At 34.4% G+C, this 127,415-nt stretch overlaps 13 protein-coding genes, 2 long non-coding RNA genes and 1 pseudogene across 21 annotated transcripts; 14 read left to right on the top strand and 2 right to left on the bottom strand.

Moving 5' to 3' along the window:
- Positions 1-18,295: 18,295 nt before the first annotated feature.
- Positions 18,296-45,596, top strand: LOC106627237 (putative inorganic phosphate cotransporter). 3 transcript variants are annotated; one of them, XM_014247295.3, is made up of 5 exons: positions 18,296-18,435; positions 21,130-21,414; positions 43,497-43,633; positions 43,914-44,990; positions 45,085-45,596. In XM_014247295.3, exons 2-5 carry the CDS (start codon positions 21,318-21,320, stop codon positions 45,253-45,255), a joined length of 1,482 nt encoding a protein of 493 aa, XP_014102770.2. In that variant the 5' UTR covers positions 18,296-18,435; positions 21,130-21,317; the 3' UTR covers positions 45,256-45,596. The 3 variants fall into 3 exon arrangements, with proteins under 3 accessions (XP_014102770.2, XP_069963806.1, XP_014102771.1); XM_070107705.1 differs by having other exon boundaries at positions 18,302-18,366; XM_014247296.3 differs by lacking the exons at positions 18,296-18,435; positions 21,130-21,414 and adding an exon at positions 38,896-39,080.
- Positions 45,597-46,083: 487 nt separating this feature from the next.
- LOC106627266 (putative inorganic phosphate cotransporter) lies at positions 46,084-48,113 on the top strand. The gene is made up of 4 exons (XM_014247332.3): positions 46,084-46,238; positions 46,314-46,444; positions 46,518-47,594; positions 47,816-48,113. Exons 1-4 carry the CDS (start codon positions 46,235-46,237, stop codon positions 47,936-47,938), a joined length of 1,335 nt encoding a protein of 444 aa, XP_014102807.1. The 5' UTR covers positions 46,084-46,234; the 3' UTR covers positions 47,939-48,113.
- Positions 48,114-48,800: 687 nt separating this feature from the next.
- On the top strand, positions 48,801-50,699 carry LOC106627260 (putative inorganic phosphate cotransporter). Its single transcript, XM_014247326.3, has 4 exons — positions 48,801-48,960; positions 49,045-49,181; positions 49,241-50,326; positions 50,389-50,699. The coding sequence occupies exons 1-4, from the start codon at positions 48,903-48,905 to the stop codon at positions 50,569-50,571; spliced, it is 1,464 nt and encodes a 487-aa protein (XP_014102801.2). The 5' UTR covers positions 48,801-48,902; the 3' UTR covers positions 50,572-50,699.
- A 1,915-nt stretch (positions 50,700-52,614) lies between these two features.
- Positions 52,615-54,358, top strand: LOC106627213 (putative inorganic phosphate cotransporter). Its single transcript, XM_014247264.3, has 4 exons — positions 52,615-52,706; positions 52,788-52,924; positions 52,992-54,077; positions 54,134-54,358. Exons 1-4 carry the CDS (start codon positions 52,673-52,675, stop codon positions 54,314-54,316), a joined length of 1,440 nt encoding a protein of 479 aa, XP_014102739.2. The 5' UTR covers positions 52,615-52,672; the 3' UTR covers positions 54,317-54,358.
- Positions 54,359-54,863: 505 nt separating this feature from the next.
- Positions 54,864-56,158, bottom strand: LOC138857089 (uncharacterized). Its single transcript, XR_011396050.1, has 2 exons — positions 55,688-56,158; positions 54,864-55,626 (listed from the first exon to the last, which is right to left on the bottom strand). It is a non-coding gene; the product is annotated as an uncharacterized lncRNA (long non-coding RNA).
- A 2,200-nt stretch (positions 56,159-58,358) lies between these two features.
- Positions 58,359-60,670, top strand: LOC106627259 (putative inorganic phosphate cotransporter). Of its 3 annotated transcripts, none has more exons than XR_011395870.1 (5): positions 58,359-58,509; positions 58,593-58,729; positions 58,795-59,880; positions 59,947-60,247; positions 60,341-60,670. XR_011395870.1 is itself a non-coding variant. In XM_014247325.3 (4 exons), exons 1-4 carry the CDS (start codon positions 58,452-58,454, stop codon positions 60,127-60,129), a joined length of 1,464 nt encoding a protein of 487 aa, XP_014102800.2. In that variant the 5' UTR covers positions 58,359-58,451; the 3' UTR covers positions 60,130-60,298. The 3 variants fall into 3 exon arrangements, 1 of the variants encoding a protein (XP_014102800.2); XR_011395871.1 differs by having other exon boundaries at positions 58,411-58,513; XM_014247325.3 differs by lacking the exon at positions 60,341-60,670 and having other exon boundaries at positions 59,947-60,298.
- Positions 60,671-61,973: 1,303 nt separating this feature from the next.
- Positions 61,974-64,725, top strand: LOC106627262 (putative inorganic phosphate cotransporter). 3 transcript variants are annotated; one of them, XM_070107803.1, is made up of 5 exons: positions 62,028-62,356; positions 62,440-62,576; positions 62,642-63,727; positions 63,790-63,922; positions 63,994-64,725. In XM_070107803.1, the coding sequence occupies exons 1-5, from the start codon at positions 62,299-62,301 to the stop codon at positions 64,017-64,019; spliced, it is 1,440 nt and encodes a 479-aa protein (XP_069963904.1). In that variant the 5' UTR covers positions 62,028-62,298; the 3' UTR covers positions 64,020-64,725. The 3 variants fall into 3 exon arrangements, with proteins under 3 accessions (XP_069963903.1, XP_069963904.1, XP_069963905.1); XM_070107804.1 differs by having other exon boundaries at positions 62,035-62,360; XM_070107802.1 differs by lacking the exon at positions 63,994-64,725 and having other exon boundaries at positions 61,974-62,356; positions 63,790-63,972.
- Positions 64,726-68,223: 3,498 nt separating this feature from the next.
- Positions 68,224-71,257, top strand: LOC106627247 (putative inorganic phosphate cotransporter). Its single transcript, XM_014247310.3, has 4 exons — positions 68,224-68,431; positions 69,515-69,651; positions 69,752-70,831; positions 70,920-71,257. Exons 1-4 carry the CDS (start codon positions 68,395-68,397, stop codon positions 71,100-71,102), a joined length of 1,437 nt encoding a protein of 478 aa, XP_014102785.1. The 5' UTR covers positions 68,224-68,394; the 3' UTR covers positions 71,103-71,257.
- Positions 71,258-73,865: 2,608 nt separating this feature from the next.
- On the bottom strand, positions 73,866-74,300 carry LOC118682213 (uncharacterized). Its single transcript, XR_004977938.2, has 2 exons — positions 73,991-74,300; positions 73,866-73,926 (listed from the first exon to the last, which is right to left on the bottom strand). It is a non-coding gene; the product is annotated as an uncharacterized lncRNA (long non-coding RNA).
- A 2,673-nt stretch (positions 74,301-76,973) lies between these two features.
- Positions 76,974-85,027, top strand: LOC106627270 (vesicular glutamate transporter 3-like; annotated as a pseudogene).
- Positions 85,028-87,078: 2,051 nt separating this feature from the next.
- LOC106627241 (putative inorganic phosphate cotransporter) lies at positions 87,079-89,863 on the top strand. Its single transcript, XM_014247302.3, has 4 exons — positions 87,079-87,238; positions 87,333-87,469; positions 88,313-89,395; positions 89,459-89,863. Exons 1-4 carry the CDS (start codon positions 87,205-87,207, stop codon positions 89,660-89,662), a joined length of 1,458 nt encoding a protein of 485 aa, XP_014102777.1. The 5' UTR covers positions 87,079-87,204; the 3' UTR covers positions 89,663-89,863.
- A 3,744-nt stretch (positions 89,864-93,607) lies between these two features.
- Positions 93,608-95,604, top strand: LOC106627281 (sialin). The gene is made up of 3 exons (XM_014247347.3): positions 93,608-93,962; positions 94,038-95,120; positions 95,189-95,604. Exons 1-3 carry the CDS (start codon positions 93,777-93,779, stop codon positions 95,429-95,431), a joined length of 1,512 nt encoding a protein of 503 aa, XP_014102822.1. The 5' UTR covers positions 93,608-93,776; the 3' UTR covers positions 95,432-95,604.
- Positions 95,605-97,255: 1,651 nt separating this feature from the next.
- Positions 97,256-99,218, top strand: LOC106627324 (putative inorganic phosphate cotransporter). The gene is made up of 3 exons (XM_014247406.3): positions 97,256-97,565; positions 97,676-98,755; positions 98,830-99,218. The coding sequence occupies exons 1-3, from the start codon at positions 97,380-97,382 to the stop codon at positions 99,037-99,039; spliced, it is 1,476 nt and encodes a 491-aa protein (XP_014102881.1). The 5' UTR covers positions 97,256-97,379; the 3' UTR covers positions 99,040-99,218.
- A 998-nt stretch (positions 99,219-100,216) lies between these two features.
- On the top strand, positions 100,217-102,382 carry LOC106627322 (putative inorganic phosphate cotransporter). The gene is made up of 3 exons (XM_014247404.3): positions 100,217-100,628; positions 100,693-101,766; positions 101,848-102,382. The coding sequence occupies exons 1-3, from the start codon at positions 100,443-100,445 to the stop codon at positions 102,088-102,090; spliced, it is 1,503 nt and encodes a 500-aa protein (XP_014102879.2). The 5' UTR covers positions 100,217-100,442; the 3' UTR covers positions 102,091-102,382.
- A 5,527-nt stretch (positions 102,383-107,909) lies between these two features.
- LOC106627323 (putative inorganic phosphate cotransporter) lies at positions 107,910-111,468 on the top strand. The gene is made up of 4 exons (XM_014247405.3): positions 107,910-108,186; positions 109,422-109,564; positions 109,644-110,726; positions 110,812-111,468. Exons 1-4 carry the CDS (start codon positions 108,150-108,152, stop codon positions 111,043-111,045), a joined length of 1,497 nt encoding a protein of 498 aa, XP_014102880.2. The 5' UTR covers positions 107,910-108,149; the 3' UTR covers positions 111,046-111,468.
- Positions 111,469-113,730: 2,262 nt separating this feature from the next.
- Positions 113,731-116,459, top strand: LOC106627248 (putative inorganic phosphate cotransporter). Its single transcript, XM_014247311.3, has 4 exons — positions 113,731-113,902; positions 114,858-115,000; positions 115,054-116,133; positions 116,201-116,459. The coding sequence occupies exons 1-4, from the start codon at positions 113,866-113,868 to the stop codon at positions 116,396-116,398; spliced, it is 1,458 nt and encodes a 485-aa protein (XP_014102786.2). The 5' UTR covers positions 113,731-113,865; the 3' UTR covers positions 116,399-116,459.
- The last annotated feature ends 10,956 nt before the right edge of the window (positions 116,460-127,415 follow it).

Genomic DNA, 127,415 nt, shown 5'->3' with positions numbered 1-127,415 from the left:
GACTCTCCACAGCTTCTAGAACACTTAACAAAATTTTTTTACGAAATAAAAATTTTAACTCGAAGATTTACTTCAAAAACTGAGTGGGCCTCTAGATGTTAAAAAAATGTTCCTTTTTTATAATCTACAAATTTTGCCCTCATGCTAAGCAAAAATAAAAAAAAAATTTTCGCTCCACTCTAATATATTGTTTATCTAAGATATATTGCTCTGTCTCCGTATCATAATCATGTTTTATAATATTTATTGAATTTTGCGTAGTGTTTTATATAAAGAATATCAATCACTCTGCTATCACACAATCTGGCCATACAAAACCGTCCATTGCAAATTCATGAGCCCAATCGGTCAACCAGTTTGGCTTGCTGTCAAGTCACGTGCTGTTGCGGTCAATAGCGTCATATAAACGTCACGCTGTACGTAGTCTCAGTTTACCAATTGCTTTTTACATTGCTCACACAATTTCACAAATGTATGTATATGTACGAGTATATATATATATGTTTCGTTGTTGTATTGCTACCAACTCATGCTAATGAGCCAACTCAATGACCGAATGGTGAATTGAAACCGATTTGTGTGTTTATTATTCCAAGGCGGTCGCTTTTTGCGGTAACTATTCGCAGTTGGGTATTGCCAAAACGAACCGAAATACAATAAATACATACAAACAAACAAGCACTTACAGTTTATGTTTTACCTACTGACATTTATTCTAGGTATTTGTTTAGACAGAATAGATGGATCGTAAGTCAATTGCTCACCTGGTGGTAAAGAAGGCAACGGCCGATAGCATGTATATGTCGTATTGTTTATTTTGGTCAAAATATAAAAAAAAATATATATAAACAAATATTTTTCTTTCTGCTAATGACGTCAATAGCGATATTTAAGTGCCAAAAAATGTCATAACAATATCATTTGGAGATACTTGGAAATTTCGGAATATCAAAACAATAAGATGTTGTTGGAGTTCTTGGAAAACACGAAGCGGATCAATGAGAATTGATTAAGCGCAGTGAAGTGAAACTTGAATCGAGTAGAAGAACAACAAGGCTACTAACGAACATGTTTTGGTTTTTATAATTTCTATAAGTGTAAGCTATGATTTTGTGAGGTTACGGTTTTTGGGAATCACCGCGCACCAAACAAATTTTTATACCCTCAACAGCGTATAATAAATTTACCAGTTTATAATACGAAAAGAAAACGTCGGAGACCCTATAAAGTATATATGTATATAAATGATCAGCATGGCGAGCTTAGTCGATTCAGCCATGTCCGTCTGTATGCACGCGAACTAGTTCCTTAGTTTTTGAGATATCGGTCAGAAACTTTGCCCACATCCTTTTCTTTCCAAGACGCTATTCACTGCCGGACCCGTCGATATCGGATCACTGTAGGACATAGTTGCTATACAAGATGATCGGTCAAGCTCTTGAATGGATTTGACAAGATATGTTCACGAAATTTGGCATAGGTTATTGTTCAAGGCAAGGCTACAATCACCGATTGCACTTGTAACTTATTATTGAGATCGGATCACTATTGAAACTGACCGTTCAAAAACAAGATAAAGATCTTCATTAAAGATTTGTTTCCTTATTAAGTAATTCAGCTTGAATATTGTTTATATACGTATTACCATTACCAAATTTTCGTTCCGTTAACTCCGCCTAAGTACAGATAACTATTATTGGAATACGAAGAGCTCTGACCTATTTTTGGAAACCCTATCAGACATATAGAACCGAAGCAAAAGACATTCTAACAAATGTCCGTCGTTTTTTTGCTCACATATGAGCATATCACCTAAATTTTTCCTGACTAATTGGGAAAGAACATTCATTTGGCCGTCAAGTGTCCTCTGTATCTACAAACTGAGATTCTAGTTTTTAAAAAGACGTTTCGGGGCAGAACACTAGCAGGAAGAATAGGGCAAGCTCTAGACTCACAGTCATGCCAACAATATTGTTTTGGTCTATTGCGATACCAGATGGTGTCCATGAGAAGTAGTCATCCTTTAAGACACCTGCGTATGACGTGAATGTCACCAGGCTCTATGGCTTCACTACCGATACCTCTTCCGGTACCTGAAAGCGTTGCCTTTGCAATGCGGCATAAGTGTACAAGATATGCTCCATTGTTTCCCTATTAACTTGCTTTTGGAATTTCCTGCAATCTTCTCGATCTGTCAGCCTCTATTATATTAAGCTATACTAACTAACTAACTAACTGAAGCAAGTATTATGCCCCATTTCATGAACCTTTTGTAATTAGGCTTCGTAAACTGATTTATAACCTTTTGAAATTAGTTCCGCCTAAATACAGTGACACTTGCCAACCAAATCAAATATATTGTATATTAAATATAAAATTTTTACAATTATTGTATGTGTCATCCCTCCATGCATATTCAAATTCCCGAGACCTCCAACTGATATTGGCGTATGGCATATGAGCTGACTTCTACATTTTTGCAAAATACTCCCCTCCAACATTTTTGCATTTCAAGTTCATGTACAATATGATTTTCAATATTCATTAAACACTTTGATCAATTTAGACACTTGCGGACGCGTGCTGCGCATATAAAACACTTAATTACGCCGTATAACTTTTCAGTTTTGCACTCCAACTGTTTGTGTACCAAGTAATTAAGTCGTGAAAAATGGAGAAATCACAAAAAGGTTTGCCCTCGCTGCACCATTTAAGCGTGCATGAGTACGTATATATGGAAAGTGGAAGTCATTTAAATTTTTAGCCGACTAAGTTTATATCAACGGTTAGCTAGAATGTAGAAATCGAAAAAATTCGAAATGACTAATAAAAATGCTATAACCTCCAAATGTGGGGTGATTGATCTAAAATTTTTAAAGCTTTGTTTTGGCAACTATTTTGTTAATAGTAAAAAACTTTGACATTTAGTATGTATTTATCGATGCATGAATATAGAAGCAATATCGTTATAAAATACTTGATTTATTGTGCACTTCTACCAATTTCTAGTAAGTTTTTTGAAGGAACCACCACCACCAAACTAATTTTTATACCCTCAACAGGGTATAATAAATTTACCACTTTATAATACGAAAAGAAAACGTCGGAGACCCTATAAAGTATATATGTATATAAATGATCAGCATGGCGAGCTGAGTCGATTCAGCCATGTCCGTCTGTATACACGCGAACTAGTCCTTTAGTTTTTGAGATATCGGTCAGAAACTTGTGAAGGTGTCTTATGGCCTTTTATGAAAAACTGATTTTTAATCATCCGGAACTGAAATCTATCGAAAGTTAGCTAAGCTGTGAACCATTTGCGCTAAAATAATTGAAAGTGCAATAATCTTGGAAATGTAGTGTTATGTGTAGGGATTTGATTCTATATACGTTTTTTATAGTTAGGAGAAATATTATGAATGAGTATTAAGGAGACCTTGAGCTATTGATAACTCTAGTATAATTAATTTGATAGATATCTTTTGTTTTCAAAGTAGCTACTTTGCGTTGAATATATGCTAAGTTTAAGTATCTTTAGAAAGACTTATTAATTTCTAAAAGCGATTTTATAGGAACAAAATTTTGTAGTCATAAAACTGTAGCAGAAGATCTATAAATACATATAAAAAAGAAAATAAAATAAAATGCTCTTAAGTATTTTTGATACATATGTCTTAAAAATCCGTTTTGCAACTTTTAATTTTGACTTCGAAAAAGCAGAAAATGCTTTTAAGTTTAGATGAGTCTAAAAGCCATATATGTATAAGTTTTTGATCTCAACACCTATGGATCGACATTTTGGTTAAAGTTTTGTATATGAAGCTTGTCAACTCGCCAATTAGTCAGACTCGTACCAAAATACCTAAATCTTTTGTAAAACGATGTCGACTAGAGGTTGCAAAAGAAATGCTTGACAACGAAGCCGCGCACACTACATTCATCAAACGCATCATTAAACGCGAAAAGACGTGGGCTTATGAATATGTCGTCGAAACTCTCCAACAATCTAGCGAATGGCGCTCCAAAAATTAACCGAAACAAAAACAAAAACCAAGATTCGCTGAAGGCACTGAAGGATGCCAGCCGAGACTGTATGAAATGTGTATGAAAAATTAGATTCAGCGTTGGCATGCTTGTATTGGCGAAAAATGAGCCTATTTTGAGCGGGATAATATAGTATAGCCAAAAAAAAGTTCGGATTCATACCACTGAAACTGTTGGAGAGATAACCGGTATTCTAAACAAATCAATATTTAACTGTGACATATGGATTGTGGTTTGTACCTAATTTGTTGGTTATACATACGTATATATATTACACATAATAAACTGTAAAAAAAATTACATTTTGAGTGCTTGTGCTTTTCCTTTGTTAATCTGTTTGAAAACACGAGTTTATGATGATATTTCAAATGCAAAATTGTCGTGAGCAATTCACTACAACAATGGAATTCGCACGAACCGTTAGAGTTAGAGTTCAGCTGTTGACAATTATGCTTGGGTTTTTAGCAAGAAATTTACAGCGTAGTTAGCTTTAATGAAGAAGTTGTCGAGCAACAAAAACTGCAATTTTTCAAATATGTCATAATTGCTCAAAAGCCAATGAAATGTTTTACCAGGTGTTACAATATGTATGTACTATCCCCAACAATATTTTATTAGCAGGCATGCGAAAAGTAATTGAAAAACTTTCACCCTAGTATACTGTGTCATTTAATAAGAGTGCTCATATTGCCAATGGAAACACATCAGCATGGAATTTTAAGTATTCGCTGCTCACGCTGTTGTGAAATTTTAAATGTTGTATTAAATTCCTAACAAATTCCAATGACTTAGTCACGGAAAAAACTCCCATGAATGTCATTATAACTGCTCGACTGCTTTTATTACTATTCAAAACATAAATTAAATTTGCACAAAATTTATTTATTGTATTTAGAAGTTAATCGCACAAATAGTATTAAATCACAGCTAATTTTTGCCTGACAAGTACTTTTTACAACACTTTAATGATAAGCATAGCTAAAACCGCTACGCTCTCCATTGAAATTAGTGTAAATAAATCTGTTTTCTCCATAATTCAATTTGCGCAGAGTAAAAGCGATACCGTGAATACACCTGCAAATTGTAGTGGAAATTTAATTAATTTCGAACAACTTTTTGACGAACTGAAACTTATCAGCACTACTGACACGCATACCAGGCACATACATGCATACGTCCACTGGTGTATATAATATAATATAATATAGGCATGTGCTAACAACAATTATTGTTGTTGATAATTATTATTATTCAGCGATTGTTGTTGTTCGATTTGAATGAGCTTTTGTCAGCGTAATTTATTTGTTAAAAAATTTAAATTTTTTTTTACTTAACACAAACACTTGAGTTAACATTATAATCATTTTAATGGCACTCGACTGATTGAAAAAGTGTGTAAACTAAAAATGATCAAACATAAATAAGAGTCATAAAAACGTTGGTAATTTTTTATTGTAGCTCTAGTGGAGTTATTGGTGCCAGATATGTAGCCCTGCATTGCGAGGGCAAGGGTATTGATAAGCTGAAGGAGGGAACACTAACAGTCTCTGATTTAGTGAATATGATTTATAAAATTCAAGACAGAATTACGGTGTTTTCAGAATAAATGCATTATTATCAATTTATATCCGCACATATTATATATTGTCTTAATTTTCAAAAATCAAAACCTGTGACATTTTTTCAGTTGTTGACAAAACTATATATGGTGTGGTAATTCGTAAAACGATTTCACACAGTTCACACACTTGTGGCATTCAACTTAAGTAATTTCAAAATTGTATGTTTAATTTTGTTAAAATATCTTTCACACAAAAACAACCAAAATGTCGCATAACTTTATGTTATGTGCATACATATATGTTTGACGGCTAGGAGAAGTATTAAACGAAGTTTACCCATTTTTGGCAAAAGAGCACATTTTTATCGGGAAATTCTCTCTCTGTGTTTCAATAATATATCTCATAGATTAACCGATATTTTCGGTAAAAAGTCAGTCCTAGACATTGTACTTTCCATTTTCGGTATCGGTGGGCTTGACAACTTATGACACAATTTCGACACCTTTTAGACGCAAGATTGCCTGCTTTAAGGTCACTCCTTGTGCTAAGTTTTACTTCGATAACTTGATTGGCGCTGAATTTATACACTGTAAAGTGAGAGACAAAGACTCATTTTTAATTTGTAAGAATATAACAAATTTGGTCGAAATTGGTCGAATACTTCTTGAGGCGCTGTTCCACGCCTATTGTTTAATTTTTTGCACCAATTCCTATGAAACACCAATTTCCTTAACACCTGTTTCCTTAGCTTTTAAATATTTACGGGGTTAATGCAGTTTCAGTATTTTTTAAGATAACAATTATATTGGAGTGGGAAGGGTTATCATCTGATTTTACCCATTTCCAGCGTGTATGAAGAAATTCTAAAAAGACTTGTTCTCAGCAAGTTTAGTTTATATATCGTAAGTGGTTTGTGAGATATTTACATTAAACTTATTAGGGTGTATGCTCTAAAATTTTCAAGCTGCAGATGCCCCTCCACACTTTCCTATAACATTACTGTTTGGTATCAATGGCTCAATTCCGCTCAACTGCAATACCAACCCATGTATTATTAAGCTGATAGCCACTTCTGAACTCGTCTTGTCATCCTGATAATTTATATCTTTTGAACTCCATATACCTATATCTCGATATGCAAAGGTTTTGAGAGGTGTAGAAATATTATTTCAATTAAAACAAACAAAACTGCTTTAGGGTTTGATAACGAATTCGGTAGTATGTTAGTACAGCGACTACGTTTTATAAGGGCCATACTATCAGTTTTCAATAGCGCGCCAAATATTGGATTCCAACTGATTATTCGTTGTTAGTTTACAAGCATAAATTATTGACTCGACGTAATCTCACAAAATGTAATCTCATGGCGTGTAATCACTTACCAACCATGGTGATCAACTGACGATACATTTTTTGATAAGATTTGGACACTAAGGGGTTGCTATCATGCAATGTTTGACGAAACAACAGTCCAGCTAAAACCATTTAATAGTTAGACTATCGTTTTTGTTGTTGTGTTTTAGCGCTTATTGCTTAAGGTAGCCTTAACTTAGTCCTAAGTTATATCTACTTATGGAGCCGGAAGGAGTTTTGCAGAATTTTTAGAATTTTTGGAAAAATCTTAACAATTTTTACAGTTAGTCATGTCGGTTTGTCTGATGGTATATACGCGAACTAGTTCCTTATTTTTTGAGTAATCGATCTGAAATTTTGCACACATTCTCTTCTACCCAAAAAGCTGCTCATTTATCGGAATTACCGTCAAGGACATTATTTGACACACGCAATAAGAACAATTTATAAACTAACAATATAATTTATCTTAAATAAATAACAATTAATTACATTAGCTAGCAACAATATTTGCAATAATACTTGTGTACCTGATTATGTTCTTATAATCAAATGAAGTGTTGTATTGACTCTGAAGTAGGTTAAGGCGAGTTAAAAAGCTACTAAACAAGAGCAATATGAAGTGTATATAAAGTATTGCAATAGAACTATAACAGGAGGGAAACCAAAACGCAGTAAGTAGATAATATTAATTAATATTTAAACTTCGAAGTAATTCTTTAAAGCACCAATTAGCGTACCGATAGGGCGGACGTGATGCAATTGTAATAGACTAAATATAAAAATAATGACGGGAAATGAAGTTGTTGAAATTTTGCAAGTCATTTATTGATATTTGTAACAAAGATACTTTTAAAATATAACTAAATGTAATTATTTTTCGTAGCGACTTCAGTAGGTGACTCACTTTATGGGAGACTTGTGTGCTAACTAGTCATAAGTATGAGTTAGAAATTCAGCAACAACAAAATTATTGGGAAGTCCAAAAAGGTAATGGTGAAGTTTGACTAAGAGGCTAAGAAAATTTCTTTAACAAAACAGCTCAACACCAGTAGAAAAAGTATCAGCTTAGGGTCGAAAATTACAAATTAAAATTTTGTTTTAACAAAAATGAATTTTAATGTGTTTTAGACAACTCAAAACATAGAGATCAACCAGGTCGCATGACGCGGTTAAGTACCTAGTAATTACATTATTTGGAGGCATATATTTTTATAAATTAAAAATGTTAATTTTTTATCTACAACACTTTATCTCAATTCATCTGTGGTCCAATTTAATATAAACGTGGAAAGCAGCAGAGAAAATTCCAGCACTAATCATTAATCAGATAATGACAAGTAGAGGGTTTCATTACTGAAAGCGAATGACGTCAAGAGCATACTTCGTAAATGATGTCAAATTTAATTACATACAATTAACTTAACCGATAATGCGAGCACTTAAAAAAATTTAAATAAACCTCGGGCAATAGATAATGCAATAAAATGTGTTAAATCCATTTAAAATTGAACTGAAAAGTTTAAATTTCAATATAATTGTAGTTAGAAATAAGTAAGGTGCGAGGTGAGTGCGGACAGAAGCGTAAAATAAAAAGTCCACAAACTATAAGCGTTCGAGAACTGGAATACCTAGATATCAGTAATCGTTATTAGGGGGACTTTTGTTGTACTAGGCACTAGTACTAATACCAGCTTATCTAGCGGCAGGTACAATATACTTGCCACACAAACCCACAATGTCGGACCTTCTAGGCACTTTTCATGAGCTTTCAATTTAGGATCTCGACGTAAAATGCGCAAAGTCGTTCCATACGTCAGTTCGAGTTGCTGCGAACGGCGCCGATTCGATTTTCTACGGTCTTCGTGTACACTCTCAGCTACGGTCACTATATTTACTTCACTGCGTGCTGGACGTAGTCTATTCGGGCGAATACTATCCAATAAGGAATGCTGGGACTCAAGATGGGTGATAATGTTTATGATTACGATTATGTTGACCATAAGTTGAGTAAAGAACGCGAAACACATTCTTTACAAAACGTGAATTTTCGTAATAAAGTAGAACAATTTGTAAACGGTGCTCGGATGTAAGTCTTTCCATAATAAAATGCCAAACAATACTGAACTGAAATAACAGGACAGTTGACACGAATCATGCGTGATCTGTCAAAAAGAAAGGTTATTGAAAAAGTATCTCTACTTGGATCACCCTATATATGCAGTTCTTTATGTATTGTTGCTGTGGTAATTTAGTGTTTTATAGAAAAATAACATTAAGAAAGTTCCAAAAATCAAAATATTTTTGACACTTCCGTTAATCATATGTCAGGAATTCCCGAATCAAAAACCCCACCATGATTATTTCACGTGCCCCACGGCGTATGAGTTATCATGCAATTACCTTTGTAGCTGTGCATATCATATGTTACTATAAGTTCAAGTTAAAGTTATCAATGAAAATTTTATCTACTCCCTGCGTACATTTAACACACATTTTCAACACATTTTACTGTTATTTACTTGCTAGATGATTGCTTTTATTAAAATATCATTACTTTTTTGTTACAAATATAAATGCCGTATTTCAAGTACATTTTAAAGATAAAAATAAATTATTTACAAATATTACTTGACAAAGTGTAACCAACGTATCACTTAATCGCACAATCGTGCTTCTCAAGTGTTTGTGTGGTAATTTTTGTTAAAAAATCGCGCAATAAATTGTTCGCTGCACGTAAAGTCTCAATGTAGATATTTACAAATGCAACACTTAAGAATTGCTTGTGCCTATACGAGTACTTACCCGACAATCTACAGTGGTAAGGAAAAGTATTCTGCTATTACTTCATTATTGACGCATTTGCTCATAAATTGGTTTGTGATAAGGCGGATTTTAAGCAACTCACAACTGAAGTACCGCTCCTTGTTTTGGACATTCCAGCTCGTGACAATTGCAGATAAAAACCGAAATTGTCTGACATTATTCACGATGATATCAATGCTATGGTTTATAATATTTGCTATAATTTCAAATCTTTAATATAGCCACTCAGTTTTATACGACAGGAAATATAATATACATACAGCTGAAATAATATGCAATAAGTTTTGAGTGTTTGTGATTATTTTATTTAAAAAATAAATGTATCGATGCCTTTGGTATATCCATACTTAATGCCAATCAAAGTTTCCTATAAAGAATAATAGTTTGAGTTTCGCCGAGACCGATTTTTGTAGGCAAAGAAACCGTGCCTCTCGTGCGTAGGCAGCACACTGTGTTCTTGTTCGTAACAGTTCTTATGCAATTTGGCATCCTTTTTCATTTGGAAATTCTCTCTCTATTTAAGAATGTGATATGAAAAAGAATGCAGAAATTTTCCGGACGGACTATTGTAGCTCGTGTGAATGCAATGAGCGACACGAAAAGAGATTTTACTGCTAATGAGCGACAAACGAGACCGTGTGTGAACGCAATCTAATAATTTAATATAATTTAATAATAATAATTTATAAAATAATTTAATTTTTTATGACAGCTCCGGAATGGGTTGATAAACATTTTTAAGTTTATGGTCTAAAATTAAAATCGTCGAAGAAACGTGACAACATTGTCATAGATTCGAAAGAGAGAAATAAAAGAGATTAAGAGAGCTTTGGTGGGGCCATTTCAAATTGTTTTAAAATTCTACCATTCAGATAGCAATATTTTTGCTTTTATGGTCTATTTTTTACACATTCACTGGATTTGTCCTCTTTATTGCCCATTTCCTTTGAGATTTTTAAGTATCGGTTGATGTAGCTTTGGCGGGAAGTTTAAACTCAAGAATGTGCCTGGCAGCCACGTAATTACTTTTATCACTCAATTGAATATTTAGGTGTAGGTATGATGACTGTCAAAAAATCTGAATTAACCGATTACCTTGAACGATAAGTACAAGCACTTCTTCTGCGTATATGAGTATCTTAAAATCAGTCCGAAGCACTCATTAAGTGTCTGCATTCTCGAATTTTTCGTTGTTTATCGATAACAATAATCATGAAATTCTCATAGAAAGCAAATTATTTGCTATTTTTAAAAGTAATTATAATAAGAAAAAACGATAATTTTGACTTTACCGAAGCTGTAATATGTATCCTTCCAAGTGCATTATGACATTTGTGTGCTATAGTGAACCAATATTGGCGGTTTCGACATATGAGCAGCTTCTTAAGTGCGTGTGCGAAATGTCAGATGTATATCTCAAGAACTGAGGAGCTAGTTCTCGTGCAGACAGGCAGACAGATGGAAAAAAAGACAGATAGAGGGACAAGACTAAAACGATTCAGCCCGTCATGCTGATCTTTTATACACTTATATACGTCATGCTTTGTAGACAAAGGGGTTTACGGCGTTGCCCTCTGGATGTTACCAAATTTTTGTCAAACTTAATTTACCCAGTTTAGGGTATAAAGTCGTAGTTACTTTTATAAGTACTAACTATTTAAAATTATTTAACAGCGCATTTGAAAATAGTTTAAAATTGTTAATAACTATTTTTACTAAAATTCCAATGACACTTGGGCGAACACAAATGATTATCTCGTTCATTAATTTTCCCGTGCGTTGTCCGACTGCTCAACTGTGGAAAATTTCATTGCCAATACTTGTATACTTGAACTTTTGCGTGTCCTTGTACTGAGAGCCGTTTTTCTGTTGCATTGCCGGTACACAGTTATTTACATAGTCATGTATATATGTATTTGTATATGGTATATGTACTTATTTGAAAACCTACAGAATGAGCTCGATTCCAATTACGTGGGTGTTCTGGACGTGGCGGAAGGAGCGAAAAGTTGGCGGCACATGAAAAAGGGAAGCACACAGCAAAAATTTGCCTGCACAATTTAAATAAGAGGATAGATAAAAATTGATATATAATGTAATGATGCATACATATATATAATATACATATGTGTTTTATTAATAGAAATCGTTAGCTGGAAAGCAAATAAAAAAAGCAGAAACCAAAATAAGTATGAAGCAATAAGCTAATGCCGAAGGAATAATAATATATATAAATAGATAAGCAATATTCATACATACGCCAGTAGTGGCACTAATGCCTAAACGATTCTCAGTTGTACACATATATGTATATATATATATGTATATTTACAGAATTTGTGTGCAAATAAAATGTGTTAGATGTAATGTTTGTATGTGTGGAACAATACGATATGAGGATTCCAAGAAAGACCATACACTTTTTACAGCGAAAAACACAAAATTTTGGTTCAAAGGCAAATTTATAAATGAAACACGTGTCTTAATATAAGTAAAAATCAGTGATTTTCATTTGGGTTAGGAATTTTTCGAATAGCAAATGAATTTGGTAGATCATTTTTGATAACAAAAAAATCATATTAGGAGGAAACCCATTGGAAACGCAAAATAAAATATCAACAAATAAGGAAGGCCTAAGTTCGGGTGTCACCGTACATTTTATACTCTTGCAACTAGCAACGATCAAAGCAGGGGAATACCTACAGGTGTTGGCAACATTAAAAAATGTAGCGAAAGGGTTCAACTTCAATGTTCGACGAAATCGTGAATCGATTACAATCAAATTTGGTACCACATTAACTTATTTTGAAGGTTATAGACTCACTTAGTTTTGTTACTATATTTTATTTACCGTCAACGAAAATTTTATATGAGGAGAAAAACGTTAACCAAAGGATAAGAATTAAATATATGAGAAATATGAGGTTTAGACCAAGAACCATCTTATTTATATTGAGCGCCAAGTCATAATAATATAATTTTGTAATTTTTAATTTCATTATAATATCATACATTTTGACCAGCCTCAACGGTTTAAGGTCAAGTAGAAAGTCCGAAATCATTATATAGATTATATTGGGGGCAGATATAACATGTGTATGGGGTCAATTCAGCCGCACGTTTCCAAATCCTGAATATCAGTTATACGAGGGCTAGGGCAAGTTTTCGCCCGATTTTATACATTTTAGGCACAGTGATATACTGTTATAAGGAAAAGACGTTCTCTTAATTTCAATAAAAAAACTAACCAATATATGCGGTATAAAATCAACTGGAAGTTTGAAAATCTGTATATTAGGTATTTGAGGGCCAAGAGAAGCATTGACGCGACTCCACGAATTTTTGACATAAAGGTATATTATTACAAACGTTTTCCCTGAATTTCAGATATACATATATCTCATAGATTGACCGATATTTTCGACAAAAAGTCAGCCACACGCACTGTGGTTTGCTTATTCGGTATGTGGGAGCTAAAGACTGAATTGTAATAACAACTTTAACGTTGGTAAAATTGGTATTTACTTATTTTTTAAGCTCACATTATCTTCTAAGCCATTCAAGATATATCCTCCAGATTTTCACTGGACAATCACATAAAAATATATGAAATCGGACAATAACTTTAAACGCAGCATTATACGTCCATATTCCACTTCCCAATACAGAAACCAAGCACCAATTAATATACTCGGATACAACTTTTCATAAATATCAGCCAATGTGTACATAAAAAAATATAAAGCCAACACCTGAAGGTACACCCGAACTTAGCCCTTCCTTACTTGTTTTTTATTTAAAACATTGAGACTTAAAATAAAAAAAACTCTAGTTCAAAAATTCTCATGTCAAACGATGAGATCGTTTTAAAAAGTCAGTAGGCTTTATATTTGTTGAAATCTCTACTTTTTGATGACATACAAAATATATACATTACTGTGCAAATATTCTAAAATAATGCAAAAAAAACGAACCAAGAATAACTCAAAGCTGCTTTTCTTTATTTTATCTGCATATTATTTCGTTGTAGCAAATGCTAGTGGGGTCTTAGTTAGACACTGTAGGTGTGTAGGTAAATTTGTTAATATCAGTTTTTAGAAATCGCAAAGTAAATTGAACAGACTCAATAATATCATATCTAATATTTCCGGTATTGTCAAAACAGCTGTCAAAGTAAACATATGTCTTTGACATTTATGCTCAATAACTTTAACAAAATACCGCACAGTGAGTTACACGGGAAAAATGAGGGGAGCATCCATGCTACGCAAGTCAAGGCTTCTATAATACGTCAACTATACTTATGGACAGTTCTGTGACGAAGACTTATGGTAAAATGTTTACCACCTTAATAGTTAAGCAGATATGAAAGTAAAAAGAAAAGATCAAGGTTATGTGTGGTTTGTATGCGGATGGTATAAAAATCACTTTGAAATGAGTATTATTAACGCTATTAAAATGGTAAGATCGGCTATAATGAAAGGAGTGGAGCAAAGTTGGTTCCAGAGAAAGATCTTGAAATAACGGATATAATAACGTCAACATACTGGATATTTCACTTCTTTTTGTATAAATATAATATATTTTTTTCAAGTAAAGATTCCATATTTTTTTAAATAATTTGTAAATGAAACTAAATTACTCAAAATAACTGCCAAACTTGTTAATTGTCAACAATTTGTATGTGACTCACGTACAATTTTTCAAATAATCCATGCTTAGTAAATAACTAATTAATAATAAAAACTATTCAGTGCCATAATATATGATTAAAGCATTAAATTGAAAAGAAAAACTTTGCTTTGCTAAAAATAAAAATAAATTTAATTGCTTGCACATGTTTCATAAACAGAACTCTTTAATTTTTTTGATAACTCATATTTTTGATCTCCGGAAACGTACAGCAATCTTATCGGGAATATGTGCGCAATATGCTGCACTTAAAGATATACGTACCTATAATAATACATATATATATGTGTATGTATGTGTCACAAGTATACGTATCACTGTAAGGATATCCCTGTGCTGTCAATCTAAAAAATCTAACATTAATTGACATACTACTTTAGTTGTTTACTATCTTATCGCTTTGCTACTCTCCGGTAAAATGATATTCATGTACATGAAAGCAAACGCGTGTGCATACAAGTATTTTAAATGTAGTAGATGTATATTAAAGTGGATCGCTGTTTTATTTGTAAATTTTAAAGTGGTAGAGATTGGAGTAGCGAATCGAACTAGCCACCGACTTGAATCACCTCTGGTTGATTGTGTTTGGTTAGATTCACTACGCTTCTCTCTAAATGCGTATCGAACAAATTATACCAGCTATTCAAACAAACTGGCATCATTTGCATTAAAACTTGATCACTTTGTTTTTGCTAATACATACAAGTAAATTTTTGTACAAGAGAACAAGGCGTAAGAATAGCAATTAGAGATATGTCGAATTAAAGACAGCAAATATAAAGATATTACATCACTTTAAGGATGTATTCGCATTACTCTCCGATTTAAGAGTTTAAAATGGGCAACTCTGCTTTTGCTTTCAGCGTGAGTTATTTCGCAAGATAACAGAATGCAAATATTGATATTCATTAATTAATTACTTCTACGTTCGAAATTCTTTTTCACTTAGCCTAATATTGCCTTTTGCTTAACGTAATTGACTCTCTTTTTCTACTACTCTCAGAGTGTATATTATAGACATTGACGTCACATATCGTTTTGAAACGTCATAATCTTGTATTACACATTGTTTATACAAAAACTGTTGTCGCCTAAAATTCTAATCAAATCTAAATGTGCCCATTGGAAATATCAGTTATTCTAAAACTGTCAGAAGGCAGCTTTTCATACCTGCATACAAGGTGCGTTCCAAAGTAAACAGGACTTTTAAAAAAAAGACAGAACAAATGATTTTATCGGCAAAATCAATTAACTTTATTCAAAATAGTCTCCTTCTGCTTTAATACAGATTTTTGCACGGGCAAAAGCATATCGAACGAGTGTTTTAGGTCGATGCCTGGTATGGCCGAAAGTATGCCGGTGCAAGCCTTTTGAATGGCCTCTACGTCTGCATAACGCTTTCCTTTTATCGTGAATACGGGGAGGGGTTGATTGTTAAAATGTGAAATTTGGTCAAATAATACGGCGATCCAAACACTTCAAAACTCCAAGGTAGAGTACCGCATTAACGTTTTGGCCGGGCGGAACAAATTCTTTGTGGACAATACCCTTGGAATCATAAAAACAAATCAACATTGTCTTCACTTTTGACTTCTCCAGGCGCAATTTTCTGGGTTTCGGCTCATTTCTCATTTCTGTCCTCACGACCACTTTGAAAACGTTGAAACCACTCGTGCACTCTGCTACCGGATAGGCAATCATCGCCATAAACTTGTTTCATCAATTGAAACTTTTCGGTAAAAGTTTTACCAATTTTATAACAAAATTAAATTTTGGCTCTTTGTTCGAAGCTCATTTCCGCACCAATGACAAAAACATACTGACACTTTACACATACTGACTAAAACACAATAACTTCACTCCCAATAGATGAAATGTCATAAAATTTTTACTGGAAGTCGATAAAGGATAGCAGATTTTAACGCATTGGTCGATATATAGATAGCGCCACTAGAGTTAACTTTGTTACTTTTGTACTGTTTACTTTGGAACGCACCTTGTATATGTCAAAATTAAAAACTAGTTTTCAGGCTCCATTTATGTATTGTCTGTTATAGCTTGAGTCAGCAACAGTAACTATTTAAAAACAAAATTATCAGTGACATCTCTCAATATGAAATTTGTGAATGACGTTATCTTTCACTAAATAGTAAAACAATGGTTAATTCTATACTTACAGTATGACCCCATTAATACCTTCCTAAATTCCACAGTAATTATAGCCTTAACAGTGTATATTAAGTTTGCCACGAAGTTTGTGTCAGAAGAAAACGTCGGAGTCTCTAAAACGTATATGTATATATATATATATATATATTATATTATATATGGTCAGCGTGACGAGCTGAGTCGATTTAGCTTTGCTCGTCTGGCTGTCAGTCCGTCTGTATGTATGTACGAGAATTAGTCCCTCAGTCACTGATATATCGATTTGATATTTTACGTACGTCCTTTTCTCCCCAAGAAGCTGCTCATTTGTCGGAAACACCGATATCGGCACAACATAGCATATAGCTGACATTCAAACTGACCGATCAAAACTTAGATCTTGTATTAAAAACTTTTTCTTTCGAAAAAATATCATCACGAAATTCTAATTATTGTTTAAGTTCTGAGGCCCTGTGTTCCATCTGGGAAGATATATATATATACACATATATAATATATATTGTTTAAGTTAACGGTACAATCTTCGAGGAATTGTTTCAGACCTGCATCTCTGCTAAACAGGTCAAGTCTTTTAAAGTATTACCACCGGTAGAGTATTCTATTAGTAACCAATAGCTAAGTAAAGTCAACTTTAAATATAAAAGTTCCTTCATTTATCGAGTAACTTCAAGGTGCGCCCCCAAATGGGTATAGAAGCTTGACCAATTCTCTGAGAGATATGTAAACGAAAATTGTATTGTTGTATCTACCTACATATATACTCAAAATAAAAATATGAAAGTACTGACCATACATATCGACAATATCTAACTATAAATCCAGATGGGATATAAATCTGGATATATTAGGTCCGTAACATTGTTTTCATTAAATAATACTTTTAAATTATGAAAAGACTAACTTGGGCATCTAATAAAAACTTTTCCATTTTCAAATAATTCATAAATCTGTATCTAAGTATCCGAAAGCCTCACTTTGGTCTATAATAGTTTTATTTTTATTTTTTGTAATTGTTTGATCGTTTTCATAAAAATTCGGCTCACCCTAATATGTACCGATATCTGAGTATTTGATCATCACAACTCAACACCGTTAATGTGCTGCTGCTGCTAAGCTAAAAGATTCAAATCGTAACTGCTCAAACGTATAGAATTATTAAATAAAATAGAAGCAAAAAAAAACGCGCAAATTTAACAAAAACGAAAGAAACATAAAAGGAGTAAAGAAATATTAAATTAAATAATAATCAAAGCATGAGAAAATCGGCAACAAATAAGCATCCAAAAGCGACTATACACACACACATATATATATGTGTGTATATATGTATACGTATGGCTTCGGCGGCATTTTTACGACAGCCGGATTGGGTGGCCGGCGCGTGGAATGTGTACGAACGCGTGTGTGTGTGTATGTGTGCGCGCGGGATTTATTTACATTACTTTCGGTCGTAATGTATTCGTATTTGTAATTGTATTGGTAATGCTACGGCGTTTGTGACTATCTGTTGCTTACGCTTTAATGTCGATATACCTACTTATGTGGCTACGTTTGTCTGTACGTACGTACGTATGTTGGTTTGAGTGTAATTTTCAAGTACTGCCCGATATGCCTGAGGAACGAAGTAAATTAAATATAAGTATAAATGAAATAGTTATGTTAACGCTTCGTTTAGTTGGCTTGAAATTGTCGCATGAAACACGTCTATATATGGCTTAACGTAAGAGTAATTAAATACGGAATTAAACGCAACGGAATAATATTTAAACACAAAACATCCGTTGATAAAGTGAGTGTTTTGTTTTTGATTCTTGGTTTTTTGTTTTGTTTTTTCTTGTGTTTTTTGTTAAGTCTCATTGATTGCCAGTGTTAGCACAGGCTTGTAAGGAAATGAGTCGAAATATTTCAAGCAAATAATTTATGGACTCTTTGAATATAAAATATATGAGAAATGTGCCTGAAGCAATTAAAATCTGCGTGTTCTGATCTGTAACGCAAATATGGTTTAATACGGTTGATATTTTGCTGTAAAAATTATTGTAATTTATGTGAAAGTTCAAAATTTGTTTTTTAATTAACATATGCAACAATAATATAAAAAAAATATAAGTTTTAAAATAAAAACAAAGGGACTGATTTGATTTGTGTTCATGTATTTTGTGCATATATTCTCAAAAGAATATTTAAAACTACATTCGACGCTTGCAAACCGGGTTAACAGTTAACACTAACTGAGTTATAGCTTAAAATATACCCACTAATTAAACTTATTGTTTGCGGTAGATACAACAAAAGTCCCAGCTTGCATTTGCTGGCAACAAAAACTGCTTTTAAACATACATTTGTACATATATCAATTATTTCTCCCTGATGTCTTTTTGCTGTGTTTTCCAAAACTTTTGTTGTAACTCAGGCAAGGTACGAGTGTTTGCTTTGAGCTCTTGAGTATTCCGTGGACAGTTGGCTTATAAACTTTTTGTACTTTGTTCTTCAAATAATACCAAAAAAGGAAGTCTGATATAGTTAAGTTCACCGAAGATATCTACTAGTCAGTGTTAACCCTTCTCGACAACAGACGTTCAGGGCAATTTTAAAAGTTTTGTATAGTTTTTATGGCTGAAAAAATATTTCGTTTGCTGAAAAAGAGATGTTATGATTTTGCGCAAAAGCCGGTCAAAACAGTTATTTTTGGCTCCGCAATAAAGTTTTATTGATCCCGAACGGATTTTCCCCAAATACGTCAATTGTGTATTTATTGAGGCTGTCAGACAGTGTGAATTTTCACGTTGAATTAGCATAACTGTACGACCATTGTCAATAAATTTTATAGCGTCAATATTTCAACGCGTTCTTTGGGTTCAAAGCGATTTAACATACATAAATAGTTGGCGTTATAGAAATTTTGTGCAAGAACAATATTTAAAAAAAGTTTTAAAAACTCAAGTATTTTCTTTGTTATTTGGGAGTACTAGAAATTGAGAGCAGGTCAAGTTTTTTAAAATCTTAGAACAATGTATTAAAAAAGCTAAATAAAAAATTAAAAATTCTTAAAAATCTTTCTTTTATGTAAAACCTGAAACGGATTTTGCAAAAAACTTTTTGTAATAAAAAATTGTGTAAAAAAATTTCGTTCTTAAAATAAGTAATGTCACATTCCACCTAGCTTAGCATAAAACAAAAGCATTGACCATCAAAACTTTGAAATAACGGAGCACAGCTAAAAAAATGTATAACGGTAAACAACTTTTACAATCTTAGATAAACAATTAAAAAAAAAAGTAATTGTTTTCAAAATTTTTGAGAATTCTTGATTTATGTAAAATATATGTATAATAATATTCTTAAAAAAACCAGTTTTTATTAAAAAAAAAAATTTCACGCTTAAATTAGGAAAGGTGACCTTTTTAAAACCGTAACAAAAAGTATCTATAATATTAGGGCACAATAGACCCTAGGTCGCGGTGCAAACCTCATACAAATTCGAATCTATAATATTTAAATAACGGATTGTAGTAAAAAATATATATAACGGTACACAATTATTAAATTGTAATTAATTAAAGAACACAAATAAGAATTGAATTGTCTAGATTTTTTTCGACTTTATTGAGAAGACAGCTGCAAGCAGCAACTCCATATGCTTACAGCATGCTCTCCTCCACGCAGTTATTCTTAAAAAAAGTTGAAATTCATCAAGAAAAGTATTCACCGCTATATTTCACACTCACGCTCTCAGCTTACCGCACCAGCTCGTTGCACACACTTTTCAACTTTTATTTTATTTACACACACACAACATACCATAAATAAACACCTTGCTGCCTGATTTAAGCTCGCAAAATGCCCACAAAGAAGCAAACACATAACAATTACAAAGACAATAAGCAGAACAAACACAAATTAAGCCAAGTAGACAGGTGGAGACACAGACACAGCTTGGTAAACAGTGCAATTGTTGAACGCGCAAACACACGCCGCAGCGCAGCACAACAACAAACAAGCAGCTGGTCCGTTAGCGGAGCAGAGTGCATCCACTTGTCACCGCCAGCAAATTGCGTCCGCATTAGAAAGTCGGCCTTGCTGTTTGTTGGCTGGCGCTGGCGCTCGCAAAACCGTTCATTAAGTAACTGAATGCAACGCTAAGCGGGCAAAGCACGCTCGCACGGCAAACGAAGCGAAACAAACAAAGAATCGCTCGAATTAGACGCGCACAAAAGCGGCGCAACAATTAAACTAGTGATTTAAAATATGTTAGTTGCACAAAAACACGAAAAAACAAACAAAAAAACAAGCAAAAAACATTAAAAAAAAAATAGAAAAACGTTGAAACACAAAAGTAATGTAACATTTTAATTGACATTTACTCGCAGCAAGCACATATGTTTTGCGGTTAATTGTAGAAAATTACAATAAAAAAAAAATTGAAAAACGTTACAAGTGTCGCTCGAAAGTAATAATATATTTTTTGTTGTATTTTTTTTAGTGCAAGCGGCGTTAAGTGCATATATGTATTTGCAGCAAACAAATATTTTACAATAATTATATTTAGCCACTGAAAAAATATTTGCAACACAGCAGTATTTGCAGAAAAGCAAATATTTCAAGCGATTCTTCCGTGCCGATTTCAAGTGTTACAATCAGCAAGCCTGCAGCAAAACCAAAGCGGACAAAATGACGGTGAAAAAAATCTGGCCAACAAGCTGCAACGTCAACGTGGACACAGCAGCTGCGCCCAAAGATGATAACGAAGTGGTCGCAAAGGGTGCATGTAAGTGGAGACTTTTTTGTTATTTTGTAATTAAAAATTTATTAAAAATATATTGAAAAGAAGATTAGCTACTTTCAAGCAGTACGCATACATAATTTTTTTGTTTTTTTAGTTACAAAGGTTTTAGAATATGCTTTTGGGCTACACCAATAATAAGCTGTTCAGCTGGCTGAGAAGCTATCATAAACATAAATATAATATACATGTATTTCATTTGCTTATTACTCAACTTTGAAACGAGTTAGCTTTGAGTAGATCCGAAATTACTCAATATTATTTTAAAATACTCAAATTCGTGTGTGTGAAATTTGCTTATTTATCTTTATTACCCAATTTTGAATTGAATTGGTTTTGAGTAGGACAGAAACTACTCAATAATTTTTTGATATACTCAATTTTTTCCGACACTCTGTTTGTACTCAAATCAAACACTGCTATTTCTACTCCAAGTTCGAACGATCGAAAAGGAAATCATTTATTCCATACATTGTATAAAAAAAAAATATATGATAAAATCTTAATATTAGGTCTCAATTACAATCTCAAAATACTTGTAATTTAAAAGTAAAAAGTTGTAGTAAACTCGTATATATTACTCAATGAACTGGTTACAGAAGAGTTTTTTTGAATGTATAATAAATATGTTGCTAAAGTCCATGCTAAATATATTGAGCTGAGTAAAATAATTCTGCTCATTTATAAGTTACAATTCTCAAAGTACTCAAAGTTTTTTATGAAGGGGAGCATAACCATAGAAGTAATTTTAGACATTGATAACTCTACTGTCATATATCATACTCATTAGCTCTTGTTATAAAAAGGTACTCATTATGCACTTAAATTACTCATTATTGTGCCATCTATATATAATAATTTCTTACACTAAATCTTGATCTGAGTGAAAATAGTGCATTTCTAAATAACTTTTGTATTACAATTATACTAAAAGGTATAGTAGTTTAGAAATTACTCGGTATTATTTTAAAATACTAAATATTTTTTGCGACAGTTTTATTGTACACAAATGTAACAGAGCCATATCTACTCAAAAATCGATCGTGCCTAGTAAATATGTAATATCTATTCTTTCAAATATCTATAGGTGTATTTTTAAATGAATTTTACTCTTCATGTTTGACCTCAGTGACAATGTTATGGAGCTATTTTCTTTATAGAGCAGTCAAAATCTCATCCCCGAAATTTCATGAAAATATGCCACGAAAAAATTTATAATATTGCAGTAACAAGATGTACAAGACAAAAATGTAGTTATTAGTTTCACTCAAAAAGCCAAAAAAAAAACCAAATCCCACTCAATAATAAGTAACACGTTGAAACTGCAATGCAAGAGAAAATACCTTGCAATACTTATACAAATTATTCTACTGATACGCTTTAATAAAATTCGAAACCAGATATATTTGAGTATTTAAACAACTCAAAATATTCAAATTATAAAAGTCAAATTTATTGATATATTAACCCAAAACAAAACAAAAATGATTTATCATAATAACTAATTTCACGTTCATTTACAGAATAATAAATGACAAATAATAAATGTTAAATATATTGATTGGCCAAAGGTTATTGTGGCAACTTCAGAGCAAAACATCATTTTGCTGTTATAAAAATTTATTTAAGTTAATTTGTTTTTAATAGCTGTTGTTAAATTCATAAAATTTATATGTATTGCCATTTCTAAAAATATACCAGCTGTACTTGCACGATTGGTGGGATTTTCAACACTTAACAAAAGTAAATCATGCAATAAGAACAAATATCTATTAGAAAACGAATGCAGTTTATTAACTATATTATTAAAGGAGTTCATAGTATTAATTTAGAGTAATTTCCTTTTTGTGGATACAAGCAAGTTTACTGGTCAGAGCAATTGTAAATAGTACAAATTTAGAAGAACGATCTACTTTCCTGTTTTTTCAGTAACCAATATCCCGTGTAAAAACAGTATTAGGATTATACAAAAAGTGTTTGAATTTAAATACTAAATAACTTAGTACTATATTAAATTTTTTTTAAATTTCTCAAAAAAAAAAAAAGACCACCTTAAATATTTAGTTTACTATAGGGGTTGTTGTTTTAAGAAAATAAATACACTTGTATGTTAATACGATACTTCTGAGTATATATACATAGGTAATATAGGCTTGTAATTACGACCGTCGTGTGTACTGTGCTTAAGTTAGTGTTTTCTTTCAGCTACTAATTTTATTGCTTTTTTTACTTACTCGTTTTAAAGTTTATGTCTTATTTAATCCTAAACACAATTTAGTGCAAACTTGTGTTTTACTATTGTTAATTTTCGCTTACAAAAGTGTTATATAAAATTAATTACTGTTCAGTAATAATTGAAGAAAAGTAAATACACTTAAAATAATGATATACAATTTTTGGTAAGACTTTCAGGTAGTTTAAGAACACCTGACCTATTATGAATACATAATAAATACTAATTATTAACTATATACTTTTGATAAAAGGCGCTCAAATTCAATTTTACTATTTACAATTTTCAATATTTACAGTAGCTGTTATGGTCAGAGGACTAATGAAGAAAAGTACAAAATTTAAATAATTTTGTTTAACACAATTTCATTTAAACCACTGTTATGTTAACTAACAGGAAATGTTATGACCAGAGAACTTAAAACGAAACACAATAAATTAATTTTTGATTTTTTAACCATTTTTGTTAACATAATTCTATTTTGCTCAAAAATATTTATTTGCTGTTATGTTAACTAACAGCAGTTGTTATGACCATAGTTAGATGAGGAAACGCTAAAATTGTTTTTAACATTGTTCCACTAAACTCACAAAATTTCTTAACACTGTTAATTTTAGTTAACTTAATTACACTTTACATACAAAACAAGAGATGCTTGCCTAATGGTGGAAAAAACACTGACTAACATAGAAGATGTTACTGTTAACTATAATTTTTGCTTATTTATTGCTCTTTCCAAATATTTGACTTTAACAAATTCTTGACATACTCAACAACATTTGCTAACACTATTTACTATTATTGAGATACATTACAATATTTTTAGCAAAAGGTTTGTTTTTATTTTAACTTATTTCCTATTCTATGAAAACCGCTTAGCAGCCATTGAGTATGTTATTATGTGAACAGATTGCGTAGTAAAATGCAAATATGCATGACTGCTGTTGTGAACATAGCCGCTTAGCAACAGATATTCAAAAGTTCAAGCTCAAAAAAATAATAATAATTGGCAAACTCGTACAGGTATTACATGAACTGGAAAAACGCTTTTGTTTTGTACTTGGCCTGGAAAATTGTCAAACGTGTGTAAAGTGTCATGCTGTCGCCTTCGTGAACCACTTTTTGAGCCTACATAGATTTGGCTTCCAATACACTCGTATATTAAAAGCGCATTAGCCGCTGCATACAAAAAAATCGACTTATTTATTTTATTTCCTATGTGTGTCTATATAGCTGCCAAGTGGCGTATAGCGCGCATAGATATCCTAATCATTTAGTCTAACAAAGGGTAAATTAATTAAAATCTTCAAACACTTGATCGCTGGTGAGCGGTGATGGTGACGATGACACCACTGCTACTGCTGACATGGATTTGTATGTAGATATGTGACATATTTACATTATGTCTGATGCTGGTGATTCTATCGATTTTGTGAATGGCTAAAAAGAATGTATGCAAATTTGTAGACAATAAGACCAAAGACAAGATTTGGGAAATTTGTTTGTTTCGCACACACACATACACACAAGAAGTAGCTGATATAAAGCCAGCAATTAGGCGAATTTTTCTTGTAATCACCAGAAATTAAAAGTTATTTAGATATTTCCACACAACTAAATGAAAGTCAAAACCAAACCCCGATTCGCAAATGTAGTTTTAGACAGGTTTTAGGCACACATTTGTATATGTTTAGTTAGACTGAATTACGGACAAACCAGCAGATATTGTACAAGCCAAATCGATACATATTTATGAGCAAACAGTGGCAGGAAGCAGTTAATTATTACATAGCCGGAATGTCTAGTTAGTTGAACTGTAATATTTGCGCAGCCAGTGCTTTAATTTGAATATCGTTCAATGGGGTGTGTAAACAAAAAACAAAAAAAAACGGGAAAAACTGAAACAAGAAATACAATTTTCAGTATATCCATATATGAGCATTTGTTGTGCTACATTTTGAAAGCAAAACAAATTTAATTTACATAGGGTGCTCCACTCGCCAATTAAGTGTCAAACAAACAGAATAAAAATTAAAAATTATATAGAAATAAAAAATATTATTGTAATTGCACTAATCCCTTCACGTATACGTAACAATGTGGTGCAATAAAAAACAGTTTAAGTCGACTTTTCGTGACTCGAAACGTTTTTATGGTTTAAGAGCCTAAGCTTTAAATAAACATTGATAATTTTAATTAATTTTAATTAAAATATTTCGAGTCTCGAATGCTTTTAGTTTAATTTGTAAAAACTGCTTTAGTTAAGTTCGTTTTTCTTTGTTTATTTGGTATGTGGGACTTGATACTTTTACTTTTGAATAATTTATTCGAGACTCGAAATTGTTTTTTTTTGTTAGAATAATGTAAAAAACAGCTTAAGTCAACTTAAATTAGTGCAAATCCAAAAAAATAACTTATTCGGGCCTCGAATGTTTTTAGCTTATTTTCGTGAAACTGTTTTAGTAAAATTCAATCAACTTTATCAATTTGATATTCAATACGCGATAGTTAAACTGCAATAACTTTTAATATTGAATAATTATTTCGAGACTCGAAATTGTTTTTAACATAAAATATCGTAAACAGCCTAAATTGACTTACGATATGTATGCCAAAATGTGTTATTTTGAACAATTTATGCGCTCCGTATGCACTCGAAACGATGTATTCTAATAATTAAAAGCAGCTTCGCTTAAATAGGTTAACACCATCATTTTATGTTATTACAAGCAACCTATTCGACTCAATATTTAGCTTAAATATTAAAAACAGCTTAGCTTGACTTATATTAACAGCACAATGTTTTGTTATTAAATACAACTTTTGTGAGAATCGATATTTTATATTAACTTAAAGAATATTTGGGTATCGGCAGCTTCAAATGACATTAAAAAAAGCTAACGTTAATTATTAAGTTTTTAAGGTTTTGTCCATAATATTATTTTTTTCAACTCTAGTGACTAAACAGTAATCGAAAACAATTTAGTATACCTGCTGAGCAAAAATATACAACAATTATTTGTTTAAAAAATAATATTCAAAAGAGTTTATCATCTACCAGCACGTTATCCGCTCAGACACACCTAGCACTCAATTTACAACTTTTCTATAAGTGTGCACGAAAAATTAATGAACAAATATAATAAAAAATCGTCTTTGATCGATGTCTATATTTTTTGATAAGATTTATGTATGCAAGTTATTTACGTCAGCTATTAGCTTATCAAATATCCAATATGCAGTAAGTGAAATACTACGCTAAAGTCATCACAAATGAAGAAAACATCAGTTTTGGTGACAGCAGGTGTTAATTGATGGCCTCCGGCGTGGCTAACCGAAAATAGATAACACGCCTAAAAAGAATTTCATATTTTTAGTAGTGCAAATATTTATTGGTTTGTAGGTATACATAACATATGCAATTTACAATCGGGGCACAATTATGGGTAGTTGGTTAGTTGGCAAAAAAAAAAACCCAAAGAATTATAAATATATAAAACTGTATTAAATACAAATATATATAAAAAAGTTAAGTAAATGTGCATAATATATATTATATATTATAATATATTATAAAGAAATAAATAAATTTGGACAAAAAATAATAATAAGTTGCTAAAAATAAAACAATGCCTAAATTTGCCATTTTCAACTTTTAGTTTCATTGAATTTATTCGTTTTCTTTTATTTAATTTAAAATTTTGTTGTTGAACAACATACAAGTATTTTCAACTTTTTTTAAATTTTTTTAAGCTAAATTATATTTTGCGGGGAATTTAAAAAAGCAGACGTACATAAATGTTTTTCCAATTTTTTACTAACACTATCTTAATTTAACTTCGTAATGATTAAAAAAAATTTCGAAAAAAACAATCCAGTTGATCTTATTCTGTGGAATGTCGCTGCAGATCTTTAGCATATATGTATTTCTACTACAAGCGAACACTCAAATAGTAATAAATATTTTAAATAAAACTTTTCAGCATTTCATAGATACATTCAAAACAATTATTAACTGCCTTTTTCATTCAAAAAACATTACAACTTTGTGGTTGTCACCAGCAAAAAACAAATGTAAATGTTAATCATCAAACACTGTTATTAACAGCGCAGTGGAAACAGCATGCAGACATGTAAATTTGTACGCACTAACAATGTATTATATATTATGTTATTTATACACATATCTACCGATCCAGCACACAGTGCTCACAACTGTATACCTATAGTTGACTAATATTTAAATGGATCACTTATGCGGTCTGACGTTAAGATTTATCACTGTTAATTGCCATCTATAATTCATCATGACTATGTAAACAGTAAATGTCAATATTAACATGAGATGCTTGTAAGCAGAATATGTCAGCAGATGCAATATGAAATATGTTGGCGTAGCAAGTGTTAATGCCCTGTATGTATGTATTTGTTTGTTTGTCTGTGGTCCTACAGGTGGTTCTTATCGTAGTAATTACATTGCTGTTGTTGTTTACATATTATCTGCTTGGTAGGAGTATTGAAAGATATCAAATAGTCTATAAATTTTATTTGCTTTCTTTACAAATATATGCCTGTTTGAATTGTATTATCAGTGGCAAATGTATATTTCCATTGCGTGCTTGTGGAATTTTTACGCATTTTAAAAGCACAAACAAATATGTATGTATGTATAACTTCTATAAAGGAATCGAGTTGAAGTGAGAACCCGGTTGATATTTGATCAGTGATTGCAACAACAATAAAATCTTATGCCATTAATTGTAATGTAATTTTATGTTATGAACTTTGAATATGGTATTTTTCGCTACAATACAAAATACAAATATACAAAATATACACTAACATATTTTAGTTATTATATTAAATTTCGAATATAATAATAACCATTAATTTAAATTTTACTAAACTTAATTTCTTAAATAGGTGGCAGCTTTCCTCAAAATAAAATATTTTTAATTGTAAGCTTTCTTTATCTGCCCGGTTTTTATATTTTTTTCGTATCATGAGTTTTTACTTAAACATTTCAAATAGCTGGCAACCTTGCTTACAAAAAATTATTTTTACTGTAAGCTTTCTTCACCCTCTTTCGTTTGTAGAATTTCTCATATTATAATTTTTGACTTAAATTTTTTAAACAGGTGGCAACTCTATAACTTTTTTATTTTAAATTACACGAGTATTAACCTAACAATCCAAAAGGAACTCAAATTATTTAAGCTTTCAATCAGTTAACACGCTTTATACTGCGTGACGGAGTTTCGTTGCGTAACGCAATTTTGTTGCAGTTGGCCAATTTAATTGCTCTTCGGTTTCTCTTCAATTTTCGATTTGTTTTTATAATTATTGGCCACATGCTCAACATTCTTTTGCAATCAGATTTATATATTAATTTATTCCATAACTAAATATGTGAGAAAGTAGAAGGGTTAACAATTTTATAATTTGAAATTAACACACATTCTAAAGCTGCATATGCAAACACAACTGAATCTCAGTTGAAGCATATTTTTGAAGCGAATACAATTTATTGACAATAAAGTTTAGCATTTGCATCAGACTTGGTAAAAATTACACAATAAATTAAACAATTAATGTGCTAGAATATAGATGATTAGCAACTGCATTGACTTCATTTTGTTTAATTTTTGATCATATTGTAATAAATTTATTCCTTATTTTATGTCTGTTGAAAAACAAAATGCTTACTTAACATGTAAGATGTAAGATGTATTGATACATATACACACATATGTAATCACATGAATTTAAGCACAAATATATGTACATAAATGTGTGTGGGTGTAGAAATATATCCACTTTTCGCCTCAAGTAGTCGTCATGAGTCTCGTCGATCGAATTGGTAATTTATGCCGAAGGTTGATATTTGGCGCCATACTTCTATAATAATTGGTTGTACATATATATATGTGCGTGTAATTGTATATATTAGTACATATATTACACTATATTATTCCACGAAATTTATGTAGTCACAATAATTTATATATGTATGTATGTATTATGTGTAGAAATTGCTTAGACTTTTGGTATGAATAAATTAAATCAGAGAGAATTCGCGTATAGAATTCCTAAAACTACCGAGTACTGACACTGAAAATGTTTGTGCAAAAGAAATACTGAGAGTCAGAACTTGATTGACGCTTTCTATGTTATTATTAGTTGACTTAGAGCACATAAATGATCGTAAGCAAAAAATCTATAGAGAGTACTAATGGCGTTGAATGGTTGGATTCCGGCTGGGGGTCATATAGCTCCTAGTTCAATGGCTGGGGACAATCTTCTGTGGAAAAAGGCTCAGAAGAAAGATACAAAGAATAATACTTCTGATAAAATAAATAAGATTATTCCTCACCGAAGCCCTAGGGTTACAGGTAAGGTGTGTATTAGAAATGCAGTAATTTAACTTTTTGTAATATATTTAAAGAAAAAGTAACAACATAGTTAGTATTATCATTATTAAGATATTATAATATAATGCTAAAAGGAAGAATAATAATAAATATAACAACAGTAGTAACAGTTTTTAAAAATTTTAAAATTATAATTTTTTTTTTGTTTTTTTCTTGCATAACATATTATTTCAAATTCAAAAAATGAATTCCATTCTACAAAAAAATAATAGTTTTTCAATCAGAAACGTTGAGCCAACATATTGCCACGGAAATATAAAAATAATTAAATTTTGTTAACAACTATTGAAAAAAAATTTAACAATATAATTTGGTAAACGTGTTTAAAAATTACTAAACAATATAAATTTTGAAATGAAAATAAATTTAAAATTTTAATTCATTGCACTGATCTACAGTGGTTTTGTTGCTCTAGGTATAAGTTCGCTTTCGAATATATATGTTTCCACAGTTCATCAAACTATCAGTGGTTTAGTAAGATTTGCTGACGTTTACTTTTAAATTTTTAATTTTATTTTACAAAATCAGAAAACAAGAAACAATTTAATTCAAATCTTTGTATTGTCAGTTTTGTTCTGAAAAATAAGGAGGCATCGAAGTAAACAGAAAGTCAAATATTAAAATCGTACGAACACATATTGTATTTCAATAAAACGCCTTTGATTTATAATTTTCCAGTCGACAATCCTTTTTTAAGAAGTCATCTGCCATCATATGACGATCCCAGTAACATTGATACCTTTTTTCCATCACTTTTAGATTCCATCACTCATAGTTTCCAAAATTATTCAAAAACTTATCTATATTATTACCTAGATAGTTTAACTTGATAGTTCAAATTTGCTCCTAGAGATAGCTGCAGTTTGTCAGAATATATTCACATTTTCTTCATAATTTGGTACTTAGCGGTTGCCTAGGAAATTTTCCACTGTCAAAACGAAACTTTTCCAAGCTTCAATTTGCGGAACCTAATATCCTTGATATAATTATTCATTATTTGCCATATTTGAGGGCCATCAAATTTTCCTCCTTTCAACTTTGCCATAAGAAGTTCGGAAATATGTTTACGAATGTCAGGTTAGGTTAGGTTGAGAGGTCGATCCTGAGAGAGATCTCACTTAAACAATCTCAATCTCACAAACTTGTTGAGACGGCTAATGCCAGTTTTGGATATATATTCTGGTTTGTCAATCAATGGAGGCCAGTAAGTTTCCATCCCATTCTCCTCCCTCTAACAACTAACATCCGGGAAGATTTTTAGTCTTACCGCATTAACATATGACAATATCCTTCACTTGATGTTTGTAGGCGTGAAAAAGGAGAACCCTTCTCATGACTGAGAGAAATTAATTTTATTGCTCACATGACGGTAGTTGCTCAAAATATCAGATATACAAATCTCAAAAACAAGAGCATATTCAATATTTTCATGAATAAGGTCTTAATCTGGACACTTGAAAGCATCGAAATTCAATAAGATGTCCAGTGCCAGATGTGTTATAATATAAATTTCATTAATTTATTTCTAATGAGAAAAAAAATATCATTCGCTTATTTTTGAGTAAAAACTTGTTATATTTGATAAAAATATTTTTATATGTTAAGAAATAAAAAAATTGTTAAATTTTTTAAAAGATTCAAATGTTTAAAAAATTTGCAAAAATTAAAAAAAAAATGTTGAAATTTTTTAAAAAATCAATAAAGTTAAAATTAAAACTGCAAATAAATAAAAATCTAAATTAAACTTAAAAATATATAAATTTCTAAGTTTTTTTTTACTTTGCTCATAATTTTTTATTTCTTTTGTTACTTTTGCTGAGAAAGTATTAAATTTTATTGAAAAAAAATCTTTTGCAAACTTAAATTAAAGAAACAATTATAAAAAGTTAAGAAATTAAAAAAATTTAAAACATTTGAAAAATTTGGAAAGCCTAATTAAAGTTTTTTTTTATTATTTATTTAACCTTTTTAAATAATATTGTATTTATTTTTTATTCAAAAATTCCTAAAACGAAAAATAAAAATATAAATAAATAAATAAAAAATAAATTATATTAAAAATATTTTAAAAATTAAAAAAAATATTAATATGTTTTTGGTTTTTAGTTTTTTGCATAATATTTTATTTCTGTCTTAATGAAAAATCGAATAAAAATCAATAAAATAAATATAAAAATATATAAAAGTCAATAAAATAATAATGACAACACAAAGTCAGAAGAAACCACAGCACCTTAAGTCTAAGAAAGGGGTGCACTAAATTAAAAAGTACATAAAATAGCATCAGCAATGTAATCAAATTCCAGAAACGTTACTTTTTCAACTGTGTATTAACTACATATAAATTACATAAGAAGTTTGCCGTTCTAATTACTTATGGATTAAAAAATCAGTTGCATTACATCATATCACTATTTTCTGCCTCTATATTTTAATTTATTGCAATTTCAAAGATATTTATGTGCGCGTGCCTTAACACAAGCGCCCTAGCAAACACTCAACCAAGCTAATACTCGTACTGATGCACCTGCGCACAATCACTCGGACAAATGTGCTGACAGTGCCGGCGTGTCAAAACGAAGGGAGTGTGCTTCTAACTGTTTCTAATGATTTGCTGTAAAAATATGCACATTCATATGCATTTTTTCACATAATTACGTTAGCAGTTAATGATTCGCTACACCACAAGAGCACGCTGAAATGTGAAGTGCGAAACGTGAGTGCCATAGTACATTTCCTACTCTCTCTATTACTTCTATGTGTATATTACTCACTCAGTTTGCTTTGACAGTAATTACGCTTAGTTGCATTACGGCTTTAATTTGTTACGATAATATGTGGATTTATCAGAGCTTTTGATAATTATACGCTTTTTGTTGAGTTTTGCGCTCTTATTTGCTTAAACATGTGTTTACTGAGAAAAGCTTTCTGAGAGCAAGCTTCTGCTAATATTTTCGCAAAGCTATAAATGAAAAGTTATCTTTTTTTATATTAAAGCTATGAGCTTGCACTTGAGAGCTTTCAAGCTCAATTTTTAACGGTTTGAAATTCTAAAAAAATAGCGATGCCGAGCTACTACATCATTTTTAATGCTTAAAATGTTGAATGCTGGTATTTAAATGTTATTTGTTTATATTTTTGTTAATAGTTAAAATAAAAAGTAACTTAGTGAAAGAAAAAATTGAAAATATTTTTAATTTGCTCAAAAGTAAATAGTTTTGGAGTGACTAAAGTTAAAAAGAAGGTAAATATCAGAAACGTATATATAATATACATGACTCTTTTCGAAACAAATTTAAGATTATATTTACTGCAAATTTTTTTTTGTTTTTCTGAAATTAAAATTCCGAATGGCTTGAAAGCTTTTAGCTTCCATTAAAACAACGACATCTCTAAGAAACGAGACTCTAATGAAGCGAGATATGTGGAAGTTCGCATGTTGTGAAAGTTCAAAAAACTTTCTTTCTTTCTTCTTTTTTCAATGGCTTGTTTCTTTGAAATTTTTTTTGCATGACATTCCACTAACTCATTTAATAAATAATTGAAATTTGCGAACTAAGACGGCTTGTTTGAAGATATTTTAATCGGAACTTGTTTTTGAATTTATGCTTTAAGTCATTAATATTCTAATCTCAAAAATTTTTCCTAGTGCATACTAAAATGTATTTCATTTTATTATCATTCTGAAATTAAATAAAATTGATAAGCTGATAATGAATTTATTTTCAAATTACATGACCGCAAATTAAAGTGTTTTTCAACTTAAGTTCAAAAAAGATTCCAAGCTCAAAGTCAAACCTCGCTTATTGTTTATATGTTACATGTTACACACAAACAAGCGTTGATGATTAAAGAAATTACCCATCTAAATTTAGCAAGTTCTGTTTTTGGAGCTATAAAAATATTAAACATTTTGATAAGCCACTTTAGTTTGGATTAGGCTATATTTAAGACGTTACAAAAAAAAAAAAATTGCATAAGCATGTTTATACAGGTTGGTTTAAAAGGTTTCTGTGCTCGAAATGAAAAAATACTGTTTTTGGTACGAAACATATATTTTTAGTCAATATAATCTCCCTTAACTTCCCAATACACTTATTCCAATGATATTCCAATAACTTTATGCCATCCCTACAATGACTTTCTGGAAGCTCTGCAAAATACCCGTCTATGGCTGTAATAGCTTCTTCAGACGACGAAAAACGCTTTACACCAAGGAATTGCTTTAGGTTTCTGAAGAGGTAGTAGTCACTGGTAACCAAATCTGATGAATACGGTGAATGCTCAAGCAATTCGTACTTTAATTCGTTGAATTTTGTCATTGTTTAAACACCTTTGTAAACAGAAAAATTATTATTTTGAGCTGCAAACCAGGTCTTTTCTCACGATTTTTCCATCCAGTTAGTCTAAAAGGTTGCAATAATATTCAAAGTTGATTTTTTTTAACTTTCTGTAGATAATCAATCAACAAAATTCCTTTTTCATTCAAAAAAACTGATGCCATAACCTATACCAATATTAGGAACTTGCTCAATGATTTCTGGTGTAGTTGCGGTTTTTGGTCGTCCTTCGCGTGGATTGTCTTCAAGCCTTGTACGACCACGTTTAAATTCACCAGCCCTAAATTCAACGTTGCGTTTAAAAAAAAAAAACAGTAAGGACTGCTTATACACTTCTAACAATTTTTCATAAATTTCCTTTGCCTTTAAACCTTTCAAACTAAGAATCTAATCACTGCGCGATATTAAATTTTTTACATATTAAAAAAATACGCTGGCACGTCAACTTTAAACAAAGAATTAATTGACAAATGACTTACAACTTTGCATGTGTTATTATGACAGATGAACCAACTTGTGCTATTTTTTTGGTGAGACCAACCAACTTTTCAATCAACCTGTATATGTATGTATGTAATATATATAATACATAAAATCAAAATTAATTCAAGTTTATTTAATTTTTCCTTTAAAAACTGCTTACTGTTTGTTAAAGTATATGCTTAGTATATACTATATATAAATATGTCCGTATATTTAATCATCACAATATGTGTGGGCATTATGCAGTCATTTGAAATAATTCTTAATTCGCTTGAACCGTGGTGTCAGGTGTTAAGCTGATCAGTGAAGATGTCAATGCAGTGACTCCAAATAAATTTATAATGCGTGATATTTGAGTGTAAATTTGTCAGACATCATCGTCAATTTTTAAATTAATGTGAAAGCAGTTTTAGCGAGCTGGAAATTTTGATAAGGTGCTAGCTAAGTGCGCGTGGCACTATTAAGCGCACACACACACGAATTTGCAATATATATGTGGTAACACAACTATCAATTGTTTATGAGTAAAAATATTCTCAAAATTTAAATTTTTATTTGTCTCTGAATTTATAACTTTGTCTGATTTTTTTTTTGCATAAATATTCCATATACATATAATATTATGCTAAAATAGTAAATAATTATGTTTCTTCATAAAAGTCAAATTTAAAGTTAAAAACAAGAAAATACGCTAACTTCAACTGCACCGAAGCTATAATAACCTTCACAAATACAAAAGACTTCTTACAAGAATTTGATTTTTATCTGTCAGTGTGTATGGCAGCTAAACGCTAGTGATTCGATCTGAGATTGCATTACTACCTTAGACAATTATCTATGCTAAATTTTGTGAAGATATCCCGAAGATATCAGATTAGAGAGTTTTCCATGCAAGCATTTATTTCCGATCGTTCAGTTTGTAAGGCAGCTCTACTATAGTAGTCCGATCTGAAAACTATGTTAAAAGATATCAGCCTTGCCTCTGTCAATAATCTGTGATAAATTTCATGTAGATAATTTCTCAAATAAAAAAGTTTTCTTTACACGGATTCGCGTATATACAGACAGACGGACGGACAGGGCTAAATCGACTGAACTGCGATCAAGTGATCACTTGTATATATATATTTTCGGGTGCCATAAACTGCGTAATATACTTTGTTCGAGGTATAAATTCCAAAGAACTAATTTTTTAATATTCAACAACATTTAATAATTAATTATAAATCATTATTAATATTATATTGATTTTTTATAAACCTCAAGCCCCAATTAATCTGCTGTTTAGACAAGTCGTCAACCTTATTGCACCGCTAAGCTGTAGCATGGCAACCGATTTCTACGGAAGAAACTTACTCCCGTAATTGTAAAAATGCGCAGCATATACATACGAGTACATGCTTACATCTGTGTATTCAAACATATATAAATTAATTGTAACAAGCAGACTTACAAATTTTTACTGAAACTGAAACACATAATGCGCATTAAATCACTGGTGATCCCTGAAATGATAACGAAACACAAATAAATACCTCCTACATATAATCGCGGCATGTAAAAATAAGTAAGAAATTTAAAAATAAGAAAATACTGTCAATCAGACAAGATGAATACAGTGCAGCAAATTCTGCTATATGTACTTATATATAAGTGCATTATACATTTACTTATTGAGATGCAGAACCGACGTCCAATGTTCAGTTCATCAAGTACGTACTAATTAATTGCTGCAATGGCGTCTGAGAAATTTTGTTGAGCAGTGTTATCAGCATTTTATTGCACTAAGATTTATATTATAAAGTAAGCAAAAAGTGGCTGACAATTTCGATGCGAAAAAGCGACTAAGCTACACAGCATATTGCTGCATATAGTTCAATTTAATACACATATGCGATCAACAAAGCTCATACATACATATATACATATATTATATATAAATAATGTGTGATGGCGGAATGTATTCACTGTTGTTGTAACTAAAAGAAGGTGTGTCTATTTCATTCACAGCACACAATAACCCATACACATATATATGAATATGTATTTAACTTAGTGATGGGCTTGTCACTAACTTATTAATAATAAATATAGCAAGCTTATATTTATGTGTAAGAATTTGTAATTTATATGGACTATGTACATACAAATATCATTAAGCATATAGGTATATGTAAAGTAAATACTATTCACGAAAAATGATATGTAGTACCTTCTGGGTTAGTAGTGATCCTCATTGAAGGCAAAATAATCTTTTCAGAATAGTTTTAAAAAGCTGATTGAAGGTGTAGGAAATTTGCTGAAGTCTTGCAATTGATTTTAAACGCACAACGATCAATATTAAAAAATTAAATTTATTGATCAAAACTTATTTCGATATTAATTTTATCGATACAAATTTTTTTCAGTGTTAAATTTATTGCTTAAAATTATTTCGATATTGAATTTATTATAAAATTGTTTCAATTACTGTATATCCAGTAAATTTCAATGTACAAATTAGCAGTTATATACATATATGTAAGATTTCAGAAAATTTTTTTTCGAAAGTTTTGCTGATATAAGGCTTAGATGATAATTTTAAGGTACTGTATCAGTGTTGACTACTTCAAATTTATTTGAAACATACAACGTTCAGTTAAAAATACTTCAAAATAAAATTTATCGTTGAAAAATTATTCCAATACAAAATTTATCGATAGACCATTATTTCAGTATTAAATTTGTCTATAAAAGTTATCGATGAAAATTATTTTAATTGCTTATATTCGGTACTTTACAATGTACTATAAACTTATTTAATGTAAGATAAAATTTATTGAAAACGGTCGCGTAGTTAGCAATAATAGTAGGGTATTGGATCAGAGGTGCCTACTTGAAATTTAATTTAGGCCCACAACTGTCAATTGAAAATTTTTCAAAATAAAATTTATCAATGAAATATTTTACCGACATTGGTTTTATCGATAAAAAATTAAAAAATATCGATAAATAAACTTAAAAATTACTTCAATTGCTTATGTTATTTAAAAATTAGATCGATATTAAACGTATCGATAAAAATCAAATTTATTGGTTAGTAATTTTCGATAAACAATTATTTCAATAGCTTTACGTCAAGCAGTTTCCAAATCCATTCATTTGGTACCAGTCATACCGAGAGACAACTCCAAATTGTCACCTCATAGCAAGTGCGCATCCCCAATAAGCTGGTAAACACCGATGCCACAACATATTGCTCTACACACTTCATTGATTGGCGGTCGCTGATAATGTAACTGTCACATACATATAGACTACTTGTTTATGCTGATAAGGAAATCGCCACTAGCAATCTGCTTGACACGGTGAAATGGAGCAAGTGCATACTCGTACATACATATACGCACAGAAAGTTACCCTGCTACTTGTGTGTTATGCTTACATATGAATACCATATATAGATATGTTTTTGCTTACACTTGCGATGGGATAATAAGGTGTACAGCGGAAACTGATATTAAGGCACTAAAGAAAATGTGCCACTCGTGTACAAACTATTTCCCTTACTCATTTTTTATTGTTTGTTTTTATTAACATACGTTCCTCCAACCGCCTGTCTAAGTTCCTAACAATAATAAGAGGCGCGCTTTGAAGCGCCAGTCAGTCATTTAATCAAATTATTGACAGTTGTCAGTGTATTATACACATAAATACTGTAGCCGTAGAAAGATAGAGACAGCGTTCGGCTTGAGACTGAGCCAGAAAAGATTAAAAAAACAAAGCATTAATTCTAACACACACACACATGCTCACACAAAAAAAACCACACACCTACACTCATGCAGTATTAATTTAATGAAGAGGAGGAAACCCCCCGATAGTACAAGTGTGTTTTAAATGCGGTTTGGCTTTTGACACTACGCCGCGCGTTGGCGGCCCACAGGCTTGCTGATGCTGATTCTTAACTTACTTGCTTTATCGGAAATCGATCACAGTGATCAGTTCGAGTGCAGGTCTGGTGCGGTTAGGTTGTTGTGTAAATGCACTAAATTGTAACAGTTAATAATTGCTACCGACAAGACAGTGCTTTCGTGGTTATTCTCTCTTGTAATATAATTACAAGAAATCTTTTTTTTAAACAAACATTCAAAATGCCGAAAAATCGCCGATTCGATGACACAGGTATGAAGTGGATTTGGTGTTAATGAGCTTTTATGTTAGCGAATGCCTTGGGGCTTAAATTTGTTATTCGAATAAGGTATAAGAGGGCACATATGTGGTATCTGTATTTTAAGTTTATAGTAATTTTTATTTAAAAAAATATATATATAAAAAAAATTTATTTGAAAAAAGTCGATAGTAGAAAATATTGTTTATAAAATATTCGATAAATAATGTATTTAAAATAAAGTACTTAATATAAAATATGCCATTAATATTTCTTAATATTTTTACAAAAACAAGAAATAAAAACATCTTCACAGGCGCGTTTTTACAGCATAAAGGAGCAAATAGATCTCTGTGTTGATTTCGAACGGTCAGTTGGCATGGCAAATATACGCTATAGCCATCCGATCTGTATATTATGTTCGGAGATTGTGGTGTTGCCTTGGACAGTAATGTGTGCCAAATTTCGTGAGGGTATCTTGTCAAATAATGTTTTTTCATACAAGGTCTTGATTTCGTGCGGTCCGTTTGTATGACAACTATATGCTATAGTGGTCCGTTCTAAACAATTTATTTGGAAATCATAGCGTTGCCGTTTGCCAAATTTGTCAAATAAAAATTTTTTCATACAAGGTTTTGAAGAAACTTATTTTTTATTTGAAATAAAACGTATTGATAACTCAAAATTTAAAGCAAAAGAATTTATATAAGTATGCATATAACAATATATTTCTATAGAATTTAGAAAGAAAAAAGCCATTTTTCTATGGAAATATAGCAGATTTTATTCTTAATAATTAATTTTAATATTTATTTATCTTTCTACACTTAACAACAAAATGTTTGTAACAATAAATTATAAAATTGCTTATTTAAGATGAAAAAGTAATTACGAAATGCTTAAAAACCCAACTTTATATATAACACTATTCAACAAATCTAAAGGAAAAATTTGCGACTGATGTGCTAAGAACACGGTGAGGGTATTTGAGGTGGCCTGATTACGAATTTGAGTTCAAAATTTTTCCATCATCGTACAGCTATTTTTGTCATTTTAGAAATGGTGTTGGTTTGTCCACTACACCACTTGACCAAAAAAAAAATCCTGCTTGTTAGGAAATTTTGAGTATCAATTTTGGTTTTTGCAACTCATAACTAGCCGAAAATAGCCTCTAACATCACAGTCGCAAAATGATTGTAAACTAGTGTAATTGTGAGCACATCTTCTTTGCTTCTCTAAAAACTAAGACCAGCATCTTAATTAATAATACTACAAACACTAGCAAAACTCATACTCCAATTATTAATTAACTATTTCAAACAGTATTACTACATTTTCAACGCTTGTGCTAAAACGCGCTACAATGTAGCCAATCTATTGTCAACAACAATTCTTTTCTCTTCCATTGATAACGATTCCGTCTTGAAAAATTGCTACTTTTTTGCGCTTGTGCTGCTTCTATTCATAAGTATAAACAATAACAATAACAAAAGGCACCTGTGCACTTTTTATGTACATAACTGTATATTTCTGTGCATTATTGTTCAAAACTAGTATTGTATTACATGTGTTTCTTTGTGTATGTGTACGTTGATCTACTAGACGCACATTATCTAACCTACAAAAAAATATCACACTCCTACTTACTCTTAGACCAAATAAATGTAAAATTCAAAAGCGATTAATTAACGGAAATGACGATAAGCAACTGAAAGTGCCTCACATTCCGCTTTAGACAGCGCACAAATATTTGCCATAAGCAAATTAAGCGCTTTTCACTTTTAATTTTTCCGTATTAATTGCAAGTAATGCTTTTATAATCACAACAGATCAAAAAATTAATATCGCTTTAATAAAGTGCAAATTTTTTGCCTGTGCAATGGAAAAAAGAGCAACCTACAAGTAAGATAATTTTTCCACACAACTTACGTATTTCAAAGAAAAATCGTTTTGAAAAATCTATTGCTCATTTAAGCGTAAATATTATTGCATTCTTCTTATTTCTTATTCTTTTTAACTCTTATTTTTTGAAAACATGAACAGAAAACAAGCGTTCGGGTAAACAAAACACTAACGTCGTTTATTATTGATTATTTAATAAGAATGATTTAAGTGTTTTCATAATAATTATTAATATTCCATCTTTATGTAATTACTATGCATATGCACATACATAAATGCATAAATAGGAACTTAATTATTGAAACCACATAACCACAACATTGTGACGTTTGAAATTTGATCGATAATATTTGGTTGTTTCAGTTGAAAATGTAAATAAAGATGTACGTAGTTTATATTTGTGGTTCAGGGCTGTTTACTACTGTTATATTACGCATATTCTTCCGCAAATTAAAATAAATTTTCTTGTGGTTTTTCGCATAAAATTTTTATTTATATGAATAATATATAGGATATATAGATCAATAAGTCATAGGTATGGGTAAATGATATTAATTTTCTCATATGTGTTGCATAGAGTCTGCTTTGAACTTACATATGGTTTTATAATGGACAGCTTCGATTTGCTACTTCTGCTCCCCATGTTGAGCTCTGCTTTGTTCGCTATTGTCAAAAAAATTTTATGTTAAGCAACGATAGAGATATTCAATTGCAGTCAATAGTATCTTTATGCTCTACCAATCTCTTTACGTGCCTTATTAGTGTGGTATAAACATTTACTATTTTATCTCCATTTGATTATGGCAGTCTGTTGGGTTTATACCAGTTGCTGTTCGATACGCTTTAACAAAACGCAGTGAGCTAACATTCTAATATATGCTATTGTATTTTATATTTCGATGTTATTTAATTTTAGTATATAAGTAAGTTCGATATTTTGATAAATTTTAGTATTTTATGAAATTTAGTTAATTTATGGTACTTGTTTAAATTTTGGTATAATATCAAACAGCCAAGCAGATACGAAACGACTGTGATCAAAATAGGAACTGAATATGTTATCTTTTATATGAACATAGTCGACATAAATCATTCTAATAACACGCAAATTAAGAATTTGTAAAGCAAGGTATTAAAGTTTTTTCTTAGAGATTTCCGACAGGGTCGCTTTAGAGTGACGCGTTTATGGTATTAACTGCATTAAGTTGCCTTTTTTGATAATGCGAACACTTTTAATTAATAACTAATATAATTATTAGTTAATTAAAACTAAAGGTGAGGCCAATTGTGGGTGTGTTCTGAATATCTGAATACCAAGTTTGTACAAATTATTTAGCCTCAAGAAAAATATATTACGTACTAAATAATATATTTATTCATTTACTAATTTATCTGTAATAATATCAGTAATCGTTCCAGAAATATTAAAATAAAAAATGAATAAAAATGTTAATACTAAAATACACCGAAAAAACGTTATTAAAAAATTATTTTTAAATAGAATTTATGCAAATAAAATATTTTTACATAGATTGTGAAAGTAAAATCACTTTCCGCACACAAAACAGTGCTATAACGTTTTTAATATCCTTGTTTTACACACATATAGTGCATTTGGCTATGAAATTCTCACCCAGTTCATAAAAAAACGGAATTTCAAGTATTTTTAAAATTATAAAAAAAAAATGGTTAAGCAATTGTCAATTTTTAGGCTGACTTTTGGCTGTACCAATTGTCTTTAGCAAATATACACCAAATATATCTATATAGTATATATATTGTATACCTAGATATTTATTCTTTACTCATGTTTGTTGCACCCAGTGAACACTTTTTACACTTTTCTTCTGATCCAAAGTTCAAAAGCAACCTAATGCGGGAGCATTATTTACACCAAAAGAAAAATAGTAGCTTAAGACATAATGAACGAGTAGGGCACAATAGGTTTTAGGTCGCACTGCAGACCTTATTTTATCAATTGGACGAATTGCTTAGGTTTTGTTAAGGTTTTTGTATAATGTATTGGTAAGCTAAAACACTTAAATATATACTTTTTCTTTATAGTCAATGGAAGATTTCCACAGCCTCGGCGTTAAATCTCCTTCAATATTTAAGTACTATAAATAACAAGACAGTAAAAGAGCTGAATAATTTTTTTTAATGCTGATATACGTTCAAATACATACATTCTTGTTATCAGTTTATTTACATTATCAAACGAAGACGCATGTGAAGAGCAGTTGAAGTATTAAAATAAAATAAAAATGTTTTTGACTGCATTCATTTTGATACGAGATTCTATGTCGGCTTTAAATCGAATTAGCATAATGTGCAAAGTATGCAAGAAGTGATGGCAGTGATCTGGTAAATTTGTATAGACTTTATTTGGGGGTTTACAAAATAGAGCATTGCTTACAGACTGAAACTTTTTTGTAGTTTAATTTATATGCTTTATTTTAGTATAAGATATTATTTCACTCGAATAATATTTTATCAATATAATTATTCATTTCTCTCTTTACTTTTAGGTTGCATGGGCTTTGGTATTCGCCATTTTCAAGCCTTCCTCATCTTCGCTGGTCTATCAGTCGCCTATGCGTTGCGTGTCAATCTATCAGTTGCCATTGTCGTTATGACCGACAACTCGGAAAATCCAGATTTTGAGGTAAGTAAACCACGTAACAAAGAGAATGTAGCAGTTGCGCTTATAGAGGCACCTTTAGTCCTGTCTGAGTCGAAATATCAGTATTCGTTGTATTGATGACGTCATATTAGCAGTATATTTGACAGCTTTTTGTTCTCAATTCTTACAGTTACCAACTGGAGCTTACTGTTACTTAAAAGTATTTCAAAAAGTTCATTTCGCATTGCACAACTTCAACGTTCACTTGTTATTTATTAACTTTCTTAAATCCTTTTTCTAAATATTTAATTTTTTTTGACAGCAATTTGATTGGAATGAAAGGACAAGATCACTTTTACTGAGCAGTTTCTTCTGGGGCTACATTATTACACAGGTACCCGGTGGTTCATTGGCGCGTAAATTTGGCGGTAAGACGACATTGCTCTTTGGCGTTCTGATCTGCTCCGTACTGGCCATATTGACACCCATTTTTGCACAAATTGGCGGTTGGCAGTTGGTGTGTGCGTTACGTGTCGCACAAGGTCTAAGCCAGGGTATGATCTTTCCCTCAACACATACGTTACTCTCGCAGTGGGCACCAATTGAGGAGCGTGGCAACATCGGCACATACTGTTATTCGGGCTCACAATTCGGTACCGTTGTTATGATGGCAACAAGCGGTGTGATCGCTTCATCGGCATTAGGTTGGCCCAGCATTTTCTATCTGTCTGGTGGTGTTGGTGTTATATGGGCCATTGCCTTTTTCATATGGGGTTCTAGTTCACCGGCACAATCCAAATTGATTTCACCGGAAGAGAAGAAATTCATTGAACAATCAATTGGTGTTGATGCTGCTGAAGAGCATCATGCACCAGTGCGTACACCATGGGTGAAATTCTTCACCACTCCCGCATTCTTAGTATTGATTTTGACACATAGCACACATAACTGGGGCTTCTGGACACTGCTCACTGAAATACCCACATATATGCAGAATGTATTTAACATGAATATCAGATCGAATGCGCTACTCTCTGCCCTGCCCTATTTTGCTATGTTCCTCATGTGCTTCGTCTTCTCGAGCATCTCATCGCTTTTGAATAAGAATCAATGCATGCCATTGTCAGTGAGCAGGAAACTTTTCAATTCGATTGGCCATTGGATACCAGTGATATCGCTAATTGGTTTGGGTTATGTCAGCACGGATGATGCCACGTGGACCATCGTACTACTCACCGTAACTGTTGGCATCAATGCCTCAACTTATTTGGGCTTCCAGGTTAATCACATAGATTTATCGCCTAACTATGCCGGCATATTGATGGGTATCACCAATTGCGCGGCGAATATTATGAGTATTATAGCGCCGCTGATTGTCGGCTTCATCGTCACCGATGAGGTAAATAGTTTGACCAATTATAATTATTAATATATTATATAATAAATATATATTTATAATGAATTCAATTCAAATGTAAATATTCTTATTTCAGCGTGATGCAGGTCAATGGCGTATCATCTTCTTCATTGCTAGCGGTTTCTATTTCATCGGCAATTTGATGTTCGTCCTCTTCGGTCGCACCGAAGTGCAACCATGGAACGAGCCACAGCCAAAGCCTTCACCGGAGAAACGCAATTCAACACAACTTGAGTCACAGCATTAGATACGTGGGTGCTCTGTACAGTAGTGTAGTTTTACCTCGTTTTATTTGATTTTAATTTTTTTTTCTTTACTGTTCGTATCAATATGATACATTGTTATCGCTTGTCTGCATTTGTCTGTGTATAATGTAAGTTGTTAAAATTTCGACTTTGTAGCAAATACTTGATAAAAGTAGAATATAAATATCAAAATTATGTATCATAATTTAGCTGAGTGATAAAACAAAATCAATGTAATTTAAGTTTAAGTTTAAAGAAGAAGAAGTAAAAAAAATAAAAATAATATACAATGAAAAACAATAAAAGAATATAAAAAATAATAAAATGCTTAACAAAACTTTAATTGAGCAGTTTTTTTTGGATTTCCCGACGATTGATCGTCTGGAGCTATATTCTAAAGATTTCTATTATTCTAAATTAGCAGTAAATACTGATTCAACGCAGGAGAAACCGACCCACAGGACATCGAGATGGTGAAACAATTTTTTTTTTTATTGATTATAATAACGATTAAGTAGGAACCGTTCCAGTAAGTGTAGTTGAATAGTAAACCATTAAAACTTTTTCCGGAGAAACTCTAAAAACCTTTTTAAAGATGATGGTACTAATTAAACTAAAATGAGACTCAACTTTGTAGGTACTGAACTACTCTCTAGCCATCTTAGTAGTCATATTTTCGTTTTACTTTATAAGAAAACCGACTTAGACGACACCGGCGATAATATTAATTTCCAAAGTCTTTAAAACTAAAAAGTTTAATAATAAAGAATTAAAAATTCTATTGTAACTTAATTTTCCAAAACTTTAATTTTCAATTTCCTTACCTCTTTTCCCAATTTAAATGTCAACTTTCGAAAAACATAACAATAAAAAAAATTTGTCGGCAAAAAAAAAATAAAAAACAAACAAATAAAATTCGCTACGAAAAAACAAAAAAAATTGTTCCATATAAGCAAAATTCCGACTGCTTTCGAGAAGCAAATGAGTATGCTTTTCTTTTAGTTTGGACACTATTTGCATCAGGAAATTATATCTTAATCTGGTTTGTTCATCTTTGCAGCTCACTTTGGTGTTCGACATCTTCAAATGCTCTTGCTCTTCGGCACAATGTGTGTTGTGTATGCGCTGCGCGTTAATCTGTCGGTAGCGCTCGTTGTAATGACAGATAAGACGTCAAATCCAGACTTCGAAGTAATATAAAATATCGATTATGGCTGTTGTGATTTACGCACATTAACCACCTCGTTCTCTCGCTCCTTTTTAGGAATACAATTGGAATGAACGTATCAAGGGTTTGCTGCTGAGTTCCTTCTTCATCGGTTATGTCACCTCACAAGTACCTTCCGGCTATTTATCACGCAGATGTGGTGGCAAATTATTGTTGCTCATCAGTCTTGTCAGTTGTTCGTTGTTGGCCATATTAACGCCATTATGTGCAGCTATCGGCAGCTGGCAGCTGGTGCTTGCTTCACGCATAGTGCAGGGCGTATTTCAGGGCACCGTATTTCCCTCAACGCACACGATACTCTCGCAATGGTCACCGGTGGAAGAGCGCGGTCTAATGAGTTCGTGCACATATTCGGGCTGTCAGTTTGGTACATTCGTTATGTTGGGTAGTAGTGGCGTAATTGCTGCCTCACGTTTAGGTTGGCCCGGTATTTTCTACCTATCCGGCAGTGTGGGTTTATTATGGGCCGCTATATTCAAGTATTTCGGTTGCAGTTCACCGAAAGAGTGTCGACAGCTATCGGAGCGTGAACGCGAACTTATAACTTCACATTGGGGCACATCGGAGTTGCAGTTTAGGCGCCGATCAATGCATCCACCGTGGACAGAATTCTTCAAATCATGTCCTTTTTGGGCTCTCATGACTGTACACTGCACCAATAATTGGGGTCTGTGGACTTTGCTCACCTACATGCCGGTCTATGTGAAAAATATTTTAGATATGGATATTCAGAATAATGCACTCTCATCCGCACTACCATACTTTTCAATGTGGGTACTCAGCTTTGTATTTACGGCGTTGTCCATGTGGTTTAAGAAGCGTCAATGGATGTCTTTAAATACAAATAGGAAGCTCTTTAACACCATCGGTCATGGTACACCGGCAATAACGCTAATTGCTCTCGGCTATGTGAATGCGGATCATGTAATTGCTGCAGTCGCTTTACTTACGATAACGGTTGGTGTTAGCTCGGCTTCGTATTTGGGTTATCAAATCAATCATATTGACTTATCACCGAACTTCGCTGGTATCCTCATGGGCATTTCGAATTGTTTAGCCAACATAACGGGAATTGTGGCGCCACTAACAGTGGCATTGATAGTCACTAATGAGGTAAATTCTGTTACACATCGTTGCTTACTTGTCAAACTAATGAAAACTAGAATTACTGGTTGAAAACTAAAGTTGGTAGAAGGAGACAAAAGATTTTGTTTTCTACAACAAGACATTTTAATTTAATCTTCATCTGATAATACCCAAAAAACCGAACCTCACTCACTACAATCCTTTAATTTGCAAATATATATTAACAACGTAATCACTTTATTTTATAGAAATCCGTTGAGCAATGGCGTATAGTGTTCTTTTTGGCCTCGTTCCTGTACATTTTGGGCAATATGGTGTTTCTAATTTTTGGTGATTGTAACGTACAACCATGGAATGATCCAGCTGAATAGTTCTAACTAACTTTATTCCACATTGATGTACCTTTTTACATTACCTCTGTGGGATCCATAAGTGACTTTTATAAACTAAGCATTTAAATTAGGTGTAAATAATCATGTATGTATGTATAAATTAATGTAAATTTGTTTCTGTTGAATAAATACCTACTAGTGCATAGATCATGGATACCTAAAATGGGTAATTATTTAAAAAATGTCTACTATCGCGCGCCAGTAGACAACGTAAATAGAAATAATTATATTTACTCAAAAAGCCCGGTAAGTAATTAAACTATAAAATGTAAGTAATGAATAGATTTGGTTTAACTGTAGTCTGTAGGAGTGTTGTGACAGTGTGTTAGATTGGGATTTAAAATTGAGCTTTTAGTCGGTGAATGGTATGCATCGATTAAATTTCCCAATATCTTTCCCTGAATATGAAGTCTTTGTTAGCGATTCTACGTTTAAAACCATACGTGCAATAATGTTGAAAATACTATAGTTTCTCGATAATTAGCGCCGTCTATATCTTAAAATTTCGATAGCCTGATTTGACTAGACCTAACGGAGTTATAGAATTACATACCTCTGGGTGAAAGTTTTGAAACTTTTTAAGCTTCCAAGCTACTACTTACATATGAAAAAAGTTCTATATTTGTGTATACTGGTAAAATTGTTGCATTATATCCCTTTCTCATAAGAAACCTCCCCATATGAAACCAAAATTTACAAAAAGAGCATTAAATTAAAGCTTCAGGTTAGCGGTAAATGACAGTGATACTAACGATATGTTAATATTTACTAAATGTAAATATTTAACGTATATTAAATTTAGTAGATACTGAAATATTTTATATACTTGACTGTTATTTTTAAATTTTAGACGATAAGCAAGCTGGTGAGATAATAAAATGCAACTAAATGCATTCAGTTTTAATTGTATCTCCAAGCAGTAAACATTAGTAAAGTTGTGATAATGGTAGCGAAGGATAAAACCGCTGAGAACTCTGATGAGAATGCGGCAGAAACTAGTGGCAAGTATAAAGCCTATGCTTAAGGGCACCGCACTAATTTTCGACGATAACATAAAGTAACCAAATGCATTATATTTTCAATAGGTCCGAAATTGGGCGTTCGACATTTGCAAAGTATACTGATATTTTTCGGTCTCTGTGTGGCGTTTATGCAACGCGTTAATCTCTCAGTAGCCATTGTGGCAATGATGGATCGAAATTCCACAAATCCAGATTTTCCGGTGCGTCCATAATATTAATTTTTTTATTATAACAATTATTGTCTACGGCACACCTACAGGAGTATGCCTGGTCGGAGCAAACAAAGTCACTGCTATTAAGCAGCTTCTTTTGGGGCTACTTCCTCACGCAGATACCAGGCGGTCAATTGGCACAACGTTTCGGCGGTAAAGTAATGTTACTCTTCAGTGTCGGCATTTCTGGGTTTCTGGCTTTATTTACGCCCTTAAGCGCCCAACTGGGCGATTGGCGATTGACATGCGCCTTGCGATTTCTGCAAGGTTTCTGTCAAGGTTCTATATACCCTTCAACTCATACGATTTTAGCCCGATGGGCGCCACCTGCTGAACGTGGTATACTAGCAACACTTTGCTTTTCCGGCTCGCAATTCGGCACAATTATCATATTGAGCATTAGTGGCACATTAGCTGCTTCAAAGTATGGTTGGCCGAGCATTTTCTATATTTCCGGTGGTTGTGGCATTATCTGGTCTTTTGTGTGGTTGCTGTGGGGCACTGATTCACCGCATCAATCCAAAATAATTACACCAAAGGAGCAAAATTACATCGAATCAGCATTAGCAGTGATTTCTAAAAGTGAGAATAATTCCACTGCAGTTAAGTTATCAACACCTTGGTTAAGCATATTCACATCGCTGCCATTCTGGGTGTTGCTCATCACTAATTGTGCCTACAATTGGGGCTATTGGACATTGATGACACAAATACCCTCGTACATAAAGAATGTATTTGGCAAGGATATCAAGAGTAATGCTTTGCTCTCCGCGCTACCATATACCGCTAATCTGGTACTCGGTCTGTGTTTCTGTGGCCTTGCTCAGGTACTGCTGTCAGCGAAGGTGTTAAGCACAAATGCTAGTCGTAAGATCTTTAACACGATCGGAATGTGGGTACCGATGGCGGCCAGCATTGCGCTGGGGTTTGTCGACGCCGGTAGCGCCGATTTGGCAGTTATTCTACTAACTGTAGCTGTGGGCACCAACTCAGCAACATTTTTGGGTGGATTTGTGAATCATATTGACTTATCACCGAATTTCGCAGGCACTTTGATGGGCATTACAAACTGTGCGGCTAATGTGATGAGCATTATTGCACCGTTAGTTGTTGGAGTCATTGTGACAGATACGGTGAGTTTGTGAAAAATAATAAACTTAATTATAATATTTACTAATACGACTACCAATTGCAGACAAACCCAATTCAGTGGCGTTTTATTTTTATCATTATGGCTTTGTACTATTTTATTGGCAATTTACTTTTTATAACATTGGGTAGCACTAAATTGCAGCCGTGGAACGAGCCAGTAAAACGAGACACAAATCATGAGCATATCAAATTTCAAGTAGTTGCAGGTGACCTGGAACATAAATAATCTGAACTTGCATCTAAATATGTGAACAACAACAAACAGAATGCGGAGATGGAGTGTAATGCTTATTCGGAATGTCATGGAAACAATATTAGATATAAGAATAAATAGTTTTGCTTTTGTTAGTTTAATGACAACGTTCTTTTTTTGATAACAATAATTAGTGGAGCAATAATAGAAGAAATCGGATCCCTAGAAAGTAAAAGCAGATGAAACCAGCCCACCCCCCCATATAGCTTATGTAGTCACTTCAGACCTTTCAGTTGGCTTAATACAGTTTATTTAGGTTAATATGTGTGATTTTATAGAAAAGCTAAGTGTTTTCTTAACCCACTAGCTTAAATCGGTTTAAAACCCAACCTCTAATATAACGGTGCCCTCACCTCCAGTTACTTTTCTCTCATATTTCCAATATTTTGGACTTTGGACCTCTGTTTGAGTTAACACCACATATATCTCAGAGTTTATTAGGTTGCTTTAATACATTTAAATATATCGAACACACGCAGCAAAATGTAGTAATGAAACTAGGTGAGTTTAAGATACTTGTAATAAGATATTAATATGGTTTAAATCCATTCATGATTTCTTCGAATAACGAATATCAAAGTCCTACGCAAAAGTCTTAACGAAAACTTTTGCGAACGCCTGAAAATATGCCCCAAATTATGCTGTTTAAAAATATAATAATATTTATACCAGTGTGCTCTGCTATATCGCACGACTCGACAAAACTGAGCATCTAGAACCGCAAAACTGCACAGCAAGCCAATTCTCGAAAATAAATAGAGCGATGAATTTTTCTGACCAGTTTCGCTACACGGACCATCAACGCTCTTGTGACATTAGTTTTTGAAAAAAATATAAAATATATACTTTGATCGGCTCACAAAATATGTTAAGATCGCTCAAACTTCACTGTTGCTTTAAGAAATCACAATCATCATTTTTTGTATTTGCCACTGGAGCATAGGGCGTCAATGAAACATTTCCATCTACTCCCTTTTTTGTTGCTAGCAACTTTAATTGGTACCACGATTTTCCGCATTCATCGGATTTCCTCCGCGTGATCTTAGGACGCCCTCTGTTATGACTTCCTTGGGGGTTCCAATCTCGAGCTTGTGAGCAAACTTTTGTAGAATTTTCGCAATTTTATATAGTTGAACATGGCTTCTAGATTTCCTTTTTTAAATCTGCGATGCGGTGGAACTCACCAATAACCTAACACCGGTGACCCAATATGCTTTCTAAATCGACCACATATTCGGCTTTGAATGTGTCAAATGCTTGAAGAGCTGTATTGAAGGTGTTTCGCTGTTTTTTAATTTACCCCCAATTGCTAAATCATATGAACTGCAAAGGTTTTTTAACATTTCACTGTTGGTGCTGATCGCACCGAGCCCTTGTTTGCCAATAATGTGTTCGAAGCTTTTGTTGGCCGAACCCTTCTTTGCATTAAAGTTTCGCATACATATGATATTGTCACTCTGGGAAGTTTTTGAGAAAGTGGCTGACATCTCGCCCTTATTGTTGCTTGCTCGCATTTTTACTCAGAAAAAAACCGACTCCATCATTATGGGTATCATTTGGTTCTCTATCAAAATATAACAACTTTTCTTGCGTTGTTAATTCGTGTTAATGTTACATGAATTTTACACTTTCCAGCATGCTTATTTCTCGATACACGGTTACCCATTTCCAATCGTAACGTTTTGATTCATGTTGAAATTAAATTAACTATTATTCGAAATGGTAAGTTTCCTACTCTCACTAGAAGCACAAAGCGAGAGCTTCATAGGAACTACTAAATAATATAACGGCTCGCGCACGTTTTTGAGCACTAAATTAATTAAGAGTTTATGAAAATTATATATATAATGTGCCACCTCTATTATATTACATGATTTCTATAGTGCTTTATTAAATTATTAGACGATAAAAAAGTCACCGATAAAAAGAAATGCAGCTTAATGGATTTTTAATTGTATCTCAAGTCCGTAAAGATTAGCAAAGTAATGCTTATGCTATTAAAGTATAGAATAAATGCTAATGCATTCAGTTTTGGTAGTATCTTCAAGCAGCAAACATTAGTAAAGTTGTGATAATGGCATCGAAAGATATAACCACCGAGAATTCTGGTAAGAATGCGGTATGCTGATGGGCATCGCACAAATTTTCGACATTACCATGTGTACCCGAATGCTTTATATTTTCACTAGGTCCGAAATTAGGCGTGCGACATTTGCAAAGTATACTGATATTTTTCGGTTTCTGCGTGGCGTTTATGCAACGCGTAAATCTCTCAGTGGCCATTGTGGCAATGATGGATCGGAATTACACAAATCCAGATTTTCCGGTGAGTCCATAATACTTAAATTTTTTTTTTTCCATTATAACAATTATTGTCTACGGCACACCTACAGGAGTATGCCTGGTCGGAGCAAACAAAGTCACTGCTACTAAGCAGCTTCTTTTGGGGCTACTTCCTCGTGCAGATACCAAGCGGTCAGCTGGCACAACGTTTCGGTGGTAAAGTAATGTTACTCTTCAGTGTCGGCATTTCTGGATTTCTGGCTTTATTGACGCCCTTAAGCGCACAACTGGGCGATTGGCAATTGACATGCGTCTTGCGATTTTTGCAAGGTTTCTGTCAAGGTTCCATATATCCTTCGACGCATACGCTTTTAGCCCAATGGGCGCCACCTGCTGAACGTGGTATACTAGCAACAATTTGCTTTTCCGGCCCGCAATTCGGCTCGATAATCATATTGAGTATAAGTGGCATATTAGCCGCTTCAAAGTATGGATGGCCGAGCATTTTTTATATTTCCGGCGGTTGTGGCATTATCTGGTCTTTTGTGTGGTTGCTGTGGGGCGCTGATTCACCACGTCGTTCAAAACTAATTACAACAAAGGAGCGGAATTACATCGAATCAGCATTAGCAGTGGTTTCTAAGAGTGAGAATAATGTCACCACAGCTAAGTTACCAACACCTTGGTTGAGCATATTCACATCCGTTCCCTTTTGGATGTTAATCATTCTCTGTAGTTCCTACACTTGGGGCTATTGGACAATGATGACACAAATACCCTCGTACATAAAGAATGTGTTAGACAAGGATATCCAAAGTAATGCCCTGCTCTCTGCGCTACCATATACCGCTAATCTGGTACTCGGTCTGTGTTTCTGTATCCTTGCTCAGGTACTGCTGTCAGCGAAGGTATTAAGCACAAATGCTAGTCGTAAGATCTTTAACACGATCGGAATGTGGGTACCGATGGCGGCCATCATTGCGCTAGGGTTCGTCGACGTCCATAGAGCCGATTTGGCCGTTATTCTACTAACTGTAGCTGTGGGCACCAACTCAGCAACATTTTTGGGTGGATTTGTGAATCATATTGACTTATCACCGAATTTCGCAGGCACTTTGATGGGCATTACAAACTGTGCGGCTAATGTGATGAGCATTATTGCACCGTTAGTTGTTGGAGTCATTGTGACAGATACGGTGAGTTTGTGAAAAATAATAAACTTAAATATAATAGTTACTAATATCAATTACAGACAAACCCCAATCAGTGGCGTTTAATATTTTACATTATGGCATTGTTCTATTTCATTGGCAATTTTGTGTTTATAACTTTGGGTAGCACTAAATTGCAGACGTGGAACGAGCCAGTAAAACGAGACACAAATCATGAGCATATTAAAGATCAAGCAGTTACAGGTGACTTGGAGCATATCTAATCTAAATGTTTATATAAATACATGCATATGTGTTCAACAAAATGTGGAATGATGAAAGTATCTTCATTGCATTTAGCAAACAAACGGAGATGGAGCATAATGCCAATTCGGAAAGTCATCGAAAATGTATTAGATATGAGAATAATTAGTTTTTATGTTTTAAGGTTTTTCTATTTGTTAGATTTTATTTAATTTAATTTGTTGGTTTTTTGGTTTGTTTTTTTTTTTTTTTTTTGGCATAACATTGTCCGGTTATAGTTTCTGTGTCAGAAGTAATACTTTTGTCATCAGCCATCTGTGTTCTCCCATAAAAGGCAACAGTAGATTTCAAAATAACATTAACTTAACACTCCAAATGCCAAAGTCAAGAAATCAAACGACATTGCCAAGGGTAGCACCACAGTCAGCAATACCAAGGTTAGATTAGATTCGATGGCTGATGCTCAGGATGCGGATCTCACTTAGACTACTATATTTAGTTTTTTTAAATTAATATCATAATAGTTATATATAATTCCTTTGTCCGTTTTTTTTTGGTCGGCAAAACGCCACTGAACAGAAGTTGATAGAAAGCTTCTGACAATAAACCCTTCCACCAGCTTTTCTCCTCTTCTACCCATAATACGATAGTATGCAGGATAGTGTCCACTGACCGACCCTAACAATCAGCGTTATGCGCTTGTGATAAATGGTCCCTCGGAATACGCCCACTTATCTGCAAGTCGATCAGCCTCAAACGCATGTGCTGTACGGAGAAGGAGAAGCTGGTATGCATTTCTTCACTGCTCAAGGCCCACTTTCAAATACATTCTTAATATAACGCATGGTGATGGAGTTCTTTGCAAGGATACGCCTGAACATTGACGATTCATGATAATCCTCTACTTTTTTCCAGAAGCTTTTCATGAAAACATTTTTGCCCCTCTTATCTCGGGTTAGTATATTCCAAGTTTCGTTTTATTCAAAGTTCAATTTGTTAAATAATCGTCGGCAAGATTCCCTGATTTCCGCGACGTCGATTGTCCTTTCGGTGTTTTCAGTGAATAGGAGCTCTCCAGTGCAACTTTGCATGCCGAACTGGAGACTTCGACACATTCGTCCACCGCGTCTGTGGTAAGCAATGAATTCAACCCCGGCGCGCATGGAAGAGCTTGACGGAGCTTCTAGAATACAGTACCCTCTAGTCTAAGATCTGAGGAGGAGATGCGCTTCAACCAAGCTCTTAGTCAGCATCGGGTGGCATATATGCTGAGGTTGGCTATAATTCTCCAGAGCCTCATTTCAATTTTGTCGTCATCACATCAGCATTGCTGAAAAGAAGTAATAGAAAAACTGTCACTACATCCTATAGGATTGGGCCGTTATACGTACTCGTTTTACCATCTTCCCCGTACCCGTACGTTGCAAAACCTAATTATCTCCTTAATCTCTCCTGCGAAGGATGGTCCAGCCAGTCAAACGTAAGGCCAAGTGATTTAGTGATTTCACTAAAGGTTGGCGCAGCTCCTGTTCGCGGTCGTTTTCCAAGGGAGGCTTCCTCCTCATGAGTCTAGCAGAAGGAAACGATCTTTCACCTCCATTAGTTGGGACGGGTTAGTCACCCTAAACGCAATACTTAATTATTCATTCAGATTCGATCCCCACACAGGTTCTAGCGAATTCTTGAAAGTGCTAATCCTTCCCGGAGTTGAAGGTCTCATATCGTTTAGCATTACCCGACCAACTTAGAAGCGACTTACAATTCATACTAAGAACGCCTCCAATATATTGTAGGCACAAATAGTTTCGACATAAAACTAAAATACTAATTTACATGAAGAAAAGTTTAATGGAAATGTATAATGTTTATCAAACAATAATAAATGTTATTATTCTTATCAACTGAAGAGCTGTAAAAGCCTATTTGTTGTAATGAAAGGTAGATAACACTGGTCGATAGCATTTTTTCGCATGGGTCAAAAATCCTTATGCTGCTTTTATATCTCAAACTAAGAATAAGAATAAAAAGTTTTGCATTCGCTTTTATATGGAATAAATGGGAAAATTCAACTCAGTAAAAATACCACAAAATTTTACAAATCAATAATTTATAAAAAGATACCCGAGCATCCATTTAGGATAAATTTTTACATTATATATTTTAAAATAGCGTCCAAATGTTTTAAAATAAACAGTTTCACTCTACTGGCATGTTCCGTCGAATTTTCTTCTATTGACCCCCAACTACAGTCCCCAATACTGTATACTGGCTTCAGCAACGTCTCTCAAAATATAAGCGTGGAAATGTATTTACATGTGAATTTAATATGTGGATTCTACATGCGATGGTGAAGAAATTCGTAATCATGTCAGTGATCAGCTCGTCATAATTGTCAGCTCTATGGTTTCGAAGGGAACCGTAGACCACTGCCTTAAAACTGCTCCAGCCTATCATCATTGCTAAGTAACTTCGGGAAAATATCACAATCCATAATTTTTTGTTTGAGGGACTACAAACATTTCTTTTCGTCTGTGAAAGCTTTGAAAAAAAGTACTCACATATTTAAAAGACCTGGTCCCCCTTCAAATTTTTGGGACTACAAACTCAACATAAAACGTAACAAATTATATCTAATTCATGCTTTCAAAACAGTTAATAGTTATTATAAAAAAAGATAACCTTACCGAACTTGAACCTGCCTTACCTATATCTCTCTCATTTTAGTAAATTCACCGCAAGTCATAGTCTCGTTTACAACTTCCCTAACACATTTTGTACTGGTTGTTACAGGAAATAAAATTATGAAACACATTATTCTTGTACAATTCGCAAACATATGTATACTGCCGTACACAACGCGCGATCCAAGCAACACTTTTTCTCGGGCTCTTTCCTCTCTTTTAACGACAACAGCCCAAAAAAACCGACATTATATGGGCGCAATAATCAAAAATGGTCAAATCGTTAAAATTGCTTAAAGAGCAAATATTCTCTATTTGTAATCGCCCTGTCCCATATACCATACATTTATGTAACCAGAATATATTAAGTAAACCCATGCGCAATACAAGTTTTTTCTTGTTGACCTGTGTAATATAAGTATGATTTTAAACCTTACCCAATATGTAATAAGTATGATACAATTTATGTCTACAATGCAAAATATTCTTCACGATTTAGTCAAAGCGCAAAACTTAGCTCATGTCTTGCTACAATATTGTAATAACAACACTTATAAAAAAGATATCTACCAGCTTTCTAAAGAGTTTATATTGGGTCTGCCTCATTGCATGTACTCATTGTCTATGCTAATAAAATATTGTGCCTGTTTGTCGAGATGGAATTGTAACTTTAGAATTCTGAGTCAGTTATAGGTTCAGAATATACAGCGTTAATCTTTGATGTTGATGGTGACGCGGAGAGCAAGATGCGGAAGTGATGCTTGCTAATTAAGCCCGGATATACCATACAAGTATATACATAATTTATTTTCATCATGCTCTGGGGAACGATTGTAGCTAAACTTTTACTAATTTCAAACAAAAACAAAATTGGTGTAATTGAATAACTGGGATCGGTGTTTATTTATGTTATTCTGACAAAATTGGCAGTACCGCCTAATACCATACGTAAAAGCAATTAAGTTCAACTTTAATTTCAAATATTGTAGCTAACTTTTAACAGTGTAGTCAAAAAGTCAAAATCTCAGGGTTTATATCTGCATTATAGCATCAATTTGACTACAACTAAAGGGATACAGAGTCACATACAGCTTCGAAATTACTAACTATAAATGAAAAAAGCTCTTTGTTTGTGTATCTTGGCTAAAATTTTTCATTACACAGAAGATATCAAAATTAACAAATAGGGTATTAATTTGATGTTCGAGGTCAGCGCTTTAGGACAATCATTTTATTAACGATAAAACTGTCAGCTCAGCTTTATGAGCGGTAAATTAATAAAGAGTTTATTATAAGTAAATATTTAAAGTGCCTTGTGTGTTATACTACACGATTTCTATAGTGCTTTATTGAAATGTGTGGCGATAAGAAAGACAGCTTAATGGATTTTTAATTGTATTTCAAAGGATAGCTCTGCTAATGTGTTCAGTTTTAATTGTACCTCTAAGCCGAAAGCATTGGTAAAGTTGTGAAAATGGTCCTGAAAGATATAACACCTGAGAATTTGGACGAGCCTGCGGAAGACACTGACCGCAAGTATACAGCGTATGCTGACGGGCATCGCACTAATTTTCGACGTTACCATGTGTACCCGAATGCTTTATATTTTTAATAGGTCCGAAATTGGGTGTCCGACACTTACAAAGTATACTGATATTTTTCGGTTTCTGTGTGGCGTTTATGCAACGCGTTAATCTCTCAGTGGCCATTGTGGCAATGATGGATCGGAATTCCACAAATCCAAATTTTCCGGTACGTCCATAATTTTTAAGATTGTTTTTTTATTATAACAATTATTAACTACGACACACCTGCAGGAGTATGCCTGGTCGGAGCAAACAAAGTCACTGGTACTTAGTAGCTTTTTTTGGGGTTACCTCCTCGTGCAGTTACCAAGCGGCCAGCTGGCCCGACGTTTCGGCGGTAAAGTAATGTTGCTCTTCAGTATTGGCATTTCTGGATTTCTGGCTTTATTGACGCCCTTAAGCGCACAAGTGGGCGATTGGCAATTGACATGCGCCTTGCGATTTCTGCAAGGTTTCTGTCAAGGTTCCATATATCCTTCGACGCATACGCTTTTAGCCCAATGGGCGCCACCTGCTGAACGTGGTATACTTGCAACAATTTGCTTTTCCGGCCCGCAATTCGGCTCGATAATTATATTGAGCATAAGTGGCATACTAGCCGCTTCAAAGTATGGTTGGCCGAGCATTTTTTATATTTCCGGTGGTTGTGGCTTTATCTGGTCTTTTGTGTGGTTGCTATGGGGCGCTGATTCACCACGTCGTTCAAAACTAATTACAACAAAGGAGCGGAATTACATCGAATCAGCATTAGCAGTGATTTCTAAGAGTGAGAATAATTCCACTGCAGCTAAGTTATCAACACCTTGGTTGAGCATTTTCACATCGGTGCCGTTTTGGATGTTAAACATCCTCTGTTGTTCCTACCATTGGGGCTATTGGACATTGATGACACAAATACCCTCGTACATAAAGAATGTGCTTGACAAGGATATCCAAAGTAATGCCCTGCTCTCTGCGCTACCATATACTGCTAATCTGGTACTTGGTCTATGTTTCTGTGTCCTTGCTCAGGTACTGCTGTCAGCGAAGGTGTTGAGCATTAATGCTAGTCGTAAGATATTCAACACGATCGGAATGTGGATACCGATGGTGGCCATCATTGCGCTAGGGTTCGTCGACGTCCATAGAGCCGATTTGGCCGTTATTCTACTAACTGTAGCTGTGGGCACCAACTCAGGAACATTTTTGGGTGGATTTGTAAATCATATTGACTTATCACCGAATTTCGCCGGCACACTGATCGGCATTACAAATTTTGGCGCTACTTTGATGAGCATTATTGCACCGTTAGTTGTTGGAGTCATTGTGACAGATACGGTGAGTTTGTCAGAAATAATAGACGTTAATAAATATTATATTTACTAATACGAGTACCAATTACAGACAAACCCCAATCAGTGGCGTTTAATATTTTACATTATGGCAGTGTTCTATTTTATTGGCAATTTAGTGTTTATAACTTTGGGTAGCACTAAATTGCAGCCGTGGAACGAGCCAGTAAAACGAGGCGCCAAAAGTGAGCATATCAAAGATCGAGCAGTTGCAGGTGACCTAGAACATATCTAACCTAGATTCTTATTTAAATTGCTTTTCAACAAAACGCGGAATGACGAAAGCAAGTGTATTGGATTTAGCAAACAAACGGAGACTGTGCATAATGTCAATTCGGAATGTCATGAAAAAAGTATTAGATATGAAAATAATAAGTTATTTGTTGAACGTTTTTTTACTTTTATTTGATTTTATTTTTTATTTTTTATACTCTTGCAACATGGAGCTGAGACAATAATTCGACAATCGGCGTGCCGCCGTTTACGTTTAGGGGAACCTGCTCTACCGATTTCAACCAAATTCGATATGTTACGTTCTTCTAACATTTCTACGTTACAGTGCGAAAATGGGCGAAAACGAACTGCAACCACGTCCCCTTCCCCTATATCACAATTTTAAATTCCATCTGATTTTCTCACTTTCTAGTATGCAAATGAAACAAAAATTATTGTATCGGGATAAAACTATGCAACAATAATAACTGTAAAGTATGCACCTTTATGAGTAAAAATTGTCCAAATCGAACGGAAACTGTTTAAGCCACTATTTACCGAATATGGGAATCCCAGTACATATAGTTGACTTTTTATAGAAAATATCGTTCAAAAGTGTGAGATTTCTGTATGTCAAAAATAGGTTGTATCGGATCTATACTTCCCTTAGCTATTTACCCAATATAAATATGTGAGTAAGCTTAACCTAGTCCCCATATAACTAATATCAGGATTTTCCAACAACATGGACTGACTTTACTCCATATGATTGGCGATTGGTTTGATTACTCCACCAGATAATTAATGTCCTTCTTGCCATATCCTCGATATTAAGCTTCCATAAAAGCTTCCTATCTAGGATGGTCCCTAAATACTTCCCCATATCTACATGCTGCAGGCGGATGTTTCCCATCTGCACCGATCTCCTAGTAAATAAAACCATCTCAGTTTTATTTGGGTGAAAAGCGAGGCCTCTTCCGGCTGCATAATTAGTTACGACGCCGAGGCATCCTTGCATCTGCTCTAGAGCTCCAATTTTTGGAGTGCCCTTACATATTTCGCCGATTACGCGCACTACTCTAATCCATCACGTTCAGTCTGTCGCAGAGAAAACTAAAAATAAGGTGTTTGAGCCCAAAACCGCCCAGAGCTGTTTTAACAGTTTCCGGCAAGACATTTTTGAACGCTCCCTCAATATCTAAGCCATGATCCGACTGGGGTAACGCTGTTCTAACCTTTTGTGGGCTAACCCATCGCCCATAATAAAAAATTGGTTCCCTAAATTGGTACCCTATCAGATTCTACCAAAATCCTAACAGAGCTAATTCTTTTCATAGTATAACTCAAAAGCTAAGGAAGAGTTCAAGAGTTGAAGGTTCGAGATCATTTAGCATTATCCGACCAACTTGGAGGCGAACTGCAGTCCATCTCAAGATTGCCTCCAATATATTGTAGGCACAAATAGTTTTGACATATGCGTTAAAACTAAACACACAAATTTACTTGGCTATTAGCATTTTCATCCTTACCCAATGTATCAAACAATTTATGTCTGCAATTCGAAATGTTCTTCAAGATTTAGTCAAAGCACAAAACTTAGCTAATGTCTTGCTACAATCCTGTAATAACAACGCTTATAACGAAGAGATCTATCAGCTTTCTAAAAGGCAACGTAGTACTGTCAAAATGTACGCAAACACAATCTTGAGCTTGTCTAGTTCTAAATAAATTTAAGACTTATTACATTTTTTGTCTTTACTGATAAATTGGTTTATTAATACAGAACAATACATACAATACAATAATATACACTAACTGTTAGAAAAATCTTTTTTAAGAGAGGATACTTAACTTATTCATGATGAAAGCCAAAATCTCAGGATTATTGCATTAATTAATTAATAAATAGGGTGTCAGTTTGAAGTTTGAATTCAGCAGTATATGACAATCATTTTACTAACGATAAAACTGTCAGCTCAACTTTTTGAGCGGTAATTAAGAGTTTATTAAAAGTAAATATTTAAGATACCACGTATGTTATACTACACGATTTCTATAGTGCTTTATTGAAATGTGTGGCGATAAGAAAGACAGCTTAATGGATTTTTAATTGTATTTCAAAGGATAGCTCTGCTAATGTGTTCAGTTTTAATTGTACCTCTAAGCCGAAAGCATTGGTAAAGTTGTGAAAATGGTCCTGAAAGATATAACAGCTGAGAATTTGGACGAGCCTGCGGAAGACACTGACCGCAAGTATACAGCGTATGCTGACGGGCATCGCACTAATTTTCGACGTTACCATGTGTACCCGAATGCTTTATATTTTTAATAGGTCCAAAATTGGGTGTCCGACACTTACAAAGTATACTGTTATTTTTCGGATTCTGTGTGGCGTTTATGCAACGCGTCAATCTCTCAGTGGCCATTGTGGTAATGATGGATCGGAATTCCACAAACCCCGATTTTTCGGTGCGTCCATAATATTAAACTTTTTTTTTTAACTATAACAATTTCTGTCCACTGCACACCTACAGGAGTATGCCTGGTCGGAGCAAACAAAGTCACTGCTATTAAGCAGCTTCTTTTGGGGTTACGTCCTCATGCAGATACCAGGCGGTCAGCTGGCACAACGTTTCGGTGGTAAAGTAATGTTACTCTTCAGTGTCGGCATTTCTGGATTTCTGGCTTTATTTACGCCCTTAAGCGCACAACTGGGCGATTGGCAATTGACATGCGCCTTGCGATTTCTGCAAGGCTTCTGTCAAGCTGCCTTATATCCTTCAACGCATACGATTTTAGCCCAATGGGCGCCACCTGCTGAACGTGGTATACTTGCAACAATTTGCTTTTCCGGGCCGCAATTCGGCACGATCATTATATTGAGCATTAGTGGCACATTAGCTGCTTCAAAGTATGGTTGGCCGAGCATTTTTTATATAACCGGTGGTTGTGGCATTATCTGGTCTTTTGTGTGGTGGATGTGGGGCGCTGATTCACCGCGTCGTTGCAAATTAATTACAACAAAGGAGCGGAATTACATCGAATCAGCATTAGCAATGATTTCTAAGAGTGAGAATAATGCCACCTCAGCTAAGTTACCAACACCTTGGTTAAGCATATTCACATCGGTGCCATTTTGGGTGCTACTCATCGCCAATTGTGCCTATAATTTTGGCTATTGGACAATGATGACACAAATACCCTCGTACATAAAGAATGTGTTCGACAAAGATATCCAAAGTAATGCCTTGCTCTCCGCTCTACCATATACCGCTAATCTGGTACTCGGGCTGTGTTTCTGTGCCCTAGCTCAGGTATTGCTGTCAGCGAAGGTGTTAAGCATGAATGCTAGTCGTAAGATATTCAACACGATCGGCATGTGGATACCGATGGCGGCCATCATTGCACTGGGGTTCGTCGACGCAGATAATGCCGATTTAGCTATTGTCCTATTAACTTTGGGTGTGGGTACCGACTCAGCAACCTTTTTAGGTTATCTTGTGAATCATATGGACTTAGCACCGAATTTCGCAGGCACACTGATGGGCATTACAAACTGTGCGGCTAATGTAATGGGCATTATTGCACCGTTAATTGTTGGAGTTATTGTGACAGATACGGTGAGTATGACAGAATCAATATACGTTAATATAATATTTACTAATACGAGTACCAATTGCAGACTAACCCCAATCAGTGGCGTATTATTTTTATCATTATGGCACTGTACTACTTTATTGCGAATTTACTGTTTATAACTTTAGGCAGCACTAGACTGCAGCCCTGGAACGAGCCAGTGAAACGAGACACAAATCGTAAGCATATCCAAGTTCAAGCAGTAGCAGGTGACTTAGAGTATATCTAATCTAAATTTCTATCTAAATAGGTGAACAACAACATACTGAACGATGAAAGCATCTGAATTACATTTAGCAAACAAGCGGAACTGGAGCATAATGCTTATCCAAAATGTTATAAAAAAATTATTTGCTATAAGCGTAAAAGGTTTTTGTTTAATCCTTTTTATACCCCGTTGTTTTTTTTTTTTTTTGGTTTATTTCATTTTTTTGTTTCATGTTTGTTTGTCGAAAATTACCGTTCTTATTATACAAGTATCATATCATATTATATAAGTATGAGTCAGGTGTGATACCTATTTTATTTTTATTTGAGATAATTTTTTGTTTAAATATAGTAAAAATAACTCAAGATTATCAAATTAGATCCTTGTATTTTTAGAGTAGTTATTGGCCAGCAATAATATTAAAAGAACAAAAATCAATACGATTTTTTTTTTCTAAAATATGTTAACTTTTGGTCTGTAATTATTATATATTATGTTTATGGTCTGGAAGCCTATAACTGGATGAAAAGTTTAACCCTTAAAAATCAAGTAATTTAATATCTTGAAAAATTAACTATACCTGGTATTATCAGTTCCAGCATTTAATGTTCTGACTACGATTTTAGAATTGTAATTCTATGCCTCAATGAAGCAGGCAGCGCAGGGGAGCATAATTTTTCTACCGTATACCCTGTTATATAAAAGGTGATGTGGCCCGAACTTATATTATATTATGCGATTAAATTAATAAAATATTTACCGTTCCTTGAAAAAGAGTGTGGCTCGCTTAATATTTGATAGTGATAAGAAAAAACAAAATGTATAGCAGAAAATTTATGGTATGTACATACAAACCAAATGTCAAGAGATGTGAAGCTTCAGCACTTTTATCTAAATAAATAAAAATGTATAATATAAGAAAATAAAATGTATTCGCTTGGGCAAATACGTCACAATGTTGAATTCTTCAGGGTTATTGCAAATGAAGAAATAGCACAGTAGAGTGCAAACAGCAGCCATTTAAAAAATGCTTCGTCATTTAAGTGAGCTGACATCTTTTAAGAAAAATTTCTGTTACGTTAGAATTATTGTTTGTCGAACATATTCGTATATAGGTATGCACCCTAATGCTTATGCAAATATTAACATTTCTATTTCATAACATTTGGTTTTCGTTTAAAACATAATACTTTCGCATGATTGTTTTACTGAAGTAAGATTGAAACAAATGTTAGGTTAAAAACTGCTTAAAGTACGAACCATTAAATTTAATGGTAATAAATGCAAAGTTACATGTGAATCGGTATGAAAATTTAATATTGCAACCGCTTTTTATCACATACCTCAGTAACATAAGTACTCAACTGAATTGAAAGAAATGGCACTTATATCATCATTAGGTCCATTGTGCTTGTGTTAATCAACTTAAGTCTTCAGCAACTCAATGGATTTGGTAAAAAAACCTGATTGGTAGGATCTTAAGGTTAGGTGTCCTGTGATGACCCCGACAATATTATAAATTAAATTTTGCCAAAAGTAGCTGCCCTTGGGATTATCCACTATCAAAACTATCCTAAAATAAGTGTTTCAAGACCTGAGGAACATGTATTGGTAGGATATCAAGGATAACCTCCAGACCCTTTGCTTATGTAGTTTTCATTGCGCCCGTAATTCCTAGCAAACAGGCACATTGTACCTATTTCAGAGAAGCCCGCACTTCTTCGATAATGCCATCCATCACCACACCGCACCACATGTTAGTATAGGGCAATAGAGTCAATAGACAATCTGGGGTTGTAAACCCCACTTTGAGGCAATGGGCTGCTGCTGCAGGAGTTCAAGATTCAAAGGGATTTGGAATCTTTCCCCAGCTTAGTTTTTTGTCTAGGATAGTCCCAAGATATTTGACAGTGCTTTTGTTCACATTTAGCCAAGTCCATAACCTTTGTTCACACTTAGTCAAGTCAAGAACATTTGTTGACCCTTTTGTTTGCATTTTATGGAGTCAATGACCCCTTGGTTTAAATTGTGAGGTCAACGACCTCTTTGTTTAGGTACATTTGAGGTCACTGATCCATTTTTTTACATTTTATGAGGCCAATGATTCTTTTTTTTACAATTAGCCATGTAAGCAACTATCCTATCTCAACATTTATTACGAATCGTGTCAACATATTTTGTTTAATGTTTTAGGTATTAAGCGTGTCAATGATAGACTTGCACCAAAAGACCTGAATCTTTTGCAGAAACGACATTTCGAGTAGGAGTCGCTAATAATGTGCTTGACAACGTAGCTGAGGATCTCACATTTATCATACGCATCATTACTGGCAACGAGATTGGCATCGACGAAACTGTCTAACTAATCTAGCGAATGGCGCTCCTCCGATACCGAAAAAAGCAAAAGTCGCTGAGGCTACTGAAGGCAAGTGTATGGAAAATTGGATTAAATTTGATACGGATCGAAATTAAATATTATTTAATAAAGCGCACAACTTTTCCTCATAGTTTTATGGTCTGGCAAGAAGAATATATTAAATCGATTTAGTGGAAGTCCTCTAACCATTATATCGTTATAGAATTTTAATAAAATTGAGTGGGTACGCTTTCTTAACTACAATTTGATTTATAGTTATAGTTTGTGCAATCCGAATATACTAATTACTCTCTACGCTCCGTTATGCCGATTATAACGGTTAATACGTGAGATATTTTAGTGTCATTTAAGTGACTTCGTGGTTTGCTTACTACAGAACGTCTACGTTAAACGGTACTTTTGAAGTAAAAATTTTCCACTACGCATAGATCTTAGCTCTCGCTATGAATATAACAGAAAGAGGTGGAATGCAACTCTTCAAGTGCTTGGCGCTTCAAAGACATTTTAATGTTTACATGCTCTGTTATTTACCTACTTACTATTATATACCTATAACTATTAATATATATATATATGCCTTTATGTATATATATAATTATTTAGACAACGTGCAGGTGATAAGCGAGAGGCGTGTATGTATGTATATATAACAAAGAGATAAGTTTTAATCGTACTCATAAATATGCGTTAATCTGCAAGTCCAACTTACGGCGTTTGTGTATGTAGAAAAAAAATCGGATGCACCAAAGTAATTGTGCCTAAGTATAAATAACATTTATATGCTAAAACAAGTAAGGAAGGGCTAAGTTCGGGTGTAACCGAACATTTTATACTTTCACAACATACAAGAAGGCGCGGAAAATTCTTTTCGAACTGCAAAAGTATATCTCGCAGGTTGACTAATATTTTCGGTAAAAAGTTTACAATAGGAACTGGGGTCCATATATTCGGCATCTGGAGGCTTGAAACGTTTCAGTCCGACATGGACAATTTTTGGGCATTAGCTGGCACACCTCAAAGGCACTATTTTTGCAAAGTTTTAACCCGTTATATGACCTGGTGATTTATTTAAATACTGGAAAGTGAAAAAATCATATGGAATTTAAAATTGTATTATAGGTATGGGAAAGTGGCGTGCTTGTAGTCCGATTTCGCTCATTTTTGTACTCTAATATAGGAATGCTAGAAACTCTTTATATATAGCTTTTTCATATCTTTTCGGAGGCAAAATTTAATGTTTCTGGCGTATTTAGTTATTGCTTTATGGCGCTTTTAATAGTTTTTAACAGTTAGTTTGAACGATTTTATTAATGTTTACACTGTCTGTAGGAGTTCGTATAGGATTTACCAAATTACAGTTCTATGTCTTAATTCAGTGCTTAGTTATGGCAATTTAAAGTTTTTCGATTAACGGCGCTTTATGTGCTTACAAGGACAGATGGACAGACGGACATACACTCACCTGGACTTCAACTCGTCTAGTCATACTGATCATTTATATACATACATATACATAACCCTATATATGACTCGATTACTTCAGGTGTTACAAACAACCGTTAGGTGAATAAAACTATTATACTCTGTAGCAGCATGTTGCCAGAGCATAAATATATGCGTATTTAAAGCGTTATATTAAAGGTCTTTACCACAAAAGTGGCCTAGCTAAGTGGTACACATTTTAATAAATATGAAGTAGATACTAAATTTAAATGTTATAATAATACATTTGTGATGATAAAAGTGTTAACGTCACCCAGAGCTATCCTCTTTTATATACTGCGTTCTTCTCAAATATTTTATAATTACTACTTATTTATAATCTTCATAATGATCGTTTTGATTATTTTCTTAAGTACGCATAGTTTTCTTAATAACACGCTTCATGTACTTGTCTGTGACAGTTATATCTGTGGAAGCTGGGGTGTAACTTGATGCCGGAGAAAATTTGTAGAAGCTTGTCACTCCTCAAAGTGTTCGCACGCGCCAAATTTGGATTCGGGAAATGTCAAAAAATTTTAACTCCTTACTCTCTGTACCTGCAATTTTGAAAACAAACCGTGAAAATGGAGAAAAGTGCGAAATATGAAAGTGAGAAAAAAGGTTTGTGAAGTGTAGAAATTAAGGATAAACTACAGCAACAACGTTAGAGTTTTATTTTTTTGTATCTTTTGAAAATGAAGTGAAAATAATTAAAAAAATAAAGTTTGAAATACATAAGTAAATGAAAGGATTTAATTTTTTTAACCGGAATGCGAGTATTACAAACGTGAACAGATCAGATAAAGATTCTAAAATTTAAGAAAGTTAAAAATATCAAGTAAATTTTCAAAATTAGTTACCCCACATTAAAGGAATAAACTAAATAACTGGACTTAAATAACAGAAATAATTGTAGAAGGCCAACTGTCGCAGTTTTCTGGTTGAAAACGTTATATAATATTATCATATTAGCGCCTCCGTTTTGACCAACCTTTGTAATGCTAACTGAATTCAAAACTAATCGGCTAAGGGTTGAGATCAGATTCAGGAAGTGTTGGCTTCATAAAAGTTTTAAGTGCTCACATGAGATATGCTGCTTGGTACTGCCTAATTTATTCAAAGTTTCTAAATATCGGAAAAATATATAATATATAACTAATTATAGGGCGTTATAAGCTACTAAAGCTGCACCGACAAAATTTAGACAAAATAATTCCCTGTTATATGAAACGCCACAATGTGAAAGACGTTTTTTATCAGTTTATAACTTCAATACTGTATGTGACAAGGACCACTTTTAAGAGAGATCAGTCAGGAATTATTCGACCAATTGAACCAAATTTGATAAACAGGCTTTTGACACTTTTACACTACACTGATTATATTCGGTGTACAAATAAATGGCCTTTACGGAATTTAGAAAATCACTTGCGAATGGTTATTCCGTCTTTTCGGGTTCACCAGCCTTTTATTCGTCAAAAATTGGGGATTTATAAACAAAGCAAATTCCTCAAATTCATTTTATATAATTCCGCATTTTGCGTCATTGTCCGACAATCGAGGCAATAGAGAACTGCATACACCTGTTCTTTGAGGGTTAGGCATAACCACAAAATATGTGATTAGTAGCGCCATTTCTTAGATCGTAGAGCCTACTTAGGTGTAAAAAAAAAATTAAATCTAAAACGTATTTTAAATTTCCAGCCTCGTTTTTTGGCGCTCGTCATGTGCAGTGCTTCATGATTTTCCTAGGTTTAACTGTGGCTTTCTCGCAACGAGTTAATTTTTCGGTGGCAATTGTAGCAATGACGGACCGGAATGCAACAAATCCGGATTTTGAGGTAAAGCCACATATCAATAGCAAATTTTATATATCCACATATATGTATATTTATATATTATATATATATATTTTTATAAGTATATCTTACACCTACACAGGAGTATGCTTGGTCGGAGCAAACAAAATCATATCTTCTGAGTGGTTTCTTCTGGGGCTACTTCGTGACACAAATACCTGGCGGTCAGTTGGCGCATAAATATGGAGGTAAAATTATGGTGCTCCTAAGTGTGGGCTTCAGCAGTATTTTGTGCATGCTCACACCGCTTACAGCGCGCTTAGGCGATTGGAAATTGGTCTTTGCGTTGCGTGTGGCACAAGGCTTGCTGCAGGGTTGTATTTTTCCCTCAACACACACGTTACTCTCCAAGTGGGTGCCGCCCGAGGAACGTGGTTCGATCGGCACCTTCTGCTATACGGGTGTACAATTCGGTAGCGTCATAATAATGGCTCTCAGCGGTACTATAGCCTCGTCGTCATTAGGCTGGCCTGGAATTTTCTACATTTCCGGTTTAGTAAGTTTGTTGTGGGTTATTGTTTGGTATTTTGTGGGCGCCAGCACACCCAGCGACTACAAATGGATATCTGAGGATGAGAAATTATATATTGAATCAGCATTGGTGACGTCTACCAAACCAGAGGAGGAGCATAGACCAACGAAGACGCCATGGGTTAAGATACTCACGTCGGTGCCATTCTTAGTCATTCTAATCGCGCAAAGTTCTTTCGCATGGGGCTTTTGGACGATGCTCATACAAATACCATCATATATGAAGAATATCTTGAAACAGGATATCAAGAGCAATGCTCTCATGTCTGCGCTACCGTACCTCGTTAATATGTTCTTGACCTTTGCGTTTTGTGGCTTAAATGATTTTCTTATCAAACGGAATTTAATCAACATACGTACGAGTCGTAAACTTTTCAATACCATCGGCTTCTGGATACCGGTGTTGCCACTCATATTATTGGGTTATCTTCGTGAAGATCAAAGCGGTTTGGCAGTTGGTTTACTTGTTATCTTAATCGGTGTAAATTCGGCTGCTTACTTGGGCTTTTTGACCAATCACATTGATTTGTCGCCCAACTTTGCTGGCATACTAATGGGCGTGGCTAATTGTATGGCGAATTTTATGGGTGTGATAGCACCCCTGCTAGTGGGCTTCATCGTCACTGATTCGGTAAGCGAAAATTTAAGCTCTTTCATATATATATATATTATTTTTTGACGTGTGTTTTATTATTTTTTTTTTTTTTTGATAATTTTAGAAAAACGTTAATCAATGGCGCATCATATTCAACATAACCGCTGCCCTTTACTTTATTGGCAATTTGCTATTTATTCTGTTCGGTCAAGTCAAAATTCAGAAATGGAACTATCCCAAGGAGTTGCAGCAGCAAAGGGATCACATAAAATTCGAGCCAGTCAATGTGGAGAAAGAAGTCTACTAGAGCCAAATACTACGTATTCAAATTATGCACTGTAATGTGCTGATGTTATTAGTTAATTGTAGTATTATAAGTTCGACTAAGTTGACCCTCATAGCTTTTAAAAAGTTATGAAATATCGCATTAAGCAGAGTGTAATAAAAGTGTATGTAAATTTACTTTTGTTTGTCATTACTAAATTGACCTTCTTTAATTACTCGCATTGATTACAATGTGACTAGAGGAAAATACTTTTGAAATCAGCAAAGTACTTGATTTGTTTGATTTATGTCGTTAAGGTCGAAGCAAATTTTTTTTTTTTAGTTATATTTTTTGAGTCTCTTTCAAATTTATTTGTCACCATCTTAATTATCATTATATTGCACACAAATGGTACCGCCCAAAGCACATTATAAACAATTGTTAATATTCTATATGTTTTTGTTAATATATTTTACTTTCAATTTACCTGTTGATAATCAGCAAATTTTATAATAAGGAAGAAAAAACATAAGTTTTGACTGCATCGAAGAAAAAATAACCTTCACTGGTTCATTTCTTATAACATAAAATTGTATAAAAAGCTTTTTATCCTCGTGCGGTTTGCTGAGTAGCTATGTGCTACAGTTGTCCGATCTGTACAATTTGTACGGAGATTGTTACGCTGCTTTGAACAATAATGTACCAGTGTCAAATTTCGTGAAGATATCTTGTGAAACAAAAGACAAGTACTACACTTCTTAGAATGTTCTCTTGTAAATTTATTGGCAGTATGTTTTCATGGCTAGACGGTCTTTCTAGGCATCTTCGCTAATTAGCTAATTTCGTATTTAACATTAGGCAGATTTATGTCTGTAATGCATACGTTCTTACTGGCTTGAGGATTCGCTTGCAAAGCTGCCATTTGTTTTTTGTTTCTGTGAGTCTTCTGTTCAGATATACATTCGCCAAGGTATTTGCCGTTTTTACTTTCAGGTATTTTTATTTATTTTAGAGCTGTTTAATGTTAAGGAGGACAATTACGCAGTTCTCAAGTACCTCAGATATTTTGACGGTATGAGAAGGGGCATATTGTTGCATCTGGTTTACGGCGCTTCATAATCACTCTTGTTTCAGCGCATTTTCATCAACTTGGGTAGTAGTTGGGTCTGAAAATTGCATTGTAAATATAAATAAGTACTAGTCTCATGCATTTTTGAGGCAGGTATTTAATCGTTAGTCCATCAATTTTATTAAATTCAGGTGATTGTTTTAGTTTTATGTTCTTAAGATCTGTCGTCTGACAAGACGATTGCTGTAAATTTTACACTTCCACGATGTTTTCGATAGTGTCAATTAAGCTCGTTCTGAAAACTAAATATAAATAATAAGCAAATGCTTCGGATTTATTTTGATTATATCGTCACCGGTGACCAGAACTAATTTCTATATCCGTGTTTCACCTTGTGCGTCCCTTTGAATATTTGTTCGCCACAGGTTATGTTCAGTGTTTTGCTTAGAGATCTTGATTCTATAGATACTCAGTTGTGACGTGATTTTTTATTTCAAGCAGTTTTGACTTCAACACTTTAATTGCCCTGATTAAACTGTTTAATTTCATTAGTCGAGAGGATTCCGACTTGTTTGCCATCTTTTCCTGAGAATTCTTTTCTATTTAATTAACTTAATTCAATAAGAAGAAATGATTTTTTGACTTCCGCGTGTGAAGTGGAATGAAATACCGCTTTGTTGAATGAGGTTTGTAAACTTTTCCACTGCTAAGTCAACCTCATCGCCAGACTTAAAGGATATATCTAAGCTAATCCGTTTCTCAAGTCAATTTCTAAATGGAGTGGGCGTAATAATCTCATATGGTTTCTCCTTATGCGATGCACAAGCCCTAATCGTTTATTATTGGCGAATGATCAGAGCCCAAGCTGTTCTTATTGTAAAGTTGGTTTTATAATATAGCCTTGTAAACAGCAAAATCTAGCAAGTTTAGTCTTTTTCGAGGATCCTACATACTGGGTTTTCTAATAGAGATAGTTGAAGAATTAAACATTTACATAGCCCACTTCCTTTAGTACTTAGGGTTAGTCAGTCTTGATCCCCAAGAAGGATGCTTAACATTAGAGTTCTCACCAGCAATAAAGTTGTTACCAAGACTTTGGAAGAATATTTTGTATAAATAGTCACCTTGGTGAAAGTACACTGCTGCTATTAACTACAAGTAGATATATCAATATGCATACATTTAACTTGAATAGCGGCAGCTTATTTATTAATTATTTAATGTTCTCTCGTTTTTTGAAACTAAGCGTGTTTTTAACAATTACTGCCTCACCGTATGCTTTGTCTGACGGGTGATTAGCCTCTATACACTTTATAAACATACTGTTGTACATATACATATGATTTATGCTTTTTTGCTGAAATGAGTTTCAGAAACTAATGCATCAATGCAACAATGCATAACCTGAATAGTTTGATATTCTAACTAAGTCTTACCGAGTGCTTAAAGCACGACTTAAAAGTATCCGAAGTTGCAGTCATTTGATGGAATAGAATTCGGAAATCTGTTACTATTAAATCTTGTTTCATTCATTTGATTCATTCTTTTTCTCTTATACCAAGTTTTCGACAAATCTTCGCAAATGGCATGAAACTAAACCAAATAATACTTTTAAAGTAGAATCACGGACAACCGAATCAGTGTTTTTTATTGATATCCAAATATCTTCAAGAAATATTTTAAAAAGTACCAAACTTTTGATAAGAACAAATCTATCCAGAAAAAACAGACCTATCTTATGCAGAAGTACTCCTGATATCAGAGATCCAACAAACATGCTTAAGATCATCTGATTATCTGAAAATATATTTACCAGAAATTGAGGAAAAGCAACAAAAAACAATAATAATAATTAACAAACTTAGTCGTCCTAGTTTGGGAGTTGCTAAACATTTTATACTCTTGCCACTTTCAAAGTGTCCGAACTTCATGCCTTCAGATTCTGGCAAAACTGCAAATTTCGTAAAAACTCCAAATCCATTGTTCGATGCAATGGTTGTAGGAAGGTCTGGACTGATTGAATTGACTTTTGGCACTACTCAAGTATACCTGTGAAAAGAATATGTTTTCACGCATTTTTATGAAAATAACTCTCTCACTGCTATAAATTCTGCTAGAATAGCGAAAATATAATATAAAAGGTTAATAAAAGCACAATAAATCTGATTTCAAACAGTTTCGACATTAAACTGTATTTTTTATTGTATTATAAGTACACCTAGTTTTTCTAAGATATCTTAGTTTTTGATCGATATATGCGGTATAAACTCAGCCAAAAGATTGACAATCTTTGTGAAAGGTATATCTGAGTATATTAAGTATTGACCTGATTTAACTTATTTTTATATTTTATTTATAAATAATGCATTCTTTCCGAATTTAAATGGTAGAGTACACAGATTGATCGATATTTTTGGTAAAAAAGCAGCCAAAGGCACTAACATCCACATATTCGATATCTGTGGCCTTGCTGCGATTCAATTTTGACAATTTTTATACGTGAGATGGTTTAAATACTCTATTTGTAGAAAGTTTTAACCCGACATCTCTATTAATGCGTGATTCATAAATTCTAAAGTGAAGTAATCAAATGGAACTAAAAATTGTGTTATAGGTATGACAAGATACTGTAGTTGTCATTTGATTTCGTACATGTTGATAACATAATAGACGAGTGTGAAGGGAATTTTTTGTACCGAGTTTGGTTAAAATTGGTCCATCCGTTCTTGAGACAGAGGATTTCACCTAAAGATGGGCGCTGCCACGCCCATTGTTCAATTTTACGGTAGCTCCTAAAAAGTCCTTCTGCACCATCTTGGATGTGAATTTTAATGCTTCTCACGTACTTATGTATTTAATGAGTTATCGTACTCTTAGTAGCTCTCAATATAACCGTGATTGGGATTGGAAAATCATTCGATTTTACCGATTTTCACAGTTTCAGAGGAAACACCGAAAATATTGGTCCTGAGTGAATTTGGTTGATTTAACTTTAGTGGTTTCTATGATATGCATATTAACTTATTGGATGCGGCGCTACACCCACTTAACAAAAAATTTCAAACCAGAGATGCCCCTTCTTATTGCGATTCGTTATTCGAAATAACACTTTTGTATCTTGACTAGCGTGGCAGTTGTCCGATTCCGCCTATCTACAATACCGAACGTCTTACGGTCTCAAGGAACATGTGTAGTTTTACTCAAGTTATTCAAGAATTTAGAAGAAATTATTGCTAATATTTTGGTTTTAAATATTTTTGAGGTCACTAAGGCTCGTCACTTTAACATTATTGATCTATGTACAATATTTTTATGAATTTTTCTTGGCATATAATATACATACATTTATTATCTTACCCTAAATAAAGGGAATACTTACATAACTATCTAAGATAATTAAATAATAGGGCTCATCAGTGACGTCCCTTCTCCAGATCTATGTGTCAAATCCTTTCAGGAAAGCATATGCTTATAAGTATCTAGATATGATAAAAATTATCTTCTAAATGGTAAGTAACGGGTGTTTCTTTCAGAGGTATAGAACTTTAAATTGAAATAAATGGATTATTCGATTGACATGAATTTTATTTATCCAAAATATAATCTTGTGGCATTACATTTACAATATGATTTCTGGCATATGACCGCCACGGCTGGCTCGGATGTAGTCCAATCTAGACGTCCAATTTTCGATAACTTTTTCCAACATTTGTGACCGTATATCGGCAATAACATGGCGAATATTGTCTTCCAAATGGTTAAGCGTTTGTGGCTTATGCGTATAGACCAATGACTTTACATAACCCCACAGAAAATAGTCTAGCGGTGTTAAATCACAAGATCTTGGAGGTCAATTGACAGGTCCAAAACGTGAAATTAGGCGCTCACCAAACGTGTCTTTCAATAATCGATTGTGGCACGAGCTGTGTGACATGTTGCGCCGTCTTGTTGGAACCACACCTCCTGGACATCATGGTTGTTCGATTCAGAAATGAAAAAGTTAGTAGTCAAGGCTCTATACCGATCACCATTGACTGTAACGTTCTGGCCATCATCGTTTTTGAAGAAGTACGGACCAATGATTCCACCAGCTCATAAAGCGCACCAATGTCCAACGTCCAATGTGTTTTACGTGAGTACCTGCCGTCGACGGCCTTACCTCACGGTGCTCCAAAGCACAACGTATCCAAACAATGCGTTGATAAGCGCCCCAAATAATACGAGCATTTTGCAAGTATTAATTTGGTTACCAGTGGCCAGTGTGTAGGGGCACACCGACCATTTTGGTAGGATCCGAGGCCGACCTAAAACCTCTTCCGTTTTCGGGTACGGAACCCAGTTGCTTGTGCAACTTCTTTTTTCGAACTGAAATTTAGTTCTTCCAGCATTTACGTTTAAACCACAGCCACCACGATACTCCCCAAAGTGCCGAACCCGATGAGCAGATTGAACCGAAGTCCAAGGGCATTCTGCTCCCCGTGGTGCTAGAGTTGAGTCTCCGGTATGACTGTGTAGCCGAAGCTACTGCCAGTTGAGCTACCCATTACTCAATGACTGGTGACATTTGTCGCTTGAACTTTAAATGTCTTTTTATTTGGAATCTCATTTAAAGTCTATAATATCAGTTCAAGCTGTAAAAATATTTTTGTGTTCAAATATTTCAAAATATTATATGTAGCAACTATTTCAATAAAAATTTCAAAATAATTAAAAAATATTTTCAAAGATTATAATAAAATGATAATAAATAGCATATAAAATACTTTTTTAACCACCCTAACCGTATTTCCGTTGTTCAATCTATATTAACTTTTAAATAAGCAAATACTGCTAGATGGTTTCCATATCTCGCTCAGTCAACTTGTTTTGTTGCGGGTCCATCAAATAGTTAGTGCTTTGTGAACTTTAAGTACGATTCTGTTCGAAAAGTGACAATAACTGAATATTAAATGGAAAATAGGCGGATAACTGATAATAAATATAAAGGTTTGTTAAATGACACTAACTAAAAAACTAACTTTATGAGATATAATCGTAAGTTCGCCTGTCGAAATTTTTCGGAAGAAGATGAGGTATAATCATCTCGCCACTTTCGTGTTGACACGCCTTTGCGTTGCTACGGCTGCAACACCTTGGATGCAAGTGAACAAACTGGAATAATTTCCTAAGGATTGCAATTAATCTTCATGGATTTTTGGCTTCACCGAGGACTCATACGTAATCTAATCGTACGTGATCAGCCGTAATGCCTAACTTATTCTAACAATAGTATTAGAAATTATTATCTTAACGACAGCTCTACAGATTTGCATGTGAATTAGTTAAACAATTTTTTTTAATGTGTGTGGCACCAACCACTTTTAAGTGAAACAACACAACTCAGTAACTTTTGTATTAACAGGTCCTAGACACTTTAATGTTACAGTTTGAAAATGATTGCTTTTAAAACAAAAATTTACATATATAGCATAAAATATTGTGCTGTTCCCTAATTTAGGCCTCGTTTTTCATATTTTGTGGTAAACGTTTATTTTTGACGTCCTCTACATTGATCATCTTCCGTGTACAAATGGTCTCTACGGAACAAATTACAAATGGTTGCTCAGTCTGGCACACTGCTCGGAGAATCCGTATCAAGTCACGTTTTGTTATCAACGGCCATTTTACATAAAAGATTGTGATTTTCATTAAAAAAAAAGACTCTCTTTGTCATTGATTTTTTTAATTGCAAATCCTGTGTCATCTAAGCTGCTGTCTGCTACTAAATAATTTCCAACAGCTGAGAAATTTATACACATCTTCTTTGAAGATTAGGTATAATCACAAAATATGTGACTAGGAGTACTCTCTCATACGTCGCTTGGCCTACTTTTGTATAAAAAAAACCAAACATGATAAAAACTTTTTTCAAGATCTAAGATAAATAAAATTTTTTTCGTATTTTAAACTTTCAGCCTCAGTTTTTGGCGCTCGTCATGTGCAGTGCTTCATGATTTTCCTAAGTCTAACTGTGGCATTCTCGCAACGAGTTAATTTCTCATTGGCAATTGTAGCTATGACGGACCGCAATGCAACAAATCCGGATTTTGAGGTAAAGCCACATATCAATAGCAAATCATATATCTCCATATACCGTTTATTCAATACATATATATAATTATAATTATATCATTCACCTACACAGGAGTATGCTTGGTCGGAGCAAACAAAATCATATATTCTGAGTGGTTTCTTCTGGGGCTATTTCGTGACACAAATACCTGGCGGTCAGTTGGCGCATAAATATGGAGGTAAAATTATGGTGCTCCTAAGTGTGGGCTTCAGCAGTATTTTGTGCCTGCTCACACCGCTTACTGCGCGCTTAGGCGACTGGAAATTGGTCTTTGCGTTGCGTATGGCACAAGGCTTGTTGCAGGGTTGTATTTTTCCCTCAACACACACGTTACTCTCCAAGTGGGTGCCGCCCGAGGAACTTGGTTCGATCGGCACCTTCTGCTATACGGGTGTACAATTCGGTAGCGTCATAATAATGGCTCTCAGCGGTACTATAGCCTCGTCGTCATTAGGGTGGCCTGGAATTTTCTACATTTCCGGTTTAGTAAGTTTGTTGTGGGTTATTGTGTGATATTTTGTGGGCGCCAACACACCTAGCGACTACAAATGGATATCTGAAGATGAGAAATTATATATTGAATCAGCATTGGTGACGTCTATCAAACCAGAGGAGGAGCAAAGAGCAACGAAAACGCCATGGGTTAAAATACTCACGTCGGTGCCTTTCTTAGTCCTTCAAATCGCACAAAGCTCTTTCGCATGGGGCTTTTGGATGATGCTCATACAAATACCAACATATTTGAAGAATATCTTGAAACAGGATATCAAGAGCAATGCTCTCATGTCTGCGCTACCGTACCTCGTTAATGTGTTCTTGACCTTTGCGTTTTGTGGCTTAAATGATTTTCTTATCAAACGGAATTTAATCAACATACGTACGAGTCGTAAACTTTTCAATACTATCGGCTTCTGGGTACCGGTGTTGCCACTCATATTATTGGGTTATCTTCGTGAAGATCAAAGCGGTTTGGCAGTTGGTTTACTTGTTATCTTAATCGGTGTAAATTCGGCAGCTTCCCTAGGCTTTTTGACCAATCACATTGATTTGTCGCCCAACTTTGCTGGCATACTAATGGGCGTGGCTAATTGTATGGCGAATTTTATGGGTGTGATAGCACCCCTGCTGGTTGGCTTCATCGTCACTGATTCGGTAAGCGAAAATTTAAGCTCCTTCATATATATATATATTATTTTTTGACGTATGTTTTATTATTAGTTTTTTTTTTTGATAATTTTAGAAAAACGTTAATCAATGGCGCATCATATTCAACATAACCGCTGCCCTTTACTTTATTGGCAATTTGCTATTTATTCTGTTCGGCCAAGTCACAATCCAGAAATGGAACTATCCCAAAGAGTTGCAGCACCAAAGGGATCACATAAAATTCGAGCCAGTCAATGTAGAGAAAGAAGTCTACTAGAGCCAAATACTACGTATTCATATTTTTATTATGATATTTATGCGCAATTTTTGCCCGATTTATGCACTGTATGGTGCTAATGTTATTAGTTAGTTGTAGTGTTATATATATAATAGGTTCAATTAAGTTGACTTTTAAAAGGTTATGAAATACATTTAATTTTGTTTGTAATTACTAAATTGACCTTATTTAAGTATTTGCATTGATTACTATTTGATTAGGTGAAAATATTTTTAATTCAGTAAAGTAATTGATTGATTTGATATATGTCATTTAGGTCGAAGAAAGTTATTTACTTAGTTAAATTTTTTGAATCACTTTGAATTCTATTTGTCACTATATCCTGAGCAAGGTATATTAAGTTTACCGCAATGTTTTTGGCAACGATAAGGAAACGTCGGAGACCCTATAATGCAAACTAGTCCCTCAGTTTTTGAGATATCGATCTGAAATTTTGCAGCTCTTGTTATTTTCTCTCCAAGAAGTTGCTCATTTATCGGATATCGAACGGATATAGCATATAGCTGCCATACAAACTTACCGATCGAACTCAACTCCTTGTAGGGAAAACTCTTTTATTTTATGCGATATGTTTAAGAAATTTGCCGTAGATTAAATAAAAAGCAATGGTGCAAGATATAGATATTCATATGTATAAGATGTGTGAGTTGTCGAAAGGGTGATACACCTTTATAGCTTCAGCTTTATGTTGCATTGAGTTTCTGAAACCAACATTACCAATGGCAGCATTAAGTGACTTAACGAACCAATTTATTTCATTCAAGTGACTGAAAAACCCTTTGGCATTCAATTTAGCTATACGAATATCTACATACGTAGTTTATTTAGAAGGAGCATTATCATACTGAGTAAATTAATAATTTGTTCAGTTTTTTTTCGAAAGGGTTTTTTTTTCAAATCTAGACAATGCATAACCATGGTCGTTTTTATTCTCAGCCCTACTATCCTAATATATCATAAATTGGTTATTTACTGTTGTTGCTCATGTTATTTAAGTAGTAAATTTCAGAAACTGACATTTTGTTAGACGTACATTTTGACTCTCCTAAATAATAATAGAAAGTTGTGATCGTCACAGTCGGAATGATTTGAGATCTTCAACAAGACTTATTCATGGACTAAATGCAAGGTTTAAAAGGATCCGAAATTGTTGTCATTTGGTGTCAGAGGAATCGTAAAACTGTTAATATGAAGTTTCATAAGTGAATTTGGTTCATTTGTGCTCTTTCTTCTTTCGTACAAACTATTCGAAAATCTTCGAAAAATACACAAATCAAGTGCCTAGAGAAGAACCACGGACAATAGCCAAAACTTTTCAAAGACTTTTTTTTATTGAAATTAAAAATATCTTTGAAAAACTTTCTTTAATAAGTACGAAAATCTTGTTGAATACAATTTTGCCATAGATGTATTTAAACTTAAGCAAAGTGTAGAAAGATGGGTTTGCTTCTAAGATTAGGTTTCAAACCTTGTTGTTTGTTTAATTTTTACAATACTTGAATATCTGCAGCGGATCGATCACCCTTCGAATCAATAAAAAAATAAATTGTTTAGTTTTATGACGGATATCTGTCAGAGCTATCTTATATGGTCGTAAAAATTAGTAAGAATGATTTGAGTAACTCAATATACTCTATAGTTACCAGACATCTCAATAACTGAGAGACTAGTTCGTGTATATACAGATGGACAGGCAGACAGACGGACATGGCTAAATCGACTTAGCTCGTCACGCTGATCATTTATATATGATCATTATATACATAAAGTATAAATAGACGTTTCTCATTGCGTATTACAAACATCGTGGCAAACTTGATACAACCTGTTCAGGGTATAATGATAACCATGTGGTATGTGTAATATACAATATATACATTCGTATTTATTAACTAACACCAAAGAGATTATCTCAATACCTTACACGGGGGGCATAGTTACTTTACTATCTATGATAATTAAATAATGGGGCTTGTTAGTCAGACCCCTACTTCAGATCTTTGTTGTAAAATCATCTCATAAAAATATGTGTTTACAAGTATGTAAATATGATAAAATTATATCCTAGACGGTAAGTATTTGTGAAAGCTTAGAGCTCCTGTGCAGGCTACATAAACAACAACATTCGTATATGCATATTTGTATGTCAAGTGGGTGGCTCGTATTGAAATTTGTTAAAACTCAAGAAGAAATAAATTACATTGATAACCGTATATAAAAGACATTTATTAAAATTAATATTTTTTAAATAAAGATTTTTTGCCACGACTAGAAGATAAATTGAATTAGAGTGCTTTTTTACCACCCTTACCCTATTGCCCCTGTTCATTCAAAACTAACTATAAAAAAAAGCAAAAACTGTTAGATGCTTTTCCTAACTCACTCAGTCAACTTGTTTGGTTGCAGATCCATTATTAATTTGTGCTTTGTGAATTTAAAGTTGTATTCTCATCAAACAGTGAAACAATAACTGAATATTCAATGGAAAATAAGCAGATAAATGATAGCAAATACTCGTATAAAGGTTTGTAAAAAAGTTCGACACGCGCCAGCTTTTTCGAGTGTGAAACAAATTGAATAAATTACGCAAAGTTCACAGAAGCAAAGATCTGCATAGAAAACATATAAAATATCTAATAAATATTCATTAAAACAAATTATGTAATAAATGTCTAAATAAATATTATAGAATTTTCTCCGTATTTTAGCACCGCTTTTCGGCGCTCGTCATGTACAGTGTATTTTAATATTTTTGGGACTCTCTGCTGCGATCACGCAACGCGTAATCTCTCGGTAGCAATAGTGGCAATGATGGATAAGAATTCCACAAATCCCAATTTTGAGGTAAGAAAACTAAAGTAAAAAAATAATAGTTTTCCATAACCGTGGGTTTTTACCCAAGGAGTACCAATGGTCAGAGAAGACAAAATCCTACCTGCTCAGCAGTTTCTTTGCGGGATATTTTGTGACGCAAATACCGGGCAGTCAGTTGGCGCACAAATTTGGTGGCAAAATAATGCTACTTCTTGGTATAGCACTAAGTGGATTCTTGGCTTTACTCTCACCGCTGAGCGTACGTTTGGACGATTGGAAACTGCTGTTCGGGCTGCGTTTGTGTCAAGGTCTCATACAGGGTAGCATCTTTTCATCGATACATACACTGCTCTCCAAATGGATACCAGCCGAGGAGCGTGGCTCACTTGGTACCTTTTGTTACAGCGGCATGCCTTTTGGTAGCGTGCTAATGATGTTGGTCAGCGGTTGGATTGCCTCCTCTACATTTGGTTGGCCGGGCATATTTTATTTCGCCGGCTTACTCAGTTTAATTTGGGGTTTCGTTTGGTACTTGGTCGGCGCTAACACACCAAGCGAATGCAACTGGATAGGTGAAGAGGAGCGTTTGTATATTGAAGCTGCGATGTTGACATCGGCTAAACCGGAGCATGAGCTCGGTTGAAGATACTCACATCTGTGCCTTTCTGGGTGCTATTGTTGACACAGTGCACCTATGTTTGGGGCTTTTGGACATTGCTGACACAAATCCCCTCATATATGAAAAACATACTGGGACAAGATATCAAGAGCAATGTTCTTATGTCCGCCGCACCTTATCTGGCTAATATGTTTTTGACATTCGTATTTTGTATTTTAGCCGATTTTCTAATTAAACGAGGCTACACCCGCATTAATGCCAGTCGTAAACTGTTCAACACTATCGGTTTTTAGGTGCCCGTATTACCGCTTATACTGCTCGGCTATATGCGCGCCGATCAGAGTGAGTTGGCACTTGTTTTGCTGGTAATTGCTGTTGGTGTGAATACGGCCGGTTCTTTAGGTTTCCTTACCAATCATATTGATTTATCACCCAATTTTGCTGGTGTCGTTATGGGCATAGCGAATTGTGCGGCAAATTGTATGAGCTTGTTGGCACCACTGACGGTGGGCTTCATTGTCACAGATGCGGTCAGTATGCTTATAAGTTCTTAATTTATTACTATATTATATATTACAGAAAAATGCGCACCAGTGGCGCATAGTCTTCTACATTGCCGGTGGCATGTACTTCGTTGGCAATTTATTGTTCATTTTGTTTGGCCAGACCAAAATCCAGGCCTGGAACTATCCTAAAATACAGCGGGATGAGCGCGATCACATCCGATTTGAAATTATCAAATTGGATACTGAGAAAAAGTGACAAGTCTGGCCATTTCTGAAGATTAACGATGCATTGTTTTGATTTACTTTCGAGATAATAAGAGAATAATCAAGTTGGCAGTGAAATTGCTATTGTGGCGTTCTTTGCTGTCTCCAGAAACCCGAGTTTGGGAAGTCAATTAAATTAACAAATAAGAATGAATCACATTTGAGTTTAGTAAATATACAGAAAATGTCAGTGATAACTGTAAATATGGTTAGACATATGCTTATCGAAGATAAAAACATATAGGGCGAATAAAGGTAGTTTTGTAACTGTTATAATTAAATATAATCGATTGCATATATTTTATATAAATATATAACTAAATCTGAGAATGTAATCGGCCAACTAAAAACGGTTGGCCACGTTGTTTGATACGTATACTAAACAACTTTCAAGTCTAAGGTTACTTAATAGTATTATTGTAAATGGGAAATAATATTGATTAACAGTTTTGTGGAGCATGCTATTGATTGGTCTCATAGAAAAACAAGTAAAAAAATGTTAACTTCGGCTGCACCGAAGCTATAATACCCTTCACAGAGTCTCCACACAAGAACTTAATTTTGATCGGTCGGTTTTTAAGGCAGTTATATGTTGTAATGGTTTGATCTGAAAAATGTATTCAGATACTATCTTGTCAGATATACCCTATAGTGATCCGATCTAAGCAATTTCTTCGGAGATTACATAGTTGCCTTAGAAAATAACTCCAAAATTCGTGAAAATACCTTATCAAATAAAAAAGTTTCCTATACACGCACTTGATTCCGATTGTTCAGTTTGTATAACAGCTATATACTATAGTGCTTCGATCTCGGCAGTTCCGACCAATGAGCAGCTTCTTAGTGAGGAAAAGACAGCTGCAAAATTTCAGATAGATAGCTTAAAAATTGAGTGACGAGTTCGTATATATACAAACAGACAGATTGACAGACGGGCATGGCTAAATCAACTAAGCTCATCATACTGATAATTTATTTATATATTTTATAGGGTCGCCGACGTTTCCTACTGCGTGTTACAAACTATGTGGCAAACTTAATATACCGTGTATGGGGTATATATAAAACAATTCTAACAAATTAGCCAGTGTTTTGAATAAGATATTTGTTGGCTGCTTTCTTAGTTGCTTCTTCTTTTAATTTTGTGTATATAAATATATATATGTAAATACATTTATACAATGTCATGCATTTATCTTTAGTACTAAGTTTACTGATTGCATTTCCAAATAAATAGATAAAGAGTTAAGGGGAATTATTAATTTTTAGCTCGCATCTATTTAAATAACGATTACACCGCAAGTAGTGTTACCAAAACGTGTAAATACCTAGCTTTTACAAAAAACTAACTTTTTACTAGCAAGAGTTTCACGAAGCTCAGAATATGTTTGCATAAAAGGTCTTCGAAAAATTTCTGTTTTAAGATTTACATTACTCTAAAAGAAAATTGTTCAATATCGGCATTTGCTAGTATAATGTTAGTTCTTTCACTGCAATAGAGATGCTGTAATTTCTGCCTTCCGATTTTAAATAGACTTAGTTCAAAAACATATATACTTTTATTCATTTATTTTCTACTATACATCCTTTCTGATCAAAAGACAGTTAGCCACAATGTTTAAAAATTATTATTTTAAACAGAGTTTTTTAAACTTTAATATTTAATTCAATACTATTTAATGTTTACCTTAAAGTATCAAAATGAGATAATTATAAAGTCCAAAAAATAATAATAAAATAAAAAAATAAGTGCGAATCTCTTAAAAATGGTCTGGCAACCCTGTCAGTTGTATTTATTTTCTATTTTTGAGAAATACTAAAAATGAGATAAACAATTGCATGCAATTACTACAGAATGTGCAAAAAAACAGTAGTAAAATCGTTATTTGCATAAGCAACAAGCTGCGCTAGAAGTTCTGGAAAATCATAAATCATGTAGATCTCAACATGCTGAATATAATATATATATGTATATATTTTTATGTTATATTAAATGTGCTCGAATGCCGAAGCGCTTTACGGAAATGCTACTAAAAAATATAATTTTTTTTTGTTTAATATATCATTAAAAAATGGGTGTGACTATCATGCAATTGTATACATTTTTAACACCAAAGCAAATATCTTTCCAGTTCTTAATCGATAAACCTCTGATCAAATTTGACACGGACTGATTCATTTAAACTGCGCGCGCAACCCGAATCGACTAAAATTTTCCTTACAATAGATTGGTAAAATCTTTTTTTTGTTCGTGTTAATTTTGTTTTCCATATGTCAATTATTGTGTGTTTGGCAGTTGTTTGTTAACGACGCTAAACGTTTGTTTGACAATTTTTATAATGAAAAAAAAACTGAACAACGAGTTTGCCTGTTTGCACCGAAATCACGGCTACGAAATCATTAAAATTGTTTCACAAGTGTTTTGGGTAGTCTGCTTTACCACGAACACAAGTATTATATTTGAGGGGCTGAAATCATTCATTGAATGTCGTGAAGTCATTGAATATTTGCCTTAGATGACTCGTATATCCATCCACCTCTGTTAATTATGATAACATCGATAAAGATAAATAAACAGTGCTTGCAAATCATCATGTTCGGATCGACTCAACCTTTTTGGTTAATGTTTTGAGTATGAAGCGTGTAAATGCCAAACTGGTACCAAAAAACCTGAATCCCTTGCAAAAATGGCATCGCAATGAGATGCTTGACAACGAAACTGCGAACTCTACATTCATAAAACGCATCATTACTGATGACGAGATGTGTGTTGCTGAATATGACGTCAAAACTGTCTAAAAATCTTGTGAATGCCACTCGAAAACTAAGACGATACCGAAAAAACCAAAATTCGCTGAACGCACTGAAATCCGAGGCTGGAAAATAGGATTAATCGTTGACTTTTTTTGTCAGTTCACATCAGATGGTACATCCTTTATGCTCGAATAATATTAAAACCGGCATGAGCATTTTGGAAATAGGGTTTTTATTGAAGGCGGCACAATTATCTGTCGAGTAAGATGACTATGAAATCTAACTAATCCTAGCAAAAATGTTGTGCCACACGTGCTAGCTGCGTACGAAGTTAGAATGAAATTTTCTTTACATTAACTTATATATGATTTTAAAAGATAACGACTTTGGTTAAAACAACGATAAGCAATTATATATTTTAACAATATAATTACGTGTCCCTTAGGATTTGTACTCAGAGACTCGTTAATCGTAGAGTGATCCGCTGCCATTACACATATGCAGCTGCGTCCGAAAGCACGGACATTTCGACTTTATTGAATCACTGAGTCAGTTGTGAGTCATGGTCTTGAATCAGAGCATTAAGGAAACGAAGTGTGAGTTTTTTATCACTATTTCTAAGCTTAAATTAAATGATTTGTGATAATTATTTTTTAATTGAAATTATTTTTTTTTTTTATATTTTCGTAGTACCGATGTTCGGTCGACGCCATGTACAGTGTTTGCTGCTTTTTTTTGGCCTCTCAATTATCTATGCCATGCGTGTCAATCTGTCCGTTGCCATTGTGGCGATGATGGACAAGACGGCGTCGAATCCCAATTTTCCCGTAAGTATAGTGATGTAAAAAGATTTAATATACGAAATGAATATATATATGGTGAAGCCTGTTAGTCACAGTTATCTTCGTTTCGTTAGAAAAAAGTTAAAAGTGCAAAAAAATAAATTATAATGTTGCTTAAAGTGATTCCGCCTACGACCGTTGACTCAACAGAAAGTACAAACAAAAACAACGCCGAAGCGAAAGGTCGCCTTGATCGTTATGCAAGTAACTTTTAATGTCATTCAACCTGCTGTCAGCTCTTTGGAAAATTCCAGCAATGGCAATAAAATTAGATTGCAGATACCCCCCAAAGTTCTTTAAATACACTAAAAGCTTAATACGAAAGTTTGTTCAACCCCTAAGGAGAGTAAAATTCTATTCTTATCTCAATTAGTTTCTATCTAAATTTTTTCTGTAAAATAGATAGAGTAAACTGGAATACCTGATTATACTCAAAAAACAAAGTTCGTGTGTGAGCTTTTCTGCACATATAAGGCAGAGAACTTAGTGAGAGTACTTGGAGAGTCAAACCTTTGTCTAATTTGCGGTTATTGGTATGTGAAAATCCCGATAGTGGTAACCCGATACTTACAAGTACTTGTATTACAATACTTTGAAAACTTTACCTCCGTTATAGAATCCTATGCTTGAAGTCTTCGTGTAGGGGTGCCTCTCATGATAATATAAAAAAACTCTCAACTAAGACACGAATTAACTGTGAACAAAAGAGGATCCATCCGTTTCCTCGAATTATTTTCAAGATATAGTTTGGGCTGAACATCTTCTTGAGCTTAATAATAATCAACTAGCCTAAGCTACTCTACATTATATCATTTCATTTATTCACAGGAATACAAATGGTCAGAGCAAACGAAATCTCGAGTGATCAGCAGTTTCTTCTGCGGCTACATTTGCACACAAGTCCCTGGTGGCAATTTGGCGCGACGTTTTGGCGGCAAAGTAATGCTACTCTTTACGATAACCAGCAGCAGTATACTGGCTATATTTACACCGTTGGCCGTCAGCGTAGGCGACTGGATGTTATTATGTGTGCTACGTTTCCTACAAGGCTTCGGACAGGGGTCGACCATACCAGCGATGGCAACAATGCTGGCCAAATGGGCGCCAGTTGAGGAACGCAGCTCTTTGGCCACCTACCTTTTTTCGGGCGCACAATTCGGCACAGTTATAATGTTGAGTTCCAGTGGCGTACTGGCTTCCTCCAGCTTAGGTTGGCCAAGTATTTATTATATACCCGGTATGTTCGGTTTGTGTTGGGCATTAATTTGGCTGTGGCTTGGAGCGAGCTCACCTAGAGATTGTAAAGCTATTACCATTGCTGAACGCAATCATATCGAAACCTCCTTAAATGCGCACAAGATAGATGACCATGAACATGAAATGCCTACCAAAGTGCCTTGGCGTAAGATATTCACTTCACCGCCATTTTTGGCATTACTAACTGCACATTGCGGCTACACATGGGGCTTCTGGACACTGCTCACCCAAATACCATCGTATATGAAGAGTGTACTTGACAAGGATATTAAGAGTAATGCGTTACTCTCTTCCCTACCGTATCTCACGATGGTGATTTTGGGTTTCATTTGTTGTCCCTTCGTGCGTGCTTTTGAGGAATCAAAAGTGGTTAGCACCACAACTTCGCGTAAAATTTTCAATACAATCGGTCAATGGATACCGGTTACCACATTCATATGGTTGGGTTACGTGAGCGCGAATGAGAGCGATTTAGCTGTGGTGCTCTTAACTGTAACTGTTGCGATTAGTTCGATAACACATTTTGGCTGGCAGGTGAATCATATTGATCTCTCGCCACACTTTTCTGGCACGCTTGTGGGTTTGACAAACACAGCCGCCAATGTAATGAGCATCATTGCACCGCTGGTCGTCGGATATATCGTAACGGATCCGGTAATTTTTTACGAAATGCAAATAAATATTTGAATATTCTACTTATTTTGCAAAATCTTACAGACAAGTTCGCAGCAATGGCGCATAATATTTTTCATCGCTGCCGGCTACAATTTCGTTGCGAATTCGCTCTTCATTACTTTCGGCTCAGCAGAAATGCAACCCTGGCATAATGAAGAAGTCAAGGTGCAGGAGCTGCAACCACTCAACGAGAGTTCGCTGGTGACGCGTTCAACTGACGTTGAGAAGAAGAAGGAGAATGTTTAAATTTTTATTTCTTAAAATATTTCAGTATTATTTGTCGTATGTAATTGGAAATGTATGTTTTTTAACCGGTTTGAATTTAGTGTGTAAAATATAGGTCTGTATTAATAGTTATAGCAAAATGTAATAGAAATTATAGATAACATATATTTTACTAAAATAAATTTTAAAGTTCTATGGAGCGATGTAAGTAGAAAATTATAATTAATCAGAATTAAAATTTAGCGAAGGAAAAAAATAACTCGGTAACTTCACATACTTTACGAAATTTTGATCGGCTGAAAAAAGAAGAGTCAAATGATATTATAAAATCTCTAAAAGAAAATATTCATTCCCGGATTGGTCCATTTAAACTGCGCGCGCAAGCCAAATCGCAAAATATTTTTTTCTTAGATTGGTGAAATCTTTTTTATGTTGGTGTGAAGCTTGATCTTCATATTTCAATTAGTGCGCTTTTGTCAGCCATTTCGTTACGACACGAAAGGTTTGACGGCGCTTTTTGCCAAGGAAAAAAGTTGAACCATGAGTTTGCTTGAAATCTTTGTGTTTCCAGTGAAATCATGGCTACGAAACCTTTGCAGAATTGTTTTGGGGAGTCCACTCTATTACGAACACAATTATTTGAGTGGCATAAAGCATTTAGTGAAGGTCAGGAAGTCATCGAAAACTTGTCTCATGAGAGTCGTCCATCCACCTCCTTAATAACGATAACATCGAAAAAGTTACAGATACACTGCTTGAAAATCGTTGTGGCATCAGAGAGATAGCAGAGGATCTCAACATCTCTATGGATGGACTACACCATTTTTTTAATGTTTTGCGTATGAAGCGCGCGAGATGCTTGACAACGTAGCCGGACCTTACAGTCATCAAGCGCATCACTAAATTACATTACGTGGGTTTGTAAATATAACATCGAAACTGAACAAAAATCTAGCGAATGACGGATAAACTACTCAAAATTCGCTGGAGACTGAAATTTATAAAAAAATTAATTAAGCGATGCCAATCTTGAATTGGCCCAGGAGCCTATTTTGAAGGTGATTAAGACTTTTATTAGATTTGTCTTTGTGTCGATCGAGGTCGAATTTGATCAGCGGGATAAATGTATATAAGAGGTGTTTAATTCAGCTGCATAACAAGCTCTCGTTTCCGGTTTCCAGTGTGTACGAGGGTGAAATTTAAAACAAACAGTACACGACAAGAACCAAAAAGCACACACTTTCTATCGTGCGGTAAAAATTTTTTTGCAAAACTGGGTTGTATACCAATATATAATATACTTATGTGTATGATAAATCTCTTATTTGAGAGTAGTTTTTTACTGTTTAATAGTAAATAAAGTCATAGACTGAAATTCTCAATAGTCCTTAAGCCAAACCTTAACTCTAAAATCTGCAAGCCACAGGTGTTAAGCGAAAACCCTTTTACTCTTAGGAACTGCGAGTATCAAGATTATTAGTTGGTCATTGAACCGCAATTATTATAATTAATAAATATTTAAATAGTATACTTTTCGTCTCGGAATAGAAACTTAACCAAACATTTTTAAGAACTAAATTAACTGCCGAAGTTGTGAAGTTGCATGTGTTCTTGTTTGTTCTTAAAACAGATTTTTGAGGTAGAAACCGCTTGACAAATTTGTTATTAGTAAATGTTCTGAGCTTGTGAATACGATTTGTACAAATAAATTTCTCGGAATCCCGTATGCATTTCCATTTTACTGACGTACTGACGTAGCCTTGAAAAATGAGTGCAATGCACAATTAATAGCTATTTCCCGTTACTTTATCAAAAGTATGCAGTATGCTTAGTTTTCAGAAAAGTTCATTAAACCCATTAAACCTCAAGTTCACTGCCAAAATTCCATGACAAAGAAATTAGAAGATAAATTGATTATAAAATGTTTTGTATTTATATATTTATATAAAATTTATTTTGTATATTTTTAGGTATATGTAAGGCATTCACATCCAAACAGTCGTCGACGAAAATAATCATCAATTATTAGCTATAAGAAATCGTCTTGGATCGCATAGCATTTTCGTATTCTAAAATTTTAAATCCATTCCTGGTAGAACTCAATCTGAACGTCAATCGTTCTAATACATGAGTCCATTACTACACTGTGAGTATAGCATATCAAAATATACTTTGAAGCAAGTTTCAGCAAATACCAAGTCACAGTGTCCGATTTAAGTCAAATATGCGCCGTTTTGTTCGTAAACTTGTTGCCAACGAGATGCCAACTTCATTATACCCCTCACGTAGAAGGCTGCGTCCCTATTGGCAAAAAACTCGGAGAGCCAATTATCACAGGCCTCTCTTGAGGCCAAGTTCTCACCATTAAGCGCGTTCGCCATGGACAGGAAAAGATGGTAATCACTTGGTGCCAGGTCCGGACTATAAGGTGGGTGTGGCCTGGCGTTGTCCTCATGGAACACAATTCGGCCTCTGTTGATCAAAGGTGGCCTCTTCTGGTTGAGTACTGCCTTCAAGCGGTCCAGTTGTTGGCAGTAGAGGGCCGAATTGAGCGTTTGGCCATAGGGGAGCAGCTCGTAGTAGATGATTCCTTGCCAATCCCACCAAACACACAGCAAAACCTTCCTGGCCGGTAATCCGGTCTTGGCCACCGTCTGTGCCGCTTCTCCGAGCTTTGACCACGACCGTTTGCGCTCGATGATGTCGTAAGTGACCCATTTTTCATTGCCAGTTACAATCCGTTTCAAAAACGGCTCGATTTTGTTGCGATTCAGCAGCGATTCGCAGATGGAAATTCAGTCCATCATGTTTTTTTGCGTTAGTTCCTGTGGCACCCAAACATCGAGTTTCTTTTTGAATCCAAGGTTATGCAAATGGTTCCAAACAGTTTTCTGGCTTATCTTTAGTTCTTCAGCAATTAAATAAGTGCTCACGTGACGGTCTGTTTCCACTATTTCCATGATTTTATCGCATTTTTCGACGACAGCCTCCCGACGCGTGGTGCATCTTTGACATCGAATTTACCGGAACGGAACCTAGCAAACCACTTTTGTGCTACACGTTCGTTTACAATATCAGGCCCATAAAATAAATTAATTTTTTCAGTCGCTTTGGCTGCTTTTTCGGCTAAAAAAAATTCTAAAATATAGCGAATTTTCTCTTTGCTGGTGTCCATCTTTGACGAGCGCTCACAACGAACTGAGTAAATCAATCGAAAAACTGTCAAAGACAAACTTTTAGCGCGAATAAACACGTTTTCAGCGCCGCATAGTATGACATGATACGACACGTAACACCACCGAATTGAAAAATTTAACCAAACATAGGAGTTATAAAACAAACAAAACATAATTCATTCGTATTTTAAGTATTACAAGTAGGTGTTACTTCCGCTATAATTAAAATTACTTTCCAACCGATGATATTTATTTGGTTGAGTATAAAAATTTTAATAAAATGACATATCCACCCTGTCTTTATATATTCACCATATTCATGAATTTTTTCGCCACTTTCGAAAACTTGCACGTTCGATGTTAGGCTTTCAGGGTGAGCTTTCATTCTCTGCTCTTGATCTAAAAGATTACATTTTAGGTCAGTAAACTGAATCATAAGCATTAATCACTTAAATATCAATAGATTTCTAGATATATTTCAAAAGTTGTCGAGCTCAATTATTTAGTGAAAATCAATCGCACCCTAAATCCACTCATCTATGTCTAGTAGTATTTTCATCGAAGACTAAGCGCGAATATTTTTCGTAGTCACTGTACAATGTTTAATAATAAATGCTGCAAACGAAACAAATGCAGAATTAAGATTAAGGAAGGCCCTATGCAAGGCAAAGTGGCAGAATATTTATGATTAGATTTAGAATTAACTAAATATACGCATAAAAACTTTACTTGCATATTTAATCCTTTTGTCTTTTTCATGCAATTTGTTATTTAAATTTTTTATTCAAATGTATGAGAAACCTTATCATTAAAAATAAAATGTTACTGCGTATGAAATTGCAATTGGCGTCCAGAGAGCATGTTGTTTTGTCACTTCATTTATAAAGCGCAGTTGCCAATGAGACCAGACACATTTGGACCGGATACAAGAACACGGATGATCTCTTAGGCGCTTAAATATGGTCGAAAAGCGGTGTTGTTCACGGGAAATCGGTGAAAATTTAAGTAGTCCCGTTATTTGCGTGCGACATATACTGTGCCTGCTAATATTCTGCGGACTGTGCTTGATTTATGGCATGCGTGTCAATCTCTCGGTGGCCATAGTGGCAATGATGGATAATGCAGGTGCGAATCCGAACTTTCCAGTAAGTATTCATAACATAAATTTCAAATTATTTTCGAAATAATTCATGCACACACTTTGTAAACATTTCCTACAGGAATATGCCTGGTCGGAGCAAACGAAGTCACATATACTAAGCAGCTTCTTCTGCGGCTATATATTTGCGCAAGTGCCTGCCGGCGCCTGGGCGCGTCGCTATGGTGGCCGCTTACTTTTGTTCATTAGTGTAACCATTAGTAGTGTGTTGGCGCTGCTCACGCCGCTTAGCGTCAGCCTGGGCGATTGGCCACTGCTCTGTGCGTTACGTTTCTGTCAAGGCTTAGTACAGGGTGCCACCTATCCAACTATAGCCACAATTATGGCCGAATGGGCGCCCATTGAAGAGCGCAGTGCTATGCTCACCTACTGCTGTTCGGGCTTGGAATTGGGTATAGTAATGATGTTGGCCAGCAGCGGCATGCTTTGCTCCTCCGATTGGGGTTGGCCAAGCACATTCTATATACCTGGTGCGCTTGGTTTAATATGGGCCGCTATTTGGTTTACATTTGGTGCGAGTACACCGAACGATTGTAAATATATTACGTTAGCTGAGCGCACACTAATCGCCACGTCTTTGAAACGTAATATGGCACAGAGTGAGAGGAGTAAAGTGACACAACCGATACCATGGTTGAAAATCTGCACATCCAAGCCATTTCTGGTGCTCATAGTGAGTCAATGTGCGTACAGTTGGTGTTTCTGGACATTGCTAACGCAAATACCATCGTATATTAAAAGTATACTCGGCAAGGATATACAAAGTAATGCATTCTATTCGGCACTGCCCTACCTTACAATGCTCGGTCTTTCGTTGGCGCTCTGTCCACTTGCCAGTTATTTGGAGAAATCGAAACGTTTGAATGCGACGGTGAGTCGTAAAATATTCAATACTATCGGCCAGTGGACGCCTGCAGTTACACTAGTCTATTTGGGCTTTCTAAGCACCGATCAAGCTGATCTTGCCATCGTATTGCTCACACTCACTGTTACAATTAGCACCGTTACGCACTTCGGGTTTCAAGCTAATCACCTCGATTTATCGCCATACTTCGCCGGCACTCTAATGGGCATCGCGAATTCGGCGTCGAATGTGATGAGCGTTATAGCACCGCTAGTGGTGGGCTACATCGTGACGGATACGGTAGGCGTCAAGAATAAACTATGGTAGCTAAATAAAAAAATGTTTTCTATTTTTATTTTTATTTGCAGAAAAACTTACATCAATGGCGCATTATTTTCTCTCTAGCGGGCGGTATTAGCTTTTTCGGTAATCTTATGTTTCTGTTTTTCGGCACTGCTAAAGAACAGTTATGGAATGAAGTGCCGCAAATGGTTGTCGAATTAAAGCAGCGTGGTGGGGAGCATTTTACGGAGGTGAAAAATGTGGAAAATTGCGCGGAAAAGGAAAATGTTAATGTTGGTGGTTCCAGAGAGACTATAAATTTAGTGTGATTTAGTAAAATTTTTCAATAGAAATTTAGAAATATCTTGTGAGCATAATCGGAATTACTTTAGTTACAATTATACATACATATTTATAAGTATTATTATAATTAAATAATTATGTAAGAATAAATATATTGAGAAGGTGATTTATTAATAAAAAAAATTATTTAAAGCAAAATTGAATTCAGCAAAACATTCATATTCAAAAAGATTTTGAAAATCTTGTTGAGAATTATTTAAGTTTGATATTCAGAAATTTATATTTAATATTGTAGTCAAAGCACCATTATTTGAAACCTCAGTTCTATGTAAAAACTATCCTAAACACAGATAAAAATTTCGATTTTAAAAGCGCATAATACAAAAACGGTACGCAAATTTGAAGGATTGATTAGAAAGTATTTTGTTATATATTTTTTGTCTATAGACTCATATATAACATAAATTATTAATCTTTTTTTTTCTTACTCATTTATATCCACAATTACATGCCACATGAATTCATTGTCAAGCTCGTTTGATAAAGAAAGTGTTTAGAATAAATATAAACTTTAAAATTTCCACTCAAACTTGCGCAAAGAAGAAGCAATTATTATTTATTTTATTTAAAAATCATACACTGTAAAAAATTGTAAAAAAACCTATCGAAACTTCCTAGAGAGTCAGTTCAGTTCAATGCAGAAAGGCAAAGGGACTTCAGGGCTTATATACACTCGTGAATTTCGAATACTTGTTTTTGTTTGCATAAATATCGAATGTACATATACTTCAGAATATTCTGCGAAATTTTAAATCTAAGCCGGCTGGATCCATTGGCTTGAATTTTTCACGCGTTCTTCTTAGATAAATATTATATTTATGTCACACAATTGGCTCTATTACAAATACATACGGGAGTTCTACGAAAAGACTATATACAGAAGAGAAAAGCTTCCGTAATTGAACAAAAAATGGACTTGGTCCCACTGGTCACAAAAACGGCGAAATATTTTTACATTTTATTTATCTGTTCGTTATCCAAATGGCAAGAAATGGGAGCATTGATACACCATAAATACAGTTAAGCATGCATAAACTTTATTTAGAACAAAGGTCACATATATGTGGGCAAAATCAAATTTGACCTGTATATAGTAGCTAAATCAAATACTTTCTTTTAACCGGATTAAGAACTTTGGTATCAACCATAATAGTGAAGTTTAGCTGAATAAAAAGCAGTTGCGGAAAAATACCCCTAAATCAATGAAAAGTTACTTCCTCAAAGATCAGCCGCAATATCATTCAGTCCATAGCCAAAAGAATATTACCTATTCCTGGCAAACTTAATTATGCTTTTCTAGTTAAATTCAAAACTGACTCTACTACGTTTTTTACCTTTTACCAAGGGATTTTTACGGTGTTCCCATTTAGAGTTGGAAATAAATAAATAAATACAGTAGCTATTTTACCTTTATTTCATATGCCTTTATCTGCAGATTTATTGCCGTGGCCAAGCATAAGTAAATACTGTATTTTAATGACAACATTTGAATGCTTTCCAAATATAGCGACTGCTCTTATTTTAACTTCCTTCAAACTAACGTATACAAGTACATACAGCGTGCAAAATTGTTGATAACGGGATTGTGGGTGTCTGTATGAATGTGTATTTGAAATGCAATTGTTGTTGTTGTGGTTACATACATATATATATATATATCAGCAGATGTTGATTATCACCAAAATATTTATTTATATCAACACATATGTACAGAACGACAGTGCCATATCTTATCACTCCACTGGATGGAGTCGTTGGATGCATTAATTTGCAAATCATATTTTCCTTTAAAACAGAGTCGCTTGATGCGCAGAGAAGATTTTGTGCCCGCAACCATCGACGGTGATAGTAACTAAATGCTTATTACGCATCAAATTCAAACGACAAGAGCAGTGAGTAGCTACGCGCATAGATATGGTGACAACGCGACGATTTTCACTTGAGCCGAATGGCAAATTCAAGGGTAAGACGATAGGATATAGACACTTGCAATGTCTACTCATATCCATGGGCTTCAGTTTGCTCTTCGCAATGCGTGTGAATCTCTCCGTAGCCATTGTGGCTATGATGGATAGTAAAGGCTCGAATCCAGACTTTCTGGTGAGTAATTTTTCATAAATTTTCCAAACTTTTTTATCGTTACATAAGCGGTATTATCGCATATCGCTCGAGATTGGTTATGAAATGCACGCTTTTTCTACTCTCTACAGGAATACCATTGGTCACAGCAGACAAAATCACACATATTGAGCAGCTTCTTTTGTGGTTATATTTTAGTGCAGATACCCGCAGGCGGTTGGGCGCGTCGCTTCGGTGGGCGCCTACTATTGTTGCTCAGCGTCACGCTTAGCAGCATTTTCGCATTAATTACACCGCTTAGTGTCAGTTTGGGTGATTGGAAGCTGTTATGTGCGCTGCGCTTCTGTCAGGGCCTGTGTCAGGGCGTTACGCTGCCTACCATAGCAACGCTCATGTCCAAATGGGCACCGATTGAGGAGCGTAGTGCCTTACAAACTTACTGCTATTCCGGCGCTCAGTTTGGCATAGTTGTGATGTTGGCCACCAGCGGTGTGCTCTGCTCCTCGTCGTGGGGCTGGCCGAGCACTTTCTATCTTCCCGGTTTATTGGGTTTAGCTTGGTCGGGCATCTGGTTGGTGTTCGGTGCGAGCACACCACGTCATTGCAAGCACATTTCGGCGGGTGAACGTGCCATGATCGAGGAATCGTTGGGTCACGACACCAAAAGCGCTGAATTCGCTAAAACACATGCTGTGCCCTGGAAGCAAATATTCACTTCCAAACCATTTTTGGTGTTGATCTTCAATCATTGTACAAATAATTGGTGTTTCTATACGTTACTCACCCAAATACCGTCGTATATTAACAGCGTACTCGGCAAGGACATCAAAAGTAATGCTTTGCTTTCATCGCTGCCTTACATAACTATGTTGGCGTTGTCTATGATCTGCTGTCCGTTAGCGAGTTGGTTGGAAAAATCGAAATTGTTGAATGCAACCGTGAGTCGTAAGATCTTCAATACGATTGGTCAATGGATACCGGTGGTAACGCTTGTATCACTCGGTTATCTGCAGCCAGATCAAGGCGATTTGGCAATTATTTTGCTAACGGTAACTGTTGCCATCAATACAGTTGGCCACTTCGGCTACTCGGTGAATCATCTGGATTTGTCGCCCAACTTTGCGGGCACCCTTATGGGCATTGTCAACTGTTCGGCTAATGTCATGAGTATTATAGCGCCGTTGGTGGTTGGTTACATCGTCACTGATACGGTAAGTAGCAGTATTTGTAATATATATGTATCCTTAAATTATCGCTAAAACCTTTACAATCTTCTTTAAATCAGACAAACGTCTATCAGTGGCGCATAATCTTCACAGTGGCTGGCTGTATGAGCTTTTCGGGCAATCTGATGTTCCTGATTTTCGGCACCGCGAAACAACAACCATGGAACAATCCACCACAAATCGTGCAGGAAGCAGAACCTTTGAAGAGTTTAGACGTCGATGCAAAGCAGTTGCAAGAAGGGCAAGAGAAGGAATTGGCGTCGGTTTGAAGGACGTGTTTGATAACCATTCAGTATTACAATCAGTGGCACTTTTAGCTTATAATTAATTGAAATTAATAGTGTAGTATATTGATAAGTCTAGTTTAAGGATTGGGCATATAAATATAATATTTACTAATTACCAACTATTTCTGGAAAATTCATGCGATAAAATGGTATACAAGAAACCACTGCAAGGAATGTTTAATTTTTGATTAACGCATTTTTTTATAATACTCCGATTGGGAATGATATAACTCCAATACTTTGTTTCATTTTTTTGGTATTTTCGAAACTTGTATAGAGTACTTTGAGTAATGTCACTCCAATAATCAGCAGCGTGCAAATTCCAACAAAATAAGGTACAAAAATATATTCAAATATCAGATCTATATTTCTGTTATGAAAAAAAGCTTCTTGTAAAACCCATGGGTCATTTAAAGGAATCTTAAAACTTTTCGGAAGCTGTAGCAAATATCAGCTAAAGCTCCGACAAAGATCTGGCCAAGTGGTAAGTGCCGATTACAGCCACATATACAAACAATAACGTAATCTAAAAAACCAAAACTTCTAAATTTAAGAAAAAGCTTGATAAGTATCTGAGTATAAACATTTTATTTTTATTCGATATATCGATATAACCTGTGCGATTTAAATATAAAACGGCACTTTATTTTTAAGAAATCTTAAAATATTCCACTTATAGTCATAAAACTAAAAGATTATGTTTTAAAAGAAAAAAACTATTATCACAATATGGCTGCAGAAGAGTTCTAAGCTAGTCTTTTCTTTTATTCTTGTTGGAAAATATTCCTAATATGCTTAGGAGTACAAAAATATATATGATAAAAGATTATCATTTCATGGTGCCGTATTATTTATCTTGTTAATAGATATACCCGTGTGAAACAGAATAAAGGGTCCACAATACGTTATCTCCTACTATCGCACGACGAGTTTTCTCTTTTTAATTCCTTGAAAATATATTTATAAGTCTGGACAAAAATAATTTAAGAAAAAGTTTATTTTAAATACAAATATTCTAAATCTCAACTCTCTTTTGATGTATGAGTACTCAAGATATAAGAAAGCTCACCACCAACTACAGAGTTTGGGTATATGGCATAAACTTATTAGCATAAAGCTCATGGCTCTTGAATGAGATAAAGCTATATTTAGATTAGTCTAGAGATATATGTTAGGTAGTTTTAATCACTTAATATCCAACTGTTATCACTGAAGCAGCTACTGATTTTCAAAGTGTAAGAAGAGCCTCTGAAACGAAACAAAAGCATAAAAATTGTATATAAAAACTGTGTTCATTGAAGAACCAAATCATTTGTGAGCGCGATTGTCAAAACTCAGTTATATCTCTTACATGCCAGTTGTCAACAAGTACCGCACTTATAGCCATGGTATCGGATCGACGCTCTTCTTTTGTGTCCAATAGCAAATTTAAGGGCAAAATGTTTGGACATCGTTATCTACAATGTTTGCTGCTTTTTACAGGATTCCTTTTGATTTTCGCATTGCGTGTCAATATTTCAATTGCGATCGTCGCAATGATGGATAATAAGGCGGCAAATCCCGATTTTCCCGTAAGTGAACTTTCATTTTTGTACCGAAAAGAAAATATATACATTTATAACCGAACGCTTGCAGGAATACGCGTGGTCCGAGCAAATCAAATCATACATTCTAAGCAGCTTGTTCTGCGGTTTCATTTTACTGCTGATTCCCGCTGGTGGGTGGGCGCGTCGTCTCGGTGGTCGCATTTTTATGCTGATTAGCATTAGTCTCAATAGCGTCTTAGCGCTACTAACGCCATTAAGTGTGAGCATCGGTGGATGGCCTCTACTGTGTGCACTACGTTTCACTCAGGGTCTGCTACAAGGTCTTACATTACCAGCTGTTGCAACGATTTTGGCCAAATGGGCGCCCGTCGAAGAACGCAGCGCCATGCAAACATTTATTTACTCCGGTGCTCAGTTGGGCATTGTAGTGATGTTAGCTGCAAGTGGCAAGCTTTGCTCATCGCGTTGGGGTTGGCCGAGCACCTTCTATTTACCTGGCGCTTTGGGCTTAATTTGGTCTGTATTTTGGTACATATTTGGAGCGAGTACGCCACGTGATTGTAAGCGTATCTCAGAAGAGGAGCGCAATATGATCGAAAAGTCGTTAGGACATGACAAAAAGGCAGTTAATGAAAAGCACCCAGTGCCATGGAAACGAATTTTTACATCGAAACCATTTCTGGTTACCTTCGTAAATAACTGTGCTAGTGATTGGTGTTTTTGGACTTTGCTCACACAAATACCATCTTATATAAAAAGTGTACTCGGAAAGGACATCAACAGTAATGCATTGATCTCGGCGCTACCATATCTCTGCATGTTTACTTTGTCCATAATACTCTGTCCTGTGGGAACTTGGTTGGAGAAGTCGAAACGCTTAAACCCAACTGTAAGTCGTAAGATATTTAATACAATCGGTTTATGGGGTCCCGCAGTATCGCTAATTTGTTTGGGTTATTTGCGTCAAGATCAAGGCGATCTGGCAATTGGCTTGCTAACAGCAACCATCACCTTAAGTGCTCATGTGAATTTCGGCTTTATGGTAAATCATCTGGACTTGGCGCCGAATCTAGCTGGCACTCTGCTCGGTATTACTAATTGTTTTTCGAATATGACGGGTATTATAGCACCAGTCGTTGTTGGTTACGTTGTCACTGAAACGGTTAGTTGCAGAAAATTAAAAATTTGTATTACATTTTCACATAATCTCTTATATATATTTTTTTTTAATTATTACCAACAGACAAATATCCATCAATGGCGCATAATATTCTTTCTTTCTGCTGGCATTACTTTTGTCGGTAATCTCTTCTTTCTCATTTTCGGCACAGCTAAGGTGCAGCGGTGGAATGAACCACCACGCGAAGTTACTCCAATTGAGCAACTAGAGCAATTGGTCGATAGTTTGGGAGAACCCGATAAAGCAGCGGAAGCACCCGATGAAGAAGATGACAAAAAATCCGCTGTTGAACAGAGCGCTGTTTAGATCGCTATATGTGGATACATATGTATGTACAAAAAGGAAATAAAAAGTTCGACAGTCTGATTAATCCAATATCTGAAATTTGGCGTGTTGAAATATAAGCCGTTTAAGAAAGGCAACTGTTTGGTAGGTCCTTAATTGTGCACCATATATAATAAATGAGATGATGGTTGTTGACCTTGCTAACATATTTATAAATATGTAAAGACGTTGCATTTAATAAAACCTCAGATACACTAATACTTGTACTCTTGCATTTATGAAGAGATAAATATAATCTATGTGCCTACATATATATACTCTATTTTTAAGTTGACGCTGTGGAATTAGTTTAAAAACACACCGACTTAAGATTCTTATATTCCTATATTCAATTTAAATAAATGAGAAGTAAGATAGAGCTAAATGCGGGTAAGAAGGAATTCAAAAACCAAAAATGGAAGAAATTTGGTGATTCCTCTTCTTAGCACCATATAAAAGATATAATAACTTTAGTCACACTATCTGTTTTGATACCGTCCATATCATTTAGATTAAGAGCTATTTGAATAATGATAATGATCAACTGCTTTCGGAGCCAAATATTAGAGATATCAACCCAAAGGGGCAGCACTCTTAGCTAACTACCTACAGTTGGGGTATAATTGTTCAAATAGGTGCTGTAGACAACTGAATATTTTATTTCTAAATAAATTTCTAGAATATCCAACGCTCAGCTATACGAGAAATTAGCCTAGCATTACCTTACTATTCCATTTATTATACATATATCTACAATTATAATGTATATAGGTTTATCCCAACGAGTTTTATCGCGGCGTTTTAATCACTTAATATCCATTTGTTATCTCTAAATGCGTTGCTTTTTAACATATTTAAATAAGCTCTTTGCAAAGGGTGTGTTTTTAGTGATATAGAAATTTTATAATATAATCGTAAATAGCCCAACAGCAAAGATCATTGACTAGACGACTGTCAACTCGGCAAAATTCTGCCGCTTCAACAACAACATCATTGACTAGACGTAAACCCAAAAATGTAGTCTAACGGAGTTAAATTAGGTGACCCAGGTGGTGGCCATTCTACCGACCAACTATCACATTAACTTTGACCCGAACTAAAAATATTTTTCCCTGAATGTTACAAGCCTTTGTATGTTCATTTGAAGTTTGATCTCCATATGTCAATTAGTTTGTATTTGGCAGCTGTTTGTTTAGAACGCGTGCATTTTGTTTGACGATTTTTATAATAAAAAAAAGTCGCATAACGAATTTGCTTTCCAAATGTTGCAGAATTATTTTGGGGAATCTGCTTTATCACGAACAGAAGTATTTGAGTGGCAGAAATCATTCAGTGAAGATTGTGTAGTCATCGAAAACATGCCTCATGCGAGTCGTTCATTCACCTCAGTTAATAACGAAAAAGTTTAAGAGACAGTGTTTGAAAATCATCGCGTTTTTATCAAAGATATAGCAGAGAAACACAACATCTCTTATAGATCGACTCAAAACATTTTGGTTAATGTTTTGGGTATGAAGTATGTCAATGTTAGATGCATAGCAAAAAAAACCTCGTACCAAAAGACCTTAGGTCGCAAATGAGATGCTTGACAACGGAGCTGAGAATCCTTCATTCACTAAACGCATCATTGCTGGTGACGAAACGTGAGCTTCTGAATATGTCGTCGAAGCTGTTCAATAATCTAGCGAATTCCACTCCAAAAAATTAGCCGAACCCGAAAAAGTCAAAATTTGCTGCAGGTCATCCTAGCGGAGGCTTTTAACAAGTATTTGTAAAATTGGATAAAGCGTTGGCATTGCTTGTATTGGCTCAGGAGCCCATTTTGAATGCAATAATTAAGATTTGTATACGTGAAAAATTAGTCAATCCAGATCAGATGTTAAGTATTTCTTGATTTGACTCGGCAACCAAAAGTTCGTATATGAAGTGGTGGTTTAATGCACAGTATAGCTTGTGTCATAGATTCCATTTTCACTATTCCGCTTTTAAAGAAGAAGGAACCAATTATATTCTCGGCATAGAAATTTCATTACAGAATAGGTTTTTCTGGTCATAAGGTCGCTTGCGGGGCCTCTTTAGTACTTTGGCACATTTACTTATGCATTAATTTTAACAGATTTCACTACTATTTCGCTGGAAAATTTGTTAGTTCTAAAAATGTCACATTACACATAACAAGTAAAGAATGTTGATGCAAATTGAAATGTAAAAAATTTTCTTTTGCACAAAATCTGTGCACATTGTAGCATCAAATAATCTGTGAGTGCGGTCATGGCATGACAAACAGACAACGGAGAAAGCTAATGCAAGGCTTCTAGTGCCATGGAAACACATTTTTACATGGAAAAATGTGTTGGTAATTCCTTTGAATCATTGTGCCAACGTTTGATGGTTTTGGACTTTACTCACACAAAAACTATCTTATATAAAAAGTGTACTCGGAAAGGACATCAACAGTGGGGCATTTATCTCAGCGCTACCATATCTGTTTATGTTTACTTTGTCATGATACTTTGTTCGTTGGCGAGTTGGTTGGAGAAGTCGAGTTATTTAAAGGCAACTGTAAGTCGTAAGGTCTTCAACACGATTGGCCTATGGATATCTGCCACGTCGCTAATTTCTATGGGCTATCGGCAATCTCTTCTTTCTTACTTTCGACACCACTAAGATGCAGTGGTGGAATGAACGACTACGTATCGTTTCTGAGCAATTAGAACAGCTTGTCGTTACTTTGGATAAAACTAGCACTACTAACACTACAACTAAAGAACTCCATCAAGGAGATGTTGAAAAGCCAGATGAGGAAAAAGCAGCGTTTAATTTGCTTTTCGGGGTAGGTTTTGCCAAATTTTTTTCGAAACTCCCTCGTTAGTGTAATTTGTTTTTTAAATGTATGTTAAAGAGTTGCGCAAAGCTAGCTACACAGATAATATTTTTAGTCAAACGATATATTTGTATCAATGACTGGGATTTGGTTATAATATGTTAAAAAATACCTTTTGATATCATTTCTATTAAATTTTAAATGTAAAAACATAAAATGTATATCTTTATTTCAATTTTTGGTTTAAAACCTTGAAAAAATCTCAAAATGTACGAGGGAAACCTTGTCAGTTCAGTAGTTAGAGATTTAAGAGACTAGTAATTACCATTACCTTATTTAATGTAAGCGTATACAATTTTAATTTCATACGGAAAATATTAATCATAATCTATGTTTAGATGAAGTTCTATGATTACTCTAAGGTCAGAATTTCTGCCCGTAACTCAAGATTTGATATTGTCGGCAGTATTTCGAAATCTCAAGAATACTGCTAACGGAATTTCATTAGCCCAAACCAACTTCATTTAAGAAACTTGATCTAAATAAGCTAAATTATAAACCATCATAAAACAAATTGAGCGAATATTCACTACTCCATCGTATACTAACCTACCTCAACCTAACCTGACTGAGTTGGGTATTAAATTTAATTTCGATTAAATTAAATTAAGATACTTATTTTTTACTTCAAAAAAAATGCTGAAATAAACACTCAACCAAATATTTGTAAGAACACATAAACAGCTCTCGAATGCAAGTCGCCCAAGCTCAAGTGCGTTGCTGAAGACAAATGTGTCAGAGATCATTCTCTGGCATTTCAACAGTTACATCTTTTTGTGTACTGTGTAACAAGTTCAAGAACCATATTTCAAAAGCGATTAAATCTATATGTACAATAGTGTTAAGTCAACGATAAGGTCTGTCAAGTTTACATATAAATAAAAATTTAAAAAAAAATTATCTCCTTCAACCATACTCATTACTCATTTCATGCAACGGGACTTACTACGGGTTATTACCGGTTTATTATGTAAGCATTTGCGCGTAATCTAAGAAGAGATTTGGAATAGTTATTAAAAAGAGCCAACACATTGCACTGTACAAAAATATCAACTCTGTTTACATCTAGTGTGAATTGACTGACAGATGCCGTACAAATAACTGTGTTAATAGTTGTTAACACTTCATACATATAAATTAAAAATGTTTTAACGTCAGAGGCATTTAAGCGTGTTTTGTTAAATCTAAAGAGATAAATAAAATATATGTTTATATAATATTTATATCTATTTGACTATATATTTTATCTCTATTTAGTGGCGTAACAGACTTTTTTGCAAAATACTACTCTTTCGAGATTTTTGTATTTGCAGATTAAATTTAAATAAACCAAGTAGGTAGTATTAGTAAAGTTAGGTTCACTTGCTGACCTTCAAGATGTGGATCTCATTTGGACTAATAAACAAATTCAGTCCTTTGTGAAGCCAGAAAATATAACTCTTATCTGATATATTTCTACCCCGTCTTGTTTCAAACAGCTTTTACAACTGCCATCCAGTTAGATTTTCTACTTTCGGTCATCCCAAAAAAAACTGCGCTAGCTTGGCGGCCAAGAATGAATCAAGCCAATTTTTGATAACCTCTTCTGATTTCAGTGAGGACGCTCTGCATCGACCGAAACAAATGGTGTTCAGAAGGGTCAAGGTCTGGGCTATAAGACGGGTGAAGCAAAATTTCCCAGCCGCTGTTTTCCAAATAATTTTTAACCGATCTTGCAACATGAAGCCGAGTGTTGTTATGATTTAGAATTATTGCCTCGTGACTAGTCGCAAATTCTGGGAAATTTTCGGTAATCGCTCGCTTCTATTTCATAAGTTGCTGTCAGTAGCGTTCTCCATTAATCGACTCACCCGACTTGAACAGCTCATACATACATACAGCTCGCCGGCATAATGGCTGTTCGTCTTCGGCCAATTTTCATATATGAATGTTTGGGTTGGAATCTGATGCAAAAACGACTTCTTTTTATAGCGTTTAAGCAGCATTTCTGACATCCAAAATTGTCTTTCAACGTCACTTGGCTTAAATTCATACCAAATTCACTGAATTTCCTTGCGTTTGAATGTATTCGGCTACTTTTGAACGTTTTGAAGTGGCTGCTTGAGCAATATCCAGAGATTTTGCGCGTCATCCCGGTAATAATGAATAAAAAACAGGTGTGTGAATTATGATTTTATCTACTGTAATAGCTCTTGGATTAAAACCATAAAAAATGCAAATGAATTATTCATCATGGAAATCTAAACTGGCGACTTCAACAACAACGCTTTATAGAACTTTACAGAAGAAAGATATTGGTCGTAGATGACATCGTTTTCGGAATTGAATTCTTAATCTTGCTGAAGAAAGCTATTGGTAGCAGATGAAAATGGCAGCCATTTTGACAACATTCTCATAACAATGAGGTCTCCGATGGACCCGCATTTTTAGCCACCCAAGGAGTGTCATTCCTGCAATATTTTTCAACATATCTTGAAAAATATTTTCAGTACCTACAACAATATCAAGAAGCGGTAAAGCTAAGCTACGGAATCTCATTTTATCTTTTTAAAAAAATGGCTTGTGTCAATATTATTTTTTCTAATCAAAAAGGATTATTTTAGCTACTGAAATGCACGATTCCTAACTTTTATAAAATATAATTTCATTTACGATAAAACCTTATTTTATCTAAAACTTATCAGTTTTTATCAAAAAGTTAAGTAGTATTGGATCTCTGACTTTCGCCTATATACTGACCACACATATGTATATATGTATGTAGTAATGTCTCTATACCTATCTACCTACCTCTATCTGTACTTCTATCTACCTATCTATGTATTGTATTTGTATTTATATGGGGTTATCTAAGGATTTAATGCGATTAACACACTAGTTACGCCTTCCCCATTTGGTGATATCGGCTTATAATGAACAGAACTGATTTCGCTTTTGCCATTTGAAGTTAGGATTTCAAATTCAACGCTAATGCCAAGCACTAGAGGCAACAGCAAATAAGCACAACAAGTGTAGTGCCGTTAGGAAGTGTTATTAAACGCGCGATTCGGATTCGATAGTCAAACCCGAGTGTATGTATTCATACACACAGTGTATCGTTCGATTTGGGATTACATTAGTACTTAAGTGATTCTTGAGTGGAGCGACAAAGATTAATATGGGTACAAGTAGGCGCTCCTCCAGCTTGGCAAAATGTATGTTTATATTATATTATATTAAATTTGGTAAAAAGAAATTCGATATTTTTCCAATATGTTAGAACGTTTTAGTAATCTCTGTCTCGCGTTACATAAGTGCGATCGTGTACGCTATATAGCATTAGATATATTAGATTTCTTACCAAAAAAAAAAGCAAAACTTTCTAAAAGTTTTTTCATTGTTTCACTGAGTTTGGTTTGAACATGCGTAAACGGCGGACACCAGCAAAGAAATTCGCTATAATTTACAGTTAAATAAAGGTGAAAAAGAAACACAGTGTCTGAAAATGTAAATAGTGTTTATAGTCCTGATACTGTAGGAGTCAACCATGCGCTATTTTGGTTTTGTCGATACCGTTCCGAATATTTTATGTCAAAGTTGCACCACGCTCAAAAAGATCATTTGTCGAAAATGTCGTAAAAATAATGGAAATCGTCGAATCTGACGATTCGATTGCCAGGAGCTAAACATTGTGTATTAAACCATTTGGTACAATTTAAATAAAACTGGAGATATGGCTGGGTGCCACACAAGTTAACGCAAAAAACCTCATGGATGAATTTCCATCTGCGAATTGCTGCTGAAACGCAACAAAATCGTTACATTTCTTAGCGAATAGTTACTGGTAATAAAAAGTTCTTGGTTACGATAAGGTAAAGCGAAAACAGTCGTGGTCGAATCGGGGTGAGCCAGCTCAAACGGTGGCTAAAAAGGTCAGCAAGTACTTGCTATGTGTTTGGTGGGATTGGAATGAAATCACCAACTATGAGCTGTATGAAGTAAATATTCGCCCAAAAGTGGCCAGCGCTAAGCCTCATCGATAGAGACTTGGCAGAAGCTCCGGGAGCTTGGTTGGGATAATATTATGCAACCACGTTATAGTTCGGACCTGACATTTAACGATTACTACCTGTTCTTGTATATAGCGAACAATTTTGCTGGTGAAAAATTCGCTTCAAGAGAAGCTTCTGAGAATCAAGTGTCCTAGTTTTTTGACCAAAGCAACGAAGGTTGCTAAGGGAGTGACAAAAAATTATTGAACAAAACGGAGTCTATTTCACCTCAAACGTATAATTTTAACTATTTTAAATAGAATTTTCAATGTAATGCAAAAATAATGGATTTCTGTTTACTAGACGTAATATTATAAAAAGGATTAAATAGTGATTAAGTGAGACTATACCGATATTATATAAGTATTATTATGTGTTTTTCTGTAAAATTATTGTAGTGCTGCCGCCCACTTTTGGTAGACGACATTTGCAATGTCTATTAATGTTTATCGGTTTCTCCACTGCATTTTCGATGCGCGTTAATCTCTCCGTCGCAATTGTAGCCATGATGGACAGCAAAGCAGCAAATCCAGATTTTCCGGTGAGTGAATAAAGCGAAACTCAGCGAGATGAACGGATTAGTATATATATTTAAATGTTTATACACCACATCCTTGCAGGAGTATCACTGGTCAGAGGAGACTAAATCGCGCATACTCAGCAGTTTCTTTTGGGGTTATATATGCACACAAATTCCGGGCGGCATGCTGGCGCGACGATTCGGCGGCAAAGTGATGTTGTTGTGTAGTTTCTCCACAAGCAGCATAATGGCGCTGTTAACACCGCTCGGCGTCGCCTATGGTGACTGGAAGTTGCTCTGTTTCATGCGCTTCCTACAAGGTTTCGGTCAAGGTGTAACAGTGCCGTCCATGCACACTCTTCTCGCCAAATGGGCACCGGTAACGGAGCGCGGCTCGTTGGCTACGTACAGTTATTCGGGTGCACAATTCGGCACAGTTATAATGTTAGCTTCAAGCGGTGTACTCGCCTCCTCGTCGATGGGTTGGCCCAGTTGTTTCTACATACCCGGCGGTTTGGGTCTTATCTGGACAGTATCGTGGATCATTTGGGGAGCAAGTTCGCCTAGTGAATGCAAACAGATTAGTGTTGCAGAACGTGCCCTCATCGAGGGTTCGCTGCAGCAGAACATTAAGCCGCACGACGATAGCAAACCTATATTGCCCATACCCTGGAAGCGTATTTTCACATCTGTGCCATTCTTAGTGCTAATGGCAACACATTGCGCTTCAACTTGGTGCTTTTGGACGTTGCTCACACAAATACCCACCTACATGAAGAGTGTGCTCGGTAAGGATATCAAAAGTAATGCGCTACTCTCGGCACTGCCCTATTTCACGATGTTGATTTTGGGTTTGGCGTGCGGACCGTTGAGTGATTTCTTGGAGAAGGGCAGTCATTTGAGCGCGACTACAAGTCGGAAGATTTTCAACTCCATTGGTCAATGGGTGCCGGTGCTAACCTTGATTTGGTTGGGTTACACGACACGTGAACAAGCAAACTTAGCTGTTTTCTTGTTGACGTTCACCGTGAGTATCAGCACGACAATGCATTTGGGCTGGCAGGTGAATCACATCGATTTGGCGCCAAACTTCGCCGGTACGCTCGTTAGTTTGACCAACTGTGCGGCAAATGTTTGCAGCATTATTGCGCCTCTAGTGGTGGGCTTCATCGTCACTGATACGGTAAGTCTCTGTTTTTACATCAAATGTTATTATTACAATATTATTATTATTATTGAAACATATTGCTTATCACTGACATTTACAGAGTAACCCCAACCAGTGGCGCATAATCTTTTTTATTGTGGGTGGCATAAACTTTTTCGGTAATCTGATGTTCGTTCTATTCGGCACCGCCAAACTGCAGCCCTGGAATAATGAGCGCGAACCAAAGGTTGATGACAGCAAAGTCGATGCTGAGAAGGCACAAGAAATGGAACCGCTTAATGAGGAAACGGCTGATGTTCCAATAACCAAAGCAGAGTCACAAATGGTGGTTTAATTGAATTAAGTCAGTAATTTGGTTTTCTTAAATTAGTTAAATTAACTGAACTACTGTATTATTAAGAAACATATTTTTTTGTGATTGTACTCCGTAGTTGTAGTTATAAGTAGTTCTAGTATATTCTTATAAATGAAAAAATTAGTTAACAATATTTAAATGGTGATGGGTATTTTGTATGTAAGCAATATCAGCACCGGGACCTTTGGTCAGTAGTGATCTTCCATATTTTTATTTACGACAAGTCTTGAAGTTGCGGAAAAGTACGATAAAATATCTCGCAAGGATGAAATAACCGAAATATGTGAGTGGATTGACTACTAATTGGTATGTACAAAGATATTAATATATTTGACACGAAATTTTAATTTACATGTTCCGTTTTTGGAAAAAAATAAATATACGCATAATAATGTAAAAAAATATGCTTCATTATATTAATTTAATTATGCTCAGAACTAAGACACCCGGCAAGGAGGGTTTGTAAAATAGTTTTGATCACCTTACGGTTTGCAAAACCTAAAATCGAGATAAATTCCAATGATACATATATAATGGTATTATATACATAAAGCTATCAGTATAACGAAACGAGTTGAATTTTAGTCTTAATCTTGGAATCAGTATAAAAATTAATGGAATCCGCGTTCACTCCCCATACAAAGATTATGTTGGAAACTGCTGAAAGTGCGACAACTCACTAGATAAATACGCTAGAAGCATTAAACTCCACAAGCAAGATGGCACTTAAAGACATCAAAGAAATCGATGTAATGTAACTGGTCAATGGGCGTGGCACCAACACCCACCTTTAAGTATTGTAAAATCCTATATCTCAGGAACTACTCGACCAAATGTGGTTCATACAACTATCCTAACATATTTATGTTACATTATGAAAATGGGCGAAATCGAGCCAACCACGCCTACTCATCACATAGTACAATTTTAAATTTCCTCTGATGCGTTCACTTTACAATATATAAATCTAGCACCAGTAATGCTATCCGAAGTTGGGAAAGATAGATAGATAGATATTAATAGGCAATCTCACGTCTCAAAATTGTTGAAACCGGAACATAACTTTTCAAGACCCCAAATATCGAATATGTATATAGGGATAGGCTAATGTGCTTGGAATTTTTAGAAACGATGTGAGAGCTCTTTCCGGCCTTCTAAGTGTCGCTTGTTTCCAATTTTAACTAATGGAACATATAGAAAATAAGGAAAGCCGATGATTTAATGGAAAAATATGAGTTGATGAAATAAATATTAACATACATAGAGGCATTAATTGGTTTGATATAGAGGCGAAATTTAAATTTGTATTTATTTAAAAAATATATATAAATAAATATACGACAATATAAAAATATGTCTTTCTGTCTACAATGGCACTGAAAAGTTGTGAACATCTTTTCCATCGACAGTTTTGACTTCAGTAAACTCAACAAAAACACAAAAATTACATATCTATTCCAAGTCTTTCGTGCCAGGTTTTTATATGTAAAATATGACTAACAATTTAAGCATAATTAAGTTAAGAACAATGAAATTAGGACTGAGCATAGTTCGATAAGCTAAAATCTTGACAACACAAAATATATAGCTGTAATTATTCATCCCATCGGAAATCAATCTCTAGAACAAGCTTCACCTGATCTACCTTTTTAGCGAGTGATATCAATTGGCAAATTTATCAAGTGAAGATGCCTGTAGAATTCTCATACACTTTCTTGTTTTCGTTTTATCTTTCAAAGTTCTTCTAATAATTGAATAAAATATTTAGTTGTGTCAATAATTTCTTCGATTTCCGTTATATGTTTTGCATGCTGAAAATGTGTTGGGCTTTTCAGACTATTCCTAACCTTCGAACAAATGTAGGCAACGTTTTATCTATAATTTTCAAAAATATACATAAACTGAAAGCACAGCATACATTTAGGCACAAAAAAGAAAAATAGCCATAATTTATTCAAGTTACGCACCTAATTTGCTTGAAATAAAATTTGTTCGTTGTGAGTAATTAAAATAGAGTGAATTGAAATAAAGGAAATGGAAGAGATGATCACTTTCAATTAGATTAAAACAATTTTTAAATACAAAGGGTTTTCATGGAAATGTATAACAATCTGATAACTCGAAATAATTACCAAAAAGCTGTAGCAAACGAAATAATTTTTTATTATGCAAACTTAAGGTATCAAAGTCAAAATGAGAAAAACCACTTGGGCTTTGACTTATTTTAGGTTTCGCAATTAAGAATTTGATTGCTGTAACTAGAAAAAAAAAAATATAAAAATAGATATGTGTATGTTTAGTCTACTGTTCTAGCATTTTTATGACACCACCAAAGAAAGAAACTTTCCACACACGGATTGCGTCAGAACTGAGAAGATATATCAGTATTTGCATAAGACTTAGACGGCAGTACCAATAAAACTGAACAGAAGCGAAAAAACGTTACGGACATACATAAATGTCGGTGAAACCCGACACACGCCTCACAGAAACATATTATATACATACAATTTTATTTATTTGCAGAGTTTGTTTCCTATGTAGTTAAGAGACTGAATTTATCTGATTAAATAATATTTTTATACGATTTTGTACTTACGCATGATAAACGCTCGACTAATGATCTGGTTAATAAGTCTTTTTAAGCAGAAAAATCTGCAAAATTATTATCACTTTTCATAAAATTTCAGTTCAGTAGCTTCACAGCCGCAGCGCTGTTAAGAAGTGCAAATTTTGTTTTAACTTCCTGCAATTATTCTCCGTGATATTTGTAAATAAGATTATCGCAGTTTACCTAAAATGGTGTTAAATAGGAAAACTTCAGGCGTGCCAAAATGTAAGTAAGCACACGATTGCTCTCTGAAGCAAATATTTGGGTATAGAATTGCATGTAGAGGAAATAACAAATGTTGCTCATACGCCATGGCACGCGACTAACTGTCTGTAACTGTGTGTGAAAGTGATTGACTTTAATAATAGAATACTGATAGTAGCTGATATTTAAGAAAACAAAATAAGCTAATTTAAAGATAATATAACGCTAGAGTGTATTTTAAGCACTCTCAAGCCTCAAAATTATTTTTACGTAATTATACTTGATAGTATAGATAAATCTTGATCTCTTTAGATCTCGTCTAGTATGGGCTTTCGCGATTTTTGTGGTCTAAATAGACTCAAAACACACGTTCTAGAATGGTTTTTGACTATTTGGAAACGAAAAATGTGTATGCTGTCGAGTCAGTTCTGAGTTACCTTTCCTCCTTTGAAGTCCATACTGAAAGTTCATTTCGATAATAAGTCAATTAACTTAGTACGCATCTTATATCCTTTAACCTAAAAAAAATGTTTAATCAATGATACCACAATTGTGGACCTTATTTGGAATCCTCCATTCTTGGATTCCTAATATTTTTTTGGCGTAAATCGAATAAATATCAACAAATTTTTAAATAACTTTTTTTGTAAATTGGGTGAAAATTTCTTCAGATATTCAAGCCAATTTTAAGATAAAGAAAGTCAGAAAATGTTTCAAGTCTTTCGTCTTGAAAATAAAGATCGTTTTATTAACCATTGAAAACCTGCAAATATGCACTAAAATCTTAAAGCTTTTGAGAAGCTTTGAAAAGTTTATGTGATGTAACAGACTCAAAAGGGACATGTTTTTATATGAAAGCTAAATAGAGGTCTATCTTTTAATACTTTCCAATGATAGAATAGCTAAGTTTGACTCTTTAGATTGTAAGAAAAATTATTCCTTTTTCAAATGTGTTTCTTTTTTTTATTATCTACAGTACTCGCGCCCACCTTCGGAAGACGCCATTTACAATGTTTCATGATATGCATCGGCTTCTCGGCCGCCTTTGCGATGCGCGTCAATCTCTCTGTAGCCGTTGTGGCAATGATGGATAACAAAGCCGCCAACCCAGACTTTCCCGTAAGCATAATTGAGTCAAGTTGATTATGTGATTTTTCTCTAATCTATTCTAGGAGTACCAATGGTCGGAGAAAACCAAATCACGTATACTAAGCAGCTTCTTTTTGGGCTACATGATCACGCAGGTACCAGGTGGTATGCTGGCGCGTCGCTTAGGCGGTAAAATATTGTTATTGCTGAGTTTCTTCATAAGCAGTGTGCTAGCGCTGCTCACACCATGGGGAGTAAGTTTGGGCGGCTGGAAACTCCTGTGCAGTATACGCTTCCTACAAGGTTTGGGACAAGGCACAACAATGCCCGCAATACATACACTCGTCGCGAAATGGTCGCCGGTAGAGGAGCGTAGTTCGCTCTCAGGTTACTGTTATTTAGGTGCACAATTGGGTACGGTCGTCATATTGGCCTCAAGTGGTGTGCTGGCTTCTTCCAGTCTCGGTTGGCCAGGTCTCTTCTATATACCTGGCGTTGTGGGTCTCTTATGGTCTGCGACGTGGATCATTTGGGGAGCCAATTCGCCGGATGAATGTCGTAGCGTGAGTGCAGCTGAGCGTGCGCTTATTGCAGAATCACTGAATATGAAGGCGAAACAAGAGGAGGGTAAGCGACCGCCACCTGTGCCATGGCGCAAAATCTTTACATCGCTGCCTTTTTTGGTTACACTACTATCACATTGTGCTAATTCGTGGGTATTTTGGACGCTGCTCACTCAAATACCATCGTATTTGAAGAGTGTGCTCGGAATGGATATCAAAAGTAATGCTCTACTCTCGGCGCTACCTTATTTAACAATGTTACTTTTGGGTATGGCTTTCTGTCCGCTGGCCAATTACTTGGAGAAGAGCAATCGCATTAGTGCCACAACTAGTCGGAAACTGTTTAACTCGATTGGTCTGTGGGTGCCAGTCATAACGCTGATTTGGTTGGGTTACATGACGCGCGAACAATCCGATTTAGCTGTTATTTTACTGACATTTACAGTGGGCATGAGTGCGGCTACGCACTTGGGCTTCCAAGTCAATCATATTGATTTGACGCCAAACTTTGCTGGCACTCTCGTGGGCTTAACAAATTCAGCGTCACAAGTCGCAAGCAGTATAGCGCCACTGCTGGTGGGATATGTCGTCACAGATACGGTTAGTTCTTTACATTTCTTGTTTTAATTGTCCTATTTAAAATATTATTTCTCTTTTCATTTCACAGACAAATCCTGAACAATGGCGCGTTATATTTTTCATAGCCGCCTTCATTAGCTTCATCGGCAATCTGCTCTTCGTGTTCTTCGGTACAGCCAAAGTGCAATCATGGAATGATGAGCAAACGGAGAAGGTTTATGAATTGAAGCCACTTAATCAAGTAGTCATTAAAGAGTCCAATGGAAAAGAAGAAATTACGAAATAGGCTTATAATAAGACTTTGACAGTTATTTAGTTTAAAATAAAATTCTTAATAAGATACTAAAGTTTATTTTTTGTTAATATTTAATCTTTGAGACCAGTAAGGAAGACTGCATTGGTATATCCCTATCTAAATTCTTAATTTTTTGGGTTTACGGTTTAGGTTAGGTTAACTTGAGTTCACGAATAATCTCACTTGGACAGCTGGAAACGCCTGTCCGTTGTGATGCCCAAAAGTCGATAAATTCCCTTGAGCTTGCCACAAATTTATTGAGGCATCTAATATCAACTCCAGCCAGTTAGCCTGGTTAAAAAAATATATAGCAACGGAGATGCCGTATTCTGGCGAAAGCTGGACAATTGCGGAGAAAGCGTCCAGAAATTTTTCCTAAATACTAAAGTTATGTTTGAAGTAGTATTGCCTTAGAATTAAGCCTTTCAATGAAGTGCCTGGGTACTGCAATAATCTAAAATATTAAATAAAGCTCTTCGTATAATATCTAAATCCTGTTGTACACTTTGTTTAAAATTTATTTCTCAATATTTTTGGCAAGCCGTTAAGTCCACTGACTGATAAATGGAAAGATACTAACGCTATTCTCTAGTTTTCTACAAATTTTTGTATACGCTCGTAAAACTCTATTTCAGGGCCATATGAATATCAATATTATTGAACTTATTCTTTATGTCTCTTTTATTTTGGATCTAATCACTTAATTCATCTGGATCAAGTCAAAGAGGGGTGTTGGCATATATTTTTAATTTCAACTCGTTAAAATATGGACTTTTTTACTAGAAGAAGAAACCCATATTTGTGGACAGTAAGAGCTTATCGATTGCTCTACCTAGAAACCTATACATTATAGAGCATAGTATAATGAAAAGCATAAACGGGTAGAGAACAGAGAACTATAGCTATATCTGAGAAGACAGATTGCTTTTAATCGAATTACTAAAGTTGTTCCATTTTCAAGGCCACGACTGTATCGAAATATGTGCGCGCCAATAAGTAGGCAACACTTTTGTTTCAGTATTTTCGGCAGCTGATGGTCGGTCGTACCGTAGCGCAAAACATAAAATCTATAAACAACATTATTATTTGTTTCAATAAATATATAGAATAAATATATGCCACCAGCCAGCTTTCAATATGATTTCAATAAATTTATGAGATAAAAACCTATGACCCACCAATTATGTACGTGGAGAGATGAAGTAAGGCTAATCGGGTTGAACATTTAACTCATTTTTCCTCTTTCCTCTCTTACTTGTTGAGCAATTCCAAGATTGCTATCACGGCATTTTTTTACTGATAAAACCTGACAAAAGTTTTTATGATACTGATTATATCACAGTATCGGCATTTAACATAACTAAAAATTGTTTCAATTTTGTTACTTTGACTGTCAGGAAAGTTGTTGAGTAGCGAATCGAAGAAACAACTTGCGTATTTCCGATAAAACGCCATAAACAAATGAAGATTAATAGAAACCACTTTAATGGGGCATACATTTGCATGCTCTTGAATTGAATAACTTATAACTATAAAACTACTTTGATATTTTCACTGCCACACCTCGTTTTATTAAAAAATTATATAAAAATGTATAAAAGCGGTGATCATTTTCCTAAGCAAACATTTCTGTGATATATATTTTTTTAATTTTTTAGGCAAACAAATATATTTGGTTAATCACAGTATTTCTTTGCGTATCTTAATTATCAATAAAAATTCAATCAAAATTTTTTACGTCACATATTGGCATGTCATCGAGGGAGTGAATTGTTTAAATCATTAATCAGCTACTCTGAGACTCATCAAAACTTCTAGTTTAAATTAAGACCCACACAGAAATTGTAAGAGAAGCGTGGACAAGTAGCTGTATATATAGCTATATGCTTGGCTATAAAATAACTCAATTCAATAACTAACAATCACACGTGATATTCAAAGCTGAACTTTGCTTTCAATCTTCCATAAAACGCGTATATAAAACCATATGTACATAAATAACAAGCTTAGCAACAGCTAGAAATATATGAAAACTGATTTTTAAGTTCATAGCGATTTACATATTTATAAACATATAGTATATCTACCCGGTACCCGGTAGTAAAATATCAAAGTTTACAACTAGTATTCACTTAGTTCAAACTAGTCCGAAAATTTTTCAGGCAGACAATAGGCGGATCTGACTGCCAGCAACTTTAACTTGTTCTCATAATGCAAGATAATCTTTACCGGAAAGAAAATTAGCGACAATGTAGAGATATGCGGCGAAACTGGAAGCTACTTTGTAGCAGAAGGCAAACCGTATTGCTAAAATTACATAAAACTAATAGAATATCGGTAAGATCGGAGGATTGTCATCGAAAGAATTTGTTTTTCTTTAAAAATATATGAGCTTTGCCGCCTGTTATACACTAACTTGTTGGGAGATTGGTTCGACAAGAGAGTATCGTTATGTCGGCTTATATATAGGTATTTTATAAATAAAAAACACGGAGGACTTGAAAGAAACCCAATTCAAAATAACAATAAACGTTAACTTCGCTGTGCCGAAACTATAATACCCTACACAAGGGCATTTCAAATAGTGTAAAATATTATAAAAATATCTTTATCTTGAATTATCACAGCTCGTTATGCTAATAATTATATATATACTTATATACATATGTATGTTATTTTTCTAGGTGTTACGAATTTCGTGGCAAACTTAATATACCCTAATTAGTTTATACAAATCCTGAATGTATAAATTAAACTAGGCAACTACATATATACATAGTATATTGAACCATCATGAAACCGGTAATTTCTAAACAAAATCTGAATATTGACAGTTTCTGAGACTTCTATATGTAAGAAGTATCATCTGCTGGTAAGGAAAAAAGAAAACACCTGACTTATTACATCACAGTTCATTTTAGTTGCATGGTAATCTAGGTTGTAACTAGATGATTTCATCACAGGGTACACAAGAGTACTAGAACACAAATACAAAAATATTTTCGTAGTAAACTCAGCTGATAAGTAAGTTCAACTTAATAATATATACATATTTTATAAAATTTATTTGATTAAAAACTAATAGCTAAAACAAAACTACAGTTGATACGAGTGGTTGTGCGTCAAGTGCTCAATTTTTAAATATAATACAAAAATTGTGTAAACATATGCAAATAACTAAATATAAATATTAATTTATTAATTAATATAAACTAGAACAATTGAGTGCTCAGAAATTAGCTGTCCCGCCAGTATTCACAACAAGCGCTTATCACTGAATATACTCGTATCAGGCATAAAAGATTTAGACCCCTGTCTATAATTTTGTTGTCTTCATCGCGTGCGTGAAAGGACGGCTTTGTCTGTCGTTGACACTGCCACATTGTCTATTCCGTGATTTGTCGATGGTGAAAATTCGTACAAAATCGTGTCAGTTGCCTAATGCTCAACGGCACAACTTAATATTCATTACGAGTATAGCGTTAGTGGTTACGAGGTAGCGTTAGTGCGCGCTATGTGATCGGTTTTTGTTGATTTTATGGCGATGGTGAGTTAGCGTTAGCGTATTTAATCTAAAAAGCATGTACATACATACATATATTTATTGAATATTCACTGAAAGTCATTCAAAAAACCAGTCTTCGCAATCGTTTTATTGAGAGTTTTCGCTTTAATTTGTATTTGTTGTCTATTTCGTGCATGAGCTTTATTGCTCTTTATAACCCATTAAAAATTAAATAAAACCTCAAATTTGATAATAATAAATATAATTTATTTTCAGATTTTTATTTTTATTTTTGTTGCTTCGGTGATTCTGCCAACTCGTGACGGCATGATGAATAAAAAATTTTCGAATACTGTATATTTATAAAAAAGGGGTATTGCACTAAAATGGTTTAAATAATATGTGATTATGTATTTGTTCGTGAAAATAAATATTAACACAAAAATATAGGAGTCGTCAAAAGTGGTAGTCATTGGTTATGAGTTGCGAATCTAAATCAATAAAAAGAGGATTTCTACAGACTACTTAAGACATAAATGAATGACCCAAATGACTGATTAAAATTTCGACAAAATATTTTTATGAGAATGCGTTTCATAAATAAAAATGCTAGACGTATTTATGTTTGTAGAAAATATAGTAAATAAAATTGGAAATATACTATTTTTTATTTCTCTATCAATTGGAATTTTAGGGCCTGAACGGATCGGCTTGATTTATATGGGCTAAAAAGAAATTAAAATTATTTAGAAGTACACTTTGTCAAATACAATTGAAAAATTTTATTAAAGTGGTCAATAGTGTTGAAATCAACTATCGCCTTGACTATGAAATATTGCCATAGAAAGGAACGTTTACGAATTTTCGACACACGAAGTAAGGTAGCCAGTGCAAATATTACAATTTTCTATTTTGCAAATGTAAGGCAGGATTCGAAAATTGAAGGATTCTGACTTCGGTTAGATCAGCTCAAATATAGTTATCGATAGCTTATAAAATCGTGCATTTTATTTAAGAATATCTAACTTTAAATATAATTTCTTTTTTCTGTCCTAATATTTTATAAAATTTTGAGATTCTGTTACGTCCTTTAATTATGTGACAACTCTGTTGTAGAAAAGGGTACAATTAGTTTGAACATCTCTTACACCTCATATGCCGAATATACAGAATATAGAGAGAGATCCTTCTATTTGAATTTAAACTTTTTTGTCAAAACTACATTTTTCAAATTTGCTTGAGTGATTACTCGGAGACTAATGATCGGATCACTATCAAACTTTTTCTGCATGTTCTGTAAACATACAAGTATAGTTCTCCATAAAACGACCAACCAGAGCTAATACATTGATTTGATCAAAAGTCGAAATTTGGCAGGCCAAAAACCACCAACACTCTGGGTTCAACTTTTTTACGACTGTAGGTATTATACGGACCATATTATCTATTGAGAATTTTTTTGTAGATTTCTTTCACTAATCAGTGGAGATCTTTTTTTAGCGCCGTAAGAAATCGCGTGTAAATCGAAAAATATTTAATATTTTTCTTAAAATATTACTGTGTATCTTATAATATGTATAGATGTGGTATACTCTTTAAAAAATTTTAAAATAATTGATACAGTAGTATAATAACTGCAGAGATTACAAATATCAGTTCTAACACCAAAGCGTAAAAAATACTATGTGAATGGATACAGATTCCGGGAATCGCCTTTATGCATTTGACTTACTCATAAACGCATATGGACTTTATAAATATCAACTAGTTTTATTTATACTATTGCAAATCGAATAAGGCCAACGAAAATATCAACAAATCAAAATAATAATTTGTGCAATTTGTTTATATTTGCAACAACAACACAAAGACAGATGTGTTGAATTTTGCTATGTGAATATAGTAGTTCTTGCGGCTTCATTTCTAATTAAAAGCATTCTGCACTCATTTTCAATTCATAGAATTGTTGTTGCTGTATACACTTAAAAATTCTGCAATCAACGCACCTATGCGAAGAGCAGGCGAATGCGAAATACACACAAGTGTGAGCATGATCACCAAGCAATTTGCACAAAAAAAATATGAAAATTTTTAGGGGGCCAACTGGAGGCTCGCACACACAAACTTAAATAAGCACAAAAATTTACAACAACGCGCTCACACGCACACATACAAGTATGCGCAAATTTCAGCTTTGCGGATAGCCGGGCTGAGAGCTGGCCGAGAGAGGGCATGGCGAGCGTGTGTGTGTGCATGTAAACAATTCAACGCTAATCATTTGGTCATCACGTGAAGTGTGTAGCTGGAACGTGTAGCAAACGTGATCAAAGTTTAAGTATTGCACAAGCGAGAGCGCGAGCGTTCAGTGAGCGTGAGCGGTAAAGTTGTTAGAGTGTGCGGTGGTAGTGGCGTTGCAGAACTGGTTGGCGTCGGCGATGACTACTTGAGTTTTAGCTTTAGCGACGACGGCGGCAATGATAATACATGATAAAAATGTCGCGCGTTTGTCGGTTCTCCTATATAAATGTGTGTATGTGTGGGGCTTGATTGTGTGTATGAACCATAAATATGTACAATATACATAAATACATGTGTGGGTTCTCATCTTTTTGTGCGGCAATAGCGCGAACTGTTAATGAGCACTGAGGGGAGCGTCGTTTGACTTCAATTTGCCGACTGTTGTATCGGTATATTGCTTACACACACACACACACAAAAAGCGTGATAAGTTGCTCGTTGATTACGGATGTACACCCCTTCGCAAGGGGTATTTTCTTACTTCGGAAATATTTCAACTAAATTAACAATAATTACACAAGCGGCTTGTCACCTCTCGCCGCTGCACTGTTTGGGTGGTTATCGCCGCACTCGGGAAGTAACAGAGTGTATGTGTGTGTGCATTTTTTTGATTTATACTTTTTGTTTTATGCATTTGTTGCTTGTTTTGTTTTCAGTTATTTGTTCCGCTAATTATTCGCCGTTTTCAAATGTCCCAATAATAAACTGATTAAAAATAAATAAGTTGAAATAAAAGAAAACATTATATTGTGTGTTTGTATTTATTGTCATTCCATATACATACATATTATATTTGCGTCAAATGATTTTTTTCTGTTCCTGTTTTACTTTAAACAGATTTGATGTATGGCGCACGAAAGTGATTGAGAATTGTAATTATGCGAAAATTTCAAGAAATTTATAATATTCAAATGATGGTATGCTCACGTGGTCGTGCTTTTGTACAATTATCAGGCAAGTTAATCACAACGCGTGGATGTTTCCAGACACAAGGAACTAAGAACTAGTAGTCAAGAAGTAGTAGTCATTTTGCAAAATATTCTTCTGTATCCACTTCACACGGTACTTCCATGCATTCTTAAATAGAGTTAATAAAAATGTCACTACATATCCGTTAATCCAATTCCGAATTCTCGCTTAAGCACATTTCCAAATATAGCTTTCGGGACTTCCCATCTCCATAAAGGTCAAGCATTTTTTATGAAGAAAGTTGCGCTGACTCAACACTCGTTTTGGCCGTTCAAGTTGCTGGAAAATATTTTAACAGTGTTGCTGCTGCAAGTCAGTTTGCATCTGTTTTAGTGTTTAACTCTTGATGACTCTTTAATACATACTAGAGATTTGGGGGGGTTGTTACTCCATTATGTTAGTAAAACGTGTCCAAGAGAGGTTGTGTATCGGTATATATGTATGTATGTATATTAGAAGGTCATAGCAATACACTCAATAAGCCCCTCTTTCAGTATACATATACCAAATATTTTCCAGAATCAATTTTAAAAGTAGGTTCAAATTTAAATATATTCCTCATATTATGTCGCCTACAAAAAAAAAAACGAAAAGTTTGGTTAACTAACTTCTTTAACCCTTCTGAAAAATACGTTCTCTAGAGAGTATTTCTTATTAGAACTCGCATTACTTTTCAAGTTTGAAAAATAACTACGTCGCTTAGGGCCAAATCTGAAGAATACGGTTGATGAGGCACCAGTTCGTAGCCTAATTCGCCCAATATTGTCAAGGCGACGTTGAAGTTAAATGCCGCTGTGTTGTTATAATGGATAAGCACTTCTCTCCTCGCCAAATGGACCGCTTCGGTGTCTATTTGACCTAATAATTTGGCATAGCAGAGCCCTGTGATCATTTCACTCTTCTCCTGGTATTGGCCTTAGATCACACCTATTGAATCAGATAGAACTTTCCGATCGAAATGACAGACTTCGACTACTACGGAGCAGGTTCTCCAAGAGAAGACCACTGTTTGAACTGTTTCTTGGTCTATTGTATGTACCTTTGGTTCCACGCGTAATCAACGGTCACGAACCGGCACGAAAGCTTCTTCTGATTGCAATTAAACAGCCTCAAACCAAATACGTTAAAGTTGTTTCACGCTTGAGCTTAATGTTCGGAGTAAGCAAATGCGGCCCCCATCGGCGTTAGTTTTTTCATACCCAATATTGCTTGCAGGATACGACCCAAGCGTTATTTTAAGATACCCACTGTCTTAACTATCTTACACACCTTCTATCGGCTATGTGTCAACACCAAATCGTAAATTTTTGCTCTGTTATCATCCGTAACAGCTGTTTGCGGCACTAATGGGCGTGGCTTATTCAAAATCAACATGCGACCACTTTAGAACGCGTTGAAGGAATATTTGACAGTCGCCATCGAATGAGAAAAGTCATCGTTTATAACCTCCAAGTTGCTCGATTTTCCTTCCAAACACAGACGATTTCAGCAAGACGTTATAACCAGCAATGGAGCGGATAAAGCTGGAAGAAATTTTTAGTAGAATAATTATGTCAAAAAATAGTTTGCTAATTAATTACTTAGGCATTGTATTGATGTGCGAAATTACTAAACGTGCGACAATTCACTAAACTTTAGATTATAAAGAATAAAGCTATCACAGATGGTCTAGATATGAATCAGTTTATTTTATAGAAAAAGTTCTTCCAGAAATGGTAAAATTTTCATACTATTTTCCTAAGCCTAGTTTAAGTTTCGTTGCTGTAGACTTCATACCACATTCTATGCATATGTATATGAGTGAGTTCCCTGCCAAAATTTCCTTTTCCTTTTTCAAAGCTTTGGAAGCCCGTAATATTCATTTGACTTATCATATATGATATATATGATTAAATGATTTCATTAGAGGCGCTTCACCATTGTCCATCTTTTCAATTTGCATGTGAACATTTTTTGTGTATTTGCTCTTCAACAAAAGCATACTTTTGAAAGCTCTACGGAGATTTCCACGCAACTCGTGGCTTGGACAACGGTAACAGTTAATGATTGTCACCGAAATTGTTAATTGCCAGCTCGAGCTCGAGACGCTACGTTTGACAGAGAGAATATATGCGTAATTTGCTATGGAAATTATTTTAATTGTAAACACAGCAAATTGATGATCTGATTTTAATGCATATTTGCAAAGCATTTAGCACAGCTAGACATTTTTACAGGTGTTTAATTTGATTGAAAGTGCTGCGACATCTGACAACAGTGGGTCGCATGATGTTAATCACAACATAGCAACGGCTGTTATGTTTATTGTGGACAGATATTAAATTGAAGGCACAAATATTATATTTGTGGTTCTAATTAATAACAGCTTCTTGTTTGTTGTCATGTCATCTGGCAATTTTCCGAGCATTGCAAACTGGAAGCTTTCGCTAACCTAATTTTGCGTAGAAACATAATTTTATTGCGCTGTAATGTGTACTATTACAGCAGAAGTTGTGATATGGTAACACCTGTTGTTTGGGTAAGCATCAATTAAGAATTTTTGTGCAATATTTGTTTGTATTTGAAATTGACTCAATTACCTTCTAGCCTACACTTATGCTTTCCTCTGATCGCCAACGAATTAATACAATTCACAAATGCGCTCTAACAATGTGAGCCAACAATAGCCGCCGTTCACTGCATCGATGATTGTTGTTGATTGAAGCTGCAGCAAGCATACCATTCAACTGTTGACAATTAGTCACAATTCATCTTTCACAGCAATTGATCAATAACATTCGCACAAATTGACACTCAATTGCCCAGTGTTTGTATCGCCTTAGAAATTAATAGATTGCTAGAGCATCCTGTATTTTTCCCATACCAAACAGACATATGTACATATGTTTGCTAGTTTGCGTGTGTGTGTGTGTGTGTAAGATGTGTATGTTTGCGCATATATTTAACAGGCTGCGCCTGCAATAAGCACCTTAGGCGATGCTGGTGACAGTTAGTGCCCGCCACCACCAAACTGCAAATATTTACACTTTGATAAAATATAATATTTTTACCAAACTTTGTGGGTATATTGAAAGTGTTAACATATGTAGGTGAACGTGGCATTGACTTTGGTGCAGACAATCTTTTTCGCTGAGATTATTTTTGGAAGTTCTCCATTTGTTGGCATTGAAGTTTATAGCTCTTATATTAGTTGGCCAAAACCTAATAAGTTCTAAGTACCCAATGAATGGCTTAAATTAGCAGAAACGTATGTACGATATTAACTGCTCTGGTATCAATGTGACAAATTGTTAGAGTAAAACGCACAGTGCCGCATTTTCACGGGAATTGTCAACGAATTTTTTAGGTCTATATATAAATATGATAAGATTAATTTTAATTTTTTAATTTATATAATGACTCAATTCTTTTTTTATTATTTTTATATCCTAAATTTGAATATTAAGTTTTTAACACCCCAAAAAAAAGAAAACCTTATAAAGTGCGTATAAAAATGTTCAGCGTGATGAACTCAATTGATTTAGCCATGTTCATTAGTCTATGGTATATAACTCTAATCCCTCAGTTTTTGAGATAAATGTAGCATATATTCGTCCGACCCGCCGATATCGGACCCCTATAGAATATACATATCTGTCATACAAACTGATCATCAAATCCTTGTTTGGAAAACCATTCAGAAATTCACACTTTAGAAAATAGCATTATTGCCTTAGCCACTAACTTACGCCAAATTTTTTGAAAATATCTCGAAAACTAAAAAAATTTTCCAAGTAAGCACTTGATTCCGATCATTTAATTTGTATGACAGCTATATGCTATAGTGATCCGATAAGAAAAATTTCTTCATGGATTGCATCTCTGCCTTTCGTAATATTTCATGCCAAATTTCTTGAAGTTATTTAATAAAGTGAAAAAGTTTTTCATACCAACACTTGATTCCGATCATTCTGTTGGTATGACAGCTAATGCGATAGTGGTCCGATTCCAACAAATGAGCAGCTTCTTTGAGAGAGAAGGATGTGTGCAAAACTTTATATCGACATCTCAAAATGGCGGCGTTAAATATATTTAATTTTACTCAACATTTTTCTCGATTTTGGCCTACCGAAATTTAATTTTTTTGATCCGATCAAAAAACTTTATATGATGACATTGAAAGTAAACAGCTCATTTGTCTCCGAGTGATCACTCCAGTAGCTTTGGAAAATTTGAGAAAAACGCACTTAAGTATAA

This window comes from Bactrocera oleae, chromosome 4, assembly GCF_042242935.1.
Source record: "Bactrocera oleae isolate idBacOlea1 chromosome 4, idBacOlea1, whole genome shotgun sequence".
Lineage (NCBI taxonomy): Eukaryota > Metazoa > Arthropoda > Insecta > Diptera > Tephritidae > Bactrocera > Bactrocera oleae.
Note: the sequence above shows the minus strand (reverse complement) of the source record. Positions and strands in the feature narration are given on the sequence as shown.

Excerpts from the sequence above, each read along its gene's own strand:
- LOC106627237 (XM_014247295.3), top strand. The coding sequence starts at position 21,318 with ATGACGGTGAAAAAAATCTGGCCAACAAGCTGCAACGTCAACGTGGAC. Across the intron at positions 43,634-43,913 it reads CGGAAAATCCAGATTTTGAG|CAATTTGATTGGAATGAAAG; the intron begins GTAAGTAAACCA and ends TTTTTTTGACAG. Across the intron at positions 44,991-45,084 it reads GCTTCATCGTCACCGATGAG|CGTGATGCAGGTCAATGGCG; the intron begins GTAAATAGTTTG and ends TTCTTATTTCAG.
- LOC106627247 (XM_014247310.3), top strand. The coding sequence starts at position 68,395 with ATGGAGAAAAGTGCGAAATATGAAAGTGAGAAAAAAG. Across the intron at positions 68,432-69,514 it reads ATATGAAAGTGAGAAAAAAG|CCTCGTTTTTTGGCGCTCGT; the intron begins GTTTGTGAAGTG and ends TTAAATTTCCAG. Across the intron at positions 69,652-69,751 it reads CAACAAATCCGGATTTTGAG|GAGTATGCTTGGTCGGAGCA; the intron begins GTAAAGCCACAT and ends ACACCTACACAG.
- LOC106627322 (XM_014247404.3), top strand. The coding sequence starts at position 100,443 with ATGGTATCGGATCGACGCTCTTCTTTTGTGTCCAATAGCAAATTTAAG. Across the intron at positions 100,629-100,692 it reads CGGCAAATCCCGATTTTCCC|GAATACGCGTGGTCCGAGCA; the intron begins GTAAGTGAACTT and ends GAACGCTTGCAG. Across the intron at positions 101,767-101,847 it reads GTTACGTTGTCACTGAAACG|ACAAATATCCATCAATGGCG; the intron begins GTTAGTTGCAGA and ends TATTACCAACAG.
- LOC106627248 (XM_014247311.3), top strand. The coding sequence starts at position 113,866 with ATGGTGTTAAATAGGAAAACTTCAGGCGTGCCAAAAT. Across the intron at positions 113,903-114,857 it reads AACTTCAGGCGTGCCAAAAT|TACTCGCGCCCACCTTCGGA; the intron begins GTAAGTAAGCAC and ends TATTATCTACAG. Across the intron at positions 115,001-115,053 it reads CCGCCAACCCAGACTTTCCC|GAGTACCAATGGTCGGAGAA; the intron begins GTAAGCATAATT and ends AATCTATTCTAG.
- LOC106627259 (XM_014247325.3), top strand. The coding sequence starts at position 58,452 with ATGGTCCTGAAAGATATAACACCTGAGAATTTGGACGAGCCTGCGGAA. Across the intron at positions 58,510-58,592 it reads GCCTGCGGAAGACACTGACC|GTCCGAAATTGGGTGTCCGA; the intron begins GCAAGTATACAG and ends TATTTTTAATAG. Across the intron at positions 59,881-59,946 it reads GAGTCATTGTGACAGATACG|ACAAACCCCAATCAGTGGCG; the intron begins GTGAGTTTGTCA and ends TACCAATTACAG.
- LOC106627213 (XM_014247264.3), top strand. The coding sequence starts at position 52,673 with ATGGCATCGAAAGATATAACCACCGAGAATTCTG. Across the intron at positions 52,925-52,991 it reads ACACAAATCCAGATTTTCCG|GAGTATGCCTGGTCGGAGCA; the intron begins GTGAGTCCATAA and ends GCACACCTACAG. Across the intron at positions 54,078-54,133 it reads GAGTCATTGTGACAGATACG|ACAAACCCCAATCAGTGGCG; the intron begins GTGAGTTTGTGA and ends TATCAATTACAG.
- LOC106627266 (XM_014247332.3), top strand. Across the intron at positions 46,445-46,517 it reads CGTCAAATCCAGACTTCGAA|GAATACAATTGGAATGAACG; the intron begins GTAATATAAAAT and ends GCTCCTTTTTAG. Across the intron at positions 47,595-47,815 it reads CATTGATAGTCACTAATGAG|AAATCCGTTGAGCAATGGCG; the intron begins GTAAATTCTGTT and ends TTTATTTTATAG.
- LOC106627262 (XM_070107802.1), top strand. The coding sequence starts at position 62,299 with ATGGTCCTGAAAGATATAACAGCTGAGAATTTGGACGAGCCTGCGGAA. Across the intron at positions 62,577-62,641 it reads CCACAAACCCCGATTTTTCG|GAGTATGCCTGGTCGGAGCA; the intron begins GTGCGTCCATAA and ends GCACACCTACAG. Across the intron at positions 63,728-63,789 it reads GAGTTATTGTGACAGATACG|ACTAACCCCAATCAGTGGCG; the intron begins GTGAGTATGACA and ends TACCAATTGCAG.
- LOC106627324 (XM_014247406.3), top strand. The coding sequence starts at position 97,380 with ATGGTGACAACGCGACGATTTTCACTTGAGCCGAATGGCAAATTCAAG. Across the intron at positions 97,566-97,675 it reads GCTCGAATCCAGACTTTCTG|GAATACCATTGGTCACAGCA; the intron begins GTGAGTAATTTT and ends TACTCTCTACAG. Across the intron at positions 98,756-98,829 it reads GTTACATCGTCACTGATACG|ACAAACGTCTATCAGTGGCG; the intron begins GTAAGTAGCAGT and ends TCTTTAAATCAG.
- LOC106627241 (XM_014247302.3), top strand. The coding sequence starts at position 87,205 with ATGGTCTTGAATCAGAGCATTAAGGAAACGAAGT. Across the intron at positions 87,470-88,312 it reads CGTCGAATCCCAATTTTCCC|GAATACAAATGGTCAGAGCA; the intron begins GTAAGTATAGTG and ends ATTTATTCACAG. Across the intron at positions 89,396-89,458 it reads GATATATCGTAACGGATCCG|ACAAGTTCGCAGCAATGGCG; the intron begins GTAATTTTTTAC and ends AAAATCTTACAG.
- LOC106627281 (XM_014247347.3), top strand. The coding sequence starts at position 93,777 with ATGGTCGAAAAGCGGTGTTGTTCACGGGAAATCGGTGAAAATTTAAGT. Across the intron at positions 93,963-94,037 it reads GTGCGAATCCGAACTTTCCA|GAATATGCCTGGTCGGAGCA; the intron begins GTAAGTATTCAT and ends CATTTCCTACAG. Across the intron at positions 95,121-95,188 it reads GCTACATCGTGACGGATACG|AAAAACTTACATCAATGGCG; the intron begins GTAGGCGTCAAG and ends TTTTATTTGCAG.
- LOC106627323 (XM_014247405.3), top strand. The coding sequence starts at position 108,150 with ATGGGTACAAGTAGGCGCTCCTCCAGCTTGGCAAAAT. Across the intron at positions 109,565-109,643 it reads CAGCAAATCCAGATTTTCCG|GAGTATCACTGGTCAGAGGA; the intron begins GTGAGTGAATAA and ends ACATCCTTGCAG. Across the intron at positions 110,727-110,811 it reads GCTTCATCGTCACTGATACG|AGTAACCCCAACCAGTGGCG; the intron begins GTAAGTCTCTGT and ends TGACATTTACAG.
- LOC106627260 (XM_014247326.3), top strand. The coding sequence starts at position 48,903 with ATGGTAGCGAAGGATAAAACCGCTGAGAACTCTGATGAGAATGCGGCA. Across the intron at positions 48,961-49,044 it reads GAATGCGGCAGAAACTAGTG|GTCCGAAATTGGGCGTTCGA; the intron begins GCAAGTATAAAG and ends TATTTTCAATAG. Across the intron at positions 50,327-50,388 it reads GAGTCATTGTGACAGATACG|ACAAACCCAATTCAGTGGCG; the intron begins GTGAGTTTGTGA and ends TACCAATTGCAG.